The following is a 103,333-nucleotide window of genomic DNA, read 5'->3' as shown; positions in this document are numbered from 1 at the left end:
TTGTGTATTTTGTCACTTGTGTCACTACTGAAAGAATAAAGCAATTTTAAAGATTTGTTTTTATGTATGCGCATCTGTGTTTCGCTTGCTCGTTTGTCAGTGCTCTCCATGTCCATGCATGCATTTCCCTCGGAGGCCCGAAGAGGGTGTCAGATTCCCAGGACTGGAGTTAGAGATGTTGTGAGCCACCATGTAGGTGCTGGGAATTGAACCCTGGTCCTCTGTGAGAGCAGCCAGTGCTCTTAACCACCGAGTCAGCTCTCCCGTCTTCAGTCAGCTCTCCCAAAGTAAAATAATTAAACAAAAGCCATCTATGGTGACTTAGAATCTATAAGATCCCAGCTTCTTGGAAATCTGAAGAAAAAAAATTACATGACCGAAGGCCTCCCGGGCTACATAGGGAGCTCAAGAACAATGCTGCGCAACCGAACAGAACTCTGTCTGAGAGCTGCACAGAGAGACCCTGTTCCCAAAGCAACAAAACCATAGACTGCAACATAACGCACGGACAGCAATGTAAACTGTGGACTTGGGCAGAAATGTCTCAGTACTGGTCCATTAACTGTATCAACTCTAACACTAGTTTTGGGGTGTTAATGATAAAGAGGGGTATGCGGGTAAGTGATCTTCATTGTCAAGTTGCCTGAATTTAGAATCACCATGGAGACATGTTCCTGAATGAGCCTATGGGGTATTTATAGAAAAGTTTAACTGGAGAGGGAGGACCCACACTGAAGAGGGAGGATTTACACTGACTGGGTGACCTGATCCCATTAGCTGGACCCTAGAGTTGAATAAAAAGAAAATAATCTGAATACCATCATTCAGCTCTCTTCTTCCTGGCTTTGGATGCAGTGTAACTAGTTACCTTCCTCACCAGGATGGATACTCTCGAACTTTGAGCCAAAATAAACTTCCTAAATTGTTTTGTCAGGTGTTTGTTCGTAGCAACAATTAAACTATTAATGCAAGCAGAAATACTTTCTGCCCAGTTTTTTTTTTTATGAACATTAAACTGTTCTAAAAATGCCTGCTCTGTAAAACAAAACAAAACAAAACTAATATGGCACCAGCATAAAAGTGGGCATGTAGACCAGTACACCAGAACTGAGAGCCTGGAAAAACCTATCTGTTGCCAATTGTTTTCATCAAGTATGTAGACAGACAGACAGACAGTTCGGGCCATAACATTCTGTTCTCCAAGGATGGCAAGATAACTAGAAATCCCCTGCATAAAATCCACATGAACCGGACCCACCCTCTCACTCCATAGGAAAATCAATGTACAATAAATCAAAGCCCTGATTGGAAGAACTAGAACTGTAAAGTTCTTAGAAGAAAGCCCAGAGGTAAACATTCATAGCTTTGTGTCTGGCAATGATTTTTTCTACATGGCAACAAAAGCACAGACAAGAAGAGAGAAATACAAAGCACTGCGATTCAGCAGAATTTAAGTTCTTTGTTAGAGGGTACTCGAGGCACAGGACTGTCAGCCCACTCACTGCCCCTTGCGCAGTGCTCACTACACCTATTTTCTCCCCCACCAAGTGCTCTTTCCCCCTTTTTTCAGTTTTCATGTGTGTGTATGCATGTTCTCACATATGTGGGGTTAGAGGTGTGTGTTGTACATATCCTTGAGGCAGGGTCTCTATCAAACCAGAGCTCAAGACATGAATATGGCTAGTCTTATTAGCCAGTTCGCATGGAAAACTGAGGCTGGGATCACAGGCAGGATTAGCACCTCACCAGCTTTTACCTGGGTTCCTGGGGGCCTGAGACGTTCAGTTTAACCCCTGAGCAGCTGTGTCAGCCTCTCTCAAAAGACAGTATCAAGGAGTGGAAATCAGCCAGGCATGGTGGTACATGGTCGTAATCCTATCGATAGGGAAGAGCAGGCAGAGGGATGGCTCAAGGACGTCCTTAATTTCACAGTGAGTTTGGTGCCAGCCTGGTCACATGAGACCTTGTCTAAAAGAAAAGGAAAAGAAACTGAAAGGACTTTTACACGTCTACAGAGTGGCCATCCAGATTCGTAAATCTTCTATCTGATAAAGAACAAGTATCTTGCATATATGAAAAACTTGCAACATAGCAAGAACGCTAAACAGGCTGAGTTTAAAATGGACAAAGGAGGACACAGAAACGGCTCTGCGGATAAAGGTGCTTGCTGCCAAGCCGACTATCCAGTTCAGCGCACGGGGTAGAGGAGAGAGCTGACTTCCAGTTCACCCACGGGGTAGAGGAGAACTGACTTCTGCAAATTAGAGCACTGTGGCACACAGGTGCACACATGCAGCTGTTAACACTGATGAAGGAGGCGCAGGAGCCATGGCTCCAGATAAAAGCACTGGATGCTCTCCCAGGGGACTCAGGTTCAATTCCCAGCGTCCACAGGGCAGCACCCAACTGCCAATAATGCCTGTTCTAGGGGACCCAGTGTCTTCTGACTCTGCAAACACTGTATTTGTGCACAGACAGACAGGCAGGCAAAAACCCATACACATAAAAATAAATATACCTTAACTTTTAAGTAAAAAGAAAAAAAAAAATCAAGAAATTAGAAGCAGTGCACTCGGAGGCTGAGGCCAGAAGTCCAAGAGCAGACTACGCAACACCGGGGCACCGCAGCTCCAAACACCAAAGCGGAGAACCCCACGGGATCGGAATAGAAAACCCTCCCCAAAGACATACAAACCACCAACAAGCAGAGAGGGAGACGTGGAGCAGCGTTAGCAACGAGGGGAATGCAACTGAACACCACGAGATTATGTCCCGCTGCGCCCGCTAGGATGGCTAAAATCAAAAGGAGAGAGAGTAACCAAAGCTCGGAGTACGGAGAAATCGGAACCCTCAGACACTGCGGCAGGGAATGGAAACTGGCGCAAGAGGCCTTAGAGAGCAGTTTCAGTCTCTCAGCCGCGCCAGCTGCTGTGGGATGCCCGGGCACATGCACAGACCCGAGAGAAAGGAAGGCAAGCAGTCAAAATGACCGCCAGGTGGCAGTGTTACTTTAAGATTCAAAATTTGTTCCCCAGGAACCCGTTCACATTGCGATAGACAGTTATAATTAATTTTCGTTAAGACAAAAATATGAGGTTCTGTATAGGACTGCCATCAAAAAGTAAGAACACACATAAGTTAAAAAATCCCTTTAAAGAAACTGTTTTGAGAAAACCAATAAGGTTATTTAAATTTTAAATCTCTAAAGTTAGAGATGTTTGGCCTCACGCTCTGAGTACTACTTCTGCCTCTCAAGAACTAAGATTACAGATACTGAACCCAGAAAACAAACAAACAAACAAACAAACAAACAAACAAATCCTTTATTATTAAACTGTCCTTCATCTGGCAGCTGACAACTAACTGTAACTCTAGATCCAATCCATCTAAAGCCTCCTCTTCTAGCTTCCATGGATGCCCTCATGTGCACAAACACGCACGTACAGATAAGTAAAGACAAATCTTTTAAAAGAAAAAAAAAAGTTAACTCTATGTTATGACCAAGAGGAGCCATTTCCAGTGACTTTCGGAGAGGCAAGGGTCTCTTGCAAATGTTTGTTTTCTTCTCACTCGAGACAGCTCACTCTGCCCAGAGTTGCCATCTGAGACATCCCCGGGCTTTTTAGAGTGTGGCAGTTGCTTCTGATATGGTACCAAACCTTCCACACAGAATTCCTGTGTCTCTTGTTTGCTTCGTTACTGCCAGTGGTGACTGTACCACAGTAATGGTGGAATAACTTCATCACTGCACTTTCACTTGTATTTTTTTCTGGTGATACGTGATGGTGATGGTGACAAAGGGAGAGCAGTGGAGCGCCCCCTTCTAACACCAGTCTGTTATCTCTACATTTCCCACCTCTGTCAAGGTCGAAATATTTTTCTAGGTGAGGTGGCATGTGCCTGTACTCCTAGCACTCAGGGAGGCAGAGACAAGCAGATCTCTGTTAATTCGAGGCCAGCCTGGTCTACAAAGCGAGTTCAGGACAGCCAAGGCTGTATATACAGAGAAACCCTGTCTTGAAAAAAAATTGAAATATTTTGATAGTAATTTAGACAGATTATAAAACAGAGGGGGATTTTATATCTACTACACTGTCTTAAAATCTATTTTTGTTTTTGTTTTTATGTTTAAGATAGGGTCTTCCCATGTAGCCCAGGCTGGCCTAGAACTCACATACTTCTCCCACTTTAGCCTTCCATGTTCTGGGATTACAGGCATGTACCGGCATGCCCACTTCTGTTTTTTTTTTTTTTTTTTTTCTGATTGTATCATAGATCTCTTTCCATGTTTATAGCCCCCCCCCAAAAAATCTACCTTAACTGTGTGTATGTGTGTGTGTGTGTGTATGTGTGTGCTGTGGGTGGGCATGTGAAAGTTGGAAGACAACCTTTTGGAGTTAGTTCTCTACTTGAACCTTTAAGGGGGTTCCAAGGATCAAACTCAGGTTGTCAGGCTTTTGTGACAAGCACCTTTGCCTGCTGACCCATCTTATTGGCTCCCTACCTTAACTTTTAAAAGTAGTTTATAGTTTTCTTTCATATGAGTGTGCTCCAAATTAACGTGACCCTTTGTATCTGTGACGAAACACAAACTTAAGAATTGAGATAGTTTCAAACTTGTCTCTATGATAAAGTATTACCATAAAAACATTTGAGCATGAATGCACTCATGCTCAGAGCTGACAGTTCTCTAGAATACAGTTCTGGAAGTAAAACTGTTTGCTCAAGGGTCACATGTATGTCCTTCAGCACGATGCTGAAAGAACCGACCTAAGATTTCCCAACCTCGGAATGGTTGGCCGTTGTGGTCAGACAGCCTGCTGTTGTAGAAGGGCTTGTGTGTGTTATAAGACGAGAAACCTTCCTGGCCTGCACCCTGCAGGTGCCGACAGCGCCTAGTCGGGTTTCCAATCGCTGGAGTGGATCTTCCTAACGTAAAGATCCATTGCTTTAGCCACACTTCACAAGAAGAACCAGCGGCGCGGCGGCCGCTGCAGCACGCTGTCGTGTAACGCCGGCCTCTCCATTGCTAGTTCTGGGTCTGGACAACAAAGAATGTCCCTCCAAGTTTGCCAAAAATCCCCAGACGGCGAGTTACCACGATGGTCTGCAGCGTTGCGCAGATGACTGAAGAATCTAGAATGTAAATGACACGAACAACTGTATCAGCAGAAAACAAAACAGAGGCCGAGAAGGCGAAGGAAGACATAACCAAGTCCATGGTGTCCAGGAGTCAAGTCTTGCTCGTCTAGAGAGTGTTATGGGAAGTGGGTTGTGGGGTCCATGCCTGTAATTCACTACCTAGGAGGCCGAGGCAAGAGGTAGTGAGTTCCAGGCAAGCCCTGGCTACTAGTGAGAGTCTGCCTCTTAAAACAAAAACAAACAAGAGGGTTGCTTCTAAATTTAGAGAGCTTTTTCTTAGTTTTCGTTTTTGAGAAAAGATCTGATTGCCGAGGCCCAGGCTAGCCTCAAGTTGATGGCAATCCTGCTTCAGCTTTCTAAGTGAGTCCTGAACGGCCAACATGAACCGCTTCCTGGCTGCAATACGTGTGAGTACAGATATATTAAACATAAACTTTGACCTTACGCAGGTTGGATTTTAAGTGTATTGCTGGATCTTATAATCCTTATAATTCTAGTTATCTGATAAACTCCAATGATGTTACCGTAATAGTAGCAATATTAATTTATATTCTCACCAACAGCATGAGTCTCCCTTTCTCCTCATCTTCACTGGTTATCTGATACATTTCTTTCTTTCTTTTTTATTTTTATTTTTTGTTACAAGACAGGGTTTCACTGTGTATCCCTGGCTGCCCTGGAACTTACTCTGTAGACTAGGCTGGCCTTGAACTCACAGAGATCCACTTGCCTCTGCCTTCCAAATTCTGAAATTAAAGGCATGTGCCATCTCCACCCAGTTGTTATTTGATATTTCAAAAAATATTTATTTGTGTGTGTGTGTGTGTGTGTGTGTGTGTGTGCGTGCGCACATGCCACCTCTGTGCAGATAACCACAGAGGCTAGAAGAGGGAAGAGGGAACCGGATCTCCTGGAGCTGAAGTTATACAGGTGGTTTGTGGGCTTCTAGACGTTGGTGCTGACAAGCAAATTCTGAAAGTGCAGTTATGCTCTTAGCCCCCGAGGCTTAGCTGAATCTAACCCATCTCTCTGCCCCACCAGCCCACCCATTTGTTGTTTGAGTGGTGCTCATTCTAGCTGGGGAGCAGCAACACCTAGTGTGGCTTTGATTTGTATCTCCTTGATGACTAGTAATAGTCACAGTGTTTCAGACACTTTTAGACCATTTGTATACTCTTTGTTTTGAGAACTATCAGGTACTTCACTTATTTTCTGATTAGATTTTTTTTTTTTTTTTTTTTTTTTTCTCTGCTGAGATCCTTATATACTCTGGAGATAAATCCTTGGCAGACAAAGTTTGCAAGGCTTCCCTGCCATTCCGAGGCTTCCCTGCCATTCCGTCATGGGTTGTCTCTTACTCTTTTGATTGTTTCCATTCGGAAGCTTCTTAGTTTGAGGTAACCAAGCTGGTCAGTTACTGCTTCTGTTTGCTGCGCTTTGAGGATCATGCCCACAATCTTCATCAGTATTGTTCTCAAGTGTTTCTCCTCTATTTCCTTCCAGTGGCCACACAGTCTGGGGTCTGAAATTTAAGTCTTTCATACCTCTTGGAGCCCACTCATTGGACTAGCTGGGCTGGCCCGGCAGTCCCAGGAATGGCCTGTCTCTGCCTCCCAACACGCCACCACTCAGGGCTTTTTGTATATGCATTCTGGGAATGAACTCGGTCCTTATGTTTTCAGGCAAGCATTTTACCATCTGAGCCATCTCCCCAGCCTCAGTATTGTTTTTTTCAGCCCATTCACATCATGTATTTATTCTCTTTGAATTTCTTTCTTTTTGGGAAGTTCTGCTTTGTTCTTTTCTTTCAGCTCTTTATAATGCATTGTTTAGTTGTGTGTCTGAGATCCTCCTTTGTTGACACCAGCACTAGTTTCTGCAGACTTCCTCTGAGTACTGGTTTTTGTTTTTTGTCCTTTGTCCCCCTGAATCGTGGAGGTTTCAATATGCTGTGTTTTCATTTTCATTCCTTTCAACTTCCCTTTTTATTTTTCAATGGCTGGTTCGTTCAAGAGAATGCTGCTTAACTTACATGTATTTGTACAGTTTCTAAAGCCTCTCTTGCTGACTCTCATCTCGGAGAAGATAACGCCATGATTTCAATTTCATTGAATTTGCTGAGACTCGGATTTTAGCCCAGCCCATGGTCTACCCCAGAGGACAACTCACTGGGTGATAAGAAGACAAATGTACTTTGCAGATTATCTCGCCTGCTGGAAGACGCACGTGTCAACGGTCTTAGACCCTTTTGGACTATAGTTTAGATTGAATATTTCTTTGTGGATATTTTGCACTGGATAGCTCTGTGTTAATAGGAATGGTACCTTAAAAGTGGCTGAGAGCTGGGCGCAGTGGCAAAAACTGTATAAATCCCAGCACTCAGGGAGGCAGAGGCAGGAAGATCTCTGTGAGTTTGAGGTCAGCCTGGTCTACAAAGTGAGTTTAGGACAGCCAAGGCTACACAGAGAAACCCTGTCTCAAAAAAATAAATAAAATAAAATAAATAAAAGTGTCTGAGTATATTCTATTCTAACTTGTCTCTCCTTTTATACCTAATGGTGTTTGTATTTTATACCTGAGTTCTGCTGTGTTCATTGTGTGTTCATGAATTTAGAATAGCTATTCCATCCTGTTGGATTCTTCCTTTTATCATTTTATTCATCCATTCATGAAGAGCCAGTTTTATTGACTCTTTTTCTTTTTTTTTTTTAAGATATGGTCTCATGAATCCCAGGCTGGCTTTAACCTCAATATGTAGCTGGGGATAACACTGAAACGCTTTTTTTTTTTTTTTTTTTTTTTAATCTAGACAGAGGTTGTCTGTCCTGGAACTTGTTCTGTAGATAAGGCTGGCCTTGAATTCAAGCGATCCTCCTGTCTCTGCCTCCCCAGTGATGGGATTAACGGTTCTGGCGTCACTGCCCAGCAACACTGAGCTTCTGACCGTCTCGCCTCTACCTCCTGCGTGCTGCGATTACAGGCACATCCAGCTCATTCAACATTATTTTTTTCTTTTTACAGATAAGGTCTCACTATTAGCTCTGGCTGGCTTAGAACTTACTATGTAGACCAGGCTGGACTCAAACTCACAGAGATTCACCTGCCTTAGCAGTTGCCTCTGCTGGGATTAAAGGCATTTGCCAACACAACCAGCTCTTTTAAATATAATTTTTAATTTAATACAATTAAATCATTAATTAAATTTAATAGAATTACAGTGACTCCTGTTCCCTTTTGATTTATGTTTGCACAGTGATTTTTTTTCCATCCCTTCCTTTTTATGCGTGTCTTTTCTGGTAAAGACAATTTCCTATAGGCCATAAATAATTGTGTCTGCACTCCAGACAGGATTTCTTCGTGTAGGCTTGGCTGTCCTGGATGTGCTTTGTAACCAGGCTGGCCTCGAACTCACAGAGATCTCCCTGCCTCTGCCTCCCTGAATGCTGGGATCAAAAGCATAAACTACAACCCCACTCTACGCCCACCCCCTGGCAAGTCTGAAGTTTTTTAAATCCATCCAGTGAGTCTAAGTCTTTCAATGAGTAAATAACATGTTTGTATTCAAGATTATTGCTGATAAGTACAGACAAATGTCTTCATTGAGTTTTGTCTTGGTGGTTCTGTATATGCTTGTTCCTTTTGTCTCTGTGGTTTGGTGGTTTTCAGAACGCTAAGATTTGATGTTCTTTCTCTGGTGTGTGCGCTCTGTTTTTAGCTTTCACACTTGCTCACACTTGCTAGAGTGAGTGGCACCTTTGTGCTGCTGGTGTAGGACACCTTTTCACTGATTCTGTGGGGTCTGCTTTGTTTCTGACTGTTTGAGAATACAGAATGTCTTGGTTTCTGCTTCGTCTCTGAAGGAAAGCATTCCTGAGTGTGTGAGTGTAGTTTCTCTGCCCCGACCCCTCAGTGTGTGCTGCCTCCCCTGCCCCTTGCACTCCATTTGGCTGAGGAGTTTCAAGAGAACAGATTTTAAGCTCAGAAGGTGCTTTTTTCTTTTTTTTTTTCCTTCCATCGGTGCTGCTCCCTTCCCTCTGAGACAGACGGGCGTAATGGAAGTTTGGGTTTCTTTGTATGTTACGTAAGTATGCTTTTGTTTTAATCCCAAGTGTGGGGTTTTAGTTGGGCTATACTTTGTCCACACCTGTAATTGTCTCGTGCCTTTTCCAGCGGGTAACAGCCTTCCACATGCGTGGTCTAGACTCTGAGAACATGAATAAGAGAGTGAGAAGGACACTGGGAGGCATTCCGAGTGGCAGTCAGTGCTGGCATGTGTTGTGGAGCAGTTTGGGGAGACCAGAGACCAGAGACCAGAGACCAGAGACCAGAGACCAGAGACGTGGCGGTTTGGAACAGACAGAGAAATGCTTGGCGCACGACGGCGTGCTAGCTGCTTCTGTAACTGACAGGGGTTGGCCCATAGCCCTAAAAGACCCACTGACCCTCAAAAGCCAGGAGAAGTAAAGGGGTCTGGGTCCCCTCTCCCCACTAACCTTTTCCCTCTCTTACTTAAAGTTGGGGGTTTGGTGGAAGGGAGGTAGAGGCCTGAACACCCCAAATAATGTAGAGTTTTTTAAAAAGACCTCTACAGACCAGTGTCTCACTGTGGCTCTGGCTGTCCTGGAATTTACTATGTAGACCAGGCTTGTCTCAGGCACACAAGAGTTCCACCTGCCCCTGCCTCCCAGAGTGCGGGGTCACAGGCGTGCAGCTTACTATAGCAGTTCTTAACCCTGCTTGCAGGTTGAAATAACTTGGGAGAACTTTAAACGCTCTGAGTTTGGGTCTTCCATAGCATAATGGGATTGATTCTCATGAGGTCGGTAGGGGTTGGACTGGCTGGTTTTCCACACTTTAATAAATACCTAAGATAAGCGGCTTGGAGAGAGGTTTGGGCCTTCCAGCCCATGGTTCATCAGTCCAGTTGCTTTCAGTCCTGTGTGAGGAAGCCCGTCAGAGCAGAAGCGCGGCAGAGCGTCATGCTGAGTTCGTGACTGAGCTGAAGCTTCACGGCCAGGAAGCAGAGGAAGGAAGAAGAGCTCCCAACAATCCAAGGTTAGCCTGCTACACCCCATCTTCCACATTTCTCACCACTTCCTAATAGTGTTAAACGGGGGGAAGCCCCCGAAAGGCCTTTAAAGCAGAGACGAACACAGGAAACAGTATGCTGTGAGGTCCTTTGCCCGGTTGTTACATGCAGCCAAGGCTGGGAACCACTGATTGTGGACAATATGATCTTTATCCCTTTGTCAATGTCTCGTTTAGAAGTGGGCTTACGATAGGGCTTGAACCAATCTGGGAAGCTCCCCTGGGGAAAATGCCCTGACTTTAGGAAGGCTATCACAGCACAGATATTATTCCTAGGAAGACAGCTCTCCAGAGTCCTCAGGGATCGTACATGGGAAAACGACAAGCCAAACAACCCTTTCTGCAGTTAACATTTCCTCCGGTGATCTCATCTACAAGTAGGTGGTATCCGAGCCCTGCATAGTTCGGGATAGTCTACCCTGACTTTCCTCACCTGCTTCGCTTCTTGTGTTTTGTTGCTCTGTTCAGTGTACCGCTGGTACCGTTGATCCTATCAGGCTCTGGTCCTGCCCTCCCTAAGAAACAGTTGAGAAGGACTTGTATTTGCAATACAATTTAAACCGGAAAGGAAGGAAACTTCTCAGAAGCAGGGAACCACCCCACAGGTTGCAGGCTAGGCTCTGGGCTCTTAGCTGGTCTGTGGAAGCCAACTGAGAGCAGTCCTCTGAAGGACAAGTGTGGAAAGCTGGCTGCAGAAGCATGGTGCCGGTCTCCAGCGAGTCTAAAGGTTCCTTTTCCACTAGTGAACTTGACTTTGAAGTCTTCAGTCTTTTCTCTGAAGTCTGGGAGCTGACCTCACCCTCTCCTAAAGCTAGGCTGGAAAAACTCCTCCATTTATAGGGGCTCAGGCAGGCTCTAGACAAAACTGGCTCATACATGGTACTTTTTCTCTATCAGCTAAAGGAATAACGGCCAGAAAGGGTTCAGAGCAAGCTGGGCATAGCAGTGCGTGCCTTTAATCCCAGCACTTGGGAGGCAGAGGCAGGCAGACCTCTGTGAGTTCAAGGTCAGCCTAGTGTACAAATCAAGTCCAGGACAATCAGGGCTACACAGAGAAACCCTGTCTCAAAAAAACAAAACTAAAAGGTAAGAGCAATGCAAAGGCAGAATGTATTTGTAAATGTCACAGACGCTCTGAAGCCTCTGAGGACAAGGGGGTGTGGCTTTTCATTTGGATTTCCGGTGTTCCACCGGGTGACTTCCCCTTCCTCACTTTCTGTATTGACGGAAAGTGTTGATGAGCCTTTCTATTATTAGGGATTGGTTCCCGTCTCTCTCCACAAACACAGAAATAGGAGCACCTGTCCTGACATGTATTATTTATTTTTCTGTCGCTATGATTAAAAATGATATCACCAAAAGCATAGAAGAAAGGATTTATTTTGTCTTATAGTTCCTGAGGGAGAGTCCATAGCGGTGAGGAAGGCTTCGTAGTGACAGCCGGAGCAGGAAGCTGCCTGGTCGCATGCCCTCACACCAGAAGCCAGGAGAGCAGCTGGAAATGGGGTGAGGCTATCCCCTCAAAGCCTGCCCTCAAAGACGCACTTCCTCCAACAAGCCTCCGGTCCTTAAAGTTCTATCACCTCCCAAACCTCCCTCCAAAAGAGGAGCAAGTGTTCAAATACATGAGCGCTTGGGGGACGGTTCTCAGAGCACGGGAACAGCTGTGATGCTATCTCCCGCCTTGGTGCACAAGCACACTAACAATTGTTGGTGCTGGAGCTTGCAGTTGGCAACCAATTCTCTCTTTCCTTTGTGGCGTTACATGGATAGAGAGACTCAGTGCAGGTAAGGGGAAGTGACCTACTTTTGGGGAAAATGGAAACTTACTGCTGGGACCAAAAGCTGCATTACAAAAAAAAAAAAAAAAGACTCATCATGTTAACTCAAAAAGTAGTTATCCTGTTCCCCTTCTCTCATCCTAGCGGGCTATGGCCTTCTGTGAATATTAGGTGTAGAATCAGGACCAATCCAGGCTGGAGAGATGGCTCAGTAGGTTGGGAAGATTGAGTACTGCTCCTGAAGACAACCTGAATTCATTTCCCAGCACCCGCGCCAGAGGTGGGGAAGCTCACCACCTCCCATAACTCCAGCCCAAGGGCATTTGACACCCTCTCTGGCTTTTGAGGTGACCTGCACTCATGTGCACATGCCCACATAATACACATAATTAAAAAGAACATTTTTTTTCTTTTTGTTTTTTCCAGACATGTTTTCTCTGTGTAGCCTGGCTGTCCTGGAACAAGCCATGTAGACCAGGCTGGCCTTGAACTCAGAGATCCACCTGTCTCTGCCTCCCAAGTGCTGAGTATCAAAGGGGTGTGCCACCACTACCACCCGGCTTTAATATAAATCTTTTTTAAAAACTGAGGACTAATTATTAGAGAACTAATCAAACTGAGGGGAGAGGGGACAAGTCAGACCCTCCAAAGGGATTCTCAAACAAATTTGGTGCCTCCAGTCCCTTTCTGCCTCCTGAGGTTATGAGGAGGGGGCCCCAAGCTGTCAGAAGAGCCTAACTGGACAGTCTGCACCCAAGAGTTTTGGCCTGTTTCTGGCTGCCAGCAATCTTTGCAGAGTCACTGACTCATGAGTTGTTAACTGGGGCCGATCAAAGGCACTCTTTGCAGGCTCTCTGCTCCTAAAGCTTGAACTCCAGGCTACTACTGGGAAGCTCCAAACCTTGCTGAGACCCCCTTGTGTTTGCTACCTCATCTCTATGTAGAAGTACGGCAACAGGTTTATCAGAGGTCGCTGGTGGCCCACCTATTTTTCATTCTCTACTTCTTCTCAACTAGCTTTGGTAGTAGTAGAAAGATGTACAGCAAAAACCCTGTTTTCTAGTCTCCTTTGCAACTAAGCATGGCCGTGTGACCAAATTATGGCTGAGATGTAAGTTGAAAATATTTGGAAAACTTCTAGGAAGGCTTTGCTTTTCGTGCCTTTTAAAAATGTGTCTGGAGAGAGAGAAAGGAGGGAGAGACAGAGGGAGAGAAAGAAGGGAGAGGGAAAGGGAGGGGACAGGGACGGGAGGGAAAGGGAGAGGGAGGGAGGGAGGAAGGGAGGGAGAGAAGGAGAGGAATTTGCATGTGTGTAGGAAGGTGCTAGGTCCCTGTTCAGGGAGGCCTGAGGCTGACACTGGGGACCTTCCTCCACCACTCCCCACTTTATTCTTTGAGGCAGGGTCTTTGGATTGAACCCAGAGGTCGCTGGTGCGCTAGTCCAGCAGCTTGCTCTGGAGACCGCCTTTGCCTCCCTACTGCAGAGACTGTGAATGTGCTGCCGCATCTACCCTGAAGCCTCCGAGTGCTGGGGACCCAGACTCAGGCTGTCACACTTGTGCGGCCAGCCTTCCCACGGGGCGGCCCTCCAGTCCGAGTGCTGGGGACCCAGACTCAGGCTGTCACACTTGTGCGGCCAGCCTTCCCACGGGGCGGCCCTCCAGTCCGAGTGCTGGGGACCCAGACTCAGGCTGTCACACTTGTGCGGCCAGCCTTCCCACGGGGCGGCCCTCCAGTCCGAGTGCTGGGGACCCAGACTCAGGCTGTCACACTTGTGCGGCCAGCCTTCCCACGGGGCGGCCCTCCAGTCTGAGTGCTGGGGACCCAGACTCAGGCTGTCACACTTGTGCGGCCAGCCTTCCCACCGGGCGGCCCTCCAGTCTGTAGACACGCTTTTTGAAAGACCTTTCAGCTGCTTCTGAAACTAAGAGTGAGGGCCATAATGCTCACATGATGAAACCGAAAGCAGACTGAGCTTTAATGGCTGTGAAATGCCAAGCCAGCCTTGAATCCATAACTTTGAACTTCTTTTGATTGAGTACAAATTATAAAAGCAATATTTTTTTCTCAATTACTTTGAGTTTTCTGTTAAATATGGATGGACCTAATTCTTTATTATTATTATTATCATTTATTACAATTTATTCAATTTGTATCTCAGATGAGTCAGTCCCTCTCCCTCGTCTTCTCCCAATCCCGCCCTCCCTTCTACTTCTCCTCCTATGCCCCTCCCTTACTCCACTGACAAGTGAGGGACTATCTATCTGACCCTAGCCTGTCAGGTCTCATCAGACCTGTCTTCCTCTGTGGCCTAGCAAGGATGCATCCCCAAGGGGAGGTGATCAAAGAGCCTGCCACTGAGTTCATGTCAGAGAAAGCCCTGTACCCCTTACTAGGGACCCACTTGGAGACTCAGTCTATGGGCTACATCTGAGCAGGAGTTTTAGGTTCTCTCCATGCACTGTCCTTGGTTGGGGTATCAGTCTCTGCAGGGAGCCCAGGATTCAGTTTTTTTTTTTTTTTTTTTTTGCTCTGTTGGTCTCTCTTTGGAGCTCCTGTTCCTTCCAGGTCTTTCTATCTCCCCCTTCTTTCATAAGATTACCTGTACTCTGCCCAAAGTTTGGCTTATGAGTCTCAGCCTCTGTTTTTATTTATTTATATTATCTGATATTATTTATTTATTACATATACAGAGTTTTGCCTCATGTACACATTCATGCCAGAAGTGGGCACCGGATATCATTACTGATGCTTGTGAGCCACCATGTCGTTGTTTGGGAATTGAATTCAGGACCTCTAGAAGAGCAGACAGTGCTCTTAACTTCTGAGCCATCTCTCCAGCCCAGGTGGACCTAATTCTGAATGGATATCTTATTTCAAGACAAAAGGATCAAAAGAATATGATCCATTACAAGGTTCTTAGGCACACTCACATCCCAGTGTTTTTCCCCTCTCTGAGAACAACTCCTTTGTTCAAGTGTCCTTTATTAAAACTTCCTTTCCTGGCTGGTGGGGCATAAGGGTGGGACTGGGAGGAGAGGAGGGAGGGATTCAGGCTGTAAAGTGAAATAAATAAGAAAAAACCCTTCCTTTTCTATCTTTACCTCCTGCTGGTCCCCGCTCACAGGGCTGCTCTCACACCAGGATCCAGCCTCAGTCAAACATTTTCTTGTTTGAATTATTCATTTTGTTTTGAAAATAACTCCAGCAAGAAAGGCCAGGGTGAGCGTGTGTAGTCCAATTTCCACTGGATGTATTTCCATTTGATTCTTCCTGGCATCCTGGGTAAATATTAGGTCAAATGTATCTGCGTTTCCCAAAGACAGACACGAATTTTTCAAAACAGAATTACTGTATTTACATGTTGAGAAAGAAATATTTGACATTCCCTTGACCAACATAATCTTCCTACTCCTTGATGATAATGGTAGAATCATTAACAGTTCTGTCTGGCTTTCAGAGTGCGCCTGGTGTGTGAAATTAGTTTAACAACCACGTCCCACAGCCTCTTCCTATGTCTCCTAATGGCCTGCGGTTTGCTGCACAAAGGTCAAACCCTGTGTTTCTATTCTCCCCCAATTACATTCCTCTTAGGTGTCATCCTCCTGCTGTCACTACAAAATTAAATTTTTGATTAAGGTCTCATCCTCCCTGTGTTTTGGAAGACAGGCAACATGAAGACCTAAGCCCCCGGTGCAAGTAACCCAGGGATGGGAGTGAGGCAGGGAGGTTCGATTTTCCAGTTACATAAATAATACATTCACAGGGAGAAACTTTCCAGATGGGGTTCTGTGTGTGTGTGTGTGTGTGTGTGTGTGTGTGTGTGTGTGTTTCTTCTTTTTTAAACTGACCTTTTGCTATTTCAGACATTCTGTTTTAGACAGTCATTCAGGGGTTCTGTTTTCGTGTGTGTGTGTGTGTGTGTGTGTGTGTGTGTGTGTGTGTTCCTTCTTCCTTTTTAGACTGACCTTTTGCTTATTTGCCTACTCAAGGTTGAATATTTGCCTGGTGTCCTGTGGAATCATCAGCAGTTAAACATTTTTCTGAGCCATACTAGGAAGGGAGAACAGCTTTATCCAGTTGTCTGACATTCCAGGAACTTTTCCACTGACCTTAGACTAAGGCCTGCTTTTTGCGTAAGGCTATTATTTCAACAAAGGGCAAGTCTGGAAAAAGAAAATAGGTACATGCTGACCAGCCCACTTGGCTCTTTGTTAAAGACTCTGTCAAAGGATTCTGTGGACAAGTTTGAATTAGTGACCAGAATGAAGGCTTTGTTCTAGTTGCAAAATAAAATTTATATTTCCTGATGGGTGTGGTGGCCCAAGCCTCTAATCCCAGCATTTAGGAGGTAGAGGCAGGCAGATCTCTGGGAGTTTGAGGCCAGCCTGGTCTACTACATGTAGCAAGTTCCAGGCCAGTCAGGGCTACATAGGGAGATACCCCCACAAAAAAGATTGCTACTTCCTGCTTGTTCTGTGGTCTCAGATACCCAAAAATAAACTACCTGTTCCCCTGAAGAACAGAATAACAGTAACACTGCTGTGGACATTTATAATATTTATCAGCTTCATACTTCAGCAGACAAAAGGAATGCTGATATATATATATTAAAAATTATATATACATATATATATAATTTTTTTTGAAGGAAAGCAATTTTCTATTACCTTAGAGCAGTTTTTCCACCTTTACTTCTCTGAAGAAATTGGGACTAGGCAGCAGTTTCTTAGTCGGTTAGATCTGGATGCTAAGAGCTGGTGAGAGGCTGGATGAGAAGAGTCAAAATACTTTAATGAAAGTGATTGAGTGCTAGAACTTCCGGGAGTGAAGGTGTCCCAGAAACAGAGTGAGAGTGAACATAACCAGAGAAGAAATGTCAACAGTAACGAGACAGGCTCTGAGAGAACCATGCCACAGGCTCTCAAGAATACTTTGCATTGTGTTTCCAAATCAGGGGAAACTCAGGTTTGACAAGAATCCCCTCCAAACAGTAGTTCAGTGCCATTTTTAGCAGGTGAGATATTTCTGAAGGTTTGGCAGCATCTTGAAACTGCAAGAGAAAAGACTAGGGCTAAAGTGTGCTGTCTACAAATTAACACACCCGGGGCCCATTCTCGCTAGAGAGGTAGACCTGAAGAGGCAACACACCATATATTTTCATTTCCCAGGATTCAGTTTGCTCTTTTGTTGTTTTTCTTAAAGAATGAAAGCTGGGTGAGATGGTGCATGTTTGTAATTTCAGAGCTAGGGAGGCAGAGACAGGTGGATCCCTGGGGCTCACTGGCCAGCCAGTCTACCTTTCTCAGGGAGTTCCAGACCAGCAGGAAGACCTGTCTTTGAAAAGATGAAGCACATAATGCCTAGGGCTGTCCTCTGCTCTACACACATGCCCACACACGCATACATACCTGTATCTCCTCCTCCCCCACACTCCGTTACAGGCTAGATCTTTGGAAATTCTCACTTCAAAAACCTTAGAAACAATTGAGCACATTTAGTACCCAGATCTTGTTTTCTTTTGACAAATGACTGATCCTCGCACAAGGTCAGAAAATAAACAAGATGTCTCTGGAACATCTTGTAATACCATAAAAGTCAGAAATTGTTCAATAAAAAGTACTTTGTGCCCGTGGTCCCAGGACTCAGGAGGCTGAGACAGAGGATTCCTTGTGTCCACGAGTTTGAAACCAACCTGGGAAATAAGGAGACTGAACAAAATTATACAAACAACCCTTAGCACTAATGGGGGTGTGTTACAGAACACAGAGGTCAACTTAAATAGCTCCCCCTGGCCAATGGCTAGAACAATTCGGATATTAAGATAAAAATCACACTGGCTTATAATCAGAGCATACAATAAATTTCTGTGAGTCTGTAATGAAAAAAAAAAAGATTATATGTACAAATTCATGGTGATGGCGAATAAGGCAGAATCTCAGATAACTGAGGTAAATGCTGTCCCTTCAAGGAAGTGGAGGGTAATGCCCCCTTCCTTGATTATGGGCTGCATATGATGACGTCTTCCCAGAGAATACAGAGAATCTGGAAAAAGGATGGAGGGAAAAAAAAGAAAAGAAAAAACTTTACAGTAAAGAAAACTATAAACTCTATCTCATCAGGTGTTCAACATTGATCTCAGCTGTGAAAAATAACGGTGCTAATATGTGTCATCATTTTTGCAGTCTTTCTCTCTAAGTCTATAATTCTATTTTAATTATGACAGAAACAGACAAATTCTAGTTTAAGGACATCCTTCAAGATTTTTGAACAGTATTGTTCAAAGATGTCAAAGTTTGTGAAAAGGATCCTCAGGGGACCCAATGACTTAATGTAATTTGCAGTCTTAGATGAGATTAGATTATAGGACAGATAAACATCATTATGTAAAAACTAAGAGATTCTTAAGAAAGATTTCAGAAACAACATATCAGAATAATTTATTTAACTTCATTAAATATACTGTCACAATGCAAGTCAACAGCAGCAGAAGGACATACATAAATTCTGTCCTTGAAATTTATCTGTAAATTCAAAATTGCTCAGAAATTTTGTTTATTTTAAAATCTTGCCAGTTGTGGTGGGGACATTTTATAATTGTAATATTTGAGAAATGGAGGCGGAGGGATCAGGAATCCAAGGGCAGTTTTAATGGCTTGTTATACAGCATATAACTCAGGGAGGTCCAGGCAGACGAGGTGGCTATGAGAAGGTGCAGGGCCGGAATAAGAGCTGCTGTGCCCTCTCTGAGCACACTGTCCTCTCAGCACTGCCGTGTGTTCAGAGACCTGGCGCTTCGTCAGACACTAATTATAGTGACAGGAGATAACAGCACCTTCAATAGACGCAAGAGCCTTCTGTACCAGGCAGTGTCTGCGGGTATCAGGGCAGTCACAAAGTGAGGAAAACAGACATTATTCATGGCGGTTTCAGAGGAGGAATTTCTTAAGCAAACCAGAATGAAAATAAAAGTATAAATTATTTAGAACTGCTTTTCAGAGTATATAGAAGTCTGCAGTGAGCATAGGAAACACTTTGATGCCACCTCCTCCTATGGTGGGGAAGAAGTTTGAAGAAAGGCTAGTGCAACACAACGGGCAGAGTCTATCTGATTCTGAATGTGTCAGCAATTACAGCCTCCTCTGACAACCATAATAAGATAGCCTGAAAAGGAAGAGTACACCCACATGGCTTTGGCTTAAGCTTTTGAAGTTGGTACTGGACCAGTACTGAACAAATAACAAATACTAAAGGAACAATCAGATAACAGTGATCTCTTAAAACTACTGCTTGGCTGAAATAATTTTAGTGCGCAGAAATGTAAGAGATACTGCCATAAGGCCCCGTGTATCCACACACATTTTCATCTAGTGGCACCATCAACCTAGAGCATATCATCAAAACCAGGAAACTGACGCCGGTGTGTCCATATGTTTGTTACTATTAGGTGGGCACCTGAGGTTCTATACAGTTTTCATGTGTTTTATATATGTAAGTGCCCCCCTCTGTGAATCATTGTCACAAATATTCCCCTTGCATACTACTTTATAGCCACGGGGACCTACTCCCTGCGCCCTGTTCCTAATCACTTCCAAACACCGATCTGCTTTTCATCTATTTAATTTTATCATTTTGAAAAATGCTATAGAAATGGAGTCACATGGTAGATCAGCTTTTGAAACTGCCATTTTAACTTTAGTTTGATTCTCCCTTTACGGAAGAGATACTACCAGTTATGATTCCGGAATTGTCCTGAGATTAAAATGTTCAAGTAATGACCTGAGAGTCACCTAATCGCTAGTATTATTTTTAAACTACATTGGCATCCTTTTTGACTGCTTTATGTCTTAAGAAGTCTTACCTGTAAACATGAATCTGGGTTAAATGTTAACTACCCACTACATAGTGGAATAGCTTAAGGCAAGTGTTCAAAGGTTACTTTTTGTGTAAACAAAATAATGAAGGGGTGTGCCTCTTATCAGATACACAAGTATCAGGGAGAAATTGCTTGAGCAAACCAGAAAGAAAACACAGGGGGAAATGATAAGCTAAACTATTTAGAACTACCTTTTCAAAGTATACTGTAATCTGCAGAGATTATCCTCTTTGGCGCCAAGAAGACAGAATTTTATATAGAAAGTGCTTATAACAAAGTCATGTGCATAAAATAGTTTGGAAAACTCAAATATTCTGTGGAAATTACAAAAGACCAAGTCTTCTCTAGACTATAGTCTTCTAGACTATGGGACTACCTAAAATCCAGAACATAGGCTTTAAGAAGCAACTCCATTCTACTCTCTGGTAGTAGTTGTTGGTTTGTGTGTGTGTGTGTGTGTGTATATATATATACATGCCTGCAGAGGCCAGAGGTCAGTATCAGGTTCCTTCAATAGCTTTCCACTTAAGACATATATATATATATATATATATATATACACACAGATATAAAACTTTACTATATAAATATTACTTTATAACATAATATAGATTAAGTTTATTTCTTTTTTCACTTTTTATTTTTTCAACTCAGGGTTTCTTGGTATAGTCCTGGAACTCTCTCTGTAGACCAGGCTGAGCTCAGACTCAGAGATCTGCTTGTCTCCTGAGTGCTGGGACTAAAGGTGTGCGCCGCCATGTAAGGCTGATAGCTTTATTTACTTGACGAATGCTTTATTTGTATGTATGTATACACACCGTGTGTGTGCCTGTTCCCCCGGGGGTCAGAAGAGGGGACTGAACACCCTGGAACTGAAACTACTGATGGTTATGAACCACTGTGGGCGCTGGGCAGCGTCCTCAGCAGCACTCAAGCACTGAGCCCACTCTCTAGCCCTCCTCCACTGTTTTTGAGACAAGGTATCTGACTAAGCCTGAAGCTCTCTGATTTGGTTTGACCAGGCCATCATGATTGCACAACAGCGCTTTGCAGACGGAGTCACCTCTCCAGACTGTCTATCGGTCTCTGAATCAGAATGAGACTCAGCTGCCAGAGCTCAGACCATGAGTTCTTTGAACATGGAAAAGTTTCACCTTGTTTTCTGTTATAAACTGTGTTCACTTATCTAGGCCTGTTATGAAGGTGGACTTGTTTAGGCAATAAAGTACATGTTTGTTAATTTTATTCAGGGATAGTCTTTAAATTATATAGACCTTTCAGAATGACTTAAGTTAGTATAGCTAATGAGTCTCGGGTATATTTCATTTGTTTTAAGCAGTGACAGTTGGGACTAGAGAGATAGCCCAGTGGTTAAAAACATATATTACTCTTTCTTCTTCTTTTCGTTGTTTTTGAGACAGGGTTTCTCTGTGTAGCCTTCGCTGTCCTGGACTCACTTTGTAGATGAGGCTGGCCTCGAACTCAAAAGAGATCTGCTTGCCTCTGCCTCCCTGAGTACTTAAACAATGTACCATCATGGCTGCTTGTCTCTATATTTTATTTTTCTGTGACCCAGGCTGTCCTGCAACTTACCATTTAGCTCAAGGTGGCCTCAAACTCAGGTAGGAACTGTAAGCACACGTATCTACCTCTACACTTGCTATTCTAAAATCCCATGTAGCAATGTGGGGTAGAAATGTTTCCAAACATGTTTAGATTCAACATACAAAACGTTTTGAGATCTTGAAAAGGGGAACTGAAATTATTTTAAAAGTGACCTTCCTGAATTACAAACTGGTTATACTTTTTTTTTTTAGAAGTGTCAATTTATTTTAAAGTAGGAAATCAGGAAAGATAGATTTGAAGTTGTTACTTCCTCTGAAATGGGTGTGGGCGGCCCCCCTCTTTAGTTTCAGACTTCGAAGGCTTAAATGGCTCAAATTTCAATGATCTGTGAATTGAAAAAGCAGTTTCAGAACTAGATATGCTATATAAGGACGGAAAGTGTGTTCTCACTATAGCATTACACATATGAAATGCCTGTTTTGTTTTACGTACAACCTGGTTTTCCTCAATGTAGAGGAAAGGGCTTTGGTGCAAACAAAACATTTTCTGGCTGTGAAACTTCAGAGATCTCTATTGTATTTTCATTTGGAAAAACACCAATCCTTTCTCTTCAACCCTGGGGATGAGTAAACTTAAAATGCTGGCACTACGATGGCCATCCCACAGCTGTGCAACGAAGGGTTCACATGTATTTAGTATTAGACCGTCGAGCGGAAAAGAATTTTTACAGATTAAAACTGTGCAAACGAAGCTGTACTTCAGTCCAGGCAGTCTCGTCTACTTAACTCGTTTCCCAACCACACCTATCCGGCTGGTGCAGGTCTCAGGGGTTGGCCAGGGCCGCGGCGGGCCGACTACCGTCGCCGCTCCCAGGTCCCGGAAGACCACAGCCTCCGCCCGCCCGTGGCCGTCGCGCCGGGGTCCCCTCCGCGCCGCCAGCAGCGACGTCGGCCAGCCCAGCCGCGGCAGTTCTGCTCCGCCTCCCAAGCCGCCCGGGGTCCCGAGGCCTCCCCCGCCAGCCCCGGGACGTGCTCGGGCCCCCGAGCCGGAGTCCGGGAAGCCGGAAGGCCCGCGGGCTCGCAGGAGGGCGAGCCGCGAAGCGGGAAGCACAAGGCGCGCGCTCCCGCGAACGCAGGCGCGACGCGGGGGGCGGGGGGCGCGCACGCGCGCCGAGGCGCGGCTGGGGGCGGGGCGCAGGGGCGAAGGCGGGAAGAGGGCGCCCCGGAGTCCCGCTGCGCCCGGGAGGGCGTCGACGCCGAGGGGGCGGGGCCGGGCGGGGCGGGGGGCGCGCTCGCGGGCCGGGAGGGCGGGGGGCGCGGCGCCAGCGGGAGCGCGCCCGGTCCCCGCCCCTGTTTCCCACTCTTCCCTCCACCTCCGAGCGGCCGGGGCTGCGGAGCGGCTCGGCTCGCAGGTCCCTGCGGCCACCGCCCGCCCGCTTCCTCCGCCCGCGGCCAGCCCGTCAGTCTCCGCGCGGCGCGCTCCTCCGTCTGGGCCATGGATGGGTGAGTGCGGGGTGGCCGCCCGGGGGCCGCGCCGGCCTCGTTTCCTCTCGGCGACGCGTCCCGCCGAGGCCGGGCAGCAGGGCGCGGCGCCGGCCCGCGGGGGAGCGGCCGGGGCCCGGCCCGACGGCAGGGGCCGGGGGAGCGCGGGGTCGGTCCGCCGCGGTCTGCGCGCCCCGCGGGCGGCGGCCCCGTCGCGCCCGCCCCTCGCAGCTGCGGGGCGCGCTCGGGAAGCCGGGCCGGGCCGGGCTGCCGGGCAGGACTCCCCACACTTCCTCTCAGAAAATGGTGCGCGGCGCGGGCGGGGGCGGAGGCCGAGGCGGCCGCGGCGCTCGGGGAGTCGCTGTTTACCGGCGGGGTGGGGCGCGCGGCGGGGCTCTGCTCGGCGGCGACCAGGGCGCCCGCTGTCGTCGGGCGGCGGCCGGGTCTCGAACCCGCGAGGTCTCCCGACCTGCGCCGGGAGACGCGTTCACCATTTCCGAACGCCGAGCGGGAGCCCTGGTCGCCGGGGACGCTTCCTCCTCGTCCCCCACCCCCAAGAAACTTGGTGAATCCGCCGCGGGCGATGGCAGGGCGTGAGTTTCCCCGGGCTCTCCGCTGCTCAGCTTACGGGGTCCATCGCTAAAGGGGAAAAAGGTTTGCTGTCACCTTTCCCGAGGTGATCGGTTCCCCGGAGCTCAGGAGCGCGGGGCGGTGTTTCCATACAAGCTCGTCTATCTTAATACCAGGCTAATGGAAGGATTTCTTCTTTGTAAACCGGGGTCTTGTAGCAGTGTGGTTCAGCAAGATGTAAAAACCCCTCCAGGTCTGTTAGAGAGAGTCCACCGTTTACTATTTAACCCTTTGCCGTTTGAGTTATTTCCTCCCCCCCCCCCCCCCGCCGACTTTTGTTTTCAAGATTGCTGTGAACTGTTGGATAGTGGAGCGAGCCACTTGTTTGAAAAGCAAAAGCCATTTAACAGGTTGCCGCGTAGTTGATTATGACTTGCTGCGTACTTGCGTGAGGACACTAGACTCTTCGAACAATTTTTGCCCTCGTTAGGTTTCGTTTATCTTAATTTCACAGTGTTGTGATAAATAGATGATTTTATTTGAAGGCAGATTGCGCACTGCTGCAGCTGTCGAAGTGCAATTTTAGATTTGATTTATAGTTGTGATGTTCTTTAAAGTATTTTTATTTAGTGGAAGCTACTTTGTGAAAGTTTCTCCTTGAGCATTGATTTCTCTACCGGACTCTGATGCATTTTACTTGTGAAATCATTTTCAGTGATTTATTCCATAAATGCCATAATATCTTGTCAGGTATCGTCTTCAGAAGGCTCGACTCCGGGTTTGGGAAACAAGTTAGCTTTTTGTGTCGTGAAACTTAGTTAAAGGACTTGGCTTTTGCTTCTGAATTGTGAAGTGCAAACTCCTCCCCCACTGCGAGCTGGTTGGGGGAAGGGGAGAGGAATAGCCAACCTTATCCAGCGTCTGTGTTCTTATCTGATCAAAAACATTAATTGCTTAGGCTTTTAGTCATCGTTGCCACTTATTACATCCTGTTAAAAATTACCTTTTTAGTTGGCATACAAAGTAATAGGTTTCACTATGTTTTACAGACATATCATTTTGCTCATATTTACTCCTCTGCTCTTGCCTTCTCAAACTTTTGTTGATAATTTTTTCTTTTTTTTCCCTCCCTCCCTCCTTCCCTCACTAACTCCCTCCCTTCTTTCCTTTTTGGTTTTTTGAGACAGGGTTTCTCTGTAACAAGAGGCCTGGCTGTCCTTGAATTCACAAGAGGTCTTCCTGCCTCTGCCTCCCAAGTGCCCTGGGATTAAGGGAGTGCACCACCACACCTGGCTGTGTTATACACGTTTTAAAAGTATAGCTTATCAGTTATTTATCAGGTTTAAATTTTAGGAAAATGAATACAAGTTTCAGAACTCTACAAGGGTAAAACGTATGGTTATTATTTAACAGTGAAATTTATACCGCTTGTTGGAGGTAGAGACAGCTTTCATTGCCTTTAGGAAATTATGATTTTCTTGATTAATAACATAATACAGATCATACTTGTAGCTTTCTTTTAGGAAATATAGAGATAAACTGCTAACCTAAGATGTAGAAGAGATCAATTTTGGTATAAAATAATTGTATAGGGGTTTTTTATACCCTTAGAAAGTGTGGCTTTCAATACAGTGAACTATGCCCTAGCAGGCTTATTAAATTTCATTTTTCCACAGCTTGCAAAAAGCCCATTCCTTTATTCTGAGTAGTTAAAAAAAAAGCAAGTAAACAAAACAAAACAAAAAAACACTAGCCATCATATTTTTTAGTTCCTCCTTGAATCCCAGTTCTCTGTGTTCATATGTGTGTCCATGTTCATTTCTACCTAGGAGGAGTACTTTTGTACTCAAAACATAGTATTGATGTATAGCATTTTTTTAAAGCAAATCTTACAATACAATTTGGCATCTGAAATTTGATATTTGTGTTTATTCTAGCTCTGGGAGACAATCATGAACAATATTTTGTTGAGTTCTTGGGGTGTTTACGTAAAATGCAGATTTACAAGATGCTTTTTAAGTCTGTAGAATCCAAGTTTGGGTTTTGTTTCATTTGAAGCATTAAAGTGCGGTCACTTCTGTCCGTGACTTAAAAGAATACACTTTGGTGACTTTAGTTTTGGCTTGGATTTGTCAGAGTGAGACAGACGCATGTTCATTGTGTTGAAACGCAGCTATGCTTTCCTCCACACTAGAGAAGAATTCGTTTCTTGCATTGAGTTGAGGCTTTGCTTTTGAACTCTGCCGTTGCTACACTGTCCATTGTTTTTTCTTTTATTAACATTCCACAGTTCATCATTTTTTCATTATTTGTTATTATAATGCCTTTTCTTTTTCTTTAATCTTATCTGTCTTTAAAACTTGTTCTCTAACTTTGTTTTCCATTTTCTCTTTTGTACTTTTTCCATACAGTGTTGTTACAGATCTTATAGCAGTCGGTTTAAAGGTAGGAATCTTTTACTATCCTTTCATAATCATTTTAATATTTTAATTTTGAGATTTTCTCCCAGTGGTGAAATCATTTCACTTCCTCAAAAAATTGTCTTTTGTTCTGTGTGATAATAATCCTTTACTTTAAACTTCAAAATAAGGAGGCCTGTAGCTAATTTTGGATTTTATGTATCTTTCAGGAAGAACTATAGTATTACACATGTAAAAAGAAAAACAAACCCAATGTTTTACTTAATTATCAGGATATTTGGGGGTGGGAAATCGGTTTTGTTTTTGTAGTGAAAATAATCGTAGACTCTGATTTATTTTGTGGATTAGTTCTTTTTTTTTCAAATAATCTTTTGTGGGTGCACTTGCGAGTAATAAAATAACAATAGCTGATCTTTAGTGCCAACCAGCTATGTGCCGTATGCTCTACATGTATTCTCACCAATCATTAATAGCATTCCTTCAAGATAGGTAATTACTATTCTTATTTTAGAGGTAAAAAAGCAGGGTGAGGAAATCTGACCAAGGTGTTGAAATGCTTGTCTTCCCTTTCTGTTTTCAAAGCCTTACCTTTTTTTTATTACACCTTGTTGCTAGCAGTGAAGCGTCTATATAAAAGGTGAACGTCTAGAGAACTTAAGGTTTTGTAGTAATGATTTTTTCCCCAAGTTTGAAGTCGATAGTTACTACACCAGAGTCTTCTCATTATTGGATTAAAAAATATGAATCAAGTAAATGGTGCTCCCCAATATGAGGCTTTTAAAGATGTAATTGTCTGGGGCTGGAGAGATGGCTCAGCAGTTAACAGTACTGGCTGCTCTTGAAGGTGACCTGGGCTGTGTTCCAGGCATGTGTATGGTGACTCACAACCACTACCTGTATATCCAGTTGCAAGGGGCTCAGATGCAGTTTTCTGACCTGTGAGTGCACATGCTTTTCCAGGCATGAGGCACACACACATACATGAAATGCAAAGATAAGTAAATAAAATCATCAAAGATAACTGTGATAAAATTTTCTTTGGTATTTGATACTGAGTTGAGAATCAAGCTCAATAGGCACAGAGTACAGATCACTGTGGAAAGTAGAACAACTATTTCACCTTTGTGTTTTAAATAAGCTGTGATCACTTTGCTCTGTCAGGGTTAGCACACATCCCACCGCTGTCCACTGTCTGTGAATTTCTATACGCTTTGCTAGCCAGTTCTGTGGTTTTGTTTTTTACAGTTACTGGATCTGATGGTGGTGCTTATAATCTGTGGTTTTTCTTTCTCTTCTTTCCTTCCTCCCTTCCTCCCTCCCTCCCTTCCTCCCTCCCTTCCTCCCTCCCTCCCTCCCTCTCTCCCTCTCTCTCTCCCTCCCTCCCTTCCTCCCTCCCTCCCTCCCTCCCTCTCTCCCTCTCTCTCTCCCTCCCTCCCTTCCTCCCTCCCTTCCTCCCTCTCTCCCTCCCCCCTCCCTCCCTCTCTTCCTCCCTTCGTTCCCTTCATCCCTCCTTCCCTCTCAACAAGGCCTTGGTTGTCCTGATGTCCTGGACTTACTCTGTAGACCAGGCTGGCCTCGAACTCACAGAGATCTGCCTGCCTCTGCCTCCTGAGTGTTGGGATGAAAGGCATGCACCACCATTCCTGGTGCTATGCATTCTTATGAAATAAGCATCACGAGAAGCAGCATTTAACACTAAGAATGTCTGAGACTAGCGTAATTGGCAATTATTGTACTATCTTTTGGGGTTCAGTAGAGTTGATCTGCTTTGGCAAGCTTGAATATGATATATTTATGTCTGAAGAGATGATAAGCTGATTAGTTGATTTCAGTAGGCAGCCTGTATATATGTATTTATTTAATAAGACATTATAAATTTATCTAGTATCCATAATGAGATAGATACTAGAATCATGTTATAAAATTATTCATTATATGTACTTTCTGGCAAAGTTGGTTTTTTTATGTCACCAAGGAACTTTAATTATTACCAAATAGTGGGCCATTAAGGTTAGCATTTCACCTAGAATATATGCAAGAAAAACCAACATTTATTTCCTCTGTTTACTGTGTGTAACAACACAATTAATGGCTTTTAGCAAGAATGGAATTCAGATTATATTACTTAAGATTACTTTCCTGGATTAGAAAAGTTATTTAAAATGAGTGTAAAATTTGTTTAATGCTTATGTGTTTTTCCTGTATATATGTTATGCATATGGCACATGCATGTCTGTGTATGGAGGTCAGAGGAGGGCGGTCTACAACTGGAGTGAAGGGCGCTTGCGAGCTACTGTGTGGGCACTGGGGTATGAGCCTGAGTCATCTGCAAGAGCAGTAAGTGCTGGAGCGCTCACTCCAGTCCCCCACAATTTATTTAGATTTTGGAAAAGATAATTAAGTGCTCTTAAATGTATAATTAATTATTTTAACAAAGGGAAACTGAGTTGGTTTTAGAGTGATTTAGAATGTGTCATGAAGGAAAACACATATGTCTGTCTCTTTACTATTGTGTTTCCAGTGTCTGATATATTATAATCTCACAGTGTCTGATGTATTATAATCTCAAAAAATGTTTGATGATGAATGAATGCCAAATTGTAACACACATAGTTAATATGGCACACATACTAAAACCCAAGCTTTCTCATATTCTAATAGGCGTATATTTAGTGAGAAAGAATTTCTTGTTTTTTTTTTAGATTCGAATTGTATTAAAGACATGTATACATTTTCAGGTGTGTTAGGATTCTAATCATTATATGTACCTTGAACGTCTTTTTGTGGGGTATTAATTTTAACCTTTCCAAATTAAAGGATTAACTTTTGGAATTCATCATGAAAAATTTTTCATTTTTGTGTGGTTGAGATAGTCTTGCTATGTTAACCAAGCTGGACTTGAACCTGTTTCAGTCTTCAGTGTCTGGGCTCACAGGCATGTACTACCATGGCTGGCTATATGTATATGTCTATATTTTATAAATATATATAATACATAAATACTATATATTTTGTATATAGTATTATATATAATGAGACTAATTGAAAAACAATGGATCACTAATGTTACATATTTTTATTACTATATAATGTATCTTATAATAATATGTGATTGAATCATGAGAAACAATGAGCAGTAAGTTCTTTCAAATGAAGGCACAATCGAGTGATGAAGAGTGATATGGCACACATTTTAAGGATTTTATTATACTGTGTAAATCTGTGTCAGCATTGTAGGCAATAGCCTTTTCTCCATGCCAAAGTGCATTTAAACATCCAGCTTATGCTTTAATTAGTATTAGCTGGCAAGTACTTAAAATCTCAAAACCACATTTTCCATATTCCTGCTTATTCAGTCTTCTGTATGAACTGTGTAATCTTTTCTAGGTACTCACCTATTTTTAGTGGTTAGTTGAGTATAGAAAGATGCATGTTTAGAAAGGACTGTAATTGTCTTCCAATAACTTATGCCTACTGTGTAGAAAAGAACAATACAGCATGTTGTAGAAAAGAACAATACAGCATGTTGTCATTAATTTTGAGGGCCAGTCTTCTCCATACTTGACATTGGGGGTTAACAAGCATTAGCCCATGGGCACATCTGGCTTGCCACCTGTTTCTTAAAGTAGTTTTATTGGAACACAGCCATCTTTATTTGTTTCCATATTGTCTGTGGTTACTTTCACATTATAATAGCAGAACTGAGTAGTGATTGCAGGCTCTAAAGCATAACATTTTCACCTCCTGGCCCTTTACAGAGAAAGTTCACTTACTGTTAATGCTTTACTATTGAAAATATGGAAGGCTTTGGCTGCAAATTCTTTTAAAATGAGATGTCATTTATCTAGAGTGCAATTTAATAAAGTTTGACAAATTTTAACTCTAATCAAAACGATAGAACGCTACTCTCTAAAAGATCTCTGTTATCTCTTTCCAGACACAGTCTAGGCAGCTGTTCTGATTTTTGTTAGCGTAGATTAGTTTTACCTGTTTTTGTACCTCATATGAATTGAATCATAGAGCATAAGCTATCTGGTGTATGGCAATTTTTATCTAGCAAAATGATATTTAGATTTATCTATGTTGTTTTGTAGGAGTTGTACATCCTCTTTTTATCTCCGTATTTTATTGTGTCTTAAAATCTGTTTTTATGTTGATGGGCACTTGAGTTCTTTCCAGTTATGGAATTTTACAAATAAATCATTTATGAGTGTGAGTGTGTGTGTGTGTGTGTGTGTGTGTGTGTGATTTCATTGTATGTCTATCTTCTAAGCCCAGAAATAGAAGTGCAAGGTGATAGGACATGCATATTTATCAGAAACTGTTCAATATTGTTTGGATCTTGAATGTTCCTCAAAGGCTCACTCTACAGGGTAGCATTTTGGGGAATTAATAGAAGCTTTTAGGAGATTTAGTCTCCTGGGAAGGTTTTAGGTTTCCATGAGATTGTGGACGTTGGCACTTCTTTCTCTTTGCTTCCTGGACTTTAGGTGAACAGTTTGTCTGTCACCCACGCACTGCCATTTCCAGCTGGCCTTTTTACTAGAGGCCTGAAGCAGTTAGTACATCTACCTTATCTTAGACTGGAACTCCTAGAACTGTGAGCTGAACAAACTCTCATCTCAAAAGTTAGCCGTCTCAAGTATCTCAGTATAGTGATAGAAGAGCCTACTCACAAACTGTTGAACCATTTTCTAAAACATACGTACTTCACACAGCCTGCTGTACAGTAGAGGTCACATCTGTGGCCATATTACCTTCAATGTGCCTGATCTCTCAGTCACATCTCTGTTAGAGCTCGTGTTGTCTTTCATCCTTTGCGGTCCTTGGTGCCGCTCAGTTTTCCTTTTAGGTGCTCTAAAAAGGAAAAATTTAGGTCCAATGGGTAGTGTCAGTAAGATTTTATTACACTTGCAGTTTTGTTATTGATTGATCACTAGTGCCTGTTTTTTTTATATAAGTACCCTTTTCTGTGTTATCTAGCTGTTCGCTTTTTTTTTTGGGGGGGTGATGTCTGTGGAGTCTTTTTGTTTTTGTTTTTTGAGACAGGGTTTCTCTGTGTAGCCCTGGCTGTCCTAGAACTCACTCTGTAGACCAGGCTGGCCTCAAACTCAGAGATTTGCCTGTCTCTGCCTCCCACATGCTGGGATTAAATGTGGGTGCCACCACCGTCTGGCTTTTTAACAGTATTCTTTATTCTAGTGAAGTGTCTTCTCTTAACAAATATATTCAGTGGTTCTTAACCTTCCTAATTCTGTGACCCTTTAATACAGTTCCTCATGTTGTGGTAACTCCCAACCATAACATTATTTTTCTTGCTACTTCAAAACTAATTTTGTTACTGTTACGAATGGTAAAGTAAATGTCCGTGTTTTCCCCTTGCCTTAGCCAACTCCTGTGGAAGGGTAGTTTGACCCCTCAAAGGCATTTCTACCCACTGCCCTAGAATTAGAGTTTTAATTTTGTGAGCCACCATGTGGGTAGTGGGAATTGAACCTAGAGAAACAACTGCTTAACCCAAGTTATCTTTCCAGGCCATTTGTTAAGTCTTTAATGTCCTTCTTCCCTCCTTTCCTCCCTCTTTCCCTCTCTCCCTCTCTCTTCCTTCCTGGTCATTTGTTAAGTCTTTAACTTTTCTTTCCCTTCCTCCCTCCCTCCCTTCTTTGCTTTGAGACAGTTTCCCTGTGTAGTCCTAGGTGTCCTGGAATCAGCTCTGTACACCAGGCTGCCCTCCGCCTGCCTCTACCTTCTGAGTGTTGTGAGTAAAGGTATGAGCTACCACCACCCTGCTCTTGAGTGTTTCTTAAAGACAAAATACAGCTTTAAAAACATTTATTTATATACTTACGTAATTGTTTGTACATAAGCCACAGCATATGAGTGGAGGTCAGAAGCATCTTGCTTCCACTCTGAGTTCAGAGGGCCAAACTCAAGCTTGGTTACAAGTACCTTCCCACTGAGCCATCTCATCAGTCTCCAAAATATAGCTCGCTCGCTCACTTTCTTTCTTTCTTTCTTTCTTTCTTTCTTTCTTTCTTTCTTTCTCTCTCTCTCTTTTTCTCTCTCTCTCTCTCTGTTTCTTTTTTTTTCTTTCTCCCTCCCTCCCTCCCTTCCTTCTTTATTTTTTGCTATTTTGTTATTTTTTTGAGACAGGGTCTCATTATATCACTGTATAGCCCTGGCATTCTGGAACTCCCTATGTAGACCAAGCTGGCCTAAAATTCAGAGGTCTGCTTGCTACTGCCTCTGGAGTGTTGGGGTTAATGATGTGGACCTTCACAGTCCACATTAGTGTAGTTGAATAAATATATTAAAGTACTTACTTTTCTTGTTGCTGTGACCAAATCCCTTAAGGAAGAGAGAAAGGTTTACCATGAGGTTACCCTCATGGTTTGAGGGTACAGCCCAACATTGTGGGAAAGGTGTGGAGACAGGAGCTTGAGGTGGCGTCACACAGTCAGGAAGCAGAGAGGTAAATGCTAGTGCTCCGCTAGCTTTTTTCTCTTTCTCTTTTCTTCAGTCTGGGATTCTAGTATTTTTTCACTCAGTTAAACTTCTGGACATACCCTCCTATGCAAATCCAGACAAATTGACACTGAACATTAAACTATCACATCTACCACGTTCCTAGCTTTTTGTCCATTGCACTTACTCTTGGTTTCTTCGGATTCTTTTTTTTGCTTTTGAAATGAAGTCTTCCTAAGATGTGCAGGCAGGCCTCCAACTTCAAATCTTCCCACATTAGCTGGCCTTTAGTGTGGCTGGAGTTACAGGCGTCTGCCGCATCTAGACCCTTCTCTTGTATTAGTTGAACATATACTTGATTCCATTTCTGTTACGTGGTATATTAATTAGGTATACATTATGTAAATACTCTCTGTAGTTGCCTTGTCATTAGCCTATGCATTTATAACTCACTTAGTACAGCATCCAAAATCACTGTAATGCTTCATGGCACTATATGTACTGTAAGACGGCGCTTCCAGTTGTTTTCTGTCACTTATGGCCTTTCTGTCTTTCCTTTTACAAAGCATATGTATGATCATCCTATGCATATGCATGATCATCCTATGCATATGCATGATCATCTTATGCACTGCTGCTGCTACTACATTATGTAGATATAGTATAGCACAATTATATTTTGAAAATATTTTTTGTGTGTATGTATCTGAACTACTTACAGGAAAAACTGAGGCTCATTTTAGCCATAAAACTAATTTATGATAAATACATGTAGAGATTCTTTATAGTTTATTTTCCCTAGCTTTCCCAGCTGGGAGCTGAGCCAGGACTTCCAAAGTGCCACTTACTACCAATCTAAGTCCTGAGTGTGTCCTCCCTCGCTCTCTCTCTCAAATTTTATTTTGAGACAAGCGCTCTATAAATTGCTGAACGTGGCTTTGAAGTATCATGTTTTTGATTAATACTTGCATTATTTTTAAGTGCCTTACAGTTTTCTTTTTTTACTAATTTTCTTTTTAACCCATGGATTATTTAGTACTTTAAAATTTTTAATTGCTAACTACAATTTTTTCTTCTGTTACTATTTCTAATTCATTTTTTTCTCTTCCTCCCTTTTCTCCTTTCTTCTTCCCTTGTCTTTCTTCTTTCCTGCTTTGTAGCCCCAGTAGCCTGGAGTACAAACTTGTTGTTTCACCTTCCGGCTCAGGCCTTGTCGCACTGTAGCCTGCTGATCTCTCCGGTCAGAGAAAAACAGTCTCAGTAGATTTCTTTGGGTGAAATTGAGACTTCTTTAATGAACTAATGCAGGAACTGGCACACGAGAGCCAAAGGGCTCAGTACAGTTCACTGTCATCTGTTTTGTGTATCTTGTGAGCTCAGATAGTTTTTATGCATGCAAGTGTTAAAAAATAAATTTAATTTTTCATGAAGGGTGAAAAATGGATGAATTCCAAATCTTAGTGTCTTAAGTTTTATTGGAATAGAGTGGCTCGTTTCTGTGTTGTGTATGGTTACCTTTTGTTCAGGTAGCAGTGTAGATGAATAGTTGGTTCAAGACACTTATTATCTGGCCCTTGACAGATAAGCTTACCAACCTGCTACTGTATCTGTGGTATGATGCCCTCTTTGTGCGTGTGAGATAAATGCTCTACCACTTAGAACTGAGGCCCAAAATGTCTGCTTCTGTAAATGTTTATTCTTAGCCGTGTATCTGGTTTTATTTGCAGTATATCTGTTTGCACAAGTTGTTGACTGTGTTACTTGTTCCTCTTGTCATATTTTGTGTGTTCATTTTGTTAGTCTCTGAGAGGGATTTATTAAAATTAAATTGTACTGTTGATTTTCATTTTTCTGTATTTCACTGGCAATGTTTTCTCTGGGTTGCAACTTTATTTTTGATGACCAGTGCTTTATTAAGATATCTCATCACTTTTGTGTGTGGGTGAGTGTGAGCATGCATGTGCCTATGTGGAAGAGCTTGTGTCTTCATCATCCCCCATCTTGTATGTATGTGGCTTGTATGTGTGTACCTGTGTGTAAGTGTGTATGCAGGTCAGAGGTTAATTTCTGGGCTTTTTTCTCAACTTCTTTCTATCTTATTTAATTTTTGTCCGTTGTCTGTACTGCATGTGCGCTCCTGGACTCACACACGTGGAGGTTGGAGGATAACTTGGTGGACTTGTTTGTTTCCTACCTTTATGTGGGTTCTGGGGCTAGAATGCCAAGTTGCCAGGCGTGTGGGGCTTACAGCTTTACCAGCCAAGCCATCTCTCCAGCCCCACCTTGTCTTGGTCTTTCTCGGAATTTGGAAATCCCTGACTGTGGTATTGTGCTAGACTGTCTGGCCAAGAAGCCCCAGGATTCTTCTGTTTCTACCTTCTCAGCAGTGGGATTACTAGGCCTTTTCTATTGGTGGTGTGTATCCAAACTCAGATTTTCATGACTGCACCACACATAACTGTACCAACCGAATCATCTCCCCACACCCTCACTTTTTTTTTTTTAAAGAAATCATTATTATTTTACGTGTGTGTTTTGATTACATGTGTCTGTGTGCACTACTTGGGTGCTTAATGAAAGCTAGATCCTCTAGGACTGGAGTTACATGGGGTTGTGAGCAGTCATGTAGGTGCTGTGACTCAAACCCAGGTCCTCTGGAAGAGCAGCCAGTGCTCTTAACTGGAGCCATGCCTCCATTCCTTATTTCTGTCTTTCTTTAGTCACCTGTTAGCTTTGGTGTTTTTTTGTCTTTTGTTTTCTTTTATTTGGAAAAATGATTAAATAGTTAATGTATGCTTATACAGCAGGGCTTCTGAGGCTTTGTATACTTGAGAGTATTTTTAAGCTGAGTAATTTAATTTATTTTATTTTTTAAAGATTTATTTATATGAATGATCTGTCTGCATGTATATCTGAAAGTTAATACTGAGGGCATCAGACCCCATTGCAGATGGTTCTGAGGTACCATGTGGTTACTGGGAATTGAACTCAGGACCTGTATAAGAGCAACCAGTGCTCTTACCCACTGAGCCATATCTCCAGCTCCGAATGAATTATTTGAAAAGCTTTCTTCAAACATCCTTTTATTGAGACTTCTGGTTCTTTAAACTGAGTCTGTAGCCATTTGTCTATGTCATCTTCACATACAATGCTTGCAGTTATCCTACTTCCTTGGGGTGTTCTCTTTTAGTATCTTCTTTTTTGTTTTTTTGAGACAGGGCTCCTGTGTTTTAGCCATGGCTGTCCTGAAACTCACTCTGTAGACCAGGCTGGCCTCAAACTCAGAGATCTGCCTGCCTCTCTGCCTCCCAAGTGCTGGGATTAAAGGTGTGTGCCACCACTGCCCAGCTCTCTTTTAGTGTCTTAATTTCTGGAACACATACATTCCTCTAGCTTTTGAAATATCTGGTTAGCTAGTACCATGAGTATGAAAGGCCATCACCTAGATCAGTTATTCTATCATGAAATTACCAGATTCAATAGATGAGGATGTGATTCTGAAGCTTCCAGGGAGAAAGAAGTTAGTTTTAAATAAGTGAAGGTCTGATGAGACTTTTTAAAAAAAAAAAAACAAAAAAACAAACAAACATTGAGCCATCCCAGAAGACTAGAAAAGACTTTGTTAGTTGTCTAGAATGCTTGGAAAGCAGTCATTCTAGATTTGAACAAGGAGATCCCAGTAGAATGAATACTGTCATGGAATGCTTGACACAAAAGTTGATATAATATAGGACAAGAATATAAGCAAAACTAAAAGTAAGGTCAGTAAAGATGTCATGGAAATCTAAACAAATGGTAAGAAAATTTATGGTTGTTAGTGTACCAAATTAGACTGTGTTATACAGTTAATGGGTCTACAGTAATGCATTTGATCATAAATCTAGAAACAATTTTTGTCTTCATGTAGCTGTAAGGTTGTGACATTGAACCATAGATTAGAAAATGAACTGTATCAGGACTGTGATTTCTTAATAATAATTACATAGTTACAAAAGCGCTGTTTCTTGATTTTCAACTTTGAGTCAGCCTTTACTTACCACAGGAATGGACAGAGCCTGTAATTGCAGGGCAGAATATGACAATTATAATAATAAAAGGGCTAAACTGATGGAAGGGGGCAGGGAGATTACTACCTCTAACAGCTTTGTTTTTCACAATGAAAATCAAAAGGTAATGATGAATTGACAAATAAGGAATAAAGATATTTTTAAAGTTCAAAGGTGGCCAGTGCTAATGCACACCTGCTATTTCAGAACTTTGGAGTTAGAGGCAGGAGGATTGCTAGTTTGAGAATTTATATCATATCCTGTATAGAAAGTTCAACAGCAAGACCTCATCTCAAAATTCTATTTCATGAAATCTTTGAAGACTTTTCAAATGGATATTCAGATTTAATAGGCTCAAAGGATTCTATAGATTTGACCTTTATTTTTTTAAAAGAAAACATCCTCTCCAAAGTATAATGAATCCATGAAAAGTATTAGATAAAGAGAATTCTAAAAATAGCAAGAAAAAGGGTGTCAAGTTAGCTTGTGCATGTAGCTTAGTGGTAGAGCACTTGCCTAGCCTGCATGAAGTCCTGAGTGTGACACCAGCACCACAGAAAGATCCATAAAGGGACCTGCTGTTAACTCACAACAGATGTCCAGATGTCTCTAGAGAAGTCATATGAAGCAAATGAATGATACCATACATTCACAGTCCTGGGAAGGGATGGGAGGAACAACCAAGATTACTGTACTCTTTATAGTTACTCTTTAGAATTAAAGGAGACATACTTCCTAGGACAGCAAAAGCCAAGGGGAATTTGCTATCACTAGGTCAGCTATAATAAATGAAAATGTAAGAAAGTATGAAGTTCAAAAGTCAAACTTTAAAACAAACAAAAGTATTTACCAAGGCCATGCTTTATTAGTATCAGTTCATTAGTGAAGACTCACAAAAACTGAAAGTGAAAGGATCAAAAAAGATATTCTCCACAAACAGAAATCAAAAGTTAAGTAGAGAAATCACACATTACATAGAAAACTGAAAAGAGACAGGTCACTCTGTAAAGATGAAGGGATAGTTTAAGAAGCTAGAATTACAGTTAGAAATACATATGTATTCAATTCTGGGGACACTCCTTTGTATAAAGCAGATGGTGCTAGTTATAAAAGGAGAGTAGAATAGATTACTGTATTGTTTGGGACTCCATCCCATGTTCATTAATGAACATACCATGTAGAAAGAAATCACCAAGGAAGCCTCAGAGGTAAGATATATATACTGCAGAGCAAGTGGAGCTGACAGACATTTACATAACATGGCACGCAGCAGCTGCAGAATGCATATTCTGCAAATGGAGTAGTCTAAATAGACATAGGCTACAGGACAAATCTAATAGACTGAAGAATTTGACATGAGAATGTGTTTGCTCTGACTGCAATGGGATAAGTAAAACCAAGAGAAAATAAGCTGAGCAGTGGTGGTGCACACCTTAATCTCAGAGCCCAGGAGGCAGAGGCAGATCTCTTGAGTTCCAGGATATCCAGGGGCACACAGAGAAACCCTTGTCTCAAAAAGCAAAACAAAAATTATAAAAATGCATGTATACCAAGTAACATTCTTTTGAATAACCGGTAGGTCAAAAGAAAAATTGATCCATGAATGCACACCAAAACCAGTGGGATAGCAGTGCTGAGATAGAAACTATAATGATTTACTATTATAGCATGTGGAGTTACATGGCTATAGCCCTAGACCTGAGGAGATAGCAATAGGAGGGTCATGAGTTTGAGGCAATTTAGACCAATAGCAAATATGATCTTGTGCCAGAAAGAAAAAGAAAACCAAACCAAACATTTCAAATGCATTAATGATAAGGAAATAGAATGGCAAGAGCAAGTGAACTCAAAATTAGTAGAAGGAAAGAAAAGATAGTAATCAGAGCAGATAAAGTCTTGGGGTCAGAGATCCAAAACTCTAAAGCAAATAAAAATCTAAGGAAGAGCTAGCTGGTTTATTGCAGTTGTAATAATACTTGTAAAATCTTTAGCTACACTAACCAAAGAAAAAAACAGAAGATAGAAATAAGTATATAAGAGGTAAATAAACAGACATTACAATCCATAATGCCACTGAAATGCAAAGTTCAGATTATTGTATAGAACTCACACTGCAAACTGGAGATCCAAGAAATTTATTTCTGTGTATGTATTAGGTAAAACAATTATTTTTTTTTCTATTCCTATTCTTGCTCCCAAATAATGACACAGAGACCTGTCACGTTATTAATAAGCTTTGAAGCACTAAGCTGGGCGGATAGTGACCTGTTCTAGCACGGTTACAGTAGCAAGGCTACTTTTAGCCGAGTGTCCTATGCTGCTCGCCATTAGAGTCTCTCCTTGGTGCTTCTGATCCATCTGCCCTCATGGCGGCTTCCTCATGGCCCCTCCTCCTCCTCCTTGACTGTTTCTCCTTCTCCACCTTTTCTCCCTCTCTCTCCCACCTGGGACCCCCTCCCTAGGATTGGAAATTCATCCCTAACTCTTCTGCCTAGCTATTGGCTGTTCAGCTCTTTATTAACCGGAAGTGATAGAGAACAATTTTTTACACAATGTTGAGACAAGAAATTCTTCATAGAAATGACAGTGTCCACATCTGGACTGCAGTCAGATCTCTGGGCACATAATTCAGCATCTGAATACATAGTGCATAAAACCGTCCCCCAAAACTTACCAGAATCAAATCATGAGGACAGAAGAAGTGCAGAAAGACAAATATCAAATACTAAGATTGAGTGTTAAAGTTCTAACAAAAACCCAGGATCTTGTATCTTTTTTGCTGAGGGACACACACACACACATTGTGAGTACATGTGCATACACATGCTTGTGGAGATCATAGGTCAAGTCAGTATGTTCCTCAGCTGTTTTTGGAACTTGCCAATTTGGCTAGATTGGCTGGCCAGTAAGCCCCAGGGACTCTCCTGTCTCTACCATCCAAGCGCTAGGATTATAGGTGTGTGCTGGACTTTATGTGCTGGGAATCCAGACTTAGGTAGGATCTCATGCTTGTATGATAAATGCTTTGTGGACTGAGCCACTTTCTAAATAAGTTTACCAAACAGTTAACACCAATTCTGTAAGTGTTCCAAAGGATTATAATAGTGGGAACCATCCCCTGAGGCTAGCGTTACCCTGATACGAAAGACAGAGACCTATCAAAAAAGGAAACTGTGAGCCGATACATGTAATAAAAAGATGCAAAAATTGTTGATAAAAGACTAACAGATCTAGATCAGCCATACAGTAGTATTTATACCTACAATTAAAATGGTCTTTATTCCAGGAATGAAAGGGTGTCTGAGTGTGCACAAATTGATAAGTGTGGTAAAAATGACATCAACTGAGTAAAGAATAAAAGCAACAATGAAAGAAATTAGTAAAATTTAACATTAGTTCATGATAAAATAATCTTTTAAACACTAAGTAGAGAAGAAATGTAACTCACCATAGTAAGGATGGTGTGTTAAAGTCCCACATAGCCAGCATTGTAGGATGGGGGAAAGCATCAGTTGCTGCTTTTAAGATGAGGAACAAGACAAGGATGTCAGCTATCCACCACCATTCAGTATTACCCTGGGAAATCATATCCAGGGCAACAAGATGAAGGAAACAAATACAGGGAATCCACATAGGAAAAAGGAAATCAAATTATCAGTAGTTGCAGGTGACATTATTTTATATGGAAGAAAATCTAAGCACTTCAAAAATTGTTTGAATTGGTGAAAAATTTAGTAAAGTTGAAGGATTCAACCTTACTAAAAATCCTTAGTCTAAAACTCAGACTAATACAATGGCAACAAAGTTACTGAAGAAGTCAAGAGGCTTTAAAAGGCACCTAAAAACCTATAAATGACGTTAACTAAGGTTGAGCTGGACTTGGTGGCACATGCCTTTAGTCTCAGCATTTAGAAGACAGGTTTTGCTCAGTGGTGTTGGTGTTGGTGTTGGCTGGGGCAGTATGTGCCGTTAATCCCAGTACTTGGGAGGCAGAGGCAGGCAGCTCTTTATGAGCTCCAGGCTAGCCTAGTCTACAGAGGGAGTTCCAGAACAGCTAGGGCTGTACAGAAAATTCGTGTCTTGAAAAACAAACAAAAACAAGAAAACTAAAGAAGGTTATTAATGATATATAGTGCTAACTACAAAATAACTTTTGAGGCAGAAAAATGAAAGGACATCCCTTATTTATAGATGGTAAGAATTTTACAAAAATTATAGTGCTAATCAAAGTATTCTAAAGATTGTACTGAATTATTAAAATAAATGAATCATTAAAATATTAATGATTTTTACAGAAATGTAAATGTTCAAGGAAATAATGTCAGATAATAGACGTGTCAATTATCCTGACCCTGATTGTTATTGTATACACAAATTGATAATATACAGTATACTGTGTTCCACTAATGTATATAATTACTCCACATGCACACATAATTACTATGTGCCAGCCAAAAGTAAATATTTGATCTTATTAAGAATCCTCCCCTGTTGTCTTGTCTTCTTGTCTTGTCTTGTCTTCTCTTTCCCCTACCCTTCCTCCCCTCCCCTCCCCTCTTGACAGAGTTTCACTGTGTAGCCCTGGCTGTCCTGGAACTCACTGTATAGACCATATTGGCCTCGAACTCACAGGAATCCAATTGCCTCTGCCACCTGAATGTTGGTATTAAAGAATTGTGCCACACTGCTTGGCCTGGCCCCCTGTCCTTTCGTTTTTTGAGACAGGGTTTCTCTGTGTAGCCTTGGCTGGTCTGGATTTGCTTTGTACACCAGGCTGGCCTCGAATTCACAGAAATCCACTTGCTTCTGCCTCTCTGAGTGCTGAGATTACAGGTGTAATCCCACTGTGCCCGGCCCCTATTGTTTTTAACAGCTGTAAAATATTTTAAGGATAGTAGTTTTTAAGCCTCTATTGTTGGAATTTTCAATATTGTGTTCTAATGTTTTTGTTTTGTTTTGTTTTTGAGACGGGGTCTTACTGTGTCATCCTGATAGGCTTTGTAGACCAGGCTGGCCTTGAACTCACAGAGATTTGCCTATCTTTGCTTCCTGAGTGCTAGGATTAAAGGTGCCTGCCACCAGTAAACATTTTTATGAATAATAATACTTACACATATGTCACTTCATATATAAATAGGTAGTTTGTGAAATAGAATCAAGACATTGGATTGCTATGTGCAAAGTTAGTGTGGGCGTGCAGGAAAGATGAGATGGCTCAGCATTTATGTACTTCTTGCAATATATGTGTTTATTTGTTTTTATTTTTGTGGATGTGGGTGTGTGTCCATGTGCCACAGTGTGGAAATCAAAGGCAGTCAGTTCTCTCTCTCCCCCTTTCTCTCTCTGGTGGGGAAGGTTTTGAGACAGGCTATCATTGGATAGTCCTGGCTTTCCTTGAACTGTGGACTGGGGGCTGGCCTCGAATTCATAGAGATCCACCTGCCTCTGCCTCCCAAGTGCTGGGATTCAAGGTATGTGCCATCATGCCCAGCTCAGTTCTCTTCTTTTACTATGTGGATCAAACTTAGGTTCTCAGGCATGGCAACAATCGCCATTTTCTGCATATTTGACTGTCTTGCTAGCCCATGCTTCATTATATTTAATATTCACCTGGTATTCATTACATGAATTTACTGAAGCTCATTTAAATTTTATAAATTTAAATGAATTTAGTGAGACCCTGTCTCAGAAAATAAAAAAAAATACATATTTATTTAAAACTACTGCTTCTTATCTCTATAGCAGTGGTTCTTAACCTGTGGTTTTAGACCCCCTGGGAAAACTTCTGTCTTCAGGAATATTTACATAATGATTCATAACAATAGCAAAATTACAGTTATGGAGTAGCAACAAAAATTTTTGGTTGAAAGTCACCACAACATGAGGAACTGTATTAAAGGGTTGCAGCATTAGCAAGGTTGAGAACCACTGCCCTGACTTATTTAAGCAAGGATGTTTTGGTGAGTGTGTGTGTGTGTGGTTTTTAGCAGAGTACAAGAAAAAACTTGTAAGTTCTGTGAAGGAACTTATAAAGGAGAGTAATCAGTGGGGCCAGACCAGGGCCAAGGTGGTGAAAGCTCAGGACAGCAGGGGCCAAGACCCAGGACCTTGGCTAGGGATGGCAGAGGAAGGGAGGGGGGAAATAAAAGTGGACACTTATTTAAGACAACTAATGACATGCATGTAATATGATAGCATACATTTCTGTTTATGGAACAGATTACCAAGAACCGGACAAATGAATTTTCTATTTTGGAAAGTTTCACAAAGGGTTGATAGTACATCTGCTAGAAATTTGCTTTGATTGAAGGTAGTATTTGGGTATTTTCAGATTATGTTCATTTAAAGAAAAATTAGAGTCCTAGAGAATTAATAATTTTTTTATAGTTTCCCTTGATGGTCTTCATAGGTAAAACAAATGATACCTTATCCTTGAATTCATGTATATATTAGGTCTGATCTGAAATTTAGATTTTTGTTTAGTTTCAAAAATATTCCTTACATTTTATTTTAGTGGCTTTCCTCAGTTGTAGGGATTGTGTTTTAATCACGTTAATATTCTCGCTTGAATTACAAATAAAATCAATTCCTATCAGATTTGAGAACGAAACATTTTATTTCTACTGCTTAGTCACAATATTCCTTTGTTTTGTTGGTCCTGTGTATTTGTTTTTCGGTAGGAGGGAGCTTCAGTAATTTATGCTTGAGGCAAATGAAGCTGATTTATGTGTTGACATGGTCAGAGAGCTAACAATGCACAGGAAATTGCTGGACTTACGTAAACTGACCATGTGTTTCTAAGGAGACTGGTGATGCAGTGCTAGCCTCCCTCCCACACCTGCCACATGATGTTTGATATTTTGGCCTGTTAACACTTTCTTGGCAATGTTGTTAATTGTTTACTCATGATGCAGTCTTTTTCCTCCTGCTGAACAGTTTTGTTGTCTTTGAGGAGAGAACTGACTTTTTTCACACACAAATGTGTCACATAAAGTAGTAATAATAAACCTGAATTTATTCTATGTGATTGACCTCTTAATATTTGAGATCACCTTATTCCGTGAGAAAGTATAAGCAATTGCATACATTTATAAAGATGTATTTGTAATTGACAGACTTGGTTGTTTCCTGCTGCTCTAGTATAAGTAATGATCTTGGAATGTCCTTATATGTAAGTGTGCACGAGTAAGGATGCCTCAGGTGTGTGCATAGCGGTAGGTCACAGGGATCCTTTGGAAATACATTATGTTGAATGGGTTGACTAGTGTTATAGGTTGTACCAGTATATATTCCCATCAAGTCACCTCAAGTTAAGTCTCATTTAATTCTGAGAGTTTTGTTGCTCAGCTTTACCAGGGCTCCATTTTGCACCTTTCTTCACATGGTGGTGTTAGTGTCTTAACTTCGTGCCCCTCAGTAACCAGTAAGAGTAAACTTGTTTTCCAGTGTTGATTGCATATAATATTAGAAAAATATATTTTGTTCATTTACAACGTGGGTGGCTTTACTTAATTCCTGTGTTGGAAATTGGGCCACTAGAGTAATGTTCTCTGGTGTGGAACATGTTCTTGTTACAGAGTGAAAGCAAAGAAAATAAAACAACAAACAAAAAACTTGGCAAAAAAAAAAAAAAAAAAAGAGAGATTAACCATGCTTGGGTTAAATGTTGTTGTAGTCTTTATACTCCAGTGGCCAAAGCATATCACAAAATTGCTCATTGTCAGTGAGGCAGGAAGTTGTTCTCCCATGACATCGCAAGTCATGGGGCTGTGAATGGAGGACTGACGATCCTTTCGTAGGAAAGTGCAAAGTGCAGTGAGCTACAGCGGTCACAGTCTGCTTGGTGAGATGCTGCTTATTTTCTGTCATTTTAATCTTAACTCCTAGTCTTCATTTCTCATGCTTTGTTCTTTCATGATTAAGTTTTTCTTAAGGTTATAAATACTTTGTTGATTATACATACACATAGGTATATGCCGATATGTTTTCTTTCTTTTACATTAAATACATAACTTAATTTTAAAGTGTATATCTATATTTTTCTTTGCGTTTATGCTTTTTGTTGTTGGTTGTTTGAGACAGTTTCAGCGTACCTTGGGCTGGTCTGGAGCTTCTGGTTCTTCTGCCTCAGTCTCCTGAGTGCTGGGTTACAGGTGTATGTCTACATAGTCCTTGCTTCTTGTATTAGACATAGTGTCCTACTGCATAACAACAAAGTTATTCCACTATCTTCTGGGGTTTTCATCATTTTTTTTCTTTATATTTTAGTCTGCAATCCATATAAAAGGTCCTTTTTTTTTTTGGACACATTTAAATGTTATCCTTTTTAGAGAATTTTGTGAAAGGGTTGCTCATGCTGGGCACAGCCACCTGCCCCAGTTGTGAGTGAAAGAGATGAGTAATTGTGAAAAGCAGAGAAAGGAGATTTAATCAACATGCATCAGGAAGAGAAACAAAAAGAGGGGCGGGTCCTCTTGCTCATGTCCATCTTTGTGGTACTCATACAAATTTAGGTAGAGGAAGCATGGTGGGTGGGGCAAGAGGCGTGTGTGGAGCTAAGCACTGCTGACCAAGCACTGCTGACCAAGCACTGCTGACCAAGGTGTGGTCTGATTATTGTCTCTTCTGGTGCTACGTGGTGGTCACAAGGAGAGGACAGAAGGCTTCTCAGAGAGTTAGTCATGCTCCAGAGTGCTGCCTTTGTCATCATGGACAGTTACCCTCATTTGGGTCATGGTCTATTGTGTGAGGTCTATTTCTGGAATCCATGGTGACGGCAGGTTTAGGACCCTGACTGAAGACTTTTGACACCTTTGGGGGGGGGGGTCTGGAATAGGACATTATAAAAAGCTGACAATAAGATACCTCAGGTACTCATATCTTTGTTTCTTGGACCTTGAGGAGAATTAAAAAGGTTAATTTGGTGTTACCTTTTTTCCTAGGTAGTTATTAACATGCCTACATGCAGAATTAAGGACTATAATTTCAAAGTGAAGGGAGAGCTACCGGGGTCTCAGCCTGCTTTTAGTTACCTTGGATGCCCAAGTCAGGAGTCAGTGTTTTTTGTTTTTCCAGATAGGGTTTCTCTGTATAGCTTTGGCTGTGCTGGGCTCACCTTGTAGACCAGGGTGGCCTTGAACTCCCCTAGTGAGTGCTGGGATTGCAGGCATGTGTCACTGGGAGTGGTAGGTTTTGTTTGTTTTATACTCAAAATCTGGTTTTAAGAGCCTTTTATCAAATAAATGACATCTAATAGCAAAATGCATCTTATCAAATTCCTCAGTTTTTTTAGATAATCTTTATTTTAATTTTTTATGTGTATTGATCTGGGGTTGTCAGAGTCTCTGGAATTGGGAGTTCTAGACATACAGCTACTATGTGGTGCTGGGAATTAAACCTGGGTCCTCTGGAAAAGCAGCCAGCGTTCTTAACCACTGAGCCATATCTCCAGCCCCAAATCCCTCATTTTTAAATCATGTTGATACAATGGATTACTTTTTTTTTTTTTTTAAACAAGGTTTCTCTGGGTAGCCCTGGCTGTTCTGGAACTCTGTAGACCAGGCTGGTCTTGAACTCAGAGATCTGCCTGGCTCTGCCTTCCAAAAAGGCATGTGCCAGCACCATCAGGCAGATTACTACTATATATAAAACTCAAAACCTTAACTTTATCTGCAGGTAGACAGCTAACTGTCTATTGATTATCAGATCAAAAAGCAGAAATTGGGAATTTCTGTCCTTTAAGTAAGGCACTATCCTGGTGAATTGAGATTTGAAATTTTTCTTTCATTGTGCTTGCTTATTTAATTCCTTTTTTTTTTGGGGGGGGCTTTGTTAAACTTGAGAAAAAGAGCTGAGGATAGTTAATTTCTGTATGCTTAAATTTTTTTTGTTTAAATATTTGTTTAAGTATTTGTAGTAATGCAGACCCTTTGGAGGTTAATTTTCATTGGAAGCTAAAATGTTTGTTGTAGAGGCTGGAGAGCTACCGTAAGTTTAAGAGCTGCTGTTGTAGAAAACCGTAGTAAAGTTTGTTTTCCAGCAGCCACACTATAGACTGCTCACAACCACCTGGAACTCCTTGTTTTCAGGGAATCTAACGCCTCCTTCAGGCCTCCTTGGGCCAGTACCTGTCCCCACAACATACATTCAACAAGCACACGCAAGTTAAAAAATGAATATAAGTATTTGTGGTAGTATTATTTTAAAATTTATAGTTATTTGAAGATTAAGTTTTATCACCCAGCGAGCCAAAATACTTATTTTTAAAATTTATCAAGATGGACATATTTGATCCATTTGAAATAGATTGATTTTTATGTTTTACTCCATGCTAATATTGTTTTATGACCTTGGTGTTCTATTTTTTACTCCATGCTAATATTGTTTTATGACCTTGGTGTTCTATATTAGGATTATAATGAAAATCGTATAATGATACATTTTAGCATTGGGTGTTCAGATATGCAAATAGGACTGAACTCTTGGCTGAACAGGTGTGGCTCATTCTGCAGCTCTGCTATCAGAAGGCTGGGGGCAGAGATCATTATTCAGCCTTGGTTATATAACAGGACTCTTATCTTAAAAACACCAAGTTCTGGGGCTGTAGCGGAGTTGCAGGATGTTTGCCTAGCATGGTCAGTCCTCAGCATCAGGACGCAAAGGCAGAGGCAGGAGGATTTCTGAGTTACAGGCCAGCCTGGTCTACAGAGTAGGTCCAGGACAGCCAGGCTACACAGAGAAACCCTATCCAGAAAAACCAAAACCAACCAACCAAACAAACAAAAACCAGTACACCAAAGATAATTTTTAAGATTAATGGTATGGAAGTCAGTAATTATAAAAAAAAATTTGACTAGTATAGGTACAAATTGTGTTCTTATAAAGGGATCTATTTTTAAAATTGATGTTGAAAGTCAAGATTCTTAGAATGTGTAAATAATTTTCATTTAAATATATTTTATAAAAAACTCAGAATAAAAACCTGTCAGATTGTCGTCTACAAAATACACTTCAGTACTTTAAACATAACATCGTGGGTGATTGGAATTGTCAGAAGCATTTGTAAAGTTATGTCCCCACTTTTCACTTTCTAAATATTTATATAAAGTTATACATACATATTAATTTTTTTATTAATTTACATCTCAGTCATAGGCCCCTCCCTCTTCTCCCAGTTCCACCCTTCCTCTCACATTCCTATTCTGAGGAATAGGAGAGCCCCCTACCCAGACACCCCAGCTCATATATTCCCATGAGGACTGAGTTCCTCTTCCTCCTTTGTGTCTTGGTAAGGCAGTCCCACCATGGGGAAGTGATCAAAAAGCAGGCAACATAGTCCATGTCAGAGATATCCCGACTCCTCTAACTAGTGGGCCAACATGAAGCCTAAGATGCCCAGAGGACTTAATCTTCTTGGGGTCTGCATTGGAGAATGTCTTATCCTGTCATATACTAAAATCCACTTATAAGTGAGTACATACCATGTGTGTCTTTCTGGGTCTGGGTTACCTCACTCAGGAGTGCCTTTTTTTTTATTTTTTGCATCTGCTGTATGTATGTTTTGTTTACCACAGTTTGCTGCTAACTTTAAATATCTTTATATTTAAATAAAATAATAACTTTTAGCAAATTTAGTAGTAAATATAAACAAGTATTTTAAAACTTGTTTTATTAATTGAGCACTAATTTTGCTTTTCAGCGGGGATCTGATGAGCTTCTTTCTTCTGGTGTCGTTAACGGACCGTCTACCATGAACAATTCTACTGCAGGTGTGTATGGTAAGTTTTAACACCCCTCCCAAGTTTTCTTTCTGTGACCTTTGTTCTTGTTTTTCTAATTGTTCTTATGTGCCACTGTTTACAGGGAAAATCTGTGTAATTTTTACTCAGTAACAGTAGAAAGAGTCAGCTAAGGAAAAAAGATGTTATTTGTTGGAGAAATTTAGGAATGGGTTCACTATGTTGTACATCTACCAAAAACTTAATTGAAAAGATTTTGTAGGCAGAGAATTTACCAACACAAACATGTGAACAGAGTGATATGGGAGTTGAGACTAAAGGCAACTTTGTAAAGTTGAGTTCGCTTTAGAATCACCAGAGAAGAGGCTGGGAAGATGCGTGTAGTTTTTGTGCAAGTGCTTGACCAGTACCCATGTAAAGCTGGTTATTGCCTATGTCTGTAACTCCAGTGTTGGATTGTGACGGGGAGAAAACCAAGAATCTCTGGAGCTTGCTGGACAGCCAGTCTAGCCAAAACAAGGAGCTCTAGGTTTAGTGAGAGACCCTGTCTCAAAAATCGAGGTGAAGACTGATAGCAGAAGATAGCCTGAATTTACCTCTGTCTCCTATAAGGAAGCAAAGGTGAGTGCTAGTACTCACTACCTTTAACGTTTTTTATTCAGTCTGGAAGCCTCCCTCAACCATGGAAAGATACTGCCCACCTTCGGGGTGGGTCTTCCCAAGTCAGTAAAGCCTCTTTGGAAAGCCTTCCTAGGCTACCCCCAAGGGCTTATCTGCCAGGTGAGTCTGTTGTAAGTGTCCTTAAGTTGGCAATCAGGATAACCAGGACACTCAGAATAACTTGGAAGCAATGAAGATATGCTAAGGGCCTGACTTACCCCTGAGGTTTTTGTGTCAGGAAGACGATTTGCCTTTGTTTATAGAGCTCTTAGGTGATGCATCAGAGGTACAGATAGGCTTGAACACCATTACTGGCATTTTCATTACCTTCTTAGGAGTGATCCAACTCTAGAGTTGTCTCCTCCTGGGATTCCAGTTGGACTTGTATAGGACTAGCACACCTGTCTTGCTTGGTTTTTGGATTCTCGAGACAGGGTTTCTCTGTGTAACCAAGCCCTGGCTGTCCTGGACTCACTTTGTACACCAGGCTGGCCTTGAAGTCACAGAGATTATCTGCCTCTGCCTCCTGAGTGCTGGGATTAAAGGTGAGCGCTGCCATCACCCAGCATCTTCTCTTACATATTTTGTTTCTTTCTCCTTAAAAAATACATTGTTTTGGACAATAAGAATAAATTTCTGATTTACTCATTTTTGCCTTCTCCAACTTCCTATACAAGCATTGGGAGCCTGATCTGGATGGCCAGTACCCAGGGAAAGCGGGTGACTGCCCATGTCTATAACCCCAGTGGGGAGTGTTGGGGGTGGATAACAGAGAACCCTTGGAGCGTCATTGGGTATTCCATTTTGGAGTTTACAGTTTTCATTTCTCTATATTTGATTTTTTTTTTTTTTTTAGCCAAGGCATGAGGGGATGTTGCTAGTCCTTGTATATGTTAGATAGACCCTCCTTACTCATCTAGACTTGTTTGATTCACATCTCTCTCAGTGTTCCTCCTAGAATGTCCTAGATTCTCAGAGCACTGTCTCCTGAAGTGAGTGAGTGTGTGTGTGTGTGTGTGTGTGCGTGCGCGCGCATGCATGTTTTAAATTAACAGAACCCTGATTTTCCTTATGACTTCCATTTAGTAATAATATAGAACAAACTTTTTTTTTTTCCATCAGGCTGGGCATTGCACCCAAGACCTTGCATATATTAGGATGACATTGCATCTCTAGCACCAAGAAACATTTAAATAACTTCTTCTTTTTTTTTTTTTTTTGTAATTGCCCAAACCCAGGTTTGTCTGAACTTCTGATTTTTCTACCTGTGCCTCCAGAATGCTTCTGGTGTTACAGGCATTCATAATGTGACAGTGTGAGTCTGGCTCACAGCTGCCTCTAACTCCAGCATCAAAAATTTTTGTAGCTAATCTGTATATGAATTTAAAAATACTTTAAGGGTCTAGAAACTACTTTCTGTTGTAGAAAGTTTCTTGTTTGAAAAACAGGAATTAGGTTTGTACCAAACCTCTTGCAAGTATATGGCTGCCTTATAAAATTTTTGAACAACAATAATAGGCTAATGGAGCATGGCTATAAATTTACCAAAAAGCTGAAGTAGAGAGCTTATTGCATACATTGCGGCGTAGCTGTAAGCTCGTGGAGGGCTTGTGCTACTGAGGGGAGGGTGCCTTTGCATTAGTAGAGGGGCAGGTTACTCAGTGAGCTTTTAGACCATTTGTGTGGGGTCCAAAGCTGAGGCAACAGTGATATCTGAAGGGCAGACTTAACTCTCTGCCATCTTGTTGAATAGTAAGCTTTACAGCACTAGTTGCCTTTCTAGAGACTGATCTTTGGTAGTCAGGTGCCGTAGGCCATTGGGACTTTGTCTTGGAATGTTGCTGCAAGACAGTGCTAGTTGCTAGATAAGGCTCCACGCAGTTGAGTTTTGATTGTTAAAACTGCGCCTTAACATTTCTTTTGGGCCTTTTTGTCTGTGCTTTTCAGTAAGAACAGTGTTCTTACCTTTAGTGTGTGGCACCAATAATTGTAGTTTACTGTTACCTCAAAATTTAGGTAGGACTCAGGAAGCAGGATTTTGAATTCAGTGACAAGTTCTCGGCCAGCCTTCACTACAAAATTGTATCTTACCTCAAAATGATGATACCTTTTACCTTTAATGTTGAACTTTTTAAACTGAATTTAAACATACTAAATAGAATTACTCCTGTAATGTTAGGTTGGGATTTACTGAAAATATTCAGAAGTATGCCAGTATCATGTAATAAGTGATTTCTTCTTCTTTTTTTTTTTTGAGACAGGGTTTCTCTGTGTTGCCTTGGCTGCCCTGGACAGGCTTTGTAGGCCAGGCTGACCTCAAACTCACCGAGATCTGCCTGCCTCTGCCTCCCTGAGTGCTGGGATTGTAGGCGTGTACCACTGTGCCTGGCTTACTAAGTGATTTTGTAAAGTTAGCAAAGGATGACAAAACTGAACTGTTATAGTCTGCTAATGGAGTCGCTAACTATCTCTTCATAGTATATACAGGAAAACTGCATTGTGAAATTAATTAAGGAAGATTGTAAGTTGATTTATTGCAGATTTTAAACAGAATAGTGATAAAGTTCTATTTCGTGTGTACCTTGCCCAAGATTCCCACATTTTCTCTGTTGGTCTAGCTACCAAATGGTCCAACATTGATGCATGCCTTTATTCCCAGCACTTGGGAGGTGGAGGCAAAAGGATCAGAACTTCAATATCATCCTTGGCTACATTAAAAAAAAAAGTGAGTGTGTGTGTGTGTGTAAAGGAGAGAGTAGAGAGTAGGCAGTAGGTAGCAAGATTGAAAGCTGCTTAGAAAAGCTAACTGTTCCTCCTTACTCATATCCTATGGTACCTGCTGCTTTTAAATCAAAAGCTCTGTGTATTGTCCATGAGAGATTTTACTGTAAAGACTGTCAGTCGGTCATTGATTAACTTTCAGATTTAAGCGCTCTGTCTAAATGAGTAGATGAGACTATAGCAAAACCCAGCGCTAAGGAAGCAAAGCTGCCAAAGCCCAAATCTGTATTATTTCGTACAGCTACTAGTAATGTAGATATATTTAAAATGTAGATTTTTTTTTTTATGTTGCATAAGGATACTGAAACACTGGTGCCAAGTTGTGACTCAGGTAAGCTGGGACCTATGGTTATTCTTGTTAGATATTGTTCATGTTCTTTTAAGGTCTCGGGTACTATGGTCTGCTTGAGGTACTCAGAAGGGAAAGGCACTTGGTGCCAAGCCTCATGACCTGAATTTGATTCCCAGGCACTTCCTAAGTGTGGAAGGACAGAACTGACTTCCATTGTCCTCTGACATCTGCATGTCTGCTGTGACACACACACATGTCTGCACATGTGCACATAGAAAACCAATAAGTATAATTAAACCCTTTCTTTCTTGTAGATACATATTCTGTAAGAGCTTTAAATTATGAAGCTTTGTTCCAAAGCAAAGACTATCTTCTTATGAGCTTTACTTGTAAAATAGACTTAAAAAGACTTTGATTGAGCATACATTAAATTTGTTGTTTGTAATATGCTGGTTTTACTGGTGTGTGTGTGTGTGTGTGTGTGTGTGTGTGTACGTGTGTGTACATGTGAGGATACAGATCTCTATGAGTTCAAGGCCAGCCTGGTCTACAAAGTGCATCCAGGACAGCCAAGGCTACATAGAGAAACCCTCTCTTGGTGGGAGGGGTCACTTATTACATGATACTGGCACACTTCTGAATCCTTACAGTGGATCCCAGCTTAACATGCATATGAATTTGAGTGTGCACCTGCACATGTGTGACACAGGCAATGTTTTTATATCTGGGAACGTGAACATGGTTCTGTCCTTCTAAGTTTATTTTATGTCCTCTGAGAACTATGAAAAGAATTAACACTTCAAAAATCATAATGTCTTTTAAAATATAGTTGTACAACTAACGGCAGAGACTGTGATGCTGTTCTTTTTGTTCACTAAAAAAAACCAAACAAACAACTGATTTTTATTTCAGTCCATTGTTACTCAGATTAAACAGCTACTTTTAAAGTCTTCCTTTTGGCTACGCTTGGCCTTGACTAAAGTATTTTATGGGACCCGTGTGGCCACCTCTGTATAGTGTTTTTCTTTTCTCCTGCTGCCTGGAGGAGTTCCGCCTTTCATCTCAGTTGTAAAGATGAGGGTTACCTCTTAGCAAGAGACAAACCTCAGAGTCCGAGTCACTCATAGTTTTGTGTGTTGCTATTACAAACACATAATATGCAATGTGATTAACTTTACAAGCATAATGTTAAATAAAAGTCAGTATTGTTATATTCTTGGCTCACTTATATTGTGTTTAAACACAAAAATACTAATCTATGTTGTCAAGAATAAAATTAACAATATGCTTGGAAGATAAATGAAAACGGAAAGACTCATGTATATGAAACACATGTGTTTCTGTGTGAGTGAATGCATTGTGTGTGGGTGTCTCAGGATACTAGTAGAGGGGGTTTGGATTCCTTAGAACTAGGGTTATAGGTGGTCATCAGCCACCTGGTGTGGGTGCTGGGAACTGAGTTCAGGTCCTCTGCGAAGAGTACCAGCAAGAGGTCTTAACTGCTGAGCCATCTTTCCAGCCCAGAATTCTACTTCTTGATTTGGTTTGCTGATTATGCCGTCTGTTTACTGAACTCTATTATATGACTACAGTACAAACAAAACCATAGAGAAATACATTGATGTAGTTATAAGAGTTCTAACATCTACACACAATGAATACAGTATACACAATTGAATGTGTATATGATTAAGACTCTTAGTGGTCACTCTGATGTCTGTTTTCCTTTCCTTTCAAAACAGAATGTCCAAAATATTAACTAGACTGGCACATAAGAATAAAACCAATTTCTTTCTTCCACTTGAAACTGGAAGGTCAGTGGCAAAAGAAGATTGACAGTGATGAAGTCCTGCTTTAACTTTCCTTACCCTCTTCCTTAAGGAGGGAAGTAATGGTGTTAGTGGTGATTTGAATAAAAACAGCCTCCATAGGCTCAGCTATTTGAAGGCTTAGTCATCAGGTAGTGGCAATACTTGAGAATAGTTAGGTGTGGCCTTATTGGGTAGGTGTGCCCTTGCTAGAGGAAGTATATCGCTGGGAAGTGTGGAGTTATGGGTTGAAAAGCCCAAGCCAGGCACAGTGTCAGTCTCTCTTAGGCAGTGGGGTCAAGATATAGCTCTCAGTACTTCTCCAGCATCATGGGTGTGCTATACTCTAAACCTCTGAAACTGTAAGCTAGGCCTCAATTAAATGCCCCTCCCCCCTCTTTTTTGGTAAGAGTTGCTTTAATCATGGTGTCTCTGAATTCAGCAATAGAACAGTGACTAAGAAGTGATATTGTGCAATTTTATAATTTGAGAAAGTAGTCATAAATTATGAGTAGAAAATTGTATTAGAAAATCTTGTTTCTAATCAAGAAATCAAATCCCCTATCACCTGCCCACATTCAAAGATCTTAAAATATGGGCTGGAGAGATGGCTGAGGTTAAGAGGACTGACTACTCTTCCAAAGGTCCCAAGTTCAACTCCCAGCTACCACATGGTGGCTCACAACCATCTGTAATGAGATCTGGTGTCCTCTTGTGTCATGCAGGTGTACATGTAAGCAGGACTCTGCATACATAATAAATAAATAAATAATTTTTAAAAAAATGTAAAAATGCATCCAAGTCTGTAGTTTGGTGTTTGAATTACAGCACTCTTACCTCTCTGTTTGAGTTAACATAACATACTGAAATAATACTCCCATTGGCTTAATCCATGCATACAAAACAGGTCAAAACCAGGAAATTATAAAATATGTCACTACATCAATGAGTGGAGACAAACCGTTATGACAATAAAAGCATAATTATAGTTGTTGGTAACATACAAAATAAAACAGAAAAAGAAACTAACAAAGAATGATAAAGAATTATTACTAAAGCCTAATTATCAATATTAAATCAAAAGATCAAATAATAGATGACACTTGTGTATAGTTTATTTTTTGTGACTCTTCTTTGAGCAACCCATACCCGTGCTCTAAAGTATGTCTTACTTTCTTCTGAGCAACCCTTTGTTTAACCAGCCATTGAACTCTCTTAATCCTCCTACCTCAGCATCTCCAATACGGGTGCCACTGAGCCCACCTGGAATACATTAATAACAACAATAAATAATAAAAATAACCTGAGCATCAGGGCTGGAGAGATGGCTTAGCAGCTAAGATTTTCTGCTGGGCTGCAGGGATGGCTCAGAGCACTGGCTGCTCTTCCGTAGGTCCTGAGTTCAATTCTCAGCAACCACATGGTGGCTCACAACCATCTGTGATGAGATCTGGTGTGCAGGTGTACATGCAGACAGAACATATTATGAGTGTTTGCTACTTTACAGATGACCTGAATTCAGTTGCCAGTTCTCACATTAGGAGGCTCCCAACTGCCAGTAACTCTACCTGTAGAGCTCTCGAGGCCCTTCAGGCCCCCACAGGTACCTGCACATGCATCTGGTATACACATATATACAACCTGGCACAGTGGCTCTCAGCCGTAATTGCCTCACTTGTGAGGTGATGATGGAAAGATGGATGAGTCTCAGGCTTGCCTGGGCTTCATTTAAAAAACAAAACTGCCAAGAACACAAGGGTTAGGGAATATAATGTCATAGTATAGTATTTGCCTGGCATTTGCTAAATAAATAAACAGGTCAATAAACAAAAACACTTCTTTCACACTTTTCAAAACAAGATATTTGATCATTTTTAGTGTTACTTGGTGAAATAAAACATTTATAAAAACTACATTAATATTTTCATGTTGTTTGTTGGTACCATATTCTGTATTTATTCTGTGTGTGTAGGGGAGTGTGAGCAACAGTGCACTCAGAGCAAAACTTCCAGAAGTTTATCCTCTCTTTCTCTTTCTACTGAGTGGTTCTTAGGCCATCCAGTTTGACAACGGGTACCCAGTCAGCCATCTTGCGGGCTTTTGGCTTTTAATCTCCACATGATTGTTTATGACCTTTTAATTTGATTATTATAAAAAATGATTTATTTTTATTTTATGTGCATTGGTGTTTTGCGTGCATGTATGTCTGCAAGGGTGTCAGATTCCGTGGAACTGGAGTAATGACATTGTGAGCCGCCATGTGGGTGCTGGAGTAGAACCTGGGCCCTCTGGAAGAGCAGCCAGTGCTTTTAACCCGTGAGCCATCTTTCCAGCATCCTTCAGATTTTTTTGTCAAGTCTTTTAAAAATCTTTTTTTCCTGGTTGTCTAAATAAATAAATTAGACTTTTAGATTTCATGGATAATAGGTGTATATGGTATATGTAGTTTTCCTTATGCCCCAGCCTGCAAACCTGTACAGATCGTCGCTGTGTTGAATACTGTAAGCAGTTGTAATTAAAGTACTGTGTATGCAAATACAGAAAAGGTATACTTGCGTGGCATGCTTGCCCCATGAAAATGATACATGACTATGAAGCAATATAATTCATTTACCCTAATACTTCTCAGAAAAATCAGACAGCAATTAAAAAACTTTATGGCCACAATGGAAACCAAAAGTGCTGTTATCATGAGGAGGTTGGTTTCATTTCTTAATCATGATTTTCACCAACTCTATAGCTTCATGAATTTTGAACCTGATATGCAATGTGTCAACCCAAATTAGTTTCAGTAATTAAAAAAAAAAATCTTATGTTTTTTTAGCTAATGGGAATGACAACAAGAAATTTAAAGGAGATAGACCACCCTGTTCGCCTTCTCGTGTTCTCCATCTTCGCAAAATTCCATGTGATGTCACCGAAGCAGAGGTCATATCATTAGGTCTACCATTTGGCAAAGTAACTAATCTTTTGATGTTGAAAGGAAAAAGCCAGGTATGTAATATTTGGAAATTGACACTGGGTGATTATCTTTTGGGTGTTAGTATTTCATACAGTTTTTTGTTTTCTTTAACTTAAGAATTAACTAGGTGACTTGAGACAGGGTCTCTGTGTTGCTCTGGATGATAGAAAATTCATAAACTCGAGTGGCATTTCTAAAGCTCAGCCCTCCGAGTATCTGGGACCAGTAGCACCTTGACGGCTATTCAGCTTTTCTTACTCTCTCACCACAAGCTAGTTCTTTTGCTTGTTTGTTCTTCCCGAGACAGGGTTTCCCTGTGTAGCCTCAGCTGTCCTAGAACTCATGCTGTGAATGAGGCTGGCCTGGAACTCAGATCCACCTGCCTCTGCCTCCTATGTGCTGGGATTGTAGGCGCGCATAACCTGAACCAGCTTCACTAGTTCATTTTTAAGTAGATTTTTTTCCTTGTATGAGTATAAACAAAAATTAATACAGTGAACAATCTTGCCTATTGATTTGGGGTCATTTTCTTTTTTAAGACCTAATTTGTATTTTACTTACTTTTGTTTTCTAAAAATTATCTTAAAATTTAAAAATATCTTATAATTACTAGGTGACCCTGATGGAGAAATTTTAAATTAACTTTTCGTTTGTCCAACTAAGCAAGTTTTCCAAACTAAGCAGTTAACATTATAAGCTAAGGATCTAATGGGCCTTTACATGGGATTTAAGAGTTGGGCATAGCTTGGCATAGTGGTACATGCCTTTAGTCCCAGCACTGGAGAGGCAGAGGCAGGTGAATCTCTGTGAGTTCAAGGGCAGCCTGGTGAGTTCCATACATAGTAAGTTCCAGCATAGCCAGAGCTATGTTAAAAGACCCTGCCTCTCTACTGCATGAGACACAGCCTTTTAATATAGCTCTGGCTGTGCTGGAACACTACTCAGCATTTAAAAACAAGGAAATTGTGAAAATTTCAGGCAAATGGTGGGATCTAGAAAAGATCATCCTGAGTGAGATATCCCAGAAGCAGAAAGACACTCATGGTATACACTCATTTATACGTGAATATTAGACATACAATATAGGATAATCATACTCAAATCTGTACACCTAAGGAAGCTAATCAAGAAGGAGGACCCTAGGTAAGATATGCAATCTTCATTCAGAAAGGCAAATGGGATGGACATAGGAAGAGGGAGAAAACAGGGTACAGGACAGGAGCCTACCACAGAGGGCCTCTGAAAGACTCTACTCAGCAGGGTATCAAAGCAGATGCTGAGACTCATTGCCAAACTTTGGGCAGAGTACGGGGAATCTTATGAAAGAAGGGGGAGATAGAAAGACCTGGAGAGGACAGGAGCTCCACAAGGAGAGCAACAGAACCAAAAAATCTGGGCAAAGGGGTCTTTTCTGAGACTGATACTCCAACCAAGGACCATTCATGGAGATAACCTAGAACCTCTGCTCAGATGTAGCCCATGGCAGCTCAGTGTCCAAGAGGGTTCCCTAGTAATGGGAACAGGGACTGTCTCTGACATGAACTCAGGAGCTGGCTCTTTGATTACTTCCCCCTGAGGGGGGAGCAGCCTTACCAGGCCACAGAGGAATACAGTGCAGCCAATCCTGATGAGACCTGATAGGCTAGGGTAAGATGGAGGGGGAGCAGGACCTCCCCTATCTTTGGACTGGGGGAGGGGCATAGGAGAAGAAGAGGGAGGAAAGGAGAGTAGAATTGGAGGGGAGGGAGGAGGGGCTACAGCTGGGATACAAAGTGAATAAACTATAATTAATAAAAATAAAATAAAAAATTTTTAAAAAGACCCTGTCTCAAAACTAAACCAAAGAAACAAAGACTTGGGAGCTACCTCATTTATAAAATAAAATTGAATATTTAACCAGATATGACTGAACAGTTAGTGTCCTAAAAGTGGAAACAAGCATTTTTTAAAAGGCAGAGGTTTATTTAGCTCAGCAGTTAAGAGCACTTGTTCATGAAGAGGACCTAGGTTCAGTTTCCAGCCCCTACATGGTGGCTCAGAGCTAGCTGCAACCCAGTTCCAAGGAATCTGGGCCATAACTTCTCCACAACTTCACGGGCACCAGGCTTAGACGTGGTGCAGTTGTATACAGGCAGGTAACATACACACACACACACACACACACACACATATATATATAAAATGGAAAATAAATTATACGTATTTTAATGGGTTGGTTTGCAATAGGCCACTTTTCTTTTAAGAGCTGATTTTTTAAATTTTATTTACTTTTTTAACTGCTGTAAGTATTTTCCTTTGCTTTTGTCTGTTGTAACTTGTTGCTTTAGGCTATTCCAAAACAATGTCCTGTCTCCTCCTTCCATAAAAATCCTTGAATACTATAAAAATTCTATTTGTAGAATTATTTAGTTGTAGAATTATCATGTAGCTTCTTTAGTAATTTGAGAGATGTAAGAGAAGCTTCATTATACAATGAGGTTTTTAAAAAATATTATTTATTTATTATTTATACAATGTTCTGCCTGCATGTATGCCTGCACACCAGAAGAGGGCATCAGATCTCAATATAGATGGTTGTGAGCCACTATATGGTTGCTGGGAATTGAACTCAAGACCTTTGTAAGAACAGCCAGTGCTTTTAACCTGTGAGCCATCTCTCCGGGCTCCAATGAGTTTTACATTAAAATATTTTTTTAAATTTTAATACTTATTTTTGGAACTTTTGCGAATTTCAAGAGTTTGATCATACTCTTTTCCTCTCTCCCAACTCTTCTCATACCACCTCCTATTTTCTACCCAGCTAACTGCTTTGTTTTTAAATCTTTCAGGATACATGCAAATATACAATTTCTGTATGCCAATGGGATACTATTTGATGTAGGTTTTTTGGTGGTTTGTTTTGTTTTTGTTTTTTGAGACAGGATTTCTCTGTATAGCCCTGGCTGTCCTGGAACTTACTCTGTAGACCAGGCCGGCCTTGAACTCATGGAGATCTGCCTCTGCCTCCTGAGTGCTGGGATTATAAAGGAGTGCATCACTACTGCCCAGCTCATTTGATATTTTAATTCATGAGTGCATCATATATTTAAATCAGATTCAAAGCACCTGAAACATTCTCCCCCTCAGTCTCTTTTATGGGGGCACCAGAAGGAGCAGCATTAGGGGTTGAGCTTAGGGCTTTGTTCGTGCTTGTCACATAATTCTTTGAGCTACCTCTCCACAGTGTTATTTATTTATGATGAAAACACTTAAAATTCTGTTTTCTAGCCTTTTTAATGATACAGTATATTATAAGTATGTTTGGTTAGCCAACTGAGAAAAGAAGCACAATGCAGCTTTTACTCCTAAAGATAGCTTAGATGAGCTGTTCTTGACCTCTGGGTCGAAATCCCTTTGGGAGTCGAAAAACCCTTATACAGGGGTCATATTATCAGTTATCCTGTGTATTAGTTATTTATGTGACAATTCATAATAGTAGCAAAATTACAGTTATGAAATAGCAACAAAAATAATTTTATGGTTGGGGTCATCACAACATAAAGAGTCAAAGTATTCGGAAGGTTGAGAACTACTGATGTGAACACGCTGATATTTTGTTTTGTTTTTGTTTTTGTTTTTCATCTGACTAATTTCCCCAGCCTCTGGTAACTACCACTCCAAGCTTAACTTTTGTGAGATAGCATTTTTCAAGATTCTACAAATTAGTGAGCTAGTGCACTGCTTATCTTTCTGTTCTTGGCATAGATTACTAAACGACGATATCCAGTTCTGTCGATTAAATGATTCTGAATCATTTCATCATAAACAGATATAATTTGGTGCTATGTTTTGGCTGCTGTGAGTAATGTTGCAATAAATATGGAGTACAGATGACTCTATGACCTTCTGATTTTGTTGCTTTTGAATAAACAGTCAGTAATGGACTGCTAGATTATATGTTGGGTCTATTTAATTTTTTTTTTTTTTAAATTTAAGACGGAATCTGTTCTGCTTGTATAATGGCTACATCAGTTTATGTTCCTCCCAGCAGTACATGGGTTTGTTTTTGGAGACGGTGTCTCACCATGTACGGTAGGCTGGCCTTGAGAGATCCTCCTGCTTCTGCCTCTTGATTTCTATCATTAATGGTATGTACCGTCATGCCTGGCCCTGCTCATAGTCTCTTTTGATAATAGACATTCTGTTATCAAACCGCTAATTATAAGTTTGATTTTTACTTCCCTGATAATGGTAGTGAACAGTTTTTCAAATGTATGTTGACTGTTTGTTTTCTTTTGAAAACAAAACAAACACCTAAACATGTGTTTAGGTCTTTTATCTGCCCCCTACCCACCATGCCTGGGGTCAGACTGTCTTCTTAACTTTGCATTTTGAGAACCTCTTGCCTCCACCTCCTACCTTCTGGAATTATACCTGTGTATAATACCAGCGCTCTAACTCCTGAGCTTTGGAGCCTTCGCCTTAGAGCTGTGTACAAACAGGCCCAGCTCTATTGCCCATTTGAAAAAATAGAATCATTTTATTGTTTTATTTTGTGTTGCAGTTGAATTTTTGGAATTCTTTATCTATTCTGTATAACAGCTTCTAATAAGATAAATAGCACATATTTTCTCCCATCAGTGTAATTTTTTTATTTTTTAAAGATTTATGTATTATGTATATACACCTGCAGGCCAGAAGAGGGCACCAGATCTCATTATAGATGGTTGTGAGCCACCTTGTGGTTGTTGGGAATTGAACTCAGGACCCCTAGAAGAGCAGCCAGTGCTCTTAACCTCTGAGACATCTTTCCAGGCCCCATTAGTGTATTTCTTCACTCTAGACTTTTTAAATTTTTTATTTTTATTTTTTGTTATTCAGAAGCCTTTTTACCCAGAAAAAAATTCTTGTCTCTGTGTCCTCCCCCACCAAGAGGAGGACAAAACCCTTGTATTTTTTAGTGTTTTGAGACAGGTTTTCTCTGTGTAGCTTTGGCTGTCCTGGACTTGGTTTATAGACCAGGCTGGCCTCGAACTCAAAGCAATCTGCCTGCCTCTGCCTCCTGGAGTGCTGGGATTACAGGCGTCACCACCACACCCGGCTAAACCGAGCTTTTCCTAAGGTGAGTAAGGAAGCTTCATTTCCTGGCAGCTGACACAGGGTATTAACTGTCATGCTCATAGGAAGAATTGCTCCCTTGTGTCAACTAAGAGCCTACTAGAATAAAATTCTAACTCTTAACACATTTTTGGTGGTCCTGAAAAATCTTGTGTACTCAGCATTGTAATGAAGAGGACACCGAATCTAGACCTTAAAAACAAATTTAACACATTATAATTTGCTGCCTGTTTCTTCTACTTTTCTTTAGTAGTTTTGTTTATAAATAATGTGGACATGAAACTGGATAATGTCTGATTTTGTTTAACAAACAGCATCCCTGTTAGAATTTAGAGGAGATTGCTAAGATTTAGAGAAGTCAAATAGCAACCCTCTCTCTAACCCTCTTCTTACTTCCTAAATTGTAAGATACACAGAAAAAATTAATTTTTAAGTAATGAGTTAAGTATACATTTTAATGGTTGTTAGAGACAACTATTACCTCATCCATCTTTGGTAGTTTTTCATTGTTCTGAACTGTAATTCCCTGTCTTAAGTAACAATTTTCCAGTTCCTTCTTTCCTTGGTCTCTATCAGCTACCATTCTACTATGACTTTGGGTTTAGGTAATTTGAAAGTACTTTTTAGATAATTGTTAACTTCCATTAAGATTGTCATGTCTTTTTATATCATATTCCAACATAACATATTAAAATTTAAAAATCAAAATTTTTTTCTAATGTTTAAAAAAATCTATTTACTTATTTTGTTTGTTCTTGAATTCACTCTGTAAACCAGGCTATCTGTGAACTCAGAAATTTCATGCCTTAGCCTCCTGAGTGCTGGAGGACATGTATTACCTATCACACGTAGTTGGCAACAGAACTTTCAATGAAACAAGTTTGCCTCATTTTTCTTTAACTTTTATTAATTACACTTTATTCACTTTGTATCCCCCCATAAGCCCCTCCTTCCTCCCCTCCTAATCCCACCTTCCCTCCTTCTTCATGCATGCCTCATTTAATGGCTGATGAAAAGACAATATAAACATGTCCACCATACTGAGCACTGAAATGTATGCAACAAAAACACGATCAAAATCTACATAAACTTTTTTCTTACACAATTCTTTTTTCTCATTATAAAATAGCATTTAGTAAACAGCCATAATCAGAAGCCATTTAAAATTCATCTGTAATATATAATTTATAATGTATAATATATAATTCATCTGTAATATACTTTGTTAAACACAAACAATGGCAAGACAGAAAGGCACGGTGGTGCACTTCCTTTAGTTTCAGAATTTGAGAGGCAAAGGCAGGTGGATGGATGTCTGTGAAAGGCCAGCGTGGTTAAAAACACTGGTGTTGCTGGGCAAGGTGGCAGTCAACATTAGTCCCAGCACTCAGAAGGCAAAAGCAGAGGGATGTCTGTGTGTTCCAGGCCAGCCTGGTCTCCATAGTAAGTTTCAGTCTAGCCAGAGCTACATACTAGAGAGCCACTGTCTCACAATAAACAAAGTGAAGAGCACTGGCTAATTTCATTCCCAGGACCACCAGGCGGCTCACACTCCTAACTCTCCTCCCAGGTAATCCACATCCTCTCTGACTGGGCATGCACATGGTGCACCTGTGTGCATGCAGAAGAACACACATACACATACAAATTCTTAAATGCATCTTTAAAAAAGTAAAGGAAAAAATGAACTTTCTACATGGAATCTAGACAAGGCATTTTGGTGTTTTTCTGGAGTAACTAGTAAAGAGTTGTACTTTTATAATCTGAAAGTTATAACCCAAAGTCACTACTGAGGGAGAAAGCTGATGAAATTATTCTGACCTTTCTCCTCAACATCACACCTTCATAGGTGTTATTAGTGACATCAGAATCTCTTGATGAAGTATATTACTAAAGAGCTCTGACCAAAATGAAACAACACAACAACAAAAGTTAACTCACAGAAACAGTCAATGCAAGGAAACGTGTGGCCTTACATGTGCACTGCCTCTCTCAGACAATTAATGTTAGATATAAACATGCAACCCATAGAATTTTTAGTAGAAGGAGCTATAATTTAAGTGATAGCCATGTACCAACTCTAAGAAATGTGTAAGCACACAGACTGAATATTACAGAATGCTATTTGACTTCTCTAAATCTTAGCAATGTCATCTAAATTCTAACAGGGATGATGTTTGTTAAACAAAACAAACGGAATCAGACATTATCCAGTTTCATGTCCACATTATTTATAAACAAAACTACTCAAGAAAAGTAGAAGAAACAGGTAGCAAATTACCATGTGTTAAATTTTTCTAAGGTCTAGATTTGGTGTCCTCTTCATTACAATGCTGAGTACACAAGATTTTCAGGACCACCAAAAATATATTAAGAGTTAAAATGCAATAGCAATAACTAGAAAAGTTCTCATTGCTGTTTTAATCCCATCACAGAACTTACAGCAGTCTATATAGCTAGAATTTATGCATAGGATAAGACATGAAAAGTCAAGAAGCTTCTCCCATCTCTGCTTTCCCCATGCTGCTCCCATCTTGTATTAGTACAGTGCCACCTGGATGAATCAAATCAGTACTGACCTACTATAGGGAGTTTATGCTCCTAATTTTAATAATTGAGCCTTTGCATCTTATTTTAAAATAATATTTATCTGGAGGGTTTGAAGGTAGTTTTCTAACATCTCCAGATCTTCTGTGAAAGGGGATAGATAGGTGGACATCTGTGTTTTGTTGTTGGTGGTGGTTTTTCATTTTTGAGACAGGGTATATCTATGTAGCCTTGGCTGTCCTGGAACTCATTCTGAAGTCCAGGCTGGCCTTTAACTCGGAGACCCACCTGCTTCTGCCTCCCAAGTGCTGTGATTAAAGACATGTTTCACCACCTGGCCACATCTGTGTTTGTAAGAAATACTTGGGAGGCAGAGGCAGGTGAAGCTCTGTGAGTTCAAAGTCAGCCTGGTCTACGCAAAGTCCAGGACAGCCAGGGCTTGTTACATAGAAAAACTCAGACTCAAAAACCAAACCAAACAAACAAACAAAAAGTTAAGTAGAGAGAATACTTTTCAACCAAAACTATCCCCTTTTTCCATTCTCTAACAGGCTTTTGGGCTTTTCTCATTTATTTATTTATTTACTTACTTATTTATTTATTCTTCATTCATTCGTTGATTCATTTCCCTATTTAACCAAGTGATGCCTGTTTTATTTATTTATTCATTTATTTATTTTTAGTTTTCTTTATTGTTATTTTTGTTTATTATTTGTGTATTTATTACAATTATTTCACTTGGTATCATGGCTGTGGCCCCTGCCTGTCTCCTCCCATTCTTCCTCTGTGGCCTGGCACGTTTAAAGCAGGCTCTCCCTATGCGCTGTACCAGGCTGAAGTTCCCCACGTCTGCCTCCCAATGCTGGGGCATTCACACTGGCCTTTTGTTTTTAACTTTTTACTTGGCTGTGTTGAATGAAATTCTAGCATTTCTTTTGTGTACGCTAGCAATTTAGCCCCCGTTTTACAAAAAATAAAAATAAATTAAATCATAGCTTCTATCATTTGTAATAGTGATGCAAACATTTATTTTTGCCTTTATAACTATTTTTAGGCATTTGAAGAAACAGAAGTAAAACGACAGACAACTCAGCAGAAAATATTTAATCAAATAGCAGTTTCCCAAGTTGAAAACCTTTATTGGATCAAATTTTCCAAATTAATTTTATCCTCCTGGGGACAGTGTCCTGCATGCTGAAAAAGCACAAGTTTAGGCCAATGTAGAATGATTCTTAACCATCTTTTGTGTTTATTGCAGGCCTTTTTAGAAATGGCTTCTGAAGAAGCTGCTGTTACTATGATAAATTATTACACTCCTGTTACTCCTCATCTTCGAAGTCAGCCTGTTTATATCCAGTATTCCAATCACCGAGAACTTAAGACTGACAATCTGCCTAATCAGGCTGTAAGTATTTAAGGCATCTGTAAGAATAATAAAAACATAGCATCATAACTTAAAATTAATTTTCTGTACTTTATAAGAACCATCATTTTTTTTCATTTTATTATATTTTACTAGGATTGCGTATGTAATTTGTTCTTAAAGGCTTAATAATAAAGACAGTTTCATTTGGAAACATTGGAAGTTACGCCATTAGAAGTGACATGGGATCACATTCTTATAATTCTAGCAGTGGGAAGTTAGACTACACAGGGAGAGTCCAAAAAAGCAAGAAGTAACATTTTCCCCCCTTATAACTATTTTCACAATTAAGATAAGATTCTGTATCCCCCCTGAATTCTCAATGTGATAGGAGTGCAAGAAATCGCTAGATTTAGCTGTTGTTTTGACAGAAATCAAAAGCCTTTTATATGCGTTTGTGGGAGTGTGTACACACACACGCACATACACACAACTTGCTGGTGCTGTTTAGTGTTGCTTCTGTGCACGTGATTTCAGGGGACTCGACTCTGGGGAAGGCTCACGATTCCTTGCTCAGCTGTTGTTAATTGTTGACGGCTCTGTCTAAGAGCAGGGGCTTGTGAGATTTCCCTCTCCTCCATTAGCATGTTTGTTGATGTTGTCCTTGCTGAGGCAGCGCGTGTTGAAATAGGTACCGTGGCTGCGGCTTCCTCGTCGCTTCTAGGACACGGCCTCCCGGCAGACTCCTGTCTCCGGTGTTTACAGTCTCTTCCCCTTGCCCCACCATGTTCCCTGAGGAGTTGTGCTGCAGATGCATCCCTTGGGGCTGGCGCTCAGTTGCTCTCCGTGTTTTGACCAGTAGTAATGGTCTCCATCTGCTACAACGTGATCCTTCTTTGAAAGATGATCTGTTGGTGTAAGGATAAGTATTTAGAATGCAAGATTTTTTTTTTAATACAGGAGAATTTTGCATGTATTCTTTTTCTAGGCCAAGAATTCTTCAGCTTTTTTTCCCACTTTTTGTTTGTTTGTTTGTTTAGTTTTTGTTTTTTCGAGACAGTGTTTCTCTGTGGAGCCATGGTTGTCTTGGACCAGGCTGGTCTCTGCTTACCTTTGCCTCCCTGAGTGCTAGGATTAAAGGCTTGTGCTACCATGCCCAGCCAGTTTTTTTTTTTTTCTAAGTTGAAAGATTATTATAGGAACTGTGTTTATAAATTTACTGAATTAGAATTTTCCACATTAATACAAGAACATTTCCTGCACATACTACTTAATTTAGGACATAATAACATTTCATTTTTCTTCTTGGATGTCTACTTAAGAGCCTTAAACATGCTAAGCAGGTACTGTACTGTTGAGCTATATTTCAGACTATTAGAGTTTCTTCAATGAAATTTGGTTTTATAGATCACAAATAAGAAACCTGCTCATAGTCAAACATTCAAGCAATCTAGAAAAATAAGAAAAAAAGCATCTTTTTGATCAGAGATAACTGATATTGATGGTAATATTCTATATATTTTTTTGTTGTGCTGTGTATATAACTGTACACATCCATTTGCTTAGAACTTAAGATACAGATGTTTGTGAGCCACTGTGCGCATGCTACAAACTCAACTCAGGTCCTCTGAAAGAGCAACAGGTACTCCTAACAGTTCAGCCATCTTTCCAGCTTCTCTTCCAATACTTTGATTCTGGTTTGATATTCAAGTCTTTGTTCTCTTGGCAGGTTTTTTTTTTTTTGTATATATGTATATATACACACACATACAAATGTATATGAAGAATAAAGGTAACGTTTTATTCCTCCTAATGGCAAGATAAGTTTCTTCTGGGTTATGTAATAACCCATTAATTAATCTACTGATATGAAACTTATCCTAGTTTTTCATGCATGCCCTTCTTGAATGCTTACAATATGCATTTATTATATACACGTGTTAATAAGTACATGTTACATTCTATGTTCAAGAATGCGGATCACTTGGCATGCACTCTAAATCTAGATTGGACTTGACTTTTGCATTCCATTCCTGTCTTACTGTGTACCATAGCTTAATCTATTGTGGAGTGAGGTACATACTGTCTCTTCAGAAATTGACTGATTATATTCTTTTTTTTTTCCTTTTTAAAGTTTTTTATTTATTACAATTGATTCACTTTGCATACCAGCTGTAGCCCCCTCTCTCGTCCCCTCCCAACCCCACCCACTTTCCCTCTTCTCCTCCCATGCTCCTCCCCCAGTGATTATATTCTTAAAATTATTTTTGTTAACTCTTACTTTCTTTTTTTAAAAAATTGGAATTGGGTAGATTTTTTTTTCATTTTTGGAGTTGTGTATTCAATAAATTCAATAAATAGATAAGCAGTGATATACCAAACACTGGCATTATAAAGATTTTTTAAAGTAAATGTATGTTTAGAATAAAATTCTGTTACGAAAACCAGAATTGGATTCTAATAAAACAAGGCACAATGTTTAAGGCAAAATTTATGAAGAAGGTATATAAAGTTAATATATAATCATATTTTTAAATGTCCTTTGGGGGAGGAGGCACAAGAATTTAAATAGCTTAAACATTCTTTTAAAAACATTAGCCATTATAAAGTAACATACATTTGATACAATAGGACTATCTCTTTGACAGAAACAAACTCTACTGGGTAATTATATTTGAGTTACATTTTAATTATGTATATACTTATACAGCTGTTTCTAATGCACAAGACTTTAAGGACAGGAAATTAAGACGTCAGAGCATACATAATTTGACCAAAGTAAAGGTAACATCTTTTCAGCATCTTTTGATGGTACATGAAACCCCTAGTGTTAGGAAAAGCTAAGACTGGTTATTTAAAAAGCTTTCCCATTATGTTTTCGATTCGCACAAACACAAAGTGGACTCAGAATGCAACAAACCTTAACACAAGTCACCAGTTTTCCTCTAGGTTGAAAGTGGGTGTTTTAATATGTAAAGCTTCCATTCCTCTTATATTTTTTATGATCTATATTTACTAAGGATTGAATTAAGAAGCATTCCACTGACTCACAAAGTTAGAAGGTGAACTTTACGGGTGCTGCTGGTCTTTTCCTTAGCATCAGTCAGCCTCAATGATTGATACAATGTTCAGGTTTGTATGTATGTACTGATTGAAGTAGTGGCTTATTGAAGATATTTGCATACCGAAAACTATCTGCATTCACCAGAACATACTTTATTTTTTTGGCCATGAATAAATTGAATAAAATTGTGTCTTTCAAAACTCCAGCATTGGAGCCATAACCAAGTTGGTGCTGTGTACAGGGATGGTTAAGAGAGCCACTGTTCACAGTTTACATAGTCAGCACTGGTGTTCCTGAGAACAGTGTTAAACCGCTAGTCACTTTCTAGATTTTTTTAAGTTCAGAAATAATTAATATATTTTTCTCTGAATCTGTAGTACTGAAAGTTTTGCTTTGTTTATATTTCTTTTAAAGTCTTTCAGTAGAATTTAAACTTTCTTTTATGTAAGTCACACAGTTTTCACATTAGTGTGATTCTTAAGTATGTTAGTATAAATTGACAAAAGATAATTTAATAAAAACTTAAAGATTAGATTATGCCAAAGGGAAACAGTGAGAAATCCCAGTTGCTTGGCAACTACAGTCACCCAAATGGCCTATTTTATTCTTAGATAGCCTTGATTTTTTTCTCAACACTTTTTTTATTCTAAACTCTACACCAAACATACATAAAAATGGGAAGTGCCTGTTTACATATATTTAAAAGTGCTTTTTTTTTGAAAGCCAAGGAATCCATTGTATTCACATTTCTTCCTTTTTTTCCCCTTTGTGTTCCGTTTTTGTTTTTTGAGAACAAAGATATTCCAAAACAGGTATGTGACTCTCAGCTGTGGACATAGTTGTCAAAGGGTCAAGTCCATATGAAGTATGATTTAGAGAACTATAATTACTAAATACAGTTGTTTTGTGAGGCACAAAATTTGAAAACTTCTTACTTTGGAGTTTTTCTTGTTAGGTAGTTTATGAATCTGCAGAAATGACTTTGTAAGGACCTTTAAAATGTTCTCTTTAGTAAGATTAATACTAAAAACCAGAATATTTATGCTAGTATCCATGTTCTTGACTTTGGAGCTGTATTCTTCACATCACACAGGTAATTGGTGTTTTATTTATAAACATAGGACTCACTATAATACCCAAGTTAGGTTGACCTCCATTTGTAGCCCAGGCTATCCTTCTACTCCTTACCTCCCTTATCATCTCTAAATGCTGGATGATCTCTGAGCGCATTTAAGTTTTATAAAAACTACATCTTTCCACTCTGTAAGTTTAGAAAGTCCTTGTGCTTGTTTGATTATACTGCTTTTTTAAATTAATAGTATAATCATTCTAGAATTGTTGCCTTAATGTCTAAAAATCATTTCTCACAGTAGTAATTTTATTGCATCATAATCAAGTCATCAGATGCATTTTCAGCTTCAAACACTTTTTGTTTGTTTTGCTTACATGTTTTTGCTTAGTTAAAAATTGCTAAGAACTTGGTGTGATAATAGTGCATATTTATAATCCTACCACTCAAGCTGAGGCAATAGAATTTTAGTTTAGAATTGTCCTGCCTCAATACAAAAGAAAAACTCAGAATCTTGTAAAATGTATTTATTATATTTTTCAGGTTTCTCCTCCCTTGGATTTTTATTTTCAAAAGCTTTTTATTTTCTATCCTTACTTTTCCCCCTTCTTTCCTCCCTCTCTTTATTTGCCCCTGCTTCTCTTTCCCTCTCCATCTCTTGAACTTTTCATCTTCCCATCCCATCTCTCTCACTGCTGGGATTACAGGTGTGCACCACTACACCCAACCTTAAAATCATATCTTCAAATAAAAAAAAAATAATCCTATCTTCACTGTCTTGCCAGTTATTTAGAAAGCTTGAATCAATGGTATGTGAACACCGGTGCAGACTGTATCAAATGCTCTGTAGTGATTAGGGCAGTACGCACTATTAAGTCTTGTATTTTTTCTACGAAAGAGAAAAAGTGAAGAAAGAAGAACAATAGCAGTACAAATAGCAGGAGCAACTACTTAAATGGAATTAAAATTAATTGAATGATTATTGACATCATGAAGTAAACAAGTAAAATCAAATTTCTTTTTATTTGCATATGCTTTTGATATTTAGTCATTTTAATGTGAGAGGAATGCTCACTATAATAATGTCTTTGCCTAGATACTCCAGAGCTATAAAATCCAATATAGAAGTAGTACCTGTATTTTGGTACTAAATTGTAAAAATCAGCTCCCTGATATGACGGTCTGATAGCAGTCATATTGAAATTCCTTTTGGTTTTTCAAGACAGGTTTTCTCTGTGTAGCCCTGGCTGTTCTGGAACTCAACTCTGTAGACGGAGCTGGTCTCGAACTCAGAAATCTGCCTTTCTGTCTCCCAAGTGCTGTGATTAAAGGCTTGAGCCACCACTCCCTGGCTGGCTGTCATATTGAACAGGTTAAAATCTAGACTTTACCATAGGAATATGTTGGCTGTAAGACAGTACTGACTAATATCTTTCACCCCTTAATTTATGAAGTGTGTAGAATAGTTCACACAGTGATCTTATATTTGTCTGTTAATTCTAATCCTGTGTTTTAAATGATAACTCCCCATGTCATACACACCAATTAAAGATTTAAGTGGAAGTGTGAGTTGGTTTTCAAACCTGTAAAAGCAGCACCATTCTAATTTTCTAATAAAATCTTACTACTGAGAAGCTCAGAGTGAAGTAAATGAGATAGATTGTCATAGTTAAAGCAAAACTGGTAGTCTAGAACCCCACACTGTTGACTATAAGGGAGTGGTTTTGAGAAGTAATGGTACAAACAAAATGTTTGGTTAATTTACATATTGTTTTTAAAGGTGCTATTGCTTTAGGAACTCAACATAGGGGTTTTTGTATTATGATACATAAAAAAATCTGTATTGGCATAAAACCACTATTAAAATGTTTATAGATTAGTATCTTTAAAAGGATCCTGTTCACTTGAGCATGTGGATAACACTCAAACTGATACAGAGATTAATGTGGCCTATGCATAAATGCAAATTTGTGAAATATTTTGTATATTAAAAAAAGATTTTTCTTAGCTGGCCATGTTGGCATGCATCTTTAATCCTAGCACTCAGGAGGCAAAGGCAGGTACAGTCTGATTTTCACAGTGAATTCCAGGACAGCCAGGACTCTGTTACACAGGGACACCCTTTCTCAGGGGGAAATTTTTTTTCTCTAGTTAGTAAGGGCCATGTTAAGTGCTTAAAATATAAAAAGAGCATATACATAACTGAGCATAGTGTGCCTTTTCTAACACTTGGGAGGCAAAGACAAGGGGATCTCTGAATTCGTGGCTAGCCTGCTTACACAGTGAGTTCTGGGACAGCCAGAACTACATAGTGAGACCCTGTCTCAAAACAAAAAGAAGAATAAAACAAAGGGATAAGAACAAATACACGTGTAAAAACTGAATTTGTTGAATTAATCATATAGAAAATAAAAGGGTCCCAGGTTTGAGAAAGGCACTTATTTTTAATAAAGTTCATTGTAGCAAAGTACTAAGAATACAAATGTTTTACATTGTAAAATTGGAAACAAAAATTAAAAATCACAGTTATTTAAAATAACAATTATATGATTAAAATATGGAAATGAAAGCAATATTAAATTTGTAGACATTTTTGATACACAGTTTTCAGATCATCACCACTGTTAAGAAATGCTAAGAGTGACTAAGAAATTATGAATGGCTAAGCATGGAGGGACATTCTGTAATTTCAGCACATAGAAGGGTAGTTTGAGGCCAGCTGTGGCTACATGATAGAAGTTTTTCCCATGTGGTATAGAGGTGGGGGCCACAAGACCTCAACCTGCAAAAAGAACTACAGGACTAAGGAATGATGAGAAGTAGAGAAATTGTCTTCCCCAGTGAAAAGTACAACAATTTTTTAAAAATCTAATACAAAAGGTTAGCCCTAAAATACACACAGACACACACAACATATATCTGTACACACAGGTATCTGGACACACATACAATTAATGTTACACAGACCAAGCAGGTTGTGCTTACTCTCCTTTCACTTCCTTTTTAGGAATAAATATTGTAAGTTTTGAGAATATTAGAAATGTAGCTAGCAAAAATGTGCCAGTGAATAGTTTCAATTTTCAAGCCTTTTGAGATCATTTGACCAACCCATTCTTCATTATTGACTGGATTTTTGTGTACGCTTACTACAAATGAGGACTTTTTTTTCTACAGAGTAGAATAAGGTAGTCAACACTGGCTTGGGTTGGTGGTGCAGGCCTATAGTTTTATTTACTCAGGAGGATCATGAGTTCAAGGTCGAGGCCACATTTTAAGAACAGCTTAAGTAACATAGTGTGACTTTATTTGGAAATGAAAAAGAACCCCCAGGAAGGCTCAGGTAGGCCTACCAGGTATACATGAGGTCTTGAGTTCAGTCCCTACCACTGGTCCCCAAAAAGAAAAAGAAAAAATTAATATTGGTATGTATCTACCATCTGTAGATCCCACTCATGTTTGCTAACTGTTCTAATAATACCTGCATATAGCAAAATGATACATTAGATTCATGTATGTGTTCTGTTTGGTTATGTCTTTTTAGTCATTTTAGACAAATTTTGCTTTTCTTTTAGTCTATGTCCTTAAAATTACTGAAAATGAAAGGCAGTTTATTCTCAAAGTGTTCCCAGCTTGTGTTGTTCGTATGTTTCCTTGTGTTTCAGTTCAGGATATGTACCTTTGATAAATATATCTAGAAGCGACACAATCATGTTCACCAGGCAGCTGTACTGTGGAGGAAGTACATTCTCATTTATCCGTTGGGGAGGGTGATAGTTTGGCTGGCTGTTTCTTAGACCCCCATTTTAAAATCCAATGCTAAAGCTACTTCTATAGAATGGTGTAATACCTGTATATACCATAAGCACACATTGTTGTATATACTTTAAATCCCTTTTAGATTACTTTTTTAAATGTATTTGTTTATTTTTATTTTATGTACATTGGGGTTTTTTTGGCTGCATGTATGTCTGTGTGGTGTGTTGGATTCCCTAAAACAGTTACAGACCGTGAGCTGCCATGTGGGTGCTGGGAATTGAACCCAAGTCCTACGGAAGAGCAGTCAGTGCGCTTATCTCCTGAACCATCTCTCCAGCCCATAGATGACTTATAATGCCTAATGGCAGTGTGAGTGCTGTGCAAATAGTTGCTGCCCTGCCGGGTGTGGCGGCACACCCTTGTAACTTCCGGCACTCAGGGAGGAGGGCGACAGGTTCCAGGCCAGCCTTCGCTCCATAGTAGTCAGACTTAGTCTCAACAAAACCCCCAAAGTTGTTATAGTCTTTTGTTTAAGGAATAATGTCAAGGAAAAGGGGTGTTTGCATGTTCAGTATAGATCAGTGGCTCTCAACCTTCCTCAATGCTGCAACCCCTTACAGTTCCTCACTATTATGATGACCCCAACGATAAACTTATTTTCATTGCTGTTTTATAACTGTAATTTTGTTAGATAGTTATGAACTTTAATGTAAATATCTGACAGCCACATGTTCTTAGTCCCTTGTGAAAGGGTTGCTAACTCCAAAGGGGTCACAGCCCACAGGTTGGGAACCGCTAGCATAGACAGACATTTTTTCATCCATTTTTACATGTTGTGCTTGAACATATAGAGGGCTCATCTTTACATAAAAGAGAGAAGAAACAATATCTCATGCACAGAATTTTGGATTTATCTTAAATGCTGTTATTTACTAGCTGTCAGTTGTTAGCACTATGGAGTTAGAGATTTCTGTTTATTTCATGGATTACGTTTGATGTTCAAATTTCTCAGATTGGGCCAGTGGGAGCTCCTTCAAGTATCTTCTGTATCTTTTTGACATACAGCCTTTATCGCTTCAGTAATTTTTGCATTCTGAAAAATGTAACAAAAATACTACAAACCCAAAATTATCTCACAAAATTATTGGTATCTTCTGCTTTTCTTGCCATAGCTTTGAAGCAGCTGCCTTTTAAAAGATCTTGTTTCATTTCTGTGGAAATGTGTTAGAAGCTTGTTTGTACACTGATACCCCTTGCCAGGCTTAACTGGATGACAGGTTAGCCTGATCAGACTCTAGACACTTTATACTGGTTCATTGCTTGCCCACCCCACGGACCTCTCCCTCCTTCTCGGGCTGTCTTTACCACATTGGCTACCCTCAATAACTCCTTGGCCCAGACATTCTCAGCCAGATGTCCCACCCATCTCCTTCTGATTCTTCTCATGTTCTTCAGGGGACACACACACACCATAAATACCTTCTTCCTTGTTTGGGTCCAGATTTCCCTTTGCATGGAACTTGGCAGCAGCTTGTTGATGATGTTTTGTTGCAGGGAGGCCTGCTTATACCGATGGCCTGCTTTCCCCACTGACACACCAATCCCATTTACACTTACACCATCTAAAAGCTTTAGAATGGAATTGTTAAGTAATGATGCTGGTATTGGGAGATGGTGGTGCATGCCTTTAGTCTCAGCACTGAGGAGGCATAGGCAGGTGGTCTCTGAGTTTGAAGCCAACCTGGTCTATAGAGTGAGTTCCAGGACAGCCAGGGCTACACAGAGACACCCTGTCTCAATCCTCACCTCAGAAAGTAATAATGCTGGGACTAAAAGCATACACCACTGCTTCCAGCTTTTTCATGTAGGTTTTGAGGATTGAATTCAGGTCCTCATGCTTATACAACAAGCACTTTATTGATTGAACCATCTGCTGAGTCTCATCTTTAAAAAAGAAGAAAAAGAAAAAAAAGAAACCAAGCAAACAGAAAATTTTGCTCTTAAACTCTACACACTTGAGATGTGTATCCAGATAAAGTATACAGGAGTTTGTATTATGTCATCTATGCCTGTGATCAAAAGTGCTCATTTTTCTTTCTTTCTTTCTTTTTTGTTTGTTTGCTTGCCTGGTTTTCTAGAGAGCCCAAGCTGCACTGCAGGCTGTCAGTGCAGTCCAGTCAGGAAACCTCTCCCTTCCAGGAGCTACTTCTAATGAAGGCGCAGTGCTACCTGGGCAGAGCCCTGTACTCCGCATAATTATTGAGAACCTGTTTTACCCTGTCACCCTGGAAGTTCTTCATCAGGTAAGGAGTAAGCTCTTCTGAAAGCACGATCAAACATGATCTCCTTGACTTTTGAGAGTTAATGTGGTTTTTAAGTCAGTGTGATGGCATACAACTTTCATAACAGCACTCAGGAGGCAGAGGCAGGTGGATCTCTGTGAATTCAAGGTTAGCCTGGTCTACACAGTGAGCTCCAGGATAGCAGGGCTGCATAGAGACACCCTGTCTCAAAATAAGGGGGAAAATCTGTTCTTTACTGATTTGGTTGATATTTTCTTTTTATTATTGTCATCTTCTAAAATAATAATAAGAAAGATTTACCATTCTGTTTCATAGAAGAAATGTTTTTGACAGCTGTCCTTTTCTAAATTTTGTTTGTATGTTTTGAGACCTATGTAGCCCTGTACTGGAACTCTGTCTGTAGACCAGGCTGGCCTCAAACACACGAAGATGTGCCTGCCTCTGCCTCCAAGTTCTGGGATTGAAGATGTGTTTTGTTAAACTTGGCTAACTTGAATTCTTGATTTCAAAAGATGCATAAGGGTGTCGAGGCTGGGGTGTAGATGAGTGGTAGAGTGTATGGTGTGAAGAACCTTCATGTGTAAGTCCTTAGTTCAGCTTCTAGTACCAGGTATTATGATAATGATGCCAAACACTGGAGGGAAAGTGGTGGGTGAGAAATTCTAAATTTAACCAGATTTAGAGGCACACAGTTCTAAGAAACTGAAACAGGATTGCTAGGAGTCCAAGTCTGGTCAAAGCAAAACCCCATGTAAAAAAAAAATAGTAATAAAGTAGTTTCATAATTTAGTCATTGTTCTGTTGCTATGAAGAGACACTGGCCAAAGCAACTATAATAATGTATAGTTGGTAGTTGCTTATGGCTTCAGGGGCTTAGTCCATTGTTATCATGGCACGGAACTGGCAGGAGGAGGGAGTGGTCCTAGAGAAGTAGCTGGCGGCTACATCCTGATCTACAAGCAGAGAGAGACTGGGAATGTTGTAGGCTTTTGAGACCTTGGAGCCCACCCCAGTTGACAGACATAATTTTCCCCACAAGTCCACACCTCCTAATCCTTCTAATCCTATGAATTCCACTCACTGGTGACTAAGCATTCAAATGTAGGAGCCAAGGGGGTCATCTTTTGAGTGCACTTAGGATTACAGGCAATTTTTGTTAATAGCTAAGCATGAAAAAAAATGACGAAAGTGTAGGATCTTTGATAAAGCCTAGGTAGTTGTAGTTTTTTCAAAAAGAAATATCACCACAAAATACAACTAATTTGTTTCTTTTGTCCCTCTTGTACATGAATATTTTCAGTTTAAAATTTTGAGGTAGGAGCCAGTGATGGCCCAGCAGGTAAGGGACTTGCCTCCAAGCCCAGTGACATGAGTTCAGTCCCTGGGACCTATATAGCAGAAGGAGAGATCTGACTCCCGAAAGTTTTGCTCTAACTTCCACTTTTGTACTGTGGAACACATGCATGTGTGCACATACACAAATATAAATAATTGGTTTATTTCTGAGATGCATAGTAAGCTTCACATATATACACAGATACATGATATGTATAATGTTAGTCCCTTGTAATCCAGTGTAATATTAGTAGTTCATTCATTAGTGCATCTAAACTGTCTTGCCAAAGATACCCCACTAAATCAGAGCTAGTAATACTTAAAATTTACAAATTAGAAGGTCACCTACTTACACAATTTTCTATTGTGTAAAAGGACACATTTTCTTTAATAAAGCTATATCTCCTAATCTTTCCCAAACAACAGTTTCACCGGCTTGGGGCCAGGTATTCAAACATGAGCCTTTGGGGGATAGTCTCATTAAACTCGCCACCATCATCTCCATGGCTGCTATAGGCTTGTGGCTGTATCATAATATAAAGTGCATTTCGTCCAGTTTCAGAAGTCCCCATAATCTTTCAGTCTCGTGTGGCTTAGGTGGGTCAGGCCTTATTTTATCCCAAGCGAGCAACTAAACATGGCACTGTCATCTGTGTGGTTCTAGCTTCAGCATCATGAATTATACACAAGTAAGGGGGTGTGGGGATATCCTGCAGTTAAGGAGAACCACTGAGGCCAGGCAGTTTGTGGTAGCTGCCTGCTTTTGGTAGAGCCTTGCTACTTTGAACCACAGTGTTTAAAAGTACAGATTTCAAAGTCTCTTCTAAGACTCAAGGAAGTCCCTAATTGTAATTCTTTATAAAATCAAAAGGCAAATTATATAGTGACATAGAATATTCATTACCATCCCAAAAGGTAGGAAAAGAGTCATAATGAGGAAATGCGGGACCAAAGACTGAAATTCGGCAGGGCAAATTCCAAATCATGTTGTTCTGTGTCCAGTGTCAAAAGGGCTGAGATGACTTCATCACTTCAGTTTTGCTGCCTGCAAGATACATCTCTTTCTTGGCTGGTTTCATTCTCAGTGTGCAGTTTTCTTTGGTAGATATCTCAGAGCTGTAGCATGTCTCATATCTTGGCATCTCCAGTGCAATCCAGGCCTCTTGCCTTTTCAGGGCCTTCACTCAAGGACCTGCCACACATAGCCTGGCTTCAATGGTTCTCCTAAACTCTGGAAGATTACACAATCTCCTTACTCTCTGTCCTTTATTTTTTTCTTTCTTTTTTACTTTCTTTCTTTTCTTCTTCAAGCAAAAATTCCTAATGCCTTTTCTTTTTCTAACTTGGAAGGCTAGTTGGATATTTCCCCTGAGATCACCTTCTCTTTATTTCATTTCAGGTCTGGCCTCTCCTTAATCATATCTCTTTCAGCACAATCCTTGGCTTCTTTCCTGCGGCTCCTTTTCTCTTTAAACTATGCATTTTGCATTTCTTTTTGCGTCACTCTTATTCATTGTAGATCTGTGTAAGTGTGATTACTAATAACCACGTGACAGAGTCAATACAGTCTGTCTTGAAATTTCCTCTACTAAAGAAATTAGTCTATTTCTTTTACATTTAGTTGCAGATAAATTCTTAGGACAAAGGCAGAAAGCAGGTATGGCAAAACTATCACAAAAAAGGTCTCTAGCCAAGTTGCTAATAGTATTGTTCCCTCTCAGAAATACCTTAAGCCAGGCCTGCCCAGTTATCGTAGCTTTTAGCACTCCTGTCTTCCAGACTTCTAGGATGGCCTGTTCAGTTCTGTTTACAGTATCCAGTCAACTTTTCTAATTCAAAATCTCAAAGTCTTCCACATTTCTCAAAAAAGCCAGCATGGTCAGCTTTATCACTGCAATAGTCCACATCCTGATACCAATTTCTCGGGGGCAAGTATTCAAACATTTGAGCCTGTTGAGGGCATGTTCATTCAAACCACCACACATGCCTTTGGATTTATATGACTAAGTGAAGAGTTGTAGGGTGTGTGTGTGTGTGTGTGTGTGTGTGTGTGTGTGTGCAAAAATTGAAATGTATTTTATCTGAACTCAAAAATTGTAAATAATCCAGGGCCCTTAGACTACTTGCCCCATCACCATCATCATCATCATATTTAATGACAGGACTTAGACTCATTTCCCAGTGTGTTCTTTGATATGCATTTAAATACTAAATATACCAGTTAGTAGGACTGCTATGTTCCTTTCAGTAATTATTTGAGTGCCAGATTCAAAATAAGTGCACCTGTGAAACATTTCCTAGCTGCTTTAACAGTGATGTTTGTCGCCACCCTTGTCTTTTCCTAAGAGTGGTTCAGTATGCTTAAGTCATTGGTAGCATTGTTCTGTTAAATGGTTTTCTGTTTATTGCACAAAGTAGCACTGAACAGTCAAAAAGCATTGGGTACTTGAGTTATAGCTGATCTTTATTCTGTTTTTTCACAAAGGTAATGACCTCTGTGATCTGTCAGCAGAGTGTTTGCATTTCTTTCTGTAATGCTATGGTAATTTATGTTCTTACAAAAGATAGTGGGTTTTTTTAAAAACATTTTTTAAAGATTTATTTATTATTTATACAGTATTCTGTCTGCATGTGTGCCTGCAGGCCAGAAGAGGGCACAAGTTCTCATTATATACGGCTATGAGCCACCATGTGGTTGCTGGGAATTGAACTCAGGACCTTCCTTGGAAAGAGCAAGCAGTGCTCCTAACCTCTGAGCCTTCTTTCCAGCCCCATAAAAGATAGTTTTAAACCTGTGGCTCAGCACTGCTACCACCCAGCAGGTACATTTAGTGTCATGAGGTTATGCCTGACAGTCTGGTTATCATTTCACCCAAACAGACTTTCTTTTTCATATGGACGTTCCTAGAGACCTGGATGAGCAGGACTATTCATTGTCAGTACCCGTCAGTTGGATTCATACTCTCAGTTTTTAGTTACAGGAGTCATTGTTGAGTTTTTCTTTCCAGTGCATTTGGGGAAAATAAATACTTTCCAAAGCCCCTTAGGCTCTTCCTTTCTTCCATCTTCCCTCCCTTTTTCTCTCCCTCCCTCCTTCCTTCCTTCTTTCCTTCCTTCTGTTTTTGGTTGGTTAGTTTTTTGAGACAAGGTTTCTCTATGCAATTCTGGCTGTCCTGGAACTGGCTCTGTAGACCAGGCTGGCCTTGAACTCAGAGCTCTCTCTGCCTCCACCTCTGCCCCTTTTCTTATCGTCAGTACCTCACATTGTTCTTTTAACACCTTCACTTTTCTGGCACCCTGTCTATCTTTGTGTACTCTGCCTTCTAGTTTAATCCTATTTTACTTAGCTTTTTGTTTCTTGGGTTTGGGATACTTCGTAATCTACAAAGTCAGGCTGATTGTTGTCTCAAGTGTTTTCTCCTTAGTCTTTCTTTACTTAAAGTCCTCTCCCTCAATACTGTATCTCATTCACTCTCTGTCTTAGTCATTGTTCTACTGCTGTCAAGAGACAGCAGTACCAAGGCAACACTTATAAAAGAAAAAGCATTTAATTGGGGGCTTGCTTACAGTTTCAGAAGTTTAGCCCATTATTATTATGACGTTCTGGGGAAAAAAAAAAAAACTAAAGCAGAAGAGGTTGGAAACTAGAGATCTGTTAGGAATAGGCCTTTATACTCTTGTTTGTTCCTTGCTTTATTTTATTATTTATTTTTTGAGACAGGTTGAGAGTGGCCTGAAATTCTCTTTGTAGACCACATTGGCCTCAGTCTTGAACCCACAAAGATCTGCCTGCCAAGAGGTGGGATTAAAGTCATGCATCTCCAGGCCTAGTTTTTTTTTTTCTCTTAACAGAAATTTCAGCAAGACTGACCGTAACCACCTTTCTACTCTCTCACTAGCAGTCCATTTAATCTCAGTCCCCTCTCTTCTCATATTTTTCTTATAATACTTTTACATAACCAAAAAATTATGGTATCCTTTGCCTATTTAGTGTTTCAGTAAAGCAGAAATTTTGTTGCTTTTTAACTTGCTAGTACTTAGGAAAGTGTCTTGTAATTATTGAAACATTAATATTTTAGACTGGGCTTAAAACATTTTGTACCAGAAATTTTAATAGAGAAAATTGTTTACATTTTATTAATTAATGGGTCTCATTGATGAGGTAAGAGGAACATGAATTTGAGGCCTGCCTGAACTGCATAACAAAAAAACAAAACAAAAAAAAAAACTGTCTACAAACAAACAAAACTGCAAAAATCAAATGTTGTAATCTAAAAGTCAACATGTAATGTAATTGATGCCTCCACTCAGCACTAGATAGGTAGAGGCAGGAAGATAAGGAGTTTAAGGCCAGGCTAGCTTACATGGGGCCCTGCATTAAAAAAATCAAAACTAAAACCCAGAAAACCAAAATAAGATTCATAAACCAAGATTTATTTATACAAGTACATTACTTTAACATTTTTCCTTAGCTTTAATATGAACCTTCTTTTCCAGATATTTTCTAAATTTGGCACAGTCTTGAAGATTATCACCTTTACAAAGAACAATCAGTTTCAAGCCTTGCTTCAGTATGCTGACCCACTGAATGCACATTATGCCAAAATGGTAATTATTCTTTTCCTTTTCCATTATTAGTCAGTCGCTTTGGAGACATCTGAAGGAGCCATCACATCTCCCCTGCCCCAGTTTATCTTGTGCTTAATTAATTAAATGTGCCTTTTGATCATTGTAAACTATCATTTCATGTCTTCTTTCTTCTAAGCTGAAGCTTACTACTTTCCCGTTGGAAGCATCTTTTGTCTCACTTCTCAGATCTCTGAGGCTCATTGCTGTTTGTCATATTTAAAATCTATACTTACACATAGCATTCCTGGTGCATTCTGACTAATAAGTAGATGTTTGACCTCGTGGTTTCATTTGCTTGTTTTCAGTCAGCCAGAGATTGATTTCACTACTTTTACAACCACATCAGCTCTCATTCTTATTAACTCTGAATTGATAAAGACATTAAACCTTAAGAAATATAATGCTGTCAGTTTGTTTCTTTTGATTTTGTGTTAATGAGACAGACTGACACTCTTGGTCACATTAGACACATTAGCTTCCAAGAGAGCTGTCATTGCTGTCATTAACCTTAATTCTGCTTTGTATTGGTTTAGAGATAACAGACTATAAAGTTTGACATACTTTTGTTTTACATAGTGTGAGGAAGATAGCCTTTGTGTTTCCTGTCCCCTCCTCTAGCTGAATGTTTGTTTTGTGTTTATGTATCATACAGTTGTTGTGCTTTGTGACTCTTTATAAATTTTGTTATTTGTGAAAGTAGACAGTAGCCACAAGTAGCTCACCGGAACATTTCGTTCTTAGGAAGGGAAGGATTGCTGGTCTTTGGTCACAAGTGATTCCCTTTGTTTGTTACTCAAAAAAGCAAGTACAAAAGAAAAAAAAATTAGAGCATATAATATTTCATGTATTATGACGAACAGACTGTAGTGGTGTTTTTATCTCTATGTTATACTCATCAGAAGAAAGTATACTAAACTTAACATCTTTAAATGTTTACTGTGGGCACAAAAATAACCATAATAATAGTATTTCTATAATATTCTACAATAGTTTTCAAAGCTTTTGTGTTTTTTTTTTTCTCTCATCTGATCTGAGAGATAATCAAAGTAAGCCTAGCTCTTTGTCCTTTGCTTTCTGCTTAATGCTGGATTGCCACTGTCTCAGACAAGAGGCTACTCTAATTGTCAGTGTGGTCTTAACAAAACACCAGCCCCTTTCTCATCTGCTTTAGGCTCTGGATGGCCAGAATATCTATAATGCATGCTGCACTCTGCGTATTGACTTCTCCAAGCTCACCAGCCTTAATGTGAAATATAATAATGACAAAAGCAGAGATTTCACTCGCTTAGACCTTCCTACTGGTGATGGTCAGCCATCTCTTGAACCTCCTATGGCTGCTGCCTTTGGTGAGTACTTCCTTTTTCAGTCACAAAGCAACTTTTCTACAGTTACAAGTTTCACTTACTTATGTCAGTCTTTTTCTTTTTGGGCTCTTTTGAGATTTCTAAAGGAAAGCAGGAATCATGGAACAAATATGCCCATAAAATAAACCTTAATATAAGGTAGTTTTATTAGTTTACAAAATACATAAATAAACTGTAATTAATAAAAAATGTAAATAAAAAAAGAAAAAATACATAAAAGCCTGAATTATGTTCCAAATTAATTTTTCTAACATTAACATATTAATATTACCCAAAAGCTATTTATTTGCTTTAAATTAATTATTTTAATAGAAACTTTGATTTTAAATATGCAAATTTCTAAACAGAATTTTGGCATTAAGTACTCTTGAAAGTTATTTTTTCTTTTAAAGTAATGATAACTTCTAAATCAATGTTATAAATTAGATGTTTGTCTTTTATTCAAAGAGAATTGATTTTATTCTGTTTCACTTCTTTAGCAATATTTGTCTTAGGCTATGTGAATATTAATGTTTTAGATTAAACAAACACCTTGAAAACATTCACCTTCCAAATTATCTCTGCAAAAGTAGGGTTGAAGAGCTTCCCTCTTTTATTTAAAGTAAAGTAAACCTTTAGGATGTATGAATTGGAGGCCAGCCAGGTCTACATAGTGAGTTCTAAGACAGGATTCCAGTAGAAACCCTGTCTCAAACAACAACAAAAATCTTAATAGCCTTATGATTTATTTTCTTCTGCTAAGTGACACCTTAGAATATTGTTGATACCTATAGTCATCCTTAATCCATCCATTTTTCATTTGTTTGTTCTTTTATTATTATTATTATTATTTTTTTTTTTTGAGACAGAGTCTCTATTTAGCTCTGCCTCTTCTGGAACTCACTCACAGAGATCCATCTGCCTCTGCCTCCTGAGTGCTGGAATTAGTATGCGTCACCACGCCTGGCTAAAGTACTTGTTCTTAAGTCTCCAAAACTTTTCCTTAAACGTTTGTGTAATCTCTTAATAAAATGAAAATATGTAGGCTGCTTTCTAACGGACTACTTCCAACTGGAAATGTAACTCAGCTTTTGCTTGCACTTTTACTGATTTCTTGCTATTTCTGAAAAACTCCTTTCTCTTCATTTCTTGTGTAACTCCTGTTTGAAAGGCCTCTACTTATTTTGGAAGTATTCCATAAGATCCCAGGGATCGCTTTTTCTAATTTCTAAGGCTGTTGTCTTTCTTTTCCCATTAGAGGATATCTTTCCTCCTTTCCCTTTAGCCTGCTCATCTTAACTGTTTTGTGCCCCAAAGGCACAGTAAAGACTGGAGCTTTCATCTATCTGTAGGCACTCAATGGCTAATTCAACATAATTAAAGTTTGTATGTTGCTTATTATTCTACGTTTGCCCTGGTTTTTCCATTTGCATTTCCTGTTGGGTATGTTACGGTCACATCACACTTGATTCCTTCATCGGGACTGACTTGTGTTTATTGACACCGTCTTCAGGCTTCCTATAGAAAATGCTTGCTTGTCTCAAATGCACAAAGCACTGTGCTTCACAGTTACATACTGTCTAGCTCAAGCTTTCCCTTAACTCCCAGAGATACCTTCTTTAATCATCATAGTGAAGCCTCTAGCACTGCTCCATAGTCCACTTGCTTGGTTAGATGACAAGAGGACAGTCAGCATGTAAATCTGTAACTTTTACTTGAATCTCATAAACCTCTCAATGACAAGTATTTTATCTGATGCTTGTTTAAACAGAATCGCACTGCGTAGCCCAGGCTGGTCTTAAATTCCATGATCCTCCTGTTTCAATAATAGAATTAAAATCATATGCCACAGTGTCCAGCTTCATTGTTTCTTTTCATTAGTCCTGTATTCCTTCAGTATAATACAGCTTGTTATACAGGCATTTGATGGCTTTTCATATAGAAAAAAAAATGTTCTAGATAAATGCCAGACTCTTAGCCTAGTCCAGACTTGATGAACAGCTAAGCTATGCTCCTTATCCTTGAACCCAGTTGAAAAGGCTCAGCCTCTGGAGGTAACAGGGGCTTTATACTTTAGGGATTACCTACTGAACAGCTCTGTGATTCCATAATGGTCCAGCTCTACTTAGAATATATTTTCATACAGGCGTTTTATATTGTGTTGATGGGCATACTTGTAGCAAGCAATACATTTATTGTGGTGCCTCTTCTTCACAGGTGCGCCAGGTATAATCTCCTCTCCATATGCAGGGGCTGCTGGATTTGCCCCAGCCATTGGATTTCCTCAAGCTGCAGGTAAATCTTCTCAGGTTGAATTTGAAATGGTTCTTTAAATGAAATTCTCCTTTTTCTAGAAGCTTAGCAGCATTTGAACAATTTAAAATAAAGGCATTAGGTCTAACAACCGTGGAGTAATGTCTACGTGCAGCATCTTTATATTTACAAGCAGTTCTCTCGGGTTCCACTGTGCACTCCAGTAAGTCCACTGTGTGTTTTGAGTCCCTTAGTTAACTGTAGGTTAAGCTAGCCTGAGTCAGGTTTTTAGATGCAGTGTATCTGGAAGTGATAGGTTTCTTTTCCTTTGTTTAAGATCTTTTGTTTAGACACATGTAGATATTAAGGGTGATAAAAAAGAAATCAGTGAATGCTTGATAAGATTTGTAAGGCCAAGTAGAGCACACACTGTAGCTCTGCTTTTAGTTGTTACATAACTGACAGTAGCAAAAACTGCAGGGTTGGATTAGAGTAGCGAGGGAAGAGGATCATATAAAGGAAAGGGAATCGGAGCTAGTTGTGTTGGTCACACCTTTAGTTGTGTTGGTCACACCTGGGTGAAGCATTGAGGAGCTGACACTGCAGCATCTCTGCGTTGTAAGCCAGCCAGAGATGTAAAGTGAAAGCTACTCCCTCTCTCAAAAAAAAGGCATTCATTTGGAGAATGCATGGCCTTAAAATTCTTAGATTGTCAAGCAAAATAGGATAAATGTCAAGCTTATTGTAATTTAATTACATGTTGTATAGTAGACTAGACTAGCCAGATGAGTGTGAAAAAGAATGTTAAGCTGAAAGAATCAAATTGAAGCTGGCGATGTAACTTAATGGTAGAGTACTCAAGGCCCTGGTTTTATTCCCAGTAGAGTAAGATTAAAGAAAGGATTGGCTCCTTTTATGAAATCATTGGTTTCTATGTCCTTAAATACTTTTAAAGCAAAGATATATGTAGTGGGACTAATGAGAAAATACTGTTTTAAGTATAGTGTCAGTATATCAGCATTTTCAGTAGTCCAAGAATATCTAGGACAGTAAAAGTCTGAAATTTTGTTACAAAATAATGATAAGTTTATTGTTGATCATAATTTATACATAGCACTTTATAAGGTTAATAATATTTTTTCAATGTAATCTGTCATGCATTACTACCCAGCATACACGTTTGAGACTTATGTTGAAGGACTCTGTGTGTATATACCACCTTGATATATTTGAATATAAATGAATATTACATAAATTTGTGTTCAGTATGAAATTACATCCACTTGACATAAAGGTGCTACATAGAAAAGTGGATTGCATGTGTTAGGTCATCTGAAAAGCCTAACATTTTTATTTGGGGTAGGGGGCTGTTGAGACAGGGCTTCACTGTGTAGTCCTGGCTGTCCTGGAACTCACTCTGTGGACCAGGCTGGCATCAAACTCACAGAGATCCTCCTGCCTCTGCCTCCTGAGTGCTGGGATTACAGGTGTGTGCCACTACCGACTGCCTTCCTAACTGGTTTTTAAGGCTAGTGAGTCCAGTTACTCTGCAGAGCACAGTATGAATGGCATCAATTAAGGGTGATGTCAACAAATAAATTATTGGATAGACTCTATGAGGAGAAGAAGCTGGCTTGGGTAGCCTTTATGATAATCTGGACACATTTTTTCAATGTTCACTTAATTGGCTGAAGTTGTAGTCTATGAAATGTTATTGTCCAGATAATTAGAACATAAGAAATAATTTTGTTGTCTTTAAAAGGTCTGTCTGTCCCAGCTGTTCCTGGAGCCCTTGGTCCTCTCACACTCACCTCCTCTGCTGTCGGCGGAAGGATGACCATTCCTGGGGCAAGTGGCATACCAGGGAATTCTGTTCTGCTTGTCACCAACCTCAACCCTGATGTGAGTTAAAAAACTGTCTAAGTCAGGAAATGAGATGCGTTCTTACATATAGTCTAGGTTTGTGTTATAATGGTTAAGTTTGTTTTAAGGAATTTAAGTTAAAATTATTAACGGATATATAGAAGCATAAACAGTGCTTTAACACAATAAACTGTCTTTATTACATTCTAAATAAACTTGTTTTAAAATTGTGCTATATCTTATGTTATCTTTTTCAGTTTATCACACCACATGGGCTTTTCATCCTATTTGGTAAGTATTTTAAATGTTATCTACAGAGGTAAAATGAGCACATTTGATTCATTTGATAATGTTTGTTGATTACTTTTATATGCTTTGTAACATGTTTGGCACTGAAGCTAGAGCAAAGAGTATAAAATAAATATGGTAAGTGGTACGTATAACCAGAGTGTTTACCTAGCTGACTGAGTAGAAATGGTAGTTAAGCTGACTTGTGAAAATGAGGAATGCATCTAAGATACAAAGCAGGTACTTGTTTTCATAAAGAACAGTGAGAGATTTTCTAGAGTATGGAAGGTAAAGGAAGCCCAATGGAGTGCATGAAACAACAGTCAAAGTATTTACAAAGTCAACAGTCATAAAGTATTTACAGAGTATATGAAGAAATTTGGTTTTCTAAGGAAAATGGAAAACTGTTATCATTTTAAGCCAAATAAAGGCTAATGACTTTCAGGTATGGTTTTGTTTTTAGAGTGCGGGAAATCTAATCCAGGACCTCTTCCCTGCTGTGCAAAGACCATGCTACCAAATTATACCCTCAATCTTTCTCAAGCTAGTTAGATCCTATCTTTTAAAAAAGAAAAGTAGGAAACTTTAACAATCTTCCCCTCTCAGTTAAAAGCATAATTAAGCCTGTATTCCAATTTCATAGGATTAATTATTTATACATATATTTTTTTATTATATTCAGATGTAGTATAAGAACACAAACATAGAATAGGAACAGTAAAATAAGCAGTACTTAAAAATTTAAAAAAACTTAATACAAAGCTTTTCTCCATTAAAAACATTAATATTTCACAAGATACAATTTACTTATTCTTTATTTTAAGAATATTGGTTTCATTTTAATTCAGTATTTCAAGGACTTAGTACAAGGTTCAGATTGAAGCGTTTCATTTTTATGTACTTCGTATATATTGCACTAATATTTTCATTTGATTCTAGTCCTTCTTAATGTGCTTTACCTAGAAAACTTCTGTGTTTTCCTGTTAACAGACTGAGAAAACTTTTTTATTTGAAACTTTAGCATGGTAATAGGTTGTTTTTTCGGGCCTGGAGATTGAACCTAGGGTCTTACGTTTGTTAGGCAAGGCACTAACAAACATACCACTGAACTGGAGTCTCTCTTTAGCCCAGAATATCTTTCTGCCGTAACCTGCAAAGTAGCTAGGAAGTGCATGTTGCACTGTGCTTCTTTTTTTTTCTTTTTTTGTTTTTGCTGTTGCTTAAAGTTGGAGATAAGATGCAGTGGTTTGAGTGGTGCTATACCTGCCTGCCTATTGAATTCATACTTATTTCACTCCTTACATTTTTATTATTTTGTACATACCTAAGTGTGAGTGTGCATGTGCCACAGCACACATGTACATATGAAGGTATATTAAAGTCAGGTCTCTTCTCCTTCCACCTTTTTTGTTGTTGCTTTGAGACAAGGTTTCTCTGTATAGCCCTGGCTGTCCTTGAACTCACACTGTAGACCAGGCTGGCCTGGAATGCAGAGATCTGCCTGCTTTTAATTCCACAGTGCTGGAATTAAAGGCATGTGCCACCATGCTCTACTTAGGGTTTTATTTTTATTTATTTTTTTATCTCTACTTCAGGCTCTTCTCATTTTTGAGAAGGGCAGTAGATTCAGAACACTTAAATTTTTTTGTTTTGTTTTAATTTAAAAATTCACCTCTAGGTTAAATGTTGTCTTTTGGTGCTATTAAACATCTCCTTTGTTTGCCTTGAAGGTTTTTGTAGCCATTCTCTTACTGAATGACAAGTGTAGTGATGATGCGTCTCTACAGAGGTCTGCTCTTACACAACAGTGATACTCTGCTGTGTAAACTGCAAAATATGGTAGTACATTGGACACGGAGAAATGAAAGAGTGTTTTTTACATCATAAGCCCTTCTGCCTTTCGTTTTTCATGTTGATCTTTATAGTTTTTCTTGTCTTTGTCTGTCGTGATAGAGGGCCCACTCTGGGAGACACTAATAATAATTTTTAAATTAGCTTAATGAGATGAGCTAGAAGGTATTAAGATAGTCCTTGAGTGAAATAGTAGGGATAGTTGTAAGCATGGAAGTAGACAGTTGTGAGATGCCTAGGCCATAAATTCCAAAGGTCGGTGATTGGACAGACGATTTTAAGAAAGACGGCGTCTCTCAGGGGCGATTGTGCGCATGGTGCCACTGTTTATTTTAGCCAGGGCCACTCGACACTAGAGATAGAACAGGCTGAGAGGGATTGAGCCCATTGGGGACATCCTGGACTTGATGTGTTTATGAGGCATCGGTGACAGATTGCGAGATGAAAAGCTGTGAAACCTATTAAGACAGTAAATATGAAATTGCATGGGATGGTATGTAGCAAGAAAAAAGAAACCTGTAAATACAGGGATAAAATTAAATATTCTACAGCCAGGTATTTAAACTCAATGTTTTTGTTTTGCTTTATTTTGTTTTAATTAGGAGTGTATGGTGATGTACATCGAGTGAAGATTATGTTTAACAAGAAAGAAAATGCCTTGGTGCAGATGGCCGATGCGAGTCAAGCTCAGCTAGGTACTGACGGGGGGTGGTGCCCCCTTGGCATATTCCTTCTGAATGAGCAATGTAGAGCTGTTTGGGATGTAATTTTTCAGTTGCACTTCCTTATGGTAGTGTTTTCGTTTTCATTTGCACCTGCTTTGTTTGAGACTCTGAAGTTCGTTATCTAAAACACACAACACATTGTTAGTGCTTACAGCTTGGGCTCTAGGACTTTCCCATTCACTTTAAACTAATCAACATGATTTGTTTGTTTGTTTGACATATCTATGGGTCTTCATTTTTCTTTTAAAACTGAAAAACTGTAAGAGAAGAAATGAGAATATCCCTTTCCCTCTAAATTAGGTTTTCTAGAACCGTTGCATAGTTTAAAAGTTTTGGCAAATTTCCTAATAATGATACAAGAACATATCCTTCCCAGGCACCGAAATAGCTACTCAGATGTCTTACACAAATGCTTTGCTTAAGACAAGTGTGTGTGTGTGTGTGTGTGTGTGTGTGTGTGTGTGTGTGTGTATACGGATATCCTTGAGGGTTTGTTATGTCCCCTGTCTAGAGCTTACTATACTAGCACTCTGCTCAGAAATTACTTTGTTTGCATCCATAATTTTTAATTGTTTATATTATGAAATGAAGTTGTTTAATATATTTTATGAGCTCTTTAATTTCTTTTAATTCATAAAATGTTATGTGTGGGTATTTTGTCTGCGTATTTGTTTGTATGCCACATGTGTGCTGGCAGAAGCCAGAGAAGGCCTTGGATGCCTTGAAGTGGAAAGACAGTCTGAAGTGGACGCGCACGTGTGAGCACTGAGCATGCGCTCTCTGAAAAACTGCAGTGTTCCTAACCTGTGAACCTCTTCTCCAGCCCCCGTCCTCTTGAATTTTAAATCTTTACTCTGATCACACTTTTAAATCATTAAATGAAAAATGGAGTTTCAGTTTTTCATATTGAGAATCTTAATATTCAAAGTTTTCTTCCTGTACAACAGCAATGAACCATCTGAATGGTCACAGACTTTATGGAAAAGTACTTCGTGCTACACTGTCTAAACACCAAGCTGTTCAGCTCCCTAGAGAGGGACAAGAAGACCAAGGTTTGACTAAGGACTTCAGCAATAGTCCCTTGCATCGCTTTAAAAAGCCAGGCTCAAAGAACTTCCAGAATATCTTCCCACCGTCAGCCACTCTACATCTTTCCAACATTCCGTATGTATCTAATAAGTTATTTCAGTGATTAATCTACACGGTGTGGCTTGTAAGAAGCAAAAAACGTAAAACTGTTCTAAGCTTAGTAGTTATCTTGGCTACTAACTTCTTTCATGCTGTAAAGAATCTATATATATTTTTTAAAATTTTGAAACATAATATTTTTATTTACATCATTTGTTTTAGATGGTAAAACCAGAACTTTTCTTTGTATTGTGCTCAAATGCCGGGATGGCTGGTGCTGGGCACATAATCTGAAATAGTACCTTTTCTTAATTACCCTCACTGCTCTAAAGATGAGATGGTAGTAGAGTACATGTAAATTTATAACTGTTTCCAAAATGCATGATAGTGCATAAGGAGTCCAGGAAAAAAATGTATTAAGATTAATCTGAGATAAATATTGTGAACACATTTGCTCCGATTTGCACACATTAGATGGCCTTGACAGAGGCCTTGGCTTTGACACTTAGACTACCAGTTTTTGTGCTTTTTTTTTTTTTTTGGTCTTTTTTTAAAATTAATTTATTTATTTTATTAATTACAGTTTATTCACTTTGTATCCCAGCTGTAGACACTTCTCTCATCCCTTCCCAATCTCACCCTCCCTCCCTCTTCTTCTCCCATGCCTCTCCCGAAGTCCACTGAAAAGAGTTCTCCTCCCCTTCCATTTGACCCTAGTCTATCAGGCCTCCTTAGGACTGGCTGCATTGTCTTCCTCTGTGGCCTGGTAAGGCTGCTCCCCCTTCAGGGGGAAGTAATCAAAGAGCCAGCTCCTGAGTTCATGTCAGAGACAGTCCCTGTTCCCATTACTAGGGAACCCTCTTGGACACTGAGCTGCCATGGGCTACATCTGAGCAGAGGTTCTAGCTTATCTCCATGCATGGTCCTTGGTTGGAGTATCAGTCTCAGAAAAGACCCCTTTGCCCAGATTTTTTGGTTCTGTTGCTCTCCTTGTGGAGCTCCTGTCCTCTCCAGGTCTTTCTATCTCCCCCTTCTTTCATAAGATTCCCCGCACTCTGCCCAAAGTTTGGCAATGAGTCTCAGTATCTGCTTTGATACCCTACTGGGTAGAGGCCCTCTGTGGTAGGCTCCTGTCCTGTTCTCTGTTTTCTTCCTCTTCCAATGTCCGTCCCATTTGTCTATCTGACTGAAGATTGAGCATCTTACCTAGGGTCCTCCTTCTTGATTAGCTTCTTTACGTGTACAGATTTGAGTATGATTTTCCTATATTATATGTCTAATATTCACGTATAAGTGAGTGTATACCATGAGTGTCTTTCTGCTTCTGGAATATCTCACTCAGGATGATCTTCTAGAGTTCCCACCATTTGCCTGCAAATTTCATGATTTCCTTGTTTTTAATTGCTGGATAGTATTCCATCGTGTAAATGTACCACAATTTCTGTATCCATTCCTCAACTGAGGGGCATCTGGGTTGTTTCCAAGTTCTGGCTATTACAACTAAAGCTGCTACGAACATGATTGATGATTAAGGATGTTGAGCATTTCTTTCATTGTTTCTCTGCCATTCGATATTCCTCTATTGAGAATTCTGTTTTCTGCACCCCATTTTTAATTGGATTACTTGATTTATTGCTGTGTAACTTCTTGAGTTCTTTGTATATTCTGGATATTAGCCCTCTGTCAGATATAGGGTTGGTGAAGATCCTTTCCCAATCTGTAGGCTGTCCTTTTATTCTGATGACAGTGTTCTTTGCTTTACAGAAGCATTTCATTTTCAAGAGGTCCCATATATTGATTGTTGATCTTAGAGCTTGTGCTGTTGTTCTGTTCAGGAAGTTGTCTCCTGTGCCAATGAGTTCAAGGCTCTTCCCCACTTTTTCTTCTAACAGGTTTAGTGTGTCTGGTTTTATGTTGAGGTCTTTGATCCATTTGGACTTTAGTTTTGTGCAGGGTGATAAGTATGCATCTATTTGCACTACTGTTGTGAGTTTCTATTATCTTACTCTTCCTTTAGGATAAGCTATTATCACAATAATTTATGATTTTGTACCTAAGCTAAAAAAATAAATAAGGCTTACTTCAATATTCATGCCTACTACAGGGGGATTTTTTTTGTAGCACATTAATGTGTTTAACCACTCTGGGCTGGGGAGATAAAGAGCCTATGTTTCTGATCATACCCTTAAAAGTGAATTATCAGCATTTGAGAATTTTCAAATAAGTATTTTAATTTTTGCTTCTGTGTTTAAAGTGAGCATAAATGTTAGTTTTTGAAGGTATTGCTTTGATAGACATTTCCTCGCTCCTTTGTACAGCTGTCAGGTAATAGAACAATATCAAGCAATCTGTCTAAAAATTTGGCTGAAGCATTCTGTGACATTAGAACGTAACATAAGATGTAAAACCACTGTGCTCACTGATTTACACAATACCTTTGCTGCTTTGGAGCTGCATAGAAAATTGAGTACGGCTGGGTGCAGTGGCACATACCTATGATCCCAGAACTTGGGGAGGCAGACGGGACAGCCAAGGCTACATAAGAGAAACCCTGTCTTGAAAAACAAAACAAAAACAAACAAAAAAAGCTGGTTGAGGTGGCACTCACCTATAATCTGAGCACTAGGAAAGGTAGAGACAGGCAAATCTCTGTGAGTTTGAGGCCAGCCTGGTCTACAAAGAGAGTTCCAACCAGCTAGGAGTACATGGAGAAACCCTGTCTAGGAAAAGAAAGAGGTAGGGGTAGCAGGGGGAAAAGGAAAGTTAGTTGAGTGCTTACAAAGAGATTGACTACTTCACATGGCATTAAATATTTAGTCTCTGACCCTTCAAAGAAAATTTATTGTAATTCCTTAATATAAAAAAAAACACCATTTTTTTTCTACTTTAAACTTACTCATGAAAGGGAGAAGCTTTGGAAATAGTGCAGAAGTTGTGGGAGTGTGTAGTTATGTGTGTACAAATTAAAAATCAAGGGAATGGGTGGCTAAAGTTTTGGGAACATAATTATCAAGAACATGAACTAGCTAGTAAAGAAAGTAATTATTTAAAATAGTCTTGAGGGGGCTGGAGAGATGGCTCAGAGGTTAAGAGCACTGGCTGCTCTCCTAGAGGTCCTGAGTTCAATTCCCAGCAACCACATGGTGGCTCACAACCATCTATAATGAGATCTGGTGCCCTCTTACTGATGTGAAGGGTGAAGGCATACATGCAAATACTGTATACATAATAAATAAATAAAATAGTCTTGACTGCTTCATTTCTTTGCTGGCTTACAGTCAGGCTTGATGAGAATCTTTTCATCTGAGTTAGGCAGTAAAATCAAACCTTATGTCAACTAGGCAAATGCAGGAGTCACTTTCAGAAACATTCCTAACATACATGGATTTTAAAATGTGTCAGCTTTCTGGATGGTGATGACGCACTCATTTAATCTCAGCACTCAGAGGCAGAGTAAGGCAAATCTCTGAGTTTGAAGCCAGCCTGTTTTAGAGTGCATTCCAAGACAGCCAGGGCTACACAGGGAAACCCTGTTTCATAAAACAAAATGTATCAGCTCATCACTATGGACTATCTAAATGAGTCTGTTATTTTTAGGTGCCTATTTATATCTGTTTAATTAGTTGATTGGCAGGTTTGTTTGTTTGTTTTGTTTTGTCTTTTAACATCTGCACCCAGGGGCTAGAGAGATGGCTCAGAGGTTAAGAGCACTGACTGCTCTTCCAGAGGTCATGGGTTCAATTTCCAGCAACCACACGGTGGCTCATGGCATGCAGACAGAGCATTGTATACATAATAAATAAATATATCTTTAAAACAAAAATATCTGCACCCAGTTCTCATGTATGGTCAGCAAGTTGTCTGTCGTTGAGCTAGACGTCCAGCCTCTTAATCTTGAAGCTTCTCAGACTTGAGACCTTTCTACTTCATCTTCTTGACTAACTGCGATTGTTGGCTTTTACCGTTATGCCCAGCTTATTTGTTCCTTAAATATAGCACATTCTGCAGGAGCTGGTCACCAATTATATTGTACATAGGACATTATATGTGAGGGAAAAAACGGTATTATTTCCTTTCAAGTTCTAGGTTTTATGCTGGTGCTTTACATTATCATTTTATTTTATCTCCATGAGAACCTTTTATTTTAATGATTTTATTTTATTTTATGTGCACCGGTGTTTTGTCTGCGTGTTTGTCTCTGTGAGGGTGTTGGATCCTTTGGAACTTGAGTTACAGACAGCTGTGAGCTGACATGTGGGTGCTGGGAATTAAGCTTAGGTCCCCTGGAAGAGTGGTGCTCTTAGCTGCTGAGCCATCTCTTCACTCCCCATAACTTTTTTTTTTTTTTTTTTTTTTTTTTTTAATGAAAATCCCAACCATTTTATTTTACCAGTAAAGTCTCATGAGCCAGATGCTGGGGGTAAAAACCTGTTAGCTCAGAGAGGCAGAGAAAGCACCTAGCTGACCTTCCTCCTCAACTCAGACTGGGATGGAAAAAAACCAAAGGCTTCTTAGCTCAACTGACAGCCCAGGAGAAAAAGGCCCAAAAAACCCAAGGCTTGCTAGCTCAAAGCCCAAAAAGCCAGGGAGCTGAGGAGCTGAGGCCAAAGCCAAAGCCAGAGCTTAAACTAAAAGCTTTTTTCTTCTTCTCTTAAACACCCCTCAGCTCAAAGTCCCTCCTACTCGTTAATCTGTGTCAGCTGGTTTCTTGCTCTGCCTCTTGACCTAGGGTTTATTAAATCCGGTGTACAGAAAACTCTTGGATTAAAGGTTTGTGTTAGGGCTGGGTGAACCACACCATAATCCCCTGTTTACAATAAAAAGTTCTTGGATTAAAAGTATGTGATAGGGCTCAACCACACCAAACAAGAAACAGGGTTTTAGAGTTCACTGTTTTGGGGTTCACAATGGGATCAAATACCCTGTAATACCTAACAACCTTTTTGTTTTCTTGTTTTGCTTTTTATCTAAAATCTATATAACAATAGTGCAGTGCTCATTCACATGAAGTACATTCATATTTTTGTGTAACTATCCATTCCTATCTGCATCACCTTTTCATCATCCAAATTGAAACCATCCCAATAAGCAATAACACTTTTTTTCTGTGAGCTCTACTCTGGTAGGTAACTGTTCTGCCTCTTAGTTTATCTATAATAGCCTTTAAACAAAGTCATTATTAGCTCCAGTTTATTGGTGATACTCAGACTCAGGAGGATAATTTATTCAGGTGGGTATATAAGTGAGTAAGGAATACAGTGTAAGCACAGATCTGTTTCCCTTAAGAATCAGTGATTGTTCTGTGTTGTGCTTGTCCTTTCATTGTGTGACTGTGTGATAGACCTACTATATTAGTTATTTGTTTCTATATAACACTACACCCAAACTTAGCAGAGTAGTAAATATTTATTATCTCATACTTTTAATCAGGAATGTAGAGATGTTTCAACTGGGTGATCTCTTGAGTATGTCTCGTAAGGTTTGGTCAAGATGCCAGGCAAAAGAGTACAAGAGAATATAAGCTCGGTGGCAAAGCTTGTACTTAGCATGTATAAAACTCTGGTTTCAGTTCTTGGCACATTCTGTCATTTCTGTGATATCCTAAGTGTTACAAAGGGGCATGTCTTTGTAATATGGGAGACGAGCCAGATGTAAACATTCGGAGGTGGATGTAATTAAAGACCGTCTCAGAGACTGACCACCCCATACACATTCTGAATTACCTTGAGAGCTGTTCTAGGCTCTAACAGGACACTGAAGCTTGAGAAGTAGCTTAGTGTTAACTGCTAATGCCAGTAGTGTGAGAGTAATAATCATTTTGAAAAAATACATACAGTTGTTATTTTTTATTTGGCCTTTATATAATTTTCACTGTCTCCAGATGTGTATGTATCAATTTTGACTGTTGTACTGTGATTTGAAAAGCTTTGGGGATATAAAGTACTCTAGAGATTTGGTGATAATCAGAGCTCATGCTAGATTTTCTTGCAAGTGGGCTAATGTACTTGACTCTGATATTTTCACAGCCCTTCTGTTACAATGGATGATCTGAAGAAGCTGTTCACAGAAGCTGGGTGTTCAGTGAAGGCTTTTAAGTTCTTTCAGTAAGTCCTTGGTTTCAAAAAGTAATTAACATTATTTAACATGGTTTGCAGTTTTTTTAAAGTATTCAGCAAAGTCCTCTGGTAGGAGGAGAGGTTTAAACAAAGTGAATTCTAAGTACTTGTGTGTGCTGTTATTTTAGGAAAGATCGTAAGATGGCACTCATTCAGTTGGGATCTGTGGAAGAAGCGATCCAGGCCCTAATCGAGCTTCACAATCACGACCTTGGAGAAAATCATCACCTCAGAGTTTCCTTTTCAAAATCCACCATCTGATCTTTCTGTGAACTTTTCTCCGTAAACTGGACCATAATTTCTGTAAAAATCTTCAGGCACAGACTAAAGCAGCTCAAGACCAATTCTGCCTCTTTCACAAAAGTAACTCTTTGGGAGTTTGATTGGTATTCAAGTACATTCAAAGCAAAAGATACTCCTTTTTTTCCCCCCTCTCCTTTTCCCCACTAGTGTATGATCAAAGATTTGCATTTTCTTTGTACTACCATTTCTATGAAAATGACTTTCAGGAAAAAAAAAATCAGGAAAATATTTTTTAAGTAATTTAATTCCCTGAATTAGATTTCAAAAGGACAGACTTCTTTAAGTTTGGGTCCAGATCAGCCTTACATGACATTTCTAAACGCCTTTGTACTTTGGGAAATTTAAACATACAGACTTTTACAGTTTCTTGATGTAATTTAAATCATCTGCAACCAAGTTTTTAACGTTATGATTCAGAAGTTTTCCCTGTAGAAAACGATGTTCACTTATAAATTACATCAGGTATTTGTATCTATTGATAGTTATTACACATAGACACATGGAGTTATATTGGAAACAGGATTATAAACACGCATGCTTTTTTTTTCCCCAATGATTTCTCTTTTCCCCACTGTATGACACTCCTTTGAATAATGCATATCTTCTCTTGACTATTTGGAAAAGCAAAGTGTTGCAATTGTCCCCAGGGAAATAGAAGTGGAATTCATCCTAGATCTATTACAATATCAGAATAATTAGTCATGTTAGAAAAAAAAATCATGCATTGAATTTCAAAATGACATTTGTCAAGTAATGTAATGTGATCTTGGAAAATTTTAAAAGAAATAATCCTACTTTTTATAATTGTTTTCAGAAAAAAAAGTTTACAGTCTTAAGGAAAAATATTCAGGTCTATCATATGGTTTGACAGATTTTTTAAAAGTTATTTTTGGTAAGGTCTTCTTTTAGAAAAATAAATCTCAAGGGTTTTTTGTACCACTATCTCTAATACTCAGTATCTCTAATACTCAGAATTACTGTGTATTTACTTAATTTCTTATTATGTGCCTTATTATGTGCTTAAGATATAATAGATTAGAAGAAAGATAAATTGTGGGCTTGGTGAGCATTCTGTTATTTCTTTCCCTGTGTTGGATTTTAAGGGTTTTGGTTGTTTTGTTTTTTTCTTTTTCATTGCAGTTTTAAATGATTTTCAATAAGTAATAGTTTCTATTCAGATTTTTGGTGCTTTGGCGTAGTGATGGCTAGAGAAGAGTGAGTGGTTTGGGAATGACTCCGTGTGCACCCGTAGGCCTCTCTGTCGTGGCTGCTGGTTGCTGCCAGCCGTCCAGTCAAATCCCACTGTAGACTGAAGCCTCAGTTTTGTATCTGTCTAACCTTTACTGCCTGATACGATTTGTCTCAGGATTACTTGATTCTTTCTCGGCACTCAAGTGAGAACTTGATTTTCTTTGTTAACGAACTTCATTACTGAATGCCCACATATTTGGAGTATGAGAAAGTGGGTTATTTTTTATACTCTGACCCTCTTACTTTTTTGGTTGAATGTAAAAGTACATGTTACTGTTGCTTCAGTGATTGTATCTTGTAAAATTGCTTCTTTTTAATATGAAACTGCATTTGTTAATTATTCCTTCAATGCTTGATCAGTTTTTGAAATACAGAATTTGTCAGAGGGATCAATTTTGTCTGCCCCTTTTCACTTTTAATATTCTCAGAGTGGATCATCTCATCTTTTATTTCAGTTTTTACTTTCAGCTGTTAATTTGAACATTTTTTTAAGAAAGAAAGAAAATTTTATAGAAACATGGAAGCTGAAAGAGATAATTACAGGTTGTTTAATCAAATCAGAATTCCATCAGCGCGAAGCAGCTGTGGGTAGAGTGCAGGGAGACTCGAGGTTGGCGGGGAGAGCCGAGAGGGCACACCCTTAGTGTTGGCTGAGTGGACAGCTGTGGGAATTCTCCTGTGAGTTGCCCAGTATTTAAGGTGTATTTTCACCGGAATAAGGGAGGAGAAAAATTGAGATGATCTTCCCAAATTTGCTTCTTTTTTTCTTTTCACACAGACACTATATTAGTTTTCAGTGGTGTTTTAAATTGGATTGCTTCTCTTCTTTTGAGCTGGGAACTACTATGTAATTATTAATTCACGGCACTCAGAACATCCAGCAGAAGTGTAGCAGAAGTTAATGGTAGCAGAAGGGAAATATAATGGTGTTGAATGTAATTCTGAAGTAGGGATGGCCTTTAAATCTAAGAGAGAACATTGAAATCCTTTTCAGGGATTTATGTAGATATGTGTGTGCGTGTGTGTATAAATAAGTGTATATACATACACATACTCTTTTAATGTTATATATACATATGCACATTACGTACATTTTAATTTATTGACAAAATTAACAAAGATTTGGGAACGTAGGATATACTTGCTTTAAAAGAACATGTTTGAAGCCATCAGACTGTGTCTAAAATTAGCATATGGATGCTGTCCGTATGAGCTCTTTACTGTTTAGATTACAGAGGTCTACAGTGTTTTTGTTGGCATAATTTTTTAAGTATCAGGGTGGTGGAAAAATGGAATCTGTGTATTTTTATTTCGGCATGCACTTATTTGGTATCTTTTAAGCAATGGTTTATTTTTGCTGTTGATCTGTGATATTGCCTTGCTGAGTTAATTTTACTTTATTTTGAGGAGTGTTATCATACCACTTTTCAAGGTATCCTTACTTTTACAAAGATGTATGTTCAGGACTTAAAATAGCAGTACACATTTAATATAGCGCTATATAGCAAGATGTTTTACTTTGGGATTTAGATAATTCACATACTGGTAAAATGTGTTTTGTGACAGATGAGAATAGACAAATCATACAGTCTTTTTATTGACAATTTGCTAGAGGTTCAGGATTATGTGGTATCCCCACAGAATGTCATGATATCTTTGGGACTAAATATTAGAAGCAGCTCTTTGTAGCAGTGTTTGAACTGATTGTTTTAGAGTCACAGTTTCTGTATTTTTAATTCCTTCTTTGTCTTTACCTGCTGTGGTGATTAAGGGTCCTGTTGCAGTTTAGGAATTAGCCCTTAAGAGCCACCAAAATAAATGCTCTGCCTGATGTAGCAAGGCTAGCATGAGACTTGTTCTGCAGTCTAAGATCACAACCATCAGCCTCCTTCGGTACTACATTTATTTCAGTATATTATCATGCAGTTTTTTTTTTTTGTCTAGTCCCATTAAATATTTTTCAACAAAAAATGGCAAACTCAGAAATAATGATTTTTTTTTGTGCCTCAGTGAATCCACTTGTAAACTTCAAGCTTATCTCTTAGAGAACCCAGTGTGTACTGCTATTTTTACAACCAAAAAGCATGACTATGATTGGAGCATTTTTCTCAACCTTTTCTTTGTCTTAATCTATTGTCAATGCGAATAAAACTGCCAGACTTAAACTATTTCACTGTTGTGCTAAAACAAATACAATTTAGATTGTACATAATTTTACAGTGTAACTCAGCTATCTTTTTAAGAATTGTATTAGGTATAAGACTGCTTGCAGTCTTTTTTCAGAGCAAATCCTAACAGGTACTTGTGAATTAAAAAAGAAAATCGCAGAAATGTTAACGGGGGGGAGGGGGGGTCGTTGCTTAATGGGAGAAAAGCAAAACAGGACCAAAGTTTATGTGCCTTCTTCAGTAGTCTTAATTGATCTTTTCTTCCTATTTGAGACTAAGGTAGCATTGGTTATATAGTGTAAGAGATTGTTGTCCCACAGACTAGACATATAAGCAAATAGTTATAACTGAATAAACAAAATCTCAGTTGCACTTTGCCTTCAGCACATAATGCAGAGCATTGTACCTGTTCAAGAACAGAACTGCTCTCAGGCTTTATGGTAGTCACCTTAGCTTTTACAGCCTGAGGCACATGTTCCAGAGACCAGAGACTTTGGTGATGATAGCAGTCAGGACTGAAAGCTGCTTATGGCAAACTTCACCTAACACTGTCAACAGAATTATGTTGTTATGTTCTTTGTAGTAGTTGTAAGAACAGGTATTTTAAGTAGTTTTTTTTTTTTAATTTTGCTGTCATTAAGACTATCATACTCTAGTCTGTTTTATGTGTTTTGTTTTGTTTTATTTTTTTCTTACCACTCATTGTTACCCAGATCTTTAAAAACACATCCCATCTCCAGGAAGTACTAATTACAAAGATTGCTGACCACACCAAGTTTTACATTGAAATTTCACCTCATTGCTCTGACCAAAGACTGCGTGTTCTATGAAGCGTTTTCCCAGAGCTCTTTTCTGAAAGATCCCATGCAGAGCGGCCTTTTGACTTTTTCTTTTCTATTGGTGAGTAGACTGCTTAGAGAAAAACGGGAGTTTTACCGTGAACAGAGTGAGACAACAAAGGTGGATGGTCGTTTTCAGTACTGTATTTGAGGGGGGGAATAGCACAGCTAGAGTCTCTAACATTGTCTAGTGTTTTACGTGGTCTGTTCATAAAATTCCCTTTTTCTGTTTTTAAGAATGTTCATCTAACTGAAGAAAATGCTGTAAATATTTGTAACAACATTTTTTTAAACCAGGCCAAAAAGAAAAAAAAAAAAAGGTTTTCGGGAACAAGTTAACATATAAAGTGGTTTTATATAAAACAGCAATTGTCTTGTATATTTTGATAAACAGCAGTACCAGATTTCATTTGTAATACAGTTTGTGGTATTGGAAGAAAAGGATTCTGTGATTGTCTAAGTGAATTATGTTATAAATGCAAAGAGGAGAAAATATTAAAAACCATATTTTCTAACTGTGTAGTGCATGGTTAATTCAAGCCTCTGTACACTACAATATTAACCCCGTCTCCCTTCGGGTTGTATATTTGATAACTGTTACTTGGAATCTCAGTCTCTTTTCCTAACAAGTATAGCACTGTAGCATGCCTTTTAATAAATGCAATGGCATCTGTACTCTCTTAAGATTTTTCTGTGTTCTGGTCTCTGTACTTTGGGTTCCCCCTTGTGTTACCTGTAATGATGTTGTATTTTCTTTTTATTCCCATAGCCATACATGTCAAGTTGTCACACTGGATTAGCAAATACTTAAATAACTTCAAAAACTGGAATTTAAAGAAAAAAGCCAAAGTCATCTGCTCTTTGGGTGTAATTCTCATTTTAAGGAGCAAAGTACTTCTCTGATCTTATAATCTACCACCATGTCAGGACATCCTCCAACTCGCATATTGATTTATATGCGAACTTGAGGTTCCTCCTCTTCCCTTCCCGACTTTGTAAACAGCAGACCTGGAGTATAACCTTCAGTGAGTTCAGTGAGTCCTTTGAGTTAAAGGTTAACAGTTACTAACTGGCAATATATTGCTACTCTGCAGACAAGCACTGTGCTCCTTGGTTCTGTAAGGCATTGCTGAGTTCAAGAGTAGTTGTGTCTGTTTTAATCTTTTACTCAAAGGTCGCTAGGAAGTAGGGATTCATCTTCAACAAAATAGAAAATTTTATAATACTGCTCATCATTGTCAGCTTACCCATACGATTTATTATTTCCTTAAATATTACTAAATAAGTATTTCAACCAAAAAGGGCATATATGTTTTTTTTTAAGATAACCCTATAACCAAATGAAACTGTGATCAATTTGACTGTG

At 39.6% G+C, this 103,333-nt stretch overlaps 1 protein-coding gene across 5 annotated transcripts; it reads left to right on the top strand.

Annotated features, from left to right (window-relative positions):
- The first annotated feature begins 22,795 nt into the window (after positions 1-22,795).
- Positions 22,796-102,651, top strand: Ptbp3 (polypyrimidine tract binding protein 3). Of its 5 annotated transcripts, none has more exons than XM_060381141.1 (15): positions 22,827-22,955; positions 25,916-25,949; positions 48,134-48,203; positions 56,539-56,708; positions 65,579-65,725; positions 75,711-75,875; positions 81,708-81,818; positions 83,011-83,185; positions 85,400-85,477; positions 87,198-87,337; positions 87,556-87,589; positions 90,040-90,132; positions 91,110-91,326; positions 97,317-97,394; positions 97,535-102,651. In XM_060381141.1, the coding sequence occupies exons 1-15, from the start codon at positions 22,948-22,950 to the stop codon at positions 97,665-97,667; spliced, it is 1,653 nt and encodes a 550-aa protein (XP_060237124.1). In that variant the 5' UTR covers positions 22,827-22,947; the 3' UTR covers positions 97,668-102,651. The 5 variants fall into 5 exon arrangements, with proteins under 5 accessions (XP_060237127.1, XP_060237126.1, XP_060237124.1 ...); XM_060381140.1 differs by having other exon boundaries at positions 22,828-22,955; positions 48,134-48,212; XM_060381144.1 differs by lacking the exon at positions 25,916-25,949 and having other exon boundaries at positions 22,796-22,955; positions 48,134-48,212.
- Positions 102,652-103,333: the final 682 nt, after the last annotated feature.

The sequence above is a fragment of the Meriones unguiculatus genome, chromosome 3 (genome assembly GCF_030254825.1).
Source record: "Meriones unguiculatus strain TT.TT164.6M chromosome 3, Bangor_MerUng_6.1, whole genome shotgun sequence".
NCBI lineage: Eukaryota > Metazoa > Chordata > Mammalia > Rodentia > Muridae > Meriones > Meriones unguiculatus.
The sequence above is the reverse complement of the archived record's forward strand: the minus strand, read 5'-3'. Positions and strand labels throughout refer to the sequence as shown.

Coding starts and splice junctions, on each gene's coding strand:
- Ptbp3 (XM_060381140.1), top strand. Junction 25,950..48,133: donor TTATAGCAGTCGGTTTAAAG/GTAGGAATCTTT, acceptor TTTGCTTTTCAG/CGGGGATCTGATGAGCTTCT. Junction 90,133..91,109: donor TGCGAGTCAAGCTCAGCTAG/GTACTGACGGGG, acceptor CCTGTACAACAG/CAATGAACCATCTGAATGGT.